Source organism: Zalophus californianus, chromosome 11 (assembly GCF_009762305.2).
Source record: "Zalophus californianus isolate mZalCal1 chromosome 11, mZalCal1.pri.v2, whole genome shotgun sequence".
In the NCBI taxonomy this organism is placed as follows: domain Eukaryota; kingdom Metazoa; phylum Chordata; class Mammalia; order Carnivora; family Otariidae; genus Zalophus; species Zalophus californianus.
The window spans coordinates 76,032,356-76,153,270 of record NC_045605.1 but is presented as its reverse complement, the minus strand read 5'-3'; the positions used below and the strand labels follow the sequence as shown (position 1 = coordinate 76,153,270).

Below are 120,915 nucleotides of genomic sequence, written 5' to 3'. Positions count from 1 at the left end.
CTCTTGCCAGACAGGCAAATGGTAAATAATGTTGAATAAATATATCCTCCTAAACTTTATTACTGGGTTCTGCTTGTGGCAAAGGGTATTGTATTAGTTTCCTAGGGCTATCACAGCAAATTACCACACACTGAGAGGCTTAAAATAACAGGAATTTATTCTCTCACAGTTTAGGAAGCTAGAAGTCCAAATTTAAAGTGTCAGCAGGGTTGGTTCCTTCCATGAGGGAGAAATCATCTCATGTCTGTCTCCTAGCTTCCAGTGGTTCGTGGCAATCCTTGTCTTTTCTTACCCTGTAGATGGGTCACTTCAATCTCTGCCTCTGTCTTCACACTGCTTTGTTCTCTGTGTCTTTGGGTCCTCTCTTCTTAGAAGGAATTTGGTCATTGGATTTAGGGCCCACTCTAAATTCAGAATGTTTTATCTCAAGGCCCAAATAACGTCACATTCTGAGGTTCAGGTAGACATGTATTTGGAGGAGTCACTCTTCAATCCACTACAAGTAAATCCAAGACTCCTTCTTTCTTATAACAGATTGTAATTAAGAATCTAAATTCTAAAACTACACTGCACTGGCCCAGGCCCTGGCCTTTTACAGGATATGTGGCTTTGGTTACATTGCTTAACTATACCCAGTTTCAGCTTCTGGATAAGGGAAATGAGGATAGAATAATATCTATCTTAAAGAGCTTCTGTGTGGGGTGCCCAGGTGGCTCCGTTGGTTAAGCATCTGCCTTCAGCTCGGGTCATGGTCCCAGGGTCCTGGGATTGAGCCCCGCATCGGGCTCCCTGCTCAGTGAGGAGCCTGCTTCTCCCTCTGCCTCTCCTCCCCACTGCTGGTTTTTTTTTCTCTCTCTCTCAAATAAATAAAATCTTTAAAAAAGGAGTTTCTGTGTGAATTAAGAGAAATAATCCTTAAAAAAGGGCTTAGTGTAGCCTGGTTGCTGCTAATCAAGCAGTAAATGTTGGCTTCTTCTTTTATTTACTTATTTTTTTTAGTTTTACAAAGCACATCTCTCTGCCTGGAAAGCTCACACCTCTTCCACTTTTTACCTGATTAATTTCTAAGCATTCGTTTCTCAGCTTAAGGTTTACTTCCATGGGGAGGCATTCTCTGACATCCTCAGTGAGATCTAATAGTCTGCCATACTCCTTCTTTCAGTCTTTATCACAATCGTATAATGATGAACTATTATAAAACAATAGTTGAATGCACTTTAGGGAATTAACATTTGATCCCTGGCTCCCCATGGAGGTATACGCTCCACAGAGACAAGAACTCTGTCCAGTTTGACAGGGACTCAGATGGCCTGGGATGAGGTCCTGGTCCCTTCACTCTTACCCCTTGCCTGAGTTCCTCTGCCTGTGCAAGTCTGTTTCCTCACTCGAAGTGTCTTTAGCATCATGACTCATCCCGAGCAGTTATTGTGAGGATTAAATGAGATCCTGTACGAAAAACACATAGCTCACAGTGTCTCTCACATGCTAAGGGCTGAAAAATCGCTAATCAGTATTTTGTTTTCAGTTCCTGGCACTTAGTTGGTTCAATGAAAGAATGAGCCATGAGCCAGGTTATTGGTCAAATCTAGAAATACAATCTGTGCCACAGAATAGTTTGGCAGTTGAATAGTTTCCAGTGACCTTGTCCTCATCAGAGATTTTCTCTAATGAAAGGAGCTAGAAAGCCCAAGGGAAGAGCTGCCTAACACCACTGCCCCCAAATAATTTTCTTTCTTATAGCCTTTACAATCCCATTTAGAACCGGAATTAAAAAAAAAAGGTTCAGAGAATCCAATTTCTTTCTAGCCCTAGGGTGGTCTTTTGGAGATGAAGAAAGGCCTTTGGAGGGGCAGTGAAAATGATCAGGCTAAGCAAGGCTAGTTCCTTATTAGTGACGTGAGGTTGGACGCAACATGCTTTAGTGTAAGGAGGGACAGAAACTCATCCAGACTTTGTAGCTTTTAATGTGCTTCTCTACAGCCTAGGAGAACAACCACCACGATGCTGTGTGAGCCCAAAAAGGCAGCTTTAAAATTTTAAATAAGATTAGTCACTACCCTAAGTATAGATTGGCATTCCGAAGAGAGATGCCCACTGAAGAGCATGCAATGTTATTTCTGCCCTGCTTTTACAGCAGTAGAGGCAATTTAGTGGTACAATGTTGCCATCGGACTGACCCAGTTTAAAACTCTGATGGAAATGTCATTTTTTTTTTAATGAGTCATGAATCACACAGGTTTTAAATCTACTTTTTAGGGGCTGACAGTTTGATGGCTGAAGTCATTTATATTTCCTTAAATAGAGAGTGCTAAAACAAGTGTATATATATATATATATATATATATATATATATATATATATATATATGTATGTATATACATATATATATTTCTTTTGCTGAGACTCATAATTTTAGAACTTGAAGATTATTTAGTCATTTTCCAACTATTCATTAAAATTGATTTTTGTGTATTGACCTTATATGCTATGACCTTGCTAAATTCAACTATTAACTCTATTAGCTTTTTTGTTAAGATGTTCTATATATACTCATGCCATCGACAAATAAAGACAGCTTTATTATTTCCTCTCCAATCTCTACGCCCTTTATTTTTTTTATTGCCTTATTACACCCATTAGGACCTTCAGCACAAGGTTGAATAGAAGTGGATTAAAGAAGTGGTTTCATTCTCAAAAGTTTCCATAGGTTTGATGTTAGTGTAGTTTTTTGTTGATGCCCTTTATCAAGTTGTAAAAATTCTCTTTTGTTACCAGTTTGCTGAGGGTGTTTGTTATGAATGGGTGTTGAATTGTCTTTTTCTTCCTCCAAAATTTTAAGTAACATGATTGCATGATTTTTCTCCTTTATTCTTTAAATGAGGCTAATGATGTCAATGAACTATTGAATATGAAACCAACTTGCTTTGCCCCTTTAGGATAAACCCCATTTGGTCATGATGTGTTGTAATATTTACATGTTGCTGATTTGGTTTGCTAACATCATTTAAAGATTTTTGTTTCTATCTTCTTAAGGCATAGAAGCCTGTGCTTTTACTTTCTTGTAATATTTCCTTTTGATTTTGCAGAGTAATGCTGGGCTCATAAAATGAGTTGGAAGCATTATCTCCCTTAAGTCCTTGGATAGACAGGTAGATGCTAGATATGGAGATATTAGCCAATTTAAAGTCAATAACCAGTAATTTAATCATCTCTGTCATTTCTACATCTGTTTCTGTTGACTTGTTTGACTTCTGTTACGGATCATGGTTTCCCACTTTATTACGTGTCTAATCATTTTTTATTATATGCTGAGCTTTGTAAATGTTACACTGTTGAATGTCTGGATTTTTCTTTCTTCCTTTGAAAACTGTTTTTGAAATGCAATTATATTATTATTAATCCATCTGATTCTCTCATGATGTATTTTTAAGCATTGTTAAGTTTAAGAGTAGCCTATACTCTAGGGCTAATTTAAATCTGTCTCACATGAGACTACTCTAAGGTGTCATACTAAGGTGTGACCTTTCTAGGATCTCTACTGATTGGCACAGGTGTTCACAAGTTCTTCCCACTGTACATAGCCAGAACTCTGCCTTTCCCCCATACCGACATGAGCGTTGAGAACTATTCAGCTTATGGCCATCTGGTTATCATTTGCCTGACCTCACACAAAGTTTAGGAGCTGGCAAGAGAATCAAGGGAAATCAAGATTTCTGGAGCTCTTTCTCTACATAGGTCCTTCCTTTCCAGTGGTACATCCTGCCAATATCAGCGTTCCCAGATCCCTGAACCCCAGTATCTGTCCCCTCCACTCAATAAGCCAGGCCCTGCTTGGGCTTCCTCTCCCTATTATTCAGCCTTGAAAGTGCCTCCAGGCAGAGAGCCCAAGGGATAAGAGAGTTCTCTTCATTCCTTTCCCTTCTCTCAAGAAGCCCAAGTTAGTGAGGTCTAGTTGTTTACTCTTTGTGGGCAAGTCTGGGACCAGTTACTAAGTGCACGTCATAAAGCCTTAATAATATCTGAGTATTACATTGGAATTTAATACTCACATATGTGAGTCCTCTAGCACAAAGTCATGAATAGTGACACTGATAATTACTGTTCTCCCTCACCCGCCCACCTTTCAGTTCACAGTAGCAATAAATCAATGTTTAGGAAATTATTTAATCACCATGTGTCTGTAAATATACTAAAATCCACTGAATTGTGCACTTTAAATGACTGAGTTGTGAACTATGTATTTACATTTCAATAAAGCTGTTTTTTTTTTTTAATGCATTTGGCTTCTGTTTGCAAACCAAGAGCTGAGCTTAGAGGTGTGTCACCCATAGAGCTCTTTCAGTGCATAGAAAAAAAAATCTCTACTATTTAAAAAACGAGCAATAATGGATTTAGAATTCAGAAAAAGCAATGTATGACAAATCGGAAATCTCACTGCTTTGGAAGATGGTGACAGAAAGATGAAATCAAAAAGAGGAAAGCATATTAATCAGACATGAATTTCAATTTCCCCTTCCTAGGTTTCAGTCCAGAGAGGAATACGTATTCTAATAAGGTGAGGGGATGTAAGCAGATGCCACTGGTACCCTACCCATTGCCCTTCACTCACCTAGAGTTTACTGCAGCTTCTGTGGACAATTTCCATAAAGACTGTCGGCATCCCACCCCAAGTGCCTGCATCTCTTTACCTTTTTCAGAATGATTTTTCTGGCTGCTAGAGTGTTCTTGGCTTGCAGGGACAGGTAAAACTTTGTAAGAGTTATTCCTGGGAGCAATCTTTAATCAATGAGCAATGGGAGTTGGTGGATAAAGACCCCGTCTTGTCTCTCCCTCAGTGTAAGAATGCTGAACTTTGTTTTCAGTAGTGTTTCTGAGGATTCTCAGTAGGGCTGAACTCTAGGTTCCTATAATAGTAGCCCACTGATAAACACATGCTTTATTCCCTGCCTCTTCTCTCTCCTTGGAATCACATCCTAAAGACAGTATTTCATCCGATCCTTATCGCATTCTCTGCAACAAGCACGGGAAGACTGAAAGCCGGACGTACTTGCCCCAATATCCAGTTGGGGTCTCAAGGAGGAAACTAGGAGGTTAAACACAGGACTTTGCTCTAATAGGGACCAGCCCAACATAGCAACAAAGAGTGGATGGGTGTGATCAGGCAGACTATCTAGTTGTCCTCCTCAATTCTTGTGCAGAGTGGATCCTAAGCTGAGAACCTGGAAAACTGCCAAGATAGAGGGCACTATCCAGCAGAGGTTGAGAGCTGGCCACTGCACCAGGGGGCTAGATGCGGCCATGACATAAACTGAGAGGCAGCTAGCTAGTGAAACCTGAGGGCAAATAAAGCCAGCAAGAGGAAGATAGTTGCTCCTCCTGAGGTATATTGCCCAAGCCAATATCACAGGTTTACTTATCATAGGATGCCACCTGGCTCCCAATGGCCACACTACAAGGGTCATTTGCCAAAGAACAGTGGAGAACAGCGCACATACACACTCCAAAATCAGTGTGAGACCAGAAAAACCCTCCTCCCATTCCACATTTCCCTCCACTTATAAACTGGAATACCATCTTTGCTGTAGAAATAAGAGGGGAGGCAGGATCCCTGAGAGACTGAGCATTTTTATCCAGGAATTACTGAGATTAACCTAAGCATTCTGTTTGCTTCTTTGAATCCAACTTTACTTGGAACCTGGGTAATGATTAAAAATTATATTTCTCCCTGCTACCAGCAGGTGGTGATCAAGATAAGAATAATTACAAACAATAACACTCCTGCTTAATCTCAGTTTCTAATGTGAGTTAAAGTGTGAACTCAACTGTATACACATGAAATTACCTGTTTTGTAGAATCTCCATATTAATATCTGCAGTTTACAAGTTTTTTATTATTTCTGTAACATAAGTTTCTAGTTAAATTGCTTGTCCGACAGTATGTAGTTTGTTGTTGTTTTTGACTGTTAATTGTGAAAAACTTCAGATATATACAAAAGTAGAAAGAATAGCTGTTAAAACCCTTATGTCCTCATTACTGAGTGAGAACAAATGTGAACACCTGGCAATCTTGTTTTATTCATATCTCCTCCCATTTATTTTAAAGGATATAATCAGTATGTCATTTCACCCACAAATAATTAGGATGTGTCTCTAAAAGACACATACTCTCAAAATTATAGCAATAATGCCATTACCACACCTAAAATTTGAAAATGATTCCATCATCCATTTTGAGATGAAAAAAAATAGTTTTCTGAAAGTTTTTATTATGAATGGGTGTTGGATTTTGTCAAATTCTTTTTCTACATCTATTGATAAGATTATGTGATTTTTCATTAGCCTGTTGGTCTGATGGATTAACTAACTGATTTGTGAAGATTGAACCATCCTAGAATTCCTGGGATGAGTGCCACTTAATTGTGGTGCATAATTCTTTTTATACATTATTGGATTTAATATTTTGTTGAGAATTTTTATTTTGATGATCAGGTGAGATATTGCCTGCATACTAATTTTCCTGCATAATAATGAAGTTGAGCACTTTGTCAAGTATTTATTGGCTATTTGGAATTTTTTTTTTATATTGTGTGCTTAAGCCTCTTAACCATTTTCAATAACAGGTTGTTTATCTTATAAATTTGTAGCAGTTTTCTAAAATATTGTGGATATATCTTTGTCAGGAATATATGTTATAAATACCTTTTCCTATTCCATGGTTATAATTTCAATTTTTTATTGATGCATAATATTCATAGAGTACGGTGAACAGATATGCACAGCTTAATGAATTCACAGTTATGTATACACCTGTGTAACCACAACTCAAACGAAAATATAAAACATTTTCAATAGCACAGGAAATTCCTTCATGCATTCTCCCAAATGACAACTCCCCTAAAAGTAACCATTATTCTGACCTTTACTATCATGGGTTCATCTTGCCGTGTTTCTTAACTTTATGTATATCAAAAACGTGTACATTAGACATGCAAATGTACTCCTTTGCGTTGAGCTTCTTTTATGTTCTTTCAACTTTAATAATGATACTTCATTATTTCATTGCTGTTAGCATTCTATTTAATTAATATAACACGACTTAATTCTCCATTCTGTTGTTGTTAGATTTTTAGATGGTAGCTAGTTTGGAGTATAATAGATAAAGCTGCTATGGACATTCTTTACATGTCTTCTGGTGGATTTAAGTATTTAAAAATTGTTCAGTCACAGGGTAAATTAATGTTTAGATTTAGTAGCTCGTACCGAGCAATTTTCAAAGTGTTGGTAATAATTTTCAGTCCCATCAGCAGTGGATGAGAATTCCACTGGCTTCTTTCCTTTCTAACACTTTTACTGTCTGTCATTTCATATTTGCCATTCTGGTAAGGGTGCACTGGTCTAACTGGCATCTCTCTTATGACTAACGGTGCTGTTTACCTTTCCATAGTTCATTGGTAATTTGGACTTCTTTGGTAAAATGTCTATTTAAAGTCTTTTGACCACTTTTAAAAATTGGGCAGTCTTTATTTCATTTATAGAACTTACTCATATATTCTGGGTACGAGCCACTTTGGAAATACTTTTTATCTGTGGCATATATTTTCACTCTTAATGTTGTCCTTTATTGAATAGACCTTCCTAATTTTAAAGAAGTTAATGTATCTATCATTTCTTTAATGGTTATTGTTTTGCTTATCCCCAGCCATGAAGATAGTCTCCTGATTCTGGTAATTTGTGATTTCTCTGTCTCTTGATCATTTCTTGCTAGGCATTTATCAATTTTGTTAGCATTTTCAAAGAATCGACATTTTTCGTTGTTAATTGTCGTATGCTTGCTATCTTATTTTTATTATTTGCTCTTTTCTCCATTCTTTGAGTGTATGTTGCTAATTTCTTCCTATATATTTGAGATAGAAGCTTAATCTATTTTCATAATTTCATCTAATGTATGCATTAAGATCCAGATATTTTTCTTAAAACAGTGATTTAGCTGCTTACCACAAATCATGAAATGTCAATATTCATTTTCATTTAAGAATGTTACCTAATATGCATTGAGATTTCTCCTCTAACCCAAATGGCATTGAGAACTGTGTTACTTAATTTCCAGATATTTTAAAAATTTTCTGATTATCTTTCTGTTGCTCAGTTCTAGTTTAATCCACTGTGGTCAGAGAACATACTCTAAATGATTTCAGTTCTCTGAAATTGTATTTGCTTTATGGCCCAATATGTTCCGTTTTGGTAAATTCCATGTGACCTTGAACAGAATGTGTATTTTGCTATTTTTGATGTAATGTTATCTCTGTGTCATGTTGATTGATTGCATTGTTAAATATTCCACATCCTTGTTGCATTTTCTTTTTTCTGCTTAGTCTACCTGTTACAAGAACATATCAACATGGCTGTGGATTTATTATCCCTTCTAGTTCTACCAACATTTATTTTATGTATTTTCTTGTATGTTATTAGATATACTTTAGCTATACTTTTAAAAAATTACCATTTTTTCATTATAAAATACCTCAAACTCTAGTTATTACATCTTGCCTCACAATCTACTTTGCCTGATATTTGTATAGATCTCTCTTATTTAAGTTAGTGTTTCCATGGAGTATCTTTTTTCCATTCTGTTGCCTTTCAACCTCTCTGTGTCCTTATATGTGAAGACTCAACAGATAGCCCTGGAATTTTACCAAGGCTACTTATCCTTGGTGGGCCCTGAACTTAAATGTTTTTCCAAAGCCCTTAGTCTGTCGAATGCTCGGCTCAGCTGCTCTCCCTTTTAGCTAGTACTTTTGCTTTTGGAATCTCCCAATTTCCTTAAGGAGAAAAATCACCACAAACACGGGCTGACCTTGCTTACTATGTTTTTCTCCCCTCTCCTGGATACTGATTCTAAAAGGCTGAAAGTCCCCTTTTGCTTTGTAATTCTGTTATTTCCAACTTTTTAAAACATTTTACCCAATTTTTCTAGGTGTTCTCGGAGTTTTCATGATCTGAACAAAACCCAGGCCGTTACTACTGGAAGTGTAATTTCTTCTTCTAATAATAAAAAGGGTGGGTCTAACACAGCCCCATTAAAAATGTTTTCTGTAAGCTTTTCATTAATTTCTCCCCTTAAATTCATTTCTCCTTCCTTTTCCTTTGTTTCATTGCTGTTCTCTAATTTCTTTTGATGCTTACCCTATTTTTTTCTTCGTTCTGTTTGAATAGCCTAACTGAAGGCTATATACTTCCCCTAAAAGCAACCCACAAATATTTAGTACACTCACAAAATTTGAGCTGCTCAGTCAGTACTTTTAGTTCTATGTAATTAGAACTATCTTCTAGGTTTTATTTTGATTTTTTGATTCATAAATTATTTCAAAATATGTCACATAATTTTCTAGTTATCTTATTATTGTTTTCTAGATTCATTTTATTATAGACAGAGAAAATAAAATCAAAGTGTTTTTTTTTTTAATGGCCTTGCATTTGGTCGGACTGTGTTTATAACGTTCTTGAAAAGAAATTCCTATTCTTAGTTATTAAATACAACATTTTATGAAGGCAAATTGGCTTTGTTTTTTAGTCACATCATCCAGATGATCAATAGTTTCATTAATTTGGTAAAGTTTTGTTTATACGGCAGTTTTGGTTAAGCTGGAGCTGTAATTCCCAGAAGTCTTTTCCTTAGATGGTGTCAGTGAGATTTGCAAAAGAGGCAGACAGAAGTGAAGCAGCTGCTATTTCCCTCTGGAGATCTTTGCAGACAGATAGATGAAGGACACACAGACAGGAGTCTGGTCTCACTCTTCTCCACTTCATGTCCAGATCTTGCTGACCAGCAGGGAAGCTGGGCTGCAAACTCACAGAAGTAGCTTTAGGGAAGCAATGACCTTCCAAAGACTCCTTCATTCGCCCTCCTTCCCAGTCTCACTTCAGCTCTTGAATATCCAGTAAGTGCTCCAATTTGTCCACCAACCACAGTGTTCCAGGAGAGGTGAACAGTGCCTTTCTCTGACCCTCCAAATCTCCCTTCGACACCATTGCTTCCCACTTTCACAGTTTCAAAAGTCCTATTTTTCTATAACAAATTCTTTATTCTATAATATTCATAGTTTCTCTGTCCTGATTAAATTCCTTCAACTTAAAATGTGTCTTTCTTACAGAGAATGTGATGGAGTCACCTTGACTTCTGACCAGTGTGCACTTTTATTTCTTGAATATACTGGTAAAAGTAAATATATTTTATTTTATCCTCTCTCTTTTTTTAATTAAGTAGAAACTACAAGTCTAGGGCTCTTAAGGTATAAGATTTGGATTACTTCTGCACATGCACACTGCAGAATTAGAACAGTTCTATGAACTTGGAAATCCCTAGTCTACCTGCCTTGACATACCTCCTTGATGAATTGGAATGACAAGTTTGAGAGTTATTATGAAAAAGTGCTTTAGGCCAGGAAATGTGGCATTCTGAGGAAATTCTTGAGTAAAATGTAACTTGGGAGATTTTTTAAAGCTCTTCTCCCAAAGATTTTGTTCCTAGAGATCTGTGATAGGACCAAGGGATATGAATTTCTCACAAATATCCCAGATAATTCCAAGGTATGTGGATGTGGGTTTCTTTTTCAGAAAGATGGGATTTTTATTCACAATATATCTCAACATACTATTTTTCTCCTGGGGCTTTCTATTCACCTTTATCAACTTCCCAAAGTAGAAAAAAATAAAGAGGCAAAACAACAAAAAGTACCACTTCCTCCAAATTTTCTGGACCATGCAGCCTCTTATTTTGAGGAATTTACATCTCTAAATGTCACAAACATGTAATCTGGTGAATCAAACATGTTACATGTAATGCATTTAATGTTTCTAAACAAAAAGAGGCTTAAAAATCTTTTGAGAGCACTCAAATTCAGAAGAATTACATCAAAGTTTACTGTAAGAACAAACTGAATTCATGTCAAAATATTACTTTATTCACTGCATGAGTTTGAATCTCTTGAGATTTACATACGTGTTACTAAAGAGCAACTTTCCCTGTGTAACCCCATACACATCTCCTCGGGGGAGGGGAAAAAAAACGGAAGAAAGAAAAGAAAAAAGAGCACTTATTTTCTTGGTTAACCATGGCACAAAATCACTTACAGGAAAGACAGACATTCCTAGTCAAATGTTTTTTGGGGGGGAATGGAAGAAGGTATCTCATATACATTGAACTGTGCTATTTTTTAATATTCTCATGAATTTTTACATAGTTGGAATAACTGACATACTTGAATTATCACACATAAAGCAGAAGAGTAAAAATTTGTCTAGAAAAAGAATAACATGGTGAATCGTGGTAGCGGACTTCAAAGCCTAGCCAATGGTACTTCTGGAAATGCTCTTTTCCCTGTTAACATTCTTTGATAACATAATAACTATTGCTAATTAAAAACAACTATTATAGAGAGGTTCTTTCAAAACCGTAGATTCCCCTTTTGAATGGGCAGTACAAACTCCTCACCCTCGACTGCAGTCAATCAACAGAGATTCACAGCTGCACATAGCACCTGACGGTACAAAATCATTTGGGAATCCAAGTTTTACTTTTGACCTGGAACAGTTTTCAACTTGAAACATCTTTGGCTTTCTCTCATCCTCACTAAGATGGCTTAGGGGAGACGTTCCTCTTACCACCCACAGCTGCACCACGCTTCCTCCACAAATGTCTTGCCCATGGAAGCATGCATAGCTTTAGAAGGACAGAACTCTATCTCATTCATTCTCTGTCCCTCCTCTTATCATCTTTGTTCCTTCTTCTCCTTGATAACTTGCTTAATGGCTTAGTTAAGAGAAGAATCTTAAACCCAAGAGGAGTCATGGGATGCAGCAAAAATAGGACAGCATTCCATCTAATTAAGATATTCCCTTCTTGATGGATTCCTCTAAAATAAATGTTTTGAAGAGAATTCTTCTTCTTGTGTGCAAAGAAAAACTGATGAAGGAAAGGATTAGAGATGACATTTGAAAGAGTTATGTAATTTGTTTTGTTTTGTTTTGTTTTTGCACTTAAAATTATTTCAAGTAAAATCTCAAAATCCCAATGTTTCCTGGGACATTTCTGAAAAAAATAAGTATGGATTTGATCGGATGATAAAAACATCAGCCATGATGATAAACACCAACTTACATTTGGTAGTCAGGTGCTCTTAATTCAGCTCTCCCATAATAACATGAGTTTAATTAGATAAAGCAAATCTACCTGAATTGATTTGGCTTTAGATTTTGGTTAGCAAGCTTTTATGAAAGTGAGGGATACTTGTATCTCATTTTAAAATCTGTGAAACAAGGAGAAATTTCTTGGTAGAAAATGGAAACATTGATACAAAGTATTTGTCAACATTTTAAAAGGAAATATCTACCAATCATAGGAACTATTTACTTGTCCTAAAACTATTTCCTCTCTTGCTAGTTTCTCCATACATTCTAGAAACCCAACGCTGGAGTTGGTTTGTTTTCAAGATTGCAGTGTACAGATAACTTTGAGTTAAATTTGTCTTTATTTATCTTAACGCTCTAGGTCTATAAATACCATTAAGCCATACAAACTAAAACTTATATCCAAGAAACCAATTTCCACACTCTTCCTTATTTTTATTAGCACCTAGGAAGAAAGCAACATGTATGAACTGTGCAAAGGGACAACACTGTAGTAACAGAGTTCGATATGACAAGCCAAAGATACTGCCTCTGTGGCTTATTTCATAGTAACCCTGACTGGTGTTCTCAAGCAAGAAGTAAGTCTCCTCCTCCTATGAAATCATTCTTTAATGGGATCATTTTAAATTACACAAAAATGTTTTTTATAAAATCTACCCAGTGGATGACAAGTCATTACTGCCAATATTGGGGTAACTGTCTCATGGTTTTGTAAAATTCATAATCCTCATTTCTACATGCTTAATATTGATCATTATTTAATACTACCTGCCATATACTTAATATTGGCAATTCTACAAAAATGTATTAGTATCAAATAATGAAACTGCTTTAAAAAATATCTTGTGATAAAGTTTCTTCTTTGGTATGCAATTAAAAAAACACTATTCTTTTGGAACTGAAGTGTAATTTGAAGCTAGAGATGCAAGTACTATATCTGAACAGTATCTTTCACTTTATAGTGTTAAAAATATATACTTTTTTTTATGAGAAAGAAGAACTGGTGCACATGTGCCATGGGCCTAAGTATGAGAGAAATAATGCAATTAATTTTTTTCCACTTAGCTATCAAATCCATCACCCCCTTCTTACTTGGTTGATCTACTTTTCGTATTAAACTCTGTGACTGATGTTAAATTGACAATTTCTCTAAAACAAGCTAAGATTTGAGATGCCACATCACGTCAGATGAACAGCACAACCACTTCTTGTGTGTCAAAGGCATAGGGAAAAGGCACTGAGCTTGTATGAAATGATGCATCAATAGAAAACAGTGTAAACTCATTAAAAGATTCAAGATTGCTTTAAACAAAGAGATCAAATTTCATAAACAACTTGTACCTAACTTATACAAAGAGCTAATACTCAAACAGGCTTCATGATGCAAAATACGCATTGTAGAAGAAAAATGATTTTTAAAAATAATTCAACGATTTTTTTCAGATTAAGGTCAATAAATTAACCAATATTCATTGTCTTGCGTTCGTTAACTACTAAGAAGACACATTTACTTCTCTATAACAGCTTTCATTTACTTGAAGAACTGAAGCAACCTAACAACTTCTTAATGCTGTTTTCCAGATAAGACAATTCAGCCTTGAAACTACTGTTACCAAAATGTTGTCTTTAAAGAACAGAGTTGTTAAGTCTTTTGTTGAAACCCAAATGTTCAGTCTCTTGAAAAATCAATTGTGCATTGACCTGGAGGGGGAATCTGGGATTCTGATGGAAGTTTAACTTAACTTAGGATGATTTCAGGAACAAACCCATGCCATGATATCTACCCAACATTTTTAACATGTGAGTTTTCTTAAGTCATCTGATTTTGGTTTTTCATTCACATAGTCTGCGATGGCAGGATATACATGGCTCAGGGGGCCTCTTCACTTCCTTTCTTTTTGTCCCAACATTTTTCTTGATGGGAAGGAGTTATAAAACAACCCAATAGAAGACCATGAAAATGTGCAGATGCACTGGAACGTGATGGGGCAGCCCAGGTCCAGCCTTTAATTCTAAACTGCAACATTCCATGATTTTCCAATATCCTGATTCAACATGCCCTTTTAACAATCATTTCTAGAACTCCAGAAAACAATATCTGGGGAGAGCTCAGCCAATGAAGTAGACAAGTGGTATTCTTCCAATCTCACAAAGGTGGCCTCTGTAGAAGTGTACAAAAACTTTGAATTAAAAAAGAAGGAAGAGGAGGTGGGAAATTGACACATGCCTTCTGGCCTCTAGCCCAAAACCCAGGGAAAATCGTGAAGCCAGACAGGCAACCAGTTGCTTGCTCATTATGTTGATTAGACTGCTGATTTAGCCAGTTGTGCTTTGTTTTCCTGAATCAAGACTTGTTTGGCAAGTTCGCTAGAATTAATTCTCAAGTTCTCTTTTAATTTGTTAAGCTCAAAGTCATGGAGAATCTTGATAGTCATTAACTTTTCTCGCTTGATTCTGTCCAGAACATCTTTTGGAACATCAGGGATCATCCAGGCCAACAAAAATTTAACTAAAAACACAACATGCTGGAGGAAACATAAGAGAAAATCAAGGACACTGTTAGACTTGTCAAATGTTCAACGGGAAATTCTTACAAATCATTCATTCAACAGACCGTGCTCAACAGAGAAGGCATGAGGAAAAGCAAAACGATATGGTTCCTGTCCTGGAACCTTCCCAGAAAGACAAACATTAAACAAGTAAATATATATGAAAATGTATAATTATAGAAATTCCAGTTGATCATGGTTATTGAATATGCCCTTTATCTGTGCTCACTCCTGAGGACCTAATAAAATATTTGTAAGGGAATTTTAAAAAATGGTGTAACTCACAAAGACAAAAAAAAAAAAAAGAGGGAACAGTGATAACAGACTCAAGAGAGTAAAGAAAGCTGGCACTTAAACTTGCAATTGGTGATATGATGGTGGTAAATCCCAGCAAGTCAAAAGCCAACTTTGTTTAGATCTTCAATAAAGCTCAAGAAAGATGGTCCTAAGGACTTTGAAAGCATACATGTGCGTGGAGTTGAAAACCAGAGGATTAGCCAACATTTGGTATAAGGAAAAGTTGGAATTTTCAGGACCTCTCTCCCATCGTCATCTGGGTACTACTTCTCTCCAACCTGGCAACAAATGAGTAATTTACTCTGTGCAGCAATCAAAACAGAAAGCTGTGAACTCAGGAGCACCAGAGACAGTGGAGGACGGAGGAGTGGCGCCATACTGAAAATAGGGCCACTAAGTGAAATTCGGTGAATCCTAAGATCCTTAGTCTTCTTTGTCTTGCTCAGCTCTCAGAACACAGGCAGCCATAAAAGAGCTCAATAGAAAGGAGTTCGGAGGATTTTTCTCTGGGAAAAGTAAGTAGTCTGTGAAATTGGAACTGCAGATACCAAATTTTGTAGGTTTCAAATGAAAAGGTCCCCTCACTACCTCATCACCCTACAGTGAAACCTACCAAGTGACATTCCTCCTGTATGCACACAAAGCGTACAATCAGCTTTCATTTATTCACTCTTAAGTATGAGCAGATTGCTAAGAATCAGCAAATACATAAGAAAGTCTCTAATGCAAAAGAAAAAGATTGAAACGGACAAACAGAAACTAAGAGGAAACAGAGATAATGAAGGAGCAAAAGAACAGCAGAATAAAAAGACAAAAACATGAGTTCATCTATTTATAGGAGAGAAAATAATTACAATTTCAAAACAGGAAGTATAACACCTGAGTAATAGAACTTCCAGAAAGACAGAATAGAGAAAAGAAGGAAATAATTAAAAAAAAATATGTACAAGCAAATTTTCTCAACTTGAAGGGTAAGTACATTTTCAGATCCATAGGGCTCAGCGAGTGTCCAGAAAAATGAGTATTACCCAAAAACAAGAAACTGTCTTGTGATGTTTCATAAAAGAAGGGACTAGTGAGAGAATCCTTAAAGCTTACTAATTTATAAAAAGATCATAAACAAAGACTGGGGAATTGGAATGGTATTGCATTTTATAACAACACTGAAGCTGACAGAAAATAGTGCAATGTCTTCAGAAATGTCAGGAATACCTAAATAAAGTTGGCTGAAAATTTTTCAGGGAAAATGACTTTCAATCTTGAATCCTATACCATTTAATCATCTCTGAGGAAAGAAAAGAAATGTTCAATATTCAAGGTCTCAACAAATAACCACCCATAATTTTCCTCAGAAAATTACTGAAAAATGTACTTCATCAAAATAAGCTAGTAAACCAAGAATGGGAGAAACACAGACCACAGAAAATACAGTTTTCAATACAAGAGAAGGTGAAGAAAAGTCCCAGGATGATAGCGAGTCAGAGCCTGGCATAATTACAAACATTAATAGAATAATGAATAAAAATCAAAAAATCCCTGGTGCAACTGACCAGACTGAAAGGTGATCTAAACTTATGATGGAAAATATGGGAATGAAAGAGTGATAAAGTCATAAAGAACAGAGAGAGAGAGAGAGGGAGAAGAAAAATATGGGGAGGGAGATACATAAGACTGCTCTCTTTTTCATCATGTAGAATTTGTGGGTGCTTGCATTAGACTTGACTACTACTGAACTTCATGGCAGAGTGAAACAAGTGCCTTACCTTTATTTCTGTCTCCTTTATTGGCCCTCATGTCTTCTGATATAGAACGTCACTTTGAAACTTACCCACATCCCCCACGTGTATTTGTTCTGTTTTAATGCTTGTCCTATATCCATAATAAGATCAGATATTCCACAAAGGGGCAAACATAATACAGTGGACAGAGCAGATGCTTGGGAGTGATACATCTGGCATCAAAACCCAATTCCAATATTAGCTGATTATCTTTAAACCCACTGCCAATTCTGCTGAGTCTCAGATTCATTTTTCAAGAGTGAATAATAAAGTCTAACTTACAAGGTTATTATTAGTGTCTGGAACCAGTATGTAATAGCTATTCAGTAAAATCCGCGCATTCTCGGTCCTTTTCGTGACCTCGAGGAAAGAGGCCCCATTCTTTCTTTCTTTATGTCACCCTGATATCTTCAACAATAGTAGGTGAATAACAGGCAACAACCCATTGTACTGAAAATATCCCTAAGTTGCTCTTCAGGACAACGAATACTTCCTCCGAAACAATTTACTGAGATAATACTAATTTTCTGCTGAGCAGATACCTTTAGAAATCTGAAGGGAGAAGACAGACTAACTGGAATGCAAGTTACGAGAGGCTTACTTCCATAACGATGATGAAGGTCATCTTGGCAGCGAGGACATGCCAGTACTGCATATTATGAAAATATTTCTGATCATGATCAGGAGGATATCTGTAATCTCTATACCTGAAAAACAGAGGTAAATAAAAAAAAACAATTAGCTATAGCTTCAAATAGAGACCTAGCATTATTTCCCTTAAGAGACACTTTTAATTGACTACAAAAGTAAAGTCACAGGAAGTTAACTGCTATTATGATACATTTCATTTTTGCACAGATAAAAATCATGGCTACATGTTACTTAAATATAGTTTGGTATAGCAGGAGACACAAGTGAAACTTCTCTCCTGCCCTTCAAATTTCTCAAAAGAGTCAGCAAAATTAATCTGTCTCCATTCACTCTCTTGCTACTCCTTAACACACGTAGTTCTATCCACCACTCCACTGAAACACATTGTTTCCTGTCATTAAACTGAAGAAACATGCTAATCTCCATCTTTTGTGATCTTTTGAGAATAGGACTTGACATTGTTGACTGTTTTTTTTTAAAACTCTATTTTCTTTTGGCTTACCTGATACTGCATTGTTCTTATTTTTCTTACTATTCTTCTGGATTTTCTTAGTGCTCAACTTTGTAAGCTCAGTTTTCTAGAAAGTTGCTAGACATTGATATTATTCAAAGATTTAGTCCAACTAGGAAGTGATGAAATCAAGAAAATGGACACATGTCCATGCTCGTAAACACTATATTATGATTCCTCTATATGCAAATCTAAAATCTAACAATGGTTTGGTCTACCTGTGTGTCTACCAACATTTTGCTGTCTCTTGCTGTTTCCCAGATGAAGTAGTTTGCTTAAGGGTTTAAGTTAAGTGGTCTTGATATACTAGATATGTATTATATATATATAATCTTTATGTACGATATATATAATCTTTATGTCATATGTATTTATTATATACAATCTTTAAATCATAGAGTAAAAATGGGTGCCTGGGTGGCTCAGTTGGTTAAGCAACTGCCTTCGGCTCAGGTCATGATCCTGGAGTCCCGGGATTGAGTCCCGCATCAGGCTCCCTGCTCAGCAGGGAGTCTGCTTCTCCCTCTGACCCTCCCCTCTCTCATGTGCTCTCTCTCTCATTCTCTCTCTCAAATAAATAAATAAAATCTTAAAAAAAAAATCATAGAGTAAAAAGACTCTCACAGTACATGAGACACTCAGTATGGAAACAGGTTCACAAATCTAATTTCATGCTCCCTGCATGGAAGAAACCCTGTACATGGGATGGATGATGAGTTTACCATATTATTTCTCCTTTTCTCAGTCTATCTCTTTTTAAGAACATACAGTTAAATTCAAGTAGGTTAAATGCAGATATAATATGATGCTGTATGATCTAATAGATATTTTATCTTGGGACAAAGGGGCATTTGTTGGTGAGAAATCTCTCCGATAAACTTAGAAAATAAGAAACAATTCAAAATTGATATTATTTTTATCCATAATATTCTTTTACTTTTAAACATTCTACTTTTCCAAATCAGATTCATACGATGAGTGAAGTCTAAAATTGATGCACTTGACCCAGGATATTTATTGCCCTAAGTAAATCCTTTGCATCTCAAGCCATGGAGGGCTTAATAAAACTGAAAGCTAGAAATCAAGAGGAAACCTGCAAGTGATGAAGTCTCGTTTTTCCGAAGGTGCAGTGTGGTTTGGAAAATCAGCTATGAGGAATGTTGACAGGCTGTCATTGACATATCCTCTCATGGGCTCAGTGGCATCCGTTGAGTAGGCATAGTAGTAAACTAAACGGGGAATGATGTCCGATGTAAATGCAACAATAAAAGCCTGAAAGACAAAGCAAGAGGGAAATCTTGAGCTAACAATCTAGTTTTTTAAACGTCTGATTTACATACCTCTCCGTCCCATATGGATGCAAATGATTAAAATGCTATCACAAATTACGTTAATATAGGAGTCTTTGGCCTACAACATGAAATAGTCCTTTTCAAGTGTCTGATTAGTACTCCAAGATTTCCCAGCTAGAGAGTGGCCAAGTGGAAAACTGAACCTAAATGTATCTAGCTCCAAAAATCATGCTCTCTCCACCATGCCTTGTTATTTTTTACATCTGTTTCAAAGCACATTTCTACTGTCCTTAACCAAATTCATTTGCCTGAATGAACTTCATTAGCTAGGATGGTATGTGTATACGTGTCTGTGCACGCATGTACGTGCCCTCACACTGGTAGGGGATTGGTGGAGAGGCAACGGAAAGAGAGAAGACAATGTGATGGTTAATTTCCCACAGTTCAGTGCAATTAATTTCAATATTTGATTCTATAGGAATGGTATTTTCCCATCCTTCCTTACTAAGCTCTGGAATGGTATAAATACCATGTTTCTTATAGGTTAGGTAAGTTCATTTAAAGCCATCTGGCTCTGCCTTCTACATTTTTAGTGGGAGGTTGTTTTGTTTTGTTTTTGTAAAAATTTTATTTATTTATTTGAGAGAGAGAGAGAGAGTGGGAGAGAGTATGAGCAGGGGCTAGAGGGAGAAGCAGGCTCCCCACTGAGCAGGGAGCCCAGTGCCCAGGGGGCTGGATCCCAGGACCCTGGGATCATGACCTGAGCCCAAGGCAGACACTTAACCGACTGAGCCACCCAGGTGCCCCTTAGTGGTAGCTTTTTAAAAAACTTTTAATACTACTTTGATAGCTACTGGTCCAATCAGGTTTTCTATCACTTACTGAATAAACTTTGGCAGTTTTTATTTTCTAAAAAGGTGACAATTTCAAATAGATTTTAAAATTTATTGGAATAAAGGAACATATAACAGTTTCATAATTTTCTCACCTGTATCTTGTAAGTCTTTTTTTCTTGCTGGAGATTTTCAGAGTTCTGTTTATTTTATACATATTTTCAATGAACCAACTCTTGATTCACTTAGGAATTATACTGCTTTTTATTTGTTTTCCAATTTGACTATTTCTGATTATATCTGTATTAATTACTTCTTACTACTTTCTGTTGATTAGTTTTATATTTTCCTTAAGTTTCTGAACTCATGCTCAGCTCATGCTTTCAAGTCCTCTTTTTTAATAATAAAAGCATTTATTGCTATAAATTTTTCTGTAACTGGTTTTAGCTAGTTCCTATAGGTTTTCATTTTAATTAAGTACTCTTTATATTTCAATTTTGCTTCCTCTTTATATAGTAAAGCTTACTTAGAAGTGTGAATGTTAGGTGCTTAGATTTTTTTTTTAAATCATCTTTATTATCAACTTCAATTTTTATACCATTATTGTATATAAATATATATTGTAAAAATTTCTGCTTTTGGGGAATTTAGTTTTATTATCATTTTTTAATAAGTGCTCCATAAACATAACATGTAAATGTTGTATATTCTCTATTTGTAGTATACAACATCATCTATAATCAAGCTTTAACTGTATTAGTCAAATCTATAGCATATTTATATATATAGCTATATTTATATAGCTCAGGTCATGATTGGGATCCAGCCCCCTGTGCACTGGGCTCCCTGCTCAGCGGGGAGCCTGCTTCTCCCTCTACCCCCTGCTCATGCTCTCTCCTGCTCTCTCTCTCTCTCTAATAAATAAATAAAATCTTTACAAAAACAAAACAAAACCTACCACTAAAAATGTAGAAGGCAGAGCCAGATGGTTTTAAATGGACTTACCTAACCTAAAAGAAACATGGTATTTATACCATTCCAGAGCTTAGGGAAGGATGGGAAAATACCATTCCTATAGCATATATACATATTTTCTGTCTACTTTGTCATGTGCTATGAAACTCTATCATGGTATTTCAAGGAGAGTGGTTTTACAGTTTTCCTTGTATTTCTAAGAGTGTGCATGTCCTAAATTTCTCTATGTTGTTTAGTGCATAAAAGTGTAAGGATGGGGGGCACCCGGGTGGCTCAGTTGGTTAAGCATCTGATTCTTGATTTCGACTCAGGTCACGATCTCAGGGTTGTGAGACCAAGCCTGGTGTCAGGCTCTGTGCTGGGCGTGGAACCTGCTTAAGATTCTCTTTCCCTCTCCCTCTGCTCCTCCCTCCGACCCCCATTCACCCACATGCTCTCTCTCTCTCTAAAAAAAAATAAAGTGTAGGGATGATGTATCGTTATGGACTGTCACCATGATGAAGTTAACACAGGAAAAGATTGAGTTAATAAGCATCATTCATATCTTCCCACCCCCAAGAAAACAAAATAAAATAAAATACAAAGCCACCCAAGCACAATTGGTCCACTTACATTAGTTGCAACAGAAAGGACAGCCATTCCATAAAGAATGTCTTGCCAAACACCTATGCTGTGAGCTTTAGCAGCAACGGGTCTCCTGTACTGAGTCGTAAGTTTCCAGGCGTCCACTCGGATCTCTATAATATTATTCAAGAGAGCAAGAAGAGGAGCCAAAGGAAAAGAGGCCACAAATAATGTAACAAATCCAAACTGGATAACTGTGGGGAAAAAAGAAAAATTAGTCAACTCATTATTGTGAAGGAGAAAAGGGGGAAGACTTTGCCCAAATCCTGCAATGTCCTCATTTTGGAGGGATCTACACCAGCAAAACACTCCAGGCCTCTTTCAATTTGCCTGCTTCCTCTTCCCCACTGGAAGCATAGCGACTTAGTTACTGGCTAGAACAGAAAGGAGAAACTGGGCATGTACAGCACAGTTCTGTCCTTGCTGTTTCTTTGGACATCTGCTTGTCAGATGATGAAGATGTCAGAGATGAAGAAAGCATCTCTTCTTGTTAAGAGAAGAGATTCTCTTTATTCTTCTTAAAACATACCATTTTATTAGGGGCTATGTTTAGCTCTACGCTGGTCTAGTCTTAACACTGGTAGTGACACATTAGTGGGGTAATCAAGTTTTTCTATCTTGCTAAATCTATGAGATCAGGGATAATGACCGATTCATTTGCATGCTTCCAAGAGCCAGCATGTATTGGGCATATAAACATATCCAACTACAACATATACAAACTATACTGTTAAAGGTTTGAAGACGCTAAGAATTGAAAAGGCAGTGCAAAGGAAGATATTTGAGAATAAATCAGAAAATAAGTCATCTAAAGCATTACAACATATATAAATTACATGTGGGACAAGGAAATACACAATTTTTTGGAATGAGGTGTTTGTTAAGGTCCTGATCCTCTATCCTATCTTGACATCTTCCTAAATAAATTTTATTCTCTTTCCTCATTAAGACTTAACACCTATGTAAGTTAGCTTCTTTTCCCATTTTTGTTCTTTTGTTTCCAACAATGATGGAGGTACAAGAATGCATTCAACTGGCAGTCCAGGCTTCCCACGTGAGTGGAAACCATATAATAAGAGATACGGGAATGGCTTTCCACTGAAGGGAGAAAGAAAGACTCTTCTATTAGCCCTCTATTTTTAGATGAATCTCAAGTGTTTCTGGATTTCAACTTTTCTCACAAGAGTTTCTCAAAAGAATTAGCCTTGCCATTTACTAACCCAACTGAACACCTCTACTGAACTAAAAGACAGAAAATTCAGAGGAAGCACTATGTAGAAACAACTCGAATCTTCTGGGTTCAAATACCACATTTTACTTAAAAATCTTTGTGGCACATGGCCACAAAATTGACCCATCCAAATTTCAGTATCCTCTAAAACAAAATGCAGTGAATAATGAGTACTCTGTGGAATGTTTCAAGATTAGTGATAATGTACATAAAACATCCAGAATAAACTAACTCAGCTGTGCCTCAATAAATGGTAGTTAATTTTCTTAGGAAACCTTGATTTCATTTTTTAATTGCAGCGATAATCCCTAATGCATTTATGCACAAATGCATTTGATACACAATTAAAAATTACAGCCCTATCATCCTATAAAGTGAGGACTGCCCAATTTTACAACCAGCTATATGAAACAGACTTCTCTCAATTTGTCCTAAATTCACCTATTTCAATCCAGGTATCATGTATATGTATCACAGTGGAGAATCAGTAGCAATTTCAGGTCATTTTTTCATTCCACCATACTTTTATGGGCCTCGAGAGTAAGTAAAGCAAAATGTCCTCCTTAATTCTACCAGAGAAGCAGAGAAATAACTTGAGAGGAAACATTTAAGTAGACTTTACAAGCAGTCTCCATCATCATCCCTCCTAATATTTCACCTCAAAATCTCTCTGTTCAATCCTCAGCATTTTTTATGCATTTCTTGTGTTCAACATAAACTTCCCCTACACAACTGCTTTTAGCCCGCTTCTTTTCAGCCTGAAATTAAAGGACTTACACTAAATGTATGTCAGACTCTGGACATGTTTTTCAACTTACTCTCTCTCTGGGCTGTCAGTGAGGCAAACAGGAGAGCTATGCAAGCTAATTTGAGACAGGAGTTAAAAAGTGATCCCTACTTTATTTGGTTCAACAATCTTAACATTCAGTTGATAGGAAATACATCTCTAACATTGCCGTTTTGAAACTAAACTTCATTCTTCATTCTATCTAGCAAGAAATATATCCATCCACCTGTCTTTTCATCCACCATTCAATGGTTTATTGGACACCTACTAGATGCAAGGCAGGAAAAAATATTAAGAGCTAAAAAAACTCACTTTACTCAGCCTGACTCTTATGTTTCAAGACCGTGGTTAAAAATTACCTGTTTCTAAATACTCATAGAATAGCCCAAGAGATCCAAAAGTTTCAAGGTCATGATCCTGCTCCCATCGACTGTATAGCTTTTCAGAGTTGGTCCGAGCTTTCCGACGTCTCCACCAATTCAGAACCATACTGTTGGAAGTGATAAAAGTAAATATATGATTAGAATTTAAAAGACAGGGGTCAGAAAACCAGGGTGTTAAATCTAGAAATTGGTGGTAAGAGAGGTTAAGTAACTTAAGATCACAGAGCAAAGAGAATGTAACTACAGCTAAAGTCGAAATAAGAATCTAGCGTTCTTTTTACAACACATGCTGAGGTCAAAGTTTTTTATCGACATATTAAGAAAATAAGACAACCCCGACTCTCCCCCCGGGAATATATTTACTCAGAGACAGTTCTGTTAAAAAGCATGTGGAGGAGAGGGTCACCATAGGACCATTTTTTTGTTTTTTTTTTCTATTTAATTTACTAACCTTTATGTTGTTGTGATACTCAGAAGGATGCTCAAGGAAATGAGAAACTGGTTACAAGGGAAAATATATGACAAAGGAAACACAGAGGCCTATCAAACACATGAAAATAAATGCAATAATCCTAAACAAAATATTGCCTAACTAAATTCCATACTATTTGAAAAATAATGTATCATGGTAATGTTGGATTACTTTAAGGAACAGAAAGCCTTTTTTTTTAATTAGGAAAGCAATCAATGTAATAAATGACACTAACAGATTTAAGGAGAAAAACATAAAATTATGTTGACTAATGCAGAAAAATGCATTTGATACATTTCAAGCACTATTAAAACCTATTTATGACAGAAAAGCAGGAAAAGAAGGAAATTACCTCAATCTGATCAAAAACACCTACCAAAATCCTGGGGCAAACATCATTCTGAACAGGGAAAAGTTAGAACCATTCCCTTTAGAATCAATAACAAAATAAGACTTTGCATGATCTTAGTCAAGAATCTATTAGACACAGCGAAGGAAACAACCAACAAAACCAACAAACTATAAAAGGCAACATACTAAATAGAAGATATTTGCAAATGACATATCCAATAAAGGATTAGTATCCAAATATATAATGAACTGATATACCTCAACACCCAAAAAACAAATATTCCACTTTAAAAATATCAACATGAACAACCATTTCTCCAAAGAAGACACACAGATGGCCAACAGACACATGAAAAAATGCTCAACATCGCTCATCATCAGGGAAATGCAAATCAAAACCACAATGAGTAATCTCCTCACACCCATCAGAATGGCTAAAATCAAAAAAGACAAGAAATAATAAGTGCTGGCAAGGATGTGGAGAAAAACGAACCCTCTTGCACTGTCAGTGGGAATGCAAATTGGTTCAGCCACTGTGGAAGACAGTATGGAGGTTCCTCAAAAAGTAAAAATGGAACTACCCTATAATCCAGTAATTGCACTAATGGGTATTTTCCCAAAGAATACAAAGACACTAATTTAAAGGGATACATGCACCCCTGTTTATTGCAGCATTATTTACAGTAGCCACATTATGGAAGCAACCAAAGTGTCCACTGATAGATAAATGAATGGATGAAGAAGATGTGGTAGGAGCACCTGCGTGGCTCAGTTTGTTGAGTGTCCGACTCTTGATTTTGGCTCAGGTCATGATCTCAGGGTTGTGGGATTGAGCCCCTCATCAGCTCCACGCTCAGTGGGGAGTCTGCTTGAGATTCTCTCCCTCTCTCTCTCTCTCTGCTTCCCCCCCCCCGCTTGTTTTCTCTCTTCCTCTCTAAAATAAATAAATAAATCTTTAAAAAAATGATGTGATATGTGTGCATACACACACACCATGGAATATTATTCAGCCATAAAAAGAATGGAATCTTGACATTTACAAAAATGTGGATAGATCTAGAGAGCATAATGCTAAGCAAAACAAGTCAGAGAAAGACAAGTACCATAGGATATTACTCATATGGGGAATTAAAGAAAAAAAAGAAAAAAAAAAAAAGAGAGGGACAAATAAAAAAACCAGACTCCTAGCTGCAGAGAACAAACAAATGGTTACCAGAGAGGAGGTGAGTGAAGGAAAGGGTGAAATAGGTGAAAGGGATTAAGAGTACACTTATCTTGATGAGCACTGGGTAATATATGGAAATATGGAATGACTATTTTGTACACCTAAAATGAATATAACACTGTATGTTAACTACATAAATTAAAATTAAAAAAAGAAGTCATCTTATGTCAATAAAGTAGCACTATGCCGAGCAAGCGTTATGAATTCATGGTCAATTTAATAAATAATTTTCTGCAAAAAAAAAAAGAGAGAGAATCTACAGGAGATTTTAGCACAGCAAGATGAAAAAGAAAAAGGTAAAAGGATTGGAAATGAAGAGAAGAAATCTCTGACTCAGATTAACAGTCATGTGAATGAACTGCCTGCTTAGAAAACCCAAATGAAATTAGATAAGAATTATTAGAAAAAATAATGGAGTTTATCTACATATTTTATTTCTACATACCCACAAAACACAAGTAGAAAACATAATTTTTAAAAAGATATCATTTACAATAGCAACTAAGATTGAAAGTACCTTTAGATGGATTTGATAAAAGATCTATAAGACCTATATGCAGAAGTTTAAATCTTTATTTAAAGTCATTAAAGTCCAAAATAAACATTCATGAAATAAAAAGACTTGGTATTATGAAAATGGCAGTTGTTTTACTGAAACAACTGAAAGTAATTTCAATCAAAAAACCAAAATACTTTTCCATGTGGGGTCTGACAAGATGTTTTTAAAATCTGTACAGAAAGACAAAAGACAAAAGATAGCCAATATATTTCTATAGGTGAAGAATAAGTTGGTAAGACTTGACCCACCAGAGATCAAGACTTATTATTAAGCTGTATTAATTAAGAGAGTATAGCATTGGTAACAAGGATAGACAAATCCTGGAACAGAATGGAAATAGTACTAGCCTTGCACTTGCTATATGACATAAGGTAGTACTGCAGACCATGAAAACTGGAGAAGAGGAACTTCTCAGTAAATGGTAAACACAACAATTACATATCTCTGTGTATGTGGGAAAGAAATTAAATTTGAACTTCATATCAAACACAAAAATCTTTTCCATGTATATTCAAACTTTAAAAGATAAAGACAATAATGTAAAAATGTTAAAAATTTAGAAGTATATGAGAACATCTTTTTGATCTTGGGGTAGGGAAGGATTTATTAAATAAGTCTTGAAAAATGCTAACCCATAAAAGAAAAGATTGGTAAATTCTACTGGATTAAAAGAATATTCTTTTATCCATCTATACCAGAGGTTCCCTAGAGAATGATTTAGCCCACAAGGGTACATTTGCAATGTCAGAGACATTTTTGGTTGTCACAGCTGGGGAGAAGGTGGGCTACTGGCATCTAGTCTGTATAGAGTCCAAGGATGTGGCTAAACCTCTTACAATGCAGAGGACAGCCCCCTACAACAAAGAATTATCTGGCCCAAATTGTCAATAGTGTGGGGTTGAGAAATATAAAGAGACAAAATTTATGTTCGGATAACATATGCACAACACATATGACCAAATCCCAAACAAAAACAGTCACCAGAAGTTATAAAGTATTCCTACAAATCAATTAGAAAAGGATAAATCGGTAGAAAAATGGTTAAACAACACCAAAAAGCATTTCACTGAAGAGGAAACACAATGGCTAAAACTGCTCATTCATGTTATTAATCAGGGACATGCAAAATAAGGCCAAAATGAGATATCATTTGTACTTTCCAAATTTGTAAAATTTGAAGTACTATAGCAAACGCACATTAAAATGACACTTACATGCTACTTTATATCCAAACTGAAAGACAAGGAGGAAGGGCACAGAACACCTGAGATTTTTCAGACAATATCAAAAAGATGGGCATACATGGAACTGGAATCACAAAGAAAAGGGGATCACCCAGTTTAAGCAAGAAAAATCTCCCAGGAACCCCAGGAGCACTTCCATTTACTAACTCCTCAGTCCCCACATAGTAACCGTTATCTTGAATTTTATAATAAGTGCTTCCTTGCTTTCCTAAATATGGTTTGATCATCTATGATCCATTTTCAGTTAATTTTTAAATGAGGTGTAAGGTTTAAAACAAGTTTTGCTATTTTGCCAATGGAGGTCCAATTGGTCCAGCATGAGGAGCTGAAAAGACTGTTCTTTCTTCAATGAGCTGCTTTTGCACCTTTGTCAAAAATAAAATGGCCATATTTATGTAGATTTATTTCTGCAATCCCTACTCTGTTCTGTTAATACAAATACGTATCCTTTCACCAATCCCAACATCTTGATTAATACAGTTTTATAGTAAGCCTTAAAATGGAGTAGTACAATTTTTCCAACTTTATTTTTTATCAGAATTGTTTTGCTTATTTTAGCTCTTCATCTTCTATATAAATTCTAGAATCTGCTTGTCTATATGCACAGAAAGAAATTCTGCTGATATTATGACTTGAATAACAAAACTATATATCAACTTGGGGGCTAACTGGCATCTTTACTAATTTGAGTCTTCCAATACGTGAACACAACATTTCTCTCCATTCATATAGCTTAAAAATTTTTTTCCCATCAGGATCTGTAGTTTTCAGCATACAAATCCCATATATTTTTTAGACTGATATCAAAGTATTTCATTTTTTTGGTGCTAACTACCTCTGTACTGATCAATGTTTCTTGCATCCCAAACTTTCATTCTGTATTCTTTTCTTGCTCAACTACACCTTTCAGTGACAGTCTATGAACATAAACTCTTGTTTTTTATGTCTAGAAGTTGTCTTTGTTTCACCTGCACTTTATACATTAGTTAAACTGGTTTTAGAAATCTAAGGTGCACATTAATTTTACTCAGAATCTTGAAAATACTCTGTCTCCTGTATCTAATGCAAGGAGTAAGAAATCTGTGGACAGTGTAGATGATATTGTTTTTTCTCCTGAAAGATTTTAAGTTTGTTTAGCTCTCATGTTCTGGAGTTACACCATAACGTATCTGGGTGTGAGTTAAATTTTATTTATCTTACTTCATACTCCAAATTCTTTTTCATTTCTGAAACTCATGTTTTTCTTCATTTCTGGAAAATTTTCAGCAATTACCTATTCAGAGAATTGGTAATGTATCTGGGTGTGAGTTTAATTTTATTTATCTTACTTTATACTCCAAATTCTTTTTCATTTCTGAAACTCATGTTTTTCTTCATTTCTGGAAAATTTTCAGCAATTACCTATTCAGAGAATTGGTAAGAAAGAACTGGTGAAAGAATTTTTTCCTCCATCATTTACTCAATTCTCTTTTTCTGAAACTACTAGTAAGTTAATATGGAAGCCTTTTAATATAATATAGCTTCCTGTCACTTCAATTTTTTTAATCTCATTGTCACTCTGTTGTATTGTACAATGAGGGAATTTCTCAGTACCATTTTCCAAGTCAATAACTCATTCTTCAATTGTGTCCAATCTGCAATCAATGTCATCTACTGTACTCTTTATTTAAAGTACCATATTTCATTTATGTAGAATTGGTTCTTTTTCATATTAATTTGTTCTTGTTTCATTTATATGTTTTTATTTAAATTATTTCCTGACCCTTTTAAATGACAGTATCACCTCCTTTTTATGTTTTTGGGTTTTTTTTTTAAGATTTTATTTATTTATTTGACAGAGAGAGACAAAGCGAGAGAGGGAACACAAGCAGGGGGAGCGGGAGAGCGAGAAGCAGGCTCCTGGCTGAGCAAGGAGCCCGATGCAGGCCTCGATCCCAGGACCCTGAGATCATGATCTGAGCCGAAGGCAGACGCTTAAGGACTGAGCCACGCAGGCACCTCCTCCTTTTACGTTTTTAGGCTTTGCCAGAATCTTCTAGCTAGAGTAAGTTCACTTTCTAAAAACTGATTTTGCTAGTAGCCTTTGTAGCATGAAATGTCCTCATAAGTTTTGGAATTTTGGTTCGTAGGCTTAATTTTACTTGCTTCTTTTTTCTTTTACTTCCCTGTGTGTCTGTCTCTTTTCCTTTCTGTGAATATTTATTCTCCCTCTTGTGTTTGGTTTAGGAGTTATCCCCATTCTGCCCTCCAGGTTCTCAATCTACAGTTGGGATTTAAAATAATAGCTTAGAATTATTTCTCTATGGTAACTGTGATATGGTTTATCACATACTGTTTGCAAAGATATGTCATGTTCTTCCTTTGTCAGCACATGAAATAGAACCCCAGGAGAACTACTGAACTGTAGGGAGAGGTGGGAGCAGAAGAGGAGGGTGTTTTCAACCTCCTTTCATGAAGAGGTGAGAATAAACCTAATCCCTACCTTCAAGTACAGTTACACTGGCCAAGCCCTGGTCTCAAGTAGAGCACTTTAGTCCACTTGATACTATAGGTGCTAAACCTTGATGCTGTCATTTCCTAACTAGGAGCCCTGCAAGATGACAGGCTTATGATTCTTTCTCTTTTTATTCATGGAAATTTTCAACTTATATCTGAGATCAACTGTCATTTTGGTTTTTCTTTTCATAACATATTCATTATTGCTACGTTTTTGGAATAGGAAGCAATCCCTTCATATACCAAAACTTAATTCGTGACCAATTTTTGTGCTTAAGTGTGTCCATGTCACAAAAATATTTTTACAGAGTTCAACTTTTAGTAATCTTGAGAAGTAATATGTAACATATAGAATAATGTACAGAGGATAAAACATTTATATTTCCCAATGGAATCTCCATAGGAGAGGGAGATAATACCTTTTCCTCAACTTCACTCAAGCAATAAAAATCCGTATCTAAAAGCCTACATTACATTAGTGCATTCCTAACTGTTGATTAAAAGTGAGTTTTTGTTGAGTTAACCATTTGCTAACATTGATACCATGATAATAAAAGAATTCCATCTTCTTCCAGAGGAAATCTCTCAAGGTTACTTGAATCAAGAACAACTTGTAAGTCATACATACGGATAAATGGCTTCTTTGACATTTCCGAAGATCTGTTTCCCAGTCATTATGATGGTCAACTGGGTTGTCAATTCTATCAGACAGCCTCCAGGATCACACTAGTTAGAAGCAAGAAAAAAAAGAAAAGTGAACGATGAAAGATGGACTTTTGCCAACAGAAGAAATCTCAGTCCTGAAGACTAGAATCTGAAGATTTTGATGGGAATGGATATTAAAGGGATATAAAGAGATATTTAGCTCAATAGTTTCAAGCAGGATCACTAACCAGTTACAGGATAGCTGCATTAGATTCAGATTGCTGGGTCTCATTCTTAGAAAATCCTGAATCTTTCTGTCAGGATCAAGGCCAGGAGTTGTTATTTTCTTCATGTGATTTGGATGCAAGGCAGGTATGGAAACCACTGATGTGGTCTAGCTCTATGACCCATGGGAGAGCCCTTCTTGCTCTACTTCTGGAATGCTATCAATTATCCTTTGCAGGACGCCTTCAGGAATACAGAACTCACTTATCCCATTTCATAGCTCATATTTTATTCCTAGATAATAGGCACAAAATAACTGCTTGCCCCAAAGGAACTGGAAAGTCTACCAGATGACAGGATTGTAAGATCAATACTCTCTGTGTAGAGAGTCAGTGTCTTAGACTTCTCTTAAATCTTGATAAAATCTGAGTTAGTGCTGGGCACCCAACAAGTATTTAGTTAAAACTGAGTTCCTGAAGCCACAAGCCTCTCAAGAGAATTCTTACCTCTTCACTTCTCCATACATTAAACAAATATGTGTATTTTCCGGGATAGCCCACGAACTTCCCTTTAAAGAAAGCTACATAGAAGCAGGACGAGTAAAAATTCACAAACTGAAACAGGAACATTTTCAAGGTAAGACTGCTCTCATATTCCTGGTAAGTTCGAGGAATTTCTGTTAAGTAATAAAACACCAAGGTTAAATTATGCGCCTTCCTGTTTCTCCCTCAATTCTGTATTATCTGGGACAAGTCAGATTATTAGTCATATTATTCTGAGAACCTGTTGAAATATGACCCACTCTTGTCCTAACAGACCAATATTAAGTAACTACAGATTTGTGCTTGGCTTTCTATTAGAGACTTTGTATTAATCTAATCATAGAGAAGACTAGGAAGCAGTTATTGTTATATTTAGATGGATAAAATACTTCACATGGAGTCACACAGTCAGAATACGGAATTCAACCCTCCTACACTGTTGGTGGGAATGCAAGCTGGTGCAACCACTCTGGAAAACAGTATGGAGTTTCCTCAAAAAGTTGAAAATAGAGCTACCCTAGACCCAGCAATTGCACTACTGGGTATTTACCCCAAAGATACAAATGTAGGGATCCGAAGAGGTACGTGCACCCTGATGTTTATAGCAGCAATGTCCACAATAGCCAAACTGTAGAAACAGCCAAGATATCCATTGACCGATGAATGGATAAAGAAGATGTGGTGGGGGCGCCTGGGTGGCTCAGTCGGTTAAGCAGCTGCCTTCAGCTCAGGTCATGATCCTGCGGTCCTGGGATCGAGCCCCACGTCCAGTTCCCTGCTCAGTGGAGAGCCTGCTTCTCCCTCTCCCTCTGCCTGCCACTCTGCATACTTGTGCTCTCTATCTCTCTGTCAAATAAATAAATAAAAAATCTTAAAAAAAAAAGATGTGGTATATATATATATATATATATATATATATATATATATATATATATACACACATACACACAATGGAATATTATGCAGCCATCAAAGGGAATGAGATCTTGCCACTTGCAACAACGTGGATGGAACTGAAGGGTGTTATGCTGAGTGAAATAAGTCAATCAGAGAAAGACATGTATCATATGACCTCACTGATATGAGGAATTCTCAATCTCAGGAAACAAACTGAGGGTTGCTGGAGTGGGGGTGGGGTGGGAGGGATGGGGTGGCTGGGTGATAGACATTTAGGAGGGTATGTGCTATGGCGAGTGCTGTGAATTGTGCAAGACTGTTGAATCACAGATCTGTACCTCTGAAACAAATAATGCAATATATGTTAAGAAAAAAAAAAGAAGAAGATAGCAGGAGGGGAAGAATGAAGGGGGGAAACTGGAGGGGGAGACGAACCATGAGAGACGATGGACTCTGAAAAACAAACTGAGGGTTCTAGAGGGGAGGGGGGTGGGGGGATGGGTTAGCCTGGTGATGGGTATTAAAGAGGGCACGTTCTGCATGGAGCACTGGGTGTTATGCACAAACAATGAATTATGGAACACTACATCAAAACCTAATGATGTAAAGTATGGTAATTAACATAACAAAAAAATTTAAAGAGAAAAAAAGAGAATATGGAATTCAAACCCATATCAGACTGGAGAGGCTTATGCTTACCCTGGTATACTTTATGATATCCTGTAAACATATCAGATCTCTCTCTCGTCTGTTGTCAATCAGGTTTAAACAAAGTAAAGGGCATCCTCAAGGGCAGAGGATGGTTTCCATAAATTGTTTTTTCCTCTCATGAATTAAATGGTTATATTAATTTTGAAAAGAATGTCATACAATTGGTGGCAGTAATGATACACTTTCTCTCTTTTATTTAAAATGCATGATCATGATCTAACATTTAGTGAATTCCAAAGATAAAAAATATTAGATTCCCTTCACATCAGAGAGAAGCATCAGCAGTTGTAAGAAAGTCAGGGAGCATGTCTTTCTGAGCTGATAATCTCCCAACAGCATGAGCTGATCTAGCCAAATTGGTGACAGCTTCAATGCTACTGAAATGGTAACACATATTATTCTAAAGACACAGAAAATTCCTCCATTTTAATGAAATTCAGCTGCATTCTTACAAAATCTCTAATGTGTATACAAGTGTCTCGCCGAAATTTGTGATTTTTTAGATGCTTTGTTTTTAAGTGCTATCTGCTAGATTTTATTAACCAAAAAAAAAAAAAAGCAGTAAAATTGAGCGAGAACTACAAATTTGAAAATAGAATTTAATAGAAGTTGCTTCCTAGTGCATACTCTGGAGCTCAATGATAATGTGCTCTTTCTGGTTACCGTTGGGCACAACGATGGTGTACTGACTTAGAGGGGGGACCTGAGCATGCAGAGGAGAGGCTGAGGCCTGGAGGGGTCTCTGATCTCACTTCCAACTTGCTGGGGGCAAGACCAGAAGCAACTGTGCTCCGCACTCCTCTCTCTGACTGAATCTCCCACTTAAACTGTGACCTCCTCATGGCTGTAGGAGAACTTTTATTTTTATTTATTTATTTTTTAAATTTTTATTTATTTTTATTTGACAGAGAGAGACACAGCGAGAGAGGGAACACAAGCAGGGGGAGTGGGAGAGGGAGAAGCAGGCTCCCCACCGAGCAGGGACCCCGATGTGGGGCTCGATCCCAGGACCCCGGGATCATGACCCAAGCCGAAGGCAGACGCTTAACGACTGAGCCACCCAGGCGCCCCTGTAGGAGAACTTTTAATAATTTAAAAGGAAAAGAGGGGCACCTGGGTGGGGCTCAGTTAAGTGTCTGACTTGACTGGCTCAGGTCCTGATATCAGGGTTGTGATCTCGCCAGCCCCCCCGCCCAGGCTCCATGCCCAGGATGCTTAAGATTCTCTCTCCCTCTCACTCGGCCCCTCCCCACCACAGCATGCACACATGCTCCTCTCTCTCTCAACATTAATTAATTTAAAAAAGGAAAATAATCCACAGTCTAAGACCTACGGCAACTGAAAAGAAAAGTACTACATTTTAAATTTACTCAGGAGGAGCTGATTGTTTTGTTTTTCCTGCAATCGTTTTCAAAATCAAATACCTTCCAAAAACCATACAAATGAAATAAAAATTATCTGTGTCTTGACAAAAGTCGGGATTTTACTTAAAATTCATCTAGCCCAATCAAGGGAAGATTAAGACAAGAATACTCTGAAAGACCTACAGCATCTTAATTCTTCCATTTAGTTCTTTTTCTTGCTTCCACCATAATGGACCTAAATGTGGCTATTAAGGGAATCTGACTACCAGCCTATGTGTCTACATAGAAAAAAACTGCTTAGCATGTGCCTTTAAAAATAAACTCCCCAAGGCATGGCCCAAAATGGATGTAGAGTGCTGGTAGAACATTTTTTCAGTGTCACACAGATGACCTAGCCAGCTTACCCATTTTTGTAATCCATGCAGATATCTTTTCATAAAAGAAATTCAAGATCAAGATGACGATAAAGTTCAAGCAGGATCCACTGAGTGACGTGGTTATCTGGGGAGTGAGGAAACTTTTGACATGCTTGAAGGATGCTTCACTTTCCATGAAGCTAGCAAATGTAGCAAACACTGACAGGCGGTACACAATCACAGCTACCATACACGCGATGACAAGGGCCATCTGGAAAAGGGAAACAAGGAATCTATCACCCTGGTCTCCGTATCTCTGCAATGCGCACACACCTGAAACATACGACTCTCTTCATCTCATTATGTTAAGGTTAGCCCCTCTCACTTGGGAAGCAGACCAAGCCAGTCTCTCTCACCATAGATGGCAGGAAAAGAACACTGGCAAGGCAAAAGGGTTGGAGAGAAGACAAGACATATGGTTGCAGTTGGGTGAGTCTAAACCAGACAAGTAGTCATTGCCCATCCTTTAGGCCTGTCCTCTACCAAGCGTTGGAAACTAGCCAGAAGGCCAAATCCTGCCTGTGGCCTTACTTGCTCTTGTATGCTTCTTGAGTTAAAGATGCCTTTTTGCTTTTTTTAAAGGTTATACGGAAAAACAAAGATGATCACATGCAGAGACTATTTGTGGCCCACAAAGCTTAAAATACACATGGCCGCTCCACAATGCAAACTCTGCCCTGGGTTGTAGTTAAACAGGTAGTGTGAAGACCATGTACTTTCCCAAGAAGAACACATTTAGAGATTCTATTTCATTTCCCCCCAGAATGTTGCCATTAGTGTTCTGATATGCCTGGTCGTTTAGATATTTGTATAGATTCTACATAAATTTTAAACACTTCCCATATTGCAAAAACCCAAAGATCTGGGGATGCATTAACCTCCATGACTGGAAAATCTGATTGTGAAAGTTGAGGGATTGAATCAAATGGAATGAGTACTAGAAATAAAAGAATAATCTTTCTGGGACCACACTCTAGATTATTTCTCAAGCAGTGCCCTGAATTGATTATTGCTATATTATTAATAAAGTATTATTTACTCTATCACTTCTCCTCAGTGACTGTTATATCATCTAAGAAAACACATTTAAAAGAGAAAAATCAATACATTTAACTAGAAATGTTAAAGATAAAATATTATGGGATAATATGAACTGTAAGGTTAAATTCTAGTCAACAGCTGCTAATTATTTATACTTCAACATGCTAAACTCTCAGAGGGTTAACACTGCTTCTTTTCCTTAAAATTCAAGGCCATCTGTGAGAGGACACACATTTGGAAAGTTGGAGGGCAGGAAATAAATTGTGGTGATGGAGGAATCTATTAACTAAAAGGCATGGAAAAACCTGACTCCCTCACAATGGGACACGCTAATTAAACTCTTCAAGTAGAAGAAGTACTTTCTTCTATTTATTTCAGGAAGAAAATAAATTCAAGAGTATATGCTTTTTTTGGCATTTTGTGTAGATATTTTAATTGGCGATAAAGATAAATTAATGATTTTTTTAAGGAAACAAAACCCAAATAGCCTGCAAACAAATTATCTGTCACACTGTTCTGGTTGCTGGGAGAGGGGGAGGGGCAGGCTCTAAGAGGAGGCACCAGTCTCTCCCCGAGCTCTTTCTCCAAGGTTCAATTATGGCACATCCATGTGGATCACACTTGATTTTACATAGGAGCTCTATTCAAAATAAAAAGCCAGGAGAGGGGGAGAAGGGGGGGAGGGACTCAAGAGCCATGGCAGATGAAACTGCTGAGCTAATCCTAAAATGATTGCATATCAAGAGATGAGAGCAGTTTTCCAAGAATGCTCACCCATAATGTCACCGTAGCTCCTGATAAAAAGTACCATGGAAGACGACTACATAGAGGCATGTAAGGTTCCATCTCCTGCAATTTTGAAGAAATCACAGCAAAATTCAAAATCTACCCTCAAAGTTGGGAAGCCAAGCAGTAGTCAAAACCATAAAACCCAGTTAAAGTAGAAATCTCCCCCAGAATCCACTACAGCTCAGGGGCAGCTACATTCTAGCAGTGGTTCCTTCCCTTCAAGGAGAGACCTTCAGGGCTCTTAAGTGAGATATTTCACACATGATATGAGACATACTGGATACACACTATATCCTCAGGATTGAAACAGAGTGGTATTCAGGGCCTGGTAGATGGGAAACAAAGTCAAAACCTGGGGGCTGCTGCTTAAGTGGACATGCTTTAATGATATTATAGTTTTCTTCTAATTGAACCGAATTGAACTGCATTGCTCTATGATTGCTATACATATCAAATAGGGCACCATCTTTCTATTTACAGTGTTCTGTGTGTTCTTCCACACAGTTCAAGGGACCAGACTTTTCTATCTTGATGTTTGTCTAAGTCAGTAATGGAAGATATTCATTCTATCAGCTGAAATTCTTAGCTATATCAGGAGGCAGTGAGATCTTACCCAAAAAAACTGTTATATAGTAAAAAATAGCTGTCAGCAGAAATCTAAATCATGTAATCCTATCCTTTAGATAGGGAGGATTTTTACACCTTGAGGATTTTTAGGGAAGTCTGAATGCAAACAGAACTTGACAGGCAGAATAGCTGTCCAAGAGTTTCTACTGAATGTGTGTGTATGTGTACACATGTGTGTCCAATATGTATGTGTTTGTGTATGCATATTTGTGCACGTGTGTATGTGTCCACGCATACATGTATGTGTTTCCCAATACAGACTCAGATGTGAGGGCTCTGGTCATACTGACCCACTGAAGAAGCACTGCAAGTAAGTCAAAAACCTTGATTTCAAAACCATTCAAGCGGACAATTCACAGTGAATCGATCCATACTGTTTTTCAGCTGGTTTCAAATGTAAACGTTCAGCACATTTTGTTTTTATGGCAATGATTTTAGGCTTGCTTTTAGTTTCCTTTTTATACCATGAAATATGAATAGATACACATCATGTCATTATCATGACAATGTCTCTTTTAATATATTTTCTTTTTTTTTTAAAGATTTTATTTATTTATTCATGAGAGACAGAGGAGGAGAGAGAGAGAGAGAGAGAGAGAGAGAGAGAAGCAGAGGGAGAAGCAGGCTCCTGTGGGACTCGATCCCAGGACCCTGGGATCATGACCTGAGCCGAAGGCAGACGCTTAACCATCTGAGCCACCCAGGCGCCCTTTTAATATATTTTCTTAATGTCATACAGCTACTCAAGTTGTTAATGTATTTTCTGAGGCGTTTTTCCCCTTTGCCAATTAACTGAATTTTTGGTAATGTCTCACTAAAAGTTAATGTTTAGTGAATACATAAATGTCTGAACTGTGAAAATAATTTTGAGTATTATGCCACAAGAATAGTGCCCTGAACAGAGTGGGAAATTCTGCTGAAGAGACTGTGTTAGAGGCATACTCTCTTCTCCCTTTAACAGCATCAGGCCACACAGTGATTATGGATGATGAAAGGTACGGATGCTAAGAATATGCAGTCAACAGTCTGGTTTTTGAAGGCAAAGTACCTTGCATTTTTCACATAAAAAAAAAAAAAAAAGAGGTACCAAGAGGTCAAATTACAAACTACCAACATACAGGTGATTTGCCAGTGAAGGAACCCCAAATCTAGACTTTGCCATCCAGACAGAAGTGCAATGATCTTCCCAATATAATAAATTAAAAGGGACTAGGTGAATAAAATTAGGTCTAATAAAACAATCACTCATAAGCTCGCTATCTTAATACAATACTATTTTAATTTTGGTATATTAACATAGTATCACTTCCATGTGCATATATATTTATATACTAAGTCCACTGCATACACATTATTTTCCATTTTCCTTTTATTTGATTTATTAGAAAACTAGGTTATGTCACGATATGAGGCCTCGTATTTGCTTCAAAATCATCTCGTGGCAGGGAGGAGCAATTGTAAATGAAACAAGACTATCCATGAATTAGTATTCTTTGAAGCTGGGTGATGGGTCCAACCTGGGGTTCATTATACTTTTCTATCTACTTTTTTTTTCTAAAGATTTTATTTATTTATTTGATAGAGAGGAGAGACAGCGAGAGAGGGAACACAAGCAGAGGGAGAAGCAGGCTCCCCACTGAGCAGGGAGCCCGAAGCGGGGCTCGATCCCAGGACCGCAGGATCATGACCTAAGCAGAAGGCAGCTGCTCTGCTTTAGACCTGAACCACCTGGACGCCCTCTACTTTATTTGTATATGTTAGAGATATGTGTGATAAACAAGGAAAGATGTTTATAAGATTTATATGTTGGAAAATAATTTTAAAGGCAAATTAAAATATACACTATTATTTGTGCGGCGACCTACAGTGGTGACTCCATTGAGACATGCTGCCTGTCAGTGCCCTGACCTACCTTAGTCACTGCATTCATCTTCCTGTGTTTACACATTGCTTCAAATTCCGGTCTCAGCTGGAGCTGTTGTTGCTCCTCTTCGAAATCCACCAGGTCCCACTCATATTCCATTCTGGCCTGTCGCTGTTTCCAAAACTCCAAAAACAATGTGACTGTAGACAAAGAAATGTGTAAAAACAACTGTAATCAAGGGATGGAGAAATAAAGCCCATAACAAAATAATCTGGGGCTTTTTTTTAACTCGACTTTAAAAAACCATGTTGGCTGAATGATGGTTCTTCTGTCCACTACTATGTTGGCTTAAGAGCAGGTAATAACATTGAAATAACACATATATAAAAACTCCAGTTAATTTCATAGCAGTCCATGTAAGAAAAAAACATTTCAAGCATGTTACTGTCTCTTGATTCAGACAGTCTGAAGTAATATTTAAACTTAACTTTTTACTAAAACCTAGATTTTGCTTGCATGTTTTTTTTTTTTTAGCAAAATCATTCAAGCGATCATACCAGTTTTCGGGCTTAGGTAAATTTAAGGAAAACATGAGAGCCACTCCCATAGCAATCTCTGTCTGTCTCTCTGTCTCTGTCTGCCTCTGTCTCTCTTTCTCTTTCTTTCTTTATATATATATATACATATAATTTTTAATAAACTTTCAATTGCATCATAACATATTTACAGAAAAGTACATAAAACACAACTGTACAATTTAAAGAATTTTCACAAAATGAACATTCTCGTGTAATCAGCATCAATATCAAAAAATAGAACATGACCAAAACCCCCAGAAACACTCCCTTATGACTCTTCTAAGATGTAAGTGTAACCAGTATCCTAGCTTCTAATATCATAGGATATTTTCACCTGTCTTTGAACTTTTCATAAATGGTGACCTACCAGAGGTAGTTTTGTGTTAGGTTTTGTTTTGGTTCAACTTTTCTTGTAAACTGAATCCATATTGCTGTGTGTAGCAAAAGTTCATTTATTTTCATTGCTGTATAGTATTCCATTGTTTATGTAAATCACAATTTTGTTTATTCTCAGGTTCATGGGTGTTTCAGCTATTGCCAGGTTTTTTGCTATTACAAATAGTGTTGCTGTGAATGTTCTTGTACATATCTACTGGTGGGCATATGAATGCCTTTCTCTTGCGTATAGATCTAAGAATGGAATACTAACACAATCAATATTAACTTAAAATTTTATCACCTGTGATTCTAATTTTAATGTTTCATCTGACTCATTCCCTGCCTACTTTTATTTTCTTTAATTTTTAAATTTTTTTTTAGTTTTTAATTTTTTTTTAAGTAGGATCCATACCCAGCATGGAGCCCAACACAGGACTGGAACCCACAACCTTGAGATCAAGACCCAAGCTGAGATCAAGAATCAGACCCTTAACTGACTAAGCTACCCAGGTGCCCCTTTTCCTCCTTTAAAAAATTTTTATTTTATTGTAAGAACAGTTAAGTGGCTTTCTACCATCTTAAATTTTAAGTCGACAATACATTATTGTTGGCTATAGGCACAAAGTTATACAGCAGCTCTCTAGAGCTTATCTTACTTAACTGAGACTATGTGCCCATTGATTAGTTACTCCCCTTTTCCCTCACCTCCACTAACCCCCAATAATCTCCATTCCAGTCTCTGATTCTATAAATGTGATTATGTTAGATACTTCCTACAAATGGGATAAGGAAGGCTTTCCCTGTCTGTAACTGGCATATTTCACTGATCATAATGTCTTCAAGGTTCATCCATATTGTCACATATTGCAGAATTTCCTTCTTTTCAAGGGTGAATATCAAATGTATATACCAAGAGTATGTGGTGTATGTATACACCACAATATCTTTATCTATTCATCTGTCAATGTGGACATTTAGGTAGTTTCCACCTCTCACTTATTGTGGATAGTGCTTCATTGAACATAGGAGTTCCAACATCTCTTCAAGATCCTGATTTCAATTATCTGGAGGAAATACTCAGAAGTGGTATTGCTGGATCATATAGTAGTTCTACTTTTAGTTTTCTGAGAAATTTCCATACTGTTTTCCAGCTGCACCATTTAGCATTCCCACTAACAATGTACAAAAATTTATTATAATTCTCCACACCCTCACCAGCTCTTGTCTTTTGTTGTTTTGGTAATAGCCATCCTGACAGGTGTGAGATGACATCTCATTGTGGCTTTGATTTGCATTTCCCTGGTAACTACTGACACTAAGCATTTCTTCATATACCTATTGGCCATTTGTATATATTCTTTGGAGAATGTCTATTTGAGTCCTTTGTCCATTTTAAAATCAGGTTATTAGGGTTTTTTCACTATTTTTTCAAAGACTTTATTTATTTATTTGAGAGAGAGAAAGAGAAAGACAGAGCAAGCATGAGTGGGGAGGGGCAGAGGGAGAGGGAGAAAGAATTTGAAACAGGCTCCAAACTAAGCACAGAGCCTGACACAGGGCTTGATTCCACGACTGCAAGATCATGACCTGAGCTGAAACGGAGTCAGATGCCTAACCAACTGTGCCACCCAGGTGTCCTGGGTTTTTTCACTATTGAGTTTCAGGAGTTCCTTAAGTATTTTGGAGATTCACCTCTTATCAGAGATATGATTTGCAAATATTTTCTGCCATTACATGGGTTGTCTTTTCACTCTGCCATTTTCTATGCTGCACAGAAACTTTTAACTTGATGCAGTCCAACTTGTTCTTGGTTTCTGTTACCTGGGCTTTGGTGTTATGGCCAGGAAGTAATTGCCAAGATCAATGTCATGAAGTTTCTCCTTAAATTTTCTTCGAGGACTTTTATATAGTTTCAGGTCTTACATTTAAGATTTTATCCAATTTTGAAGTGATTTTTGTGTATAGTGTAAGATAAAGATTCAATTTCATTATTTTGCATGTAGATATCCAATTTATCCACACCATTTGTTGAAGAGACTATCCCTTCCCCATTTTGTATTCTTGGAACTCTTATAGAAGATTAGTTAACCATATATGTATGGGTTTATTTCTGAACTTCATTCTGTTCTACTGGTCTGTATATCTGTTTTTATGCCAGTGCCATATTGTTTTGATTACTGTAGCTTTGCAATTTTGAAATCAAGAAGTGTGATGTCTACAGCTTTGTTCTTTCTCAAGACTGACCTGGCTACTTCAAGACTCTTGTGATTCCACATGAACTTTTTTCAGTTGTTTTTCCCATTTCTGTTAAAAAATGCCATTGGGATTTTGGTAGAGATCATATTGAATATTTAGATTACTTTGGGTAGTATGGAAACATTAATAATATTAAGTCTTCCAATCCATGAGCATGAGATGGCTTATTATAGTATTCCTCCAAATATTTAGAAGTATAGGTATTGTTTGCTTTGCATGGTTACAGTATGCATGTTCCAGTTTCCACGAGTTAGTTACATAACACAAGTCCCCCAACATGACTCAAAGTTCTGGTACTGCAGTAAATTAATTGCGAATTGTTGCATAAAGTACAAATTTTGCTGTTAGTTCTTCAAACCACAAATCACTATATAAATAGCAGATGGGTATCATGATTAGTGACCAATCACATCACTTTAAATGCTGCTGGTGTTTGAACCACTACAAATCTGTTATCCATTAATGCACAGACAGCAAAGCATTCATTTGTGTTTTCTCCTTGTCTTCCATGTGACATTTTACAAAAATGGATATCAACAGATAGAACTGATCAACAAGGACGAAAGTATAACAAGGAATGAAAAGTGATTAACAAATAAAACATAAGTGGAGTTATAGAAGAAATAGAGGACTCTGAGAATATTGACATTGCTGCCATTTGAGAGACTACACATAAAGCCAGAGAAATCTAGCAAAGGCAATCTTACTGACATAAATGAAGAAAGCAGTTGTGAGGAAGAGGATGATGTCCCATAGGAAGTGATGTTGGGAAAACTTTCAGCTTAAAGGGACTCTCAGTGATGGTTCATTACAATGAACGCATTGAGGATAAGCTAATGCTCACATCAGATTGTTCTATCCTTGGGATACCTTTCCCACCCTTTTTCCCTATCAAAATCCTATTTTTTAAAAAAATCCAAAACAAATTCCCTATCTTCCATAGTTATCTCAATTCCTCTAGTCAAGAAATAATTCCTTCCTCCTCTGTACTTCCTCAGCACTTAAAATTTAATGAGAGCATGTATTGGATTCTGGCCGAATTAGATTGTGACCTTCTTAAGAACAGGTTATATTTCATTCATTTATTTTTTCACTTTTTAATTTAATACTGACTGAGACAGATGGCTTTTACTCATTTATTCATTTCTTTACTCATGTATTCAGTAGATACATTATTACTAGGAGAACAAAGTTTTAAGAGCATAGTATAATTAAGCAGTGTTTTAGTATTCCAATATTTCCCTGAAGGAGATCTACTTGCATACTTAGAAGCTGCTTCCTAAAGTTTTGGCTTCTTTAGTCAGGCTGCATCTAGGTGCTGATTGAGATCTTCCCCCTTTGGGACACTGATGGCTCTTGGCATACTCCCAAATACTGAGAAGGCAGTGAAGATAATCACAGAGTTTAGAGAGACGACCAAGAGTTCAGACTGGATTGATCAAAAAGATTCATCTCCTATACCAGATCACATGGTCAGGACTGGGAGAGGTAGTTGTTTTATCTAATGCACAGAAACCAACACAGAGAGACAAAGCAAATGAAGAAACACAGGAATATGTTCCAAACAACAACAACAAAACAAAAAGAAAAAGAAAATAAACCTCAGTAAAGGACCTTAATGAAATGAAGATAAATAATTTACCTGATAGGGAGTTCAAAATAATGATCATAAAAGATGCTTACCAAGGTCAGAAGAACAATGTGTGAACAAAGTGAGAATCTGAACGGAGACAAAATATAAAAAAGTAATAAACACAAATCAGAGAGCTGAAGAATGCAATACTGTACTTAAAAATTTCAATAGAGTGATTCCACAGAAGATTAGATCAAGTGAAGCAAGGATCAGCAAACCTGAAGACAAAGCAGTGGAATTCAATCAGAGGAGCAAAAAGAAAAAAGAGTGAAATCAGCTTAAGGGACTTATGAGGCAATATCAAGCTGACCAACATTTATATTACAGGCTCCCAAAAGGAGAAGAGAGTAAGAAAGGAGCAGAAAACTTACTCAAAGATATAATGGTTGAAAACATCCCTAACATGGTGGGGCGGGGGGGATATATCAAATCCTGGAAGCCAAAAGCATTCCAAATGAGTTCACAATGCAGAGTACTAACCACTATATGATCACGGCCCCAAATGAGTTCAAAAAGACCCACACTAAGACACACTATAATTAAATTCTCAAAAGTTAAAGGCAAAGAAAGAATCTTACAACAACAAGAGAAAAACAACCTGTTATGTACAAGGGAACCACCATAAGACTATCAGCAGATTTTTCAGCAGAAACTTTGCAGGCCAGGAAGAAGTGACATGATATTGTCAAAGTGCTGAAAGACAAAAACTGCCAACCAAGAATACTCTTCTTCAGAACTGAAGAGGAGATAAAGAGTTTTCCAGACAAGCAAAAGCTAAAGGAGTTCATCACCACCAAGATAGCCTGGCCTTATAAGAAATGTTAAAGGGACTTCTTTGATATGAAATAAAAGAATGCTAATTAGTAACATGAAAACATATGGAGCGCCTGGATGGCTCAGTTGTTAAGCGTCTGCCTTCGGCTCAGGTCATGATCCCAGGGTCCTGGGATCGAGTCCCACATCGGGCTCCCTGCTCAGCGGGAAGCCTGCTTCTCCCTCTCCCACTCTCCCTGCTTGTATTCCCCCTCTTACTGTCTCTCTCTCTGTTAAAAAATAAACAAAAAAATCTTTAAAAACAAAAACAAAAAACATATGAAAATATAAATCTCACTAGTAAAGATAAATATATAGTTATATATAGTTAAATTCAGAATACTTTAATGTGATGGGAATGGGTAAGTCATTTATAAAACTAGTATGAAGGTTAAAAGACAAAAAGTAGTAAAAATAACTATACAATAACTGGTTAATGAATAAACAAGATAAAAAATGTGAATTGTGACATCAAAAGCATAAAAAAGGAGAGGAAAGTAAAAATACCAAACTTTAGCATGCATTCGAAGTTAATCTCTTAGCTCACCATAGACTATTACTAACTATAAGTTGTTTTATATAAGCTTTGTGGTATTCACAAAGCAAGAACCTATAATGGATACCTAGAAGATAAAAAGAAAGGAATATGAGCATACCATTAGAGAAAATTATCATAGCCCAAAGCAGGAGGGCAAGACAGGAAGGAACAAAGTAATTATAAAACATCCAGAAAAAATTAACAAAATGGCAAACGTAAGTCCACACCTACCAATTATTACTTTAATGTAAATAAACTAAATTCTCCAGTCAAAAGTCTTGGAGTGGCTGAATGAGTAAAAAACAAGACCCAACTATATGTGAACTGCAAGAGACTCACTACAGCTTTAAGGACATACATATTGAAAGGGAAGGGATGAAAAAAAGATACTCCGTACAAATGGAAACCAAAAGAAAGCAAGGTTAGTTATACTTATATCAGACAAAATAGATTTTAGACAAAGGCTATAATAAGAGGCAAAGAAAATCATTATATAGTGATAAGGACTAGTATTGTTCCTTTAACCTAGAATGTGTTAAGGACTCAAATTTGGCCACGATCCTCAAAAAGCAAAGGTAAACCAATTCACTACTAGAGTAAACTTTTCCCAAAGAACGGATGGTAGCACCTCTTCACAATACTTCAAGGGTCTGTGTGATCCAATTATGGCTGCTTCTCTGTGATGAAATAGAAGGTTGTAGTGGGTGCACAATCTCTCGCATTGGAAACAATTGTAAACTATTGTATTTGCTGTAATTGGTGCACCTCTCATGCACTGTTGATTACGAGTAATGATAGAGAAAGGACTTGGCAGCCGTATGATAAAGATATAGCTGGACTTAGCAAAGTTGAGGTAATTAGAGGATTGTTAGTAAGAATTCTCTGTCCCCTGTTCTTTAAATCTAGGCTGCTCTCTTCACATAGCATTTAGCTCTGCATTTAGCTCTGCTAAATCCCTCTGCTTCACACCCATATCCCCACGTTTTGGTGTCTTTTTGCCTGGATTAAGCTACCCTTGTTCTCTTGCCCAGTTTTTTAAATGTACATATTGTTGAAAACTTTTTTCTTTTTTTTTTAAAGATTTTATTTATTTGAGAGAGAGAGAATGAGAGAGAGCATGAGAGGGAAGAGGGTCAGAGGGAGAAGCAGACCCCCTGCTGAGCAGGGAGCCCGATGTGGGACTCGATCCTGGGACTCCAGGATCATGACCTGAGCCGAAGGCAGTTGCTGAACCAACTGAGCCACCCAGGCGCCCGAAGACTTTTTTTTTCAAGTTGGAAAGAAAAAAGTCTATTTTTTCCCAGAGTCCCCTGAAATTTGGGACATGTTTTAGAAGGCTTTAGGCTTCCTCCTGCTGAGTTACTCTTACATAAAATATTTTTCTCACTGATGGCAAGAACAACTTCATGACACCTCTATTTCTCATGTAAAATGAAAAAGATGAAATACTGGGACATTTCCAAAATTAAGAGGAATTCTACTACACATGGAAGATTTTTAACAAATGGAACTGGAAGCTGGAACCAGAATTATACACAGGAAATTTAGATTCAAACATGGATTTGTTAGCCCTCAACAGTTGTTGATTCTTGTTCAACTTTGTGCCCATGATTCAATATCATCCAGCCAACACATATTTATGTGTATTCTTTCCTGCATTAAGTATTTATTGAGCTGGTTTTTTTACCATAGAGCTGGCGGACAGTGTGAGCTGAATACATACAAAGTTTCAAAAATGATATTATCTCTCAGAGAAATAAAGAGATGATTAATAAAGACCTTTTTGGACCAAGGACCAAGGACTACAGACCACCGATGTAGACTCCATCAGTGTACTGATGTTAAGCTAGCAAAGACACAAAGGTCCAAAGTCACCTTTGGTGTATAAGGTATGCCATCTGTGTATGTTATATATATGTTATATAGATGGGCCATGTAACACATAACCTGGAGAAAGTTGTTTTTTTATGTGACTATTTACTCACCCCAAATTCCCATGAATATTGCAAAGAACACTGTTGACTCGTTATCAAATAAATGGGAGATCTGTAAAAACAGCAATAACATCACAAAGGCTACTTAGTGTATCAAATGCGATACAAAAAGAGAGAAATTCCAAGTCTTTTCATCGTTCCGCAATCCATACATACCTTTGAAGCCAAACACGTGGTATTTAGTCTCCAATAATCACACACTTGATCACAGAGTGGACACATGATAATTTGACCTCCAATTGTAGGGTCACAGATCTCAGTGCTGCAGAGGGGAACAGCAAAGTTATTTTCAGGGTGATGTGTTTTCAGGTGACAGAACCACTGTTTACATAGCTTCTCACATATGGTGGAGGGGTAATAAAGCAGCAGTTTCTGTCGTTGATCAAGTCATGTTTTGAGAAACAGAGTATTTAGAGCTGATCATTAAAAACAGATTTTCCATAAAGCACCAGGTGAGGGGCAGCTGTTACGTTTTTTTTTTTCCTCTCAAAAATATCAATTATCTGCCTGCCATCAGGAAACATTCTGAAAACATGCCAGGGAAATAATAACAACAGTCTCAGTTAGTATAACAGCAAGATGTTCTCTCTGTTTGGGCAATTCAGTTGCACTCACCTGCTTGAGTTACCATCCATTGATAATAAGCCGTAAATGAAACAAGCTAAGCCAACTATAGCTGCAAAGGACAGCATTTCAGTGTAAAATCCAAGAAAGACAAAATACATGGCAATTTTTTCTCCAAAATAATTCCTGTGAAAGAAGGTAGAAATAAGATCAAAGGTTAGAAGAATGATACCAACCAGAGAGCTTTGGTTTTATATTCAGATAAGACCTATATTCCTGGCTCCTTTGCTTTCTAGCCCTGCGATTTTGGTAAAGTTACTAAACTCTCCTCACTTTGGTTTCCACAACACAAAATACAGGATGATGCTTATCCACAGAACTGGTATAATGGAGATAGCACATAGAAGTCAGAAATGAACTGAGTATAAGTTAAGTTTTAATTCTGAACTAATAAGGTAATTTGAAAAGCTTCTCCGAAGGGGTACGTGCACCCTGATGTTTATAGCAGCAATGTCCACAATAGCCAAACTGTGGAAAGAGCCAAGATGTCCATAGACAGATGAATGGATAAAGAAGATGTGGTATATATATACAATAGAATATTATGCAGCCATCAAAAGGAACGAGATATTGCCATTTGCAACAACGTGGATGGAACTGGAGGGTGTTATGCTGAGTGAAATAAGTCAATCAGAGAAAGACACGTATCATATGACCTCACTGATATGAGGAATTCTTAATCTCAGGAAACAAACTGAGGGTTGCTGGAGTGGGGGGTGGTGGGACGGATGGGGTGGCTGGGTGATAGACATTGAGGAGGGTATGTGCTATGGTGAGTGCTGTGAATTGTGCAAGACTGTTGAATCACAGATCTGTACCTCTGAAACAAATAATGCAATATATGTTAAGAAAAGCTTCTAAGTTTTAAGGAGAGTTTAAATGTATTGAAATAAACTGCAGAACATCCTGCAATGTAACTTCCAGCAATTAAGATCAAATCACATTCACAATGTGAATGAAGTTTGGCTTTATTTCTCTTTCTAATATAAAGAAGGTACCCTGACCACATTAGACAAGGTTCTATGTATAAGCTTCCATCTTCCTGCAATTTTAGATCTCTGATGGATGTTTACAGGGTTGTGAGATGGGTAGCAAACCAAGGAATTAAAAATGACCACATAATAAGAGTTCTGTAAAATATGCAGTTCGGTTCTTGCTTTACAAAAAGTTAAAAAGTTACAGCATTACGTGTCCTAAGTGTTTAAGTCTTACTACCAAGGTTTTTTTCTTGTTTCTGTTTTTGTTTTTCAGATCAAGTCCCCCTTAAGGAATCTGAGAATATAGTTTTCTCTATCTCAAAAACCTCATTTTTTTAAACCAGATTAATCCTCCTTATTCATATAGAGTTCTGCTTATCAAATCTGTGAAACCTTTCCACAGTTTCCAAGGCAGATAGATGTGATCCCTTCTGGGTTCTGATAGCATGCTATATCACCATCTATTACATCACTTAATATTAACTTAATTTCCATACATGCTCAAAAATACAACTCTGAACATAAGGGTATAAACTTAATTTCACAATATTTACATATTTTCTTGTATTCACTACTAATTTTATTGAGCCTCATATTCTTCAGTACTCAAATGTCCTAATCTTTTCTAATTAAAATAGGCATCTCGCTGCTTATACCATCTTTCATTCTTTTCACTGATTATAAACATTTTTGCACTGTTGTTTTCTCTTGTTCCGTTCCTCAAATCACTATAAACTTGAAATTAAATTATAACTCCATCACAGTCCCTTGTTAATTTGCCACTCCCAAATTCCTTAGGCTCACGCTTAGGGTAAGTGAATTCGTTTTTTTCTTTTCTTTTCTTTTTTGCTGAAAAATACAGCAATTACTTCAATACTGCATAATATCAAAATCTTTTTTTTTAAAGATTTTGTTTATGTACTTGAGCAAGAGAGAGAGCACGAGCCAGGGGAGGGGCAGAGGGAGAAGGAGAAGCAGACTACCCACTGAACACAGAGCCCAACACATGACTGGATCCCAGGACCCTGAGATCATGACCTGAGCTGAAGGCAGATGCTTAACTGACTGAGCTACCCAGACACCCCACAACATCAAAATATTTTAAAAAGGATAAAAATATTTGATTTTATGGAGTTTACTATTCATCATATCTATTTCCACTTGATGTTTTAAAAATTACAAAACCATGGGCGCCTGGTTGGTTCAGTTGGTTAAGCGACTGCCTTCAGCTCAGGTCATGATCCTGGAGTCCCGGGATCAAGTCCCACATCGGGCTTCCTGCTCAGCAGGGAGTCTGCTTCTCCCTCTGACGCTCTTCCCTCTCATGCTTTCTATCTCTCATTCTCTCTCTCTCTCAAATAAATAAAATCTTAAAAAAAAATTACAAAACCAATCATTTTTTGAAGTGAAGATATTAATATTACTGCTATAGATTTAACCTAAAAATTCTTTGGGAATTCAAAAAGAAACCAGATATTTCAATAACCTTAATTTTAAAGAACTACCTTTTCCTCCCTTTTAAATTTCAAGAATCTTACTCCTTGAGAATTAAAAAAAAAGTCTTCAAGAACTCCAGATCTTTAATTAGTATTAAAAAATTCTTTAAAAGAGAAATTCTCAGATAAGCATTTATTATATATGGAATCATAGAAATTATTTTACTAAACTTTCAATTTGGGAAGCTTAACAATCACAGATTAACAACTAAACCATCTCTTGCAAATGTAAAATGCAAATGACATATCTCAGATTTGTATTATGGCAAAAATGTACACAGTATTGAAATAACATTTAAGATGTTAAATTATCTCATTATTCATAACAAAGAAAATGAGACAACTTTAATAATATGAGATACTCTATAAAGACCCAAATATAAAGAGAATCTTTCTTTTGAGTATTGATTTTTACAAAAATGAGCCTTATATGCATACCTACGGCATTTCTTAATCTGCCCATTTTACTTACTAGACTTTGAACCCATCTGTGGCCCCATAGCATCTAAACAGCACATTGACAGGTAAGAGACATTCATTAATATTGTTTGTGAGACCTGATGAGAAGGCATTGGTCTAATTTTGTATTTCCAAGACTTAGTCTGAGCCACAGCAAATAATCAAAAGAATGATGATATAATTGAGCTGAGTATGGGCTTGAGGAATGAGTAAACAAATGCAAACATTTAATTAAAAGGGGTTCATTTTTAGCGTGAATTTATGGCATCTGAGACACTGAGCTGTTACATTTAATAGCATTTGAATAACACCATTATATTCAATATAAATGTTTATTCTAAGCTATTTACTATATAGGCATATATTAAGTATTAAACCACTCAGAATAGGTGATATCAAAAGAAAAATAGAGAGAGCTCTTAAATTGGAAAGAAAAAATAAGATCAGAGGGCATATAACACTGAAGACTGATAAACCAATGATGGCAACCTCAGTATTCCTTTTTCTTTAAAAATAAAATCTAATATGACAAAATGATCGGTACCCAAAAGACGGCAAAACTATTTACAAATGTTTGAACATGAAACTGAAGTTTGGTGTAGAGGTAACATGAACTATGTGAAATCTCAGAAATCAGACTCCTAAATTCTAAATCTCTTTCTAGCCATCCCAAGGCATCCTGTCTTCCTTTTTTTTTTTTGTTGAAATTTTCCATATCGAATCATCCACTAAATGAAATAAATTTTGTTATAAAAATCTTTTTCTAATCCATAGTTGCCTCTCTTTCCTATTACCAATATCTTGCATGTGACCGTCAATACCTATTCCTGAAAATTTTTAATAGCCTCCTTGCTTCCCTGACCTCAGTCTTGCATCCATCCCTCAACTATCTTCCTTATTTCCAATGAGGTGATGGTTCTAAAGCAAAAACTGAACCATGTCCTTTTCCTGCTTCAAAAGGTTTTTATCCCTTCTTTTAGCAGTGTTCGGCATGATGTTGCTGATAAACATTCAAGTCTCGCCTTCTTCTACTCCTACATGACGAACTAAATAAATGCCCAGTGTTCTTCCTCAGCCCAGTGCTCTACACTACGTTTTCCTGCCTGAGACATTCTTACCTAACTTGTTTACTTTGGAACTTACTACTTATCTTTCAAGACACAGCTCAAGAATAAGTGCTGTGAAACTTTCCCTGAGCTTGTCACAAAAGTAGGTGCTTTTTCATCCATGCTCTGTTCTTTCGGGAGTATCGCTCTGTTATAATTATTATGCATTTGGGTGTCTTCCTGTGAATATATTCATAACCATCAAAACCACGTATCTGATTACCTACTCTCTTTTTAAGGATGTTTTTTATTTTTATCATCTTGCTATCAAGTGCTACCAAGTCTCTAAAACTTTTCCTAAAACCATAAAATCAACAAGGAAAAGAAATAGAAGCACATTCAATACAGGCTTTCAGCATCATGACAGAGAATACCATGATCTTCAAATTAACTATAAGAAAAAAACCCAGTTCCAAGAGAGGACCTGCCACCTGTTGTCACAAATCTGAGGTACCAGAGAGCAAGGAAGAAGATGCTTAAGAAGTTCCAGTAAAAAAAAAAAATGTAAAGCAGGGTACAGACATTAAACAAATACAGACAAAATAACCGCCAGGGGGAGAGAAAGATGTAATTAAATGTCATAATACTGAACACATTTTGGGATAGGGTAATTCATAGCACTGGCCAAAAGGCAGGGATCTGAAAATAAGCAGGACTGGAAGCCTCAGAGAAGCAACACTTGCAGGGGAAGAGTCAGATGTAAATGGTGGTACTCCTTAAAGGTGTGGCAGGAAAGAGAAAGAAGAAAATAAGAGGGATCCTGTAGATCCTAGACAATAACCACACACCATCACCCATAAAAGAAACTACATGGAATAGTAAAGGGCTAGATGCTTGAAACACTGTGAGTTAGAATCAAATAGACAAAAGCAGACCATATCTATACAAAACTATATTAGAAAAACCAACGATGTGGGGCACCTGGGTGGCTCAGTCAGTTAAGCGGCTGCCTTCAGCTCAGGTCATGATCCCAGGGTCCTGGGATTAAGCCCCGCATTGGGGTCCCTGCTTGGCAGAGAGCCTGCTTCTCCCTCTCCCTCTGTCTGCCACTCTGCCTACTTATGCTCTCTCTCTATCTCTGTTAAATAAACAAATAAAAATCTTAAAAAAAAAAGAAAAAGAAAAACCAACGATATTAAACAAATAATTTCAGCTAATGAATATTCTCCCAAAGAACATAATAAATAGTGGAATAAAGCACTACAAACTGAATTAAATTTTCTCAAATAAATAATTGAAAACATAAGAAAATACCAGAAATATATAAACAATAAGTGTGGGAATTGGAATAAATAAAACAAGGGGTGAAAGAACTCCATAAAGAGAGGAAAAAGAAAAATTGCAAAAGGTTGTATCAGAATTGATGCTGAAATTATGAGGTATTCAAAAGGGAGAATAAAGGGACAATTAAGTGAAAATCTATAAAAGACAGTAAGAAAAACAGGAAACCTATCAGAAAAATGAAAATGACATGGAGAAGTAAAAAGAGTCTCAGAGAAATTGTTTGATATAAAGGCAGACAAAAAAAGACCAATATACATATAAGTGGAGTCCAAAGAAAACAAAAACACTGGAAAAAAGCTGATATTTTAAAACTATAATCCAAGAACACTTTCCAGAAGAAAAAAAAACAAAAACAAAAACAGAAGCTATGCATTGAAAGGATCCAGTAGGAACCAGGAAAAACTGACTTAGAGCAATCACCTCCAAAACATAATGTGTTAAAACAATCAGATTTTAAAACAAACGAGCAAGCAAACAAAACTCTTGGAGCTTCCTAGCAAAATGAGAAAGTAATGTTCAAGGACAAAATAATTTTCTACTCATGAGGACACACTGGAGGCATTTCCACAAGGCAAGGACACCCACTATCTCTACTACTATTTAATATTGTTCCGGAATTACTAGCCAATGCAACTGAACAAAAGAAAATAACTGAAGACCTAAGAATTGGTAAAGAAAAAAGTAAACTATTTCTATTTAAAAATGACAGGGTGGGACACCTGGGTGGCACAGTCAGTTAAGTAACCAACTCTTGGTTTCAGCTCAGGTCGTCATCTCAGGGTCATGACTCACATCAGGCTCCTTGCTCAGTGTGGAGTCTGCTTGTGTTTCTCTCTCCCTCTGCCCCTTCTACTCATGCATGTGCTCTCTCTCTCTCTCTCTCAAATAAATAAATAAATCTTTTTTAAAAATAATAAATAAATAAATAAGACATGGTAATATACCTAGATAACCTTAAAGAATCAATGAAAAAACTAATTCAGTGAAGAATTCATCAAGGTGTCAGAATATAAAATTAAGATGCAAAAATCAATAGCATTCAGTATATAAATAAAAACAAGTTAGAAGATAGATTATGAGAATAAATAATTTATAATAGCAACAAAAAATATAAAATACCTAGCATTAAACCTAAGAAATTTGCCTAACCTATACAAAGAAAAATCTACAAGACTCCTGAAAAACACAAAAGTAGGCTTGAACAAAGACAATATCTTTTCCTTGACATGCCTTCTCCTTGATTAGGATGACTGAATTATCATCAAACTATCAGGTCTATCTGAGTTAATTTGTAAATTTAATGTGATCCCCATATAAATACCAACATTCTGTTTTTTAGTAAAGAGCTAGCCAAGTTGATACTAAAGTTTATATGGAAGAATAAATATGTAGAATGTACAAGGAAACACTGAGAGTAAAACCTATGATGAAGTATTAGCCCAACCAGATTTTAAAACATACTACATAGTACTACATGGTAAAACATACTGTAGCAAAGGTGCTATAATGAAAACAGCCTGGTACTGATACATGAGAAGCTAGTTAGATCAAAGGAATAAAACAGAACATCTAGAAAGAAACTCCATTACATTAGGAAATCTAGTTTAAGATAAAGGTATTACCACAAATCACTGAGACATCAATAAACTTCTTAATAAATGGTATTGGGACAAGGAGATAAAAGTAGATCCACTCCTCACATGATATGTAAGAAAAATTCTAAATGGATCAGGAATCTAAACACAAAAAATGAAACTATGCAAGTAAAAGAAAATGTAGGAGAATTCCTCTATAATTTGTGTGTACAAAAAAGGTATTGTCTGGGCTCCTGGATGGCTCAGTCGTTTCATGTCTACCTTCGGCTCAGGTCATGATCCCAGGGTCCTGGGATCGAGCCCCACATCAGGCTCCCTGCTCAGCAGGGAGTCTGCTTCTCCCTCTGACCCTCACCTCACTTGTGCTCTCTCTCTCTCTCTCAAATAAATAAATAAAATCTTAAAAAACAAAGCATTGTCACTAAAAATCCAAAAGCAATAAAAATTTTGATAAAGTTGACTTCATACAAAATAAGAAAATACTTCTACATAGCAAAAACCAAACAAACAAATAAAAACAAAACCCATAAACAAAGTCAAAATGCAAATGACAAACTTAGAGAAAATATTAGGAATACGTATTATAGATAAAGGGTTATAAAACCTCAGTATATAAAAAACTTAAAAACACTAAAAAAGAAGGCAAAAATTCTAAAGAAAAATGGACAAAAGGTATGAATATACAATTCATTAAAAAGCTACAAAAATGTCCCTTACCATACTAAAAGATGTTCAATTTCTTGCATATTAAGGGAAATACAAATTAAAACTACACTAAAATACCATTTCTCACCCATCAGCTAGCAAGAATTAGAAAACTTGACAGTGCACTCTGCACTCTCATACATTGTTCGTGGGAATTCCATATAGTCCAATCCCACTGAGAGGGAATTTGGCAATTTTTTAAATTTTATTTATCTGTTTGTTTGTTTGTTTTTAAAATTATGTTAGTCACCATATAGTACTGCATTGCACGGAGCACTGGGTGTTACACGCAAACAATGAATCATGGAACACTACATCAAAAACTAATGATGTACCGTATGGTGAATTCGGCACATTTTAACACAACTACATATGCACTTACCCTGCAACCCAACAATCTCACACATACGGATTTACCTTGAAGATACTCCCAACAATATGCCCAAGGACACATAATGGTGTACCATAAAGCAGAAAAATGAATGACGATGTCTCCATGAATTCATGCATTGATCTTCAGGATATACTGTTAAGTGAAAATAGCAAAGTGCTGAAGAGTCTATATAAAATGCCACTTTTGTTTAACAAGGAGAAATTTTAGAGAATACATATATCTGCTTCTTTTGATAAAGATAAATCAGGAAACAATGAAGTTGACAAGCTATAAGGGATAAAGAATGAAAGAAGAGGGCAAGAAATGGGTGAAAGTTATCTGGGAAGGAGTGCCACTTCCCTCGGTTTTAACTAATATTGAAAACAAACTGAAATAAGCCTTATTATGCCAGGAACGAAAAGGGCAGAGTTTTGGGGAGGAAAAAGGAGGAATGTTAGAAAGACATGGGATCCAGTTCCAAGGGCTTTGGCGAAAGAATGATGAGGGACAACTAGTAAATGTGGAACGAGTGCTGCAGTTGGAAACTCATTTTGCAACCAAAACAGTGAATACTGGTTCAGTTGAAAATCATTCTGTACGCTAAGTCTAGGGAGAAACTGTAATGAGTAACACAACTTCCCACGGATTGTTTATTACTAGGAGGGTAAAAACAGTGGAGAAGTCAAACAAATTCTTAACTGGATAATCAAAATCAATATAAAAAATAAGGGGCTTATGGAAGCAAGGGGAAAATAATATATAGAGCTGTCAAACAGGTTCACACTTTGACTGGATGCTCAAAATTATCATCAACAACCTGGTGCTGCCCCAAGCTGAAAGTCAACCCAGAAGATGGTGTCCGTGGCTGGTGCTGCTATCTCTAACGTCACAGGAGGGGGCCTGTGCGGCTGGGACCCAGGTCTCTGAGGAGGAGGTATGGCAAGCTGGTGGGCTATCTCAGAACAGATATGGGCTTGGATCTGCAAGTGTTGGCAAAACTGTAAACAGCATTCAGTCACAGCAATAGGAATGCACGGCCACAGCCAGGAAAGAATTGTTGGGGAAATGCTCACAGGAAGCAAACAGGAAACACATAAAAAAAACAATAGAAACAAACCCTTTTTTCCTCCTCCCATCTTTCGGTCTCCTTGGTGCTTCTTGCTGGCAGAGCCCAGCAGTGAGCTAACTGGCAAAGCATACTGGTGATATTCAGAGTTCCAGCCTCAATTTCACAAAGCAGATTATAGAAAGGTGGGCTGCAGCTGAGGAACAATAGCTTAATGACTGGTATATAAATGAGATCACATTAAGTGTTAATCTAGGAATCCACATCCAATTGCCACTTCCTACTTGCACAACTGCAGGCCTTGACCCCCATCTCCTGCGTCATTTCCTTCCAGGCATCCTGGGGAGTCCCCAGACATGCCTCACCTATACTAGGAATATCTTTGGGGAACAGCTTTCTTTTTTTTTCTTTTTTTAAAGATGTTATTTATTTATTTGACAGAGAGAGAGAGACAGTGAGAGAGGGAACACAAGCAGGGGAGTGGGAGAGGGAGAAGCAGGCTTCCTGCCGAGCAGGGAGCCTGATGCAGGGCTCGATCCCAGGACCCTGGGATCGTGACATGAGCCGAAGGCAGACGCTTAACCAACTGAGCCATCCAGGTGCCCCTGGGGAACAGCTTTCAACACTTTGTCCAGGTCACTGTGTAAGGACTGCAGCTCCTCCAAGCCAATGGTGTTCATTTCTCCAAGAAGGAATTACCCCTTCCCCCTCTGAGTTTCTTCACTAAACCCATCTCACCATCTATCCCAGAAAGTTAATCCTCTAAGAGGAGTGGGGTTTTTGTTTTGTTTTGTTTTGTTTTCTATACAAATTGATTGGGGTGTAATTCATATATAATAAAATATACCTAAGTGTATAATTTGTTAAGTTCAAATGCATGCACTCTCGTAACTAAGTAAGAGACAGGCGAGGTTAGGTAGGGGGTTACATGACCAGGCTCACAGAAATCCCAGATGTGTTGGAGCACCTGGGTGGCTCAGTCAGTTAAGTGTCTGCCTTCAGCTCAGGTCATGATCTCAGGGTCCTGGGATGGAGCCCCACATCGGCTCCCTGCTCAGTGGGGAGTCTGCTTCTCTCTCTCCCTCTGCCTCCTGCCTCATGCTCTCTCTTGCTCTCAAACAAATAAAATCTTAAAAAAAAAAAAAAAGAAATTCCAGATGTGGAAAAAATGTTATATACAAGATATTAACTAGAGAGAAGAAAACATAACAAATCCACTTTGTTTGTTCTAAATATAGACAAGATATTTTCATAATATTTACAAATCTACGTTGTTTTTCTTAAATGTTACAGACAAGATATTTGCCAAGTTCCCTGGTCAGTTTTTTATAAAAGACCGACCATAAAAGCCCTCAGTTGCAACCCATTCGGAACCCCTGACTAGAGAGCTTCCCTTTCTGTTCTCAACTTCCCTTAATAAACTCTCAGTTCACCCTATTTTCCATTTATCCTTCAACTCTATGAGACAAGAACCCCGCAATCCTGCAACCCTGCAATATAACCACCACCACAATCAACCTATACAGAGCATTTCCATCATCTCAAAAAGTTCCCTTGAGACCCTTGCGGTTAACCCCTTCCCCAATAACAAGATCTGGGCAACTACTATTTTAATTTATATCCCTATAGTTTCGCCTTTTCCAGAATAATGTTTTATAAATGAAAACATAGGACTATGCAAGCTTTTGTGGCCTGCTTCTTTTCCTTAGCAAAATGCTTTGAAGATTCATCCTTTGACGTTGCATTTATCAGTAATTTATCTCAGAGAAAAATATCCATTGTCTGAATACATGATAGTTTGTTTATCCATTTATCAATTGATGGACCTTTGGGTTGCTTCCAGGTTTTTCTTATGAGTTAAGCTATGAACATTCAAATAATGGTGTTTTTGTGGACATATGCTTCATTTTTCCTGGGTAAAGACTTAGTAGGGGAATTGCTGGGTCATAAAAAAGTGTATATTTGGGGTGCCTGGGTCGCTCAGTCGTTAAGGGTCTGCCTTCGGTTCAGGTCAGGATCCCAGAGTCCTGGGATCGAGCCCCACATTGGGCTCCCTGCTCCACGGGAAGCCTGCTTCTCCCTCTCCCACTCCCCCTGCTTGTGTTTCCTCTCTCTCTGTCTCTCTCTCTGTCAAATAAATAAATAAAATCTTTAAAAAAAAGGTGCATATTTAACTTGATAAGAAACTGTAAAATTCTTTATAGAATTTCTCCACCATTTTGCATCCCAACAGCACTTAGAGATTTCAAGCTGCTCCACACCCCTGTCAGCACTCACTGCTCTCAATCTTTTAGATTTTAGCTATAATAGTGGGTGGTGTAGTAGCATCTCAATGACAGACATTTTAATTTTTATTCCTCTAGTGGATATAGATGCTATGTATTTTTTGATTACTAACTGGCCATCCATAAATACTTTCTTTGCTGAAGTATCTGTTATAATCTTTTGTCCATTTTTAATGATTTTGTCTTACTATTGAATTGTAAGAGTTCCTTAAAATATTCTAAATGTCCTTTGTCCATATGTGTGTTGCCAGTATTTTCTCCAGCCTGTGGTTTGCCTTTTTATTTTTACAACAGTGTCTTTTAAAGAGCAGACTTTATTATTATGAAGTCAAATTTATATATTTTTAAATTGTACTTTTTGTGTCTTTCCTGAAAAGTCCATGCCAAACCCAAGGCCATACAAATTTTTCTGCTAAACATTCTTCTAGAAGCTTTATAGGTTTAGCCATTACACTAAGTTCCCTGATCCATTTCAAGCTAGTTTAAATTTCTGTATAGGAAAGAATCAAGATTCATGTTCTGCATATGGATTTCTGTTTGTTCTAACATCATTTGTTTAAAGGACTATTCTTTCCCCACTGAATGACCAGGTACCTTTGTTGAAAATCAATTGACTATATATGTGTGGATCTACTACTTCTGTACTCTCCTTTTATTAAAGTCTCCATTTGTTCATAATTTCATATATATAGAAAAAGTTGCAAGAATAATTTAGATAACTTCCATATACTCTTTAATTCTTTTATTGCAAAAATATTGTTCCATTTGTACTTTCTCTCTCTTCATATAACTCCCTCTCTTCATATATATATATATATATGAAGATAGAGATATAAATATAGATGTAGATATCTTTTGATGAGCCATTTGAAAGTAAGTTGGTTGAAAATGTCATGGTCCTTTATCCCTAAATACTTCACTGTCTGTTCCTAGAAAAAGAATATTATCTTACATAAACACTAAAAAGAAACCCTAGGGATAATAGTTGTTTTCTGTAGTTGCTACTTCTGTGATAACACAGTGTTTTCTTTTTTTTTTTTTTTTGATGTCTGATCGTATTTATTTGTCACTCATAGAAAATCTCATTTTTGACTGGACTCAGACTTAGAGGTAGAGGCTCTCAGAGAGGACAGCCTCCGTCTCTTGGCAATCTGTTCCTGGCGTTTTTCTTTGGCCTCCTTCATTCTCTTGGCCACAAGTTTAGCATATTCTGCAGCCTCTTCCTTATTTTTCTTAGTGCGCTGCTTCTTCAAAGCAATACGCCGCCGTTTGTGCTGGAGGACTCGTGGAGTAACAAGACGCTGAATCTTAGGCGCTTTGGTTCTAGGTTTCTTCCCTTCTTTGTTTAGGGGCTTTCTCACAACATACTGGCGGACATCATCTTCTTTAGAGAGATTGAAAAGTTTGCGGGTTCTGCTGGCTCTTTTGGGCCCCAGGCGACAAGGCACAGTAGTATCAGTGAGTCCAGGAATATCCTTCTCCCCTTTTTTTACAATGACCAAGTTGAGAACGCTGAGATCGGCATCCACAATGCAACCCCGAACGGATTTGCGCTTTCTCTCTCCAGTCCGCCTTGGTCTATAGCAGGAATGCCCCTTACTCAGCAGCAGGCGGACACGACCATGGGTCAAGACACCCTGCTTCATGGGGAAGCCCTGTTTGTCATTGCCACCACTGATTCGGACCACATAACCCTTCCATTCTTCACCCAGAGCATCAGCAGCAACTTCTGTGGCCATACGCTTCTCATAAAATGTACGAAGTTTGCGTTCATCATCCACTTCAATGAGTTTCTGGCAGCCAGTAGCTGGGAAAGAGATGTTCAGCTTCATCCTGAAGCAGCCTACCGCCTCCGAGGCGCCACGAAAAAGAGCCAGTGTTTTCTTTTTTGCCTTTTAAGTTAACTAAAAAATTTTTCACCTAAGTTATCAGTTCTTTACATTAAACTTGGGTTAAAATTTTACATTTATTTAAAAATATCATTTTACTATTGAAATGGAAAAGCAGTATAGCTTGCTATAAATGAGAACTTATTATAGTAAGAAGATGAAAAACTTTTAAAAGTTATTAAATTTATGCTAGGCACTGTCACCTGATTAAATATCTGAGTTTCCATTTTGTTGTAAAAGGAAATTTGCAAGGGCTCACAAAGTATTACAGATATAACCCCCACTGACCCCAGATGTAATGTGTTTGTATATACCCACGGTCAAAAATACAAATCGTTGGAGAATACTCATAGTAGAAACACCTGTTGATAGTTTAAAAACGTTAAATGAATACATACTTTCAATATATTTTGAGCAATATAAACTATGTAAACCTTCATTCTGATGACTATGCTTCTTTAAAAATATGCTATGAAAACATTCTCCAAGGGCCCAATTCTGCAAATGTCCTTAGCAGCAGGTTTGTAACAGTGAAAAATCTGGGACAGCCTGTTTTCTGACAGAAAAACAGATAAATGAATTTTGCAACATTTATAATATGGCACTCTGTGTTCTGTTAAAAAGCATGAGATAGATCTGTGTGTATTCACAGGAGGAGTATCAATAATATATTATTTAGTGCAAAAAGAAAATGACAGCAAAAAAGTAAATAAATATGCCATTGTTTTTTCTAAGGAAAAAATATGACTGTGTATGCATTTCATTATACATGCACAAAAAAATAGAACTGAATGGATATACCAAATCAAGGGCAATTACTTCTGCCAAGTTCGACAGAGTTAGAATTTCACTTAACATTTTGCAAGTCTCTTCACTATTTGAATTGTTAAATGACCATTATCCAAAACAATTAAAACATCTATCCAACAAAGAGTTCATATAATGATTTACAGAAAGTACCAGCTTATCTATGCTACCTGCCTTTCATTTATTCTTAAAAATCTCCACTTACTTGCCTTAAACAAAATCTTTGAGATAACTCTTCTACTGACTTGCGGGCATCAGCCTCATAAAAAGGATACTGTGATGCTGTGCAAGCATAGCATTACCAGCATAAACCCCCAAGTGAAACACCAGGTGTGTAGCAACAAGGGGTCTCATCTGATTGTTCCTTTACTGAAATCCTGGCACAAGTCTCCTGACATCCTGTATGTATGGGGCATTGTCAGGGTTCAAAGCAGGAACCTGCAATGGCAGGCTTCTTGCTTAGCCAATGAAACTGTCTAAAGAATTGAGGTCACGGAACACGTGCCTTCACAGATCTCTGAGATCTACACGCACGCACACACGCACGCACACAGACCTCTGTGCACAAGCTTTCTGCTAGTTTCTAAATCCCCGGACTCAGAAAAACAAAACTAATACGTATGAAGCTCTAAGTGCTAGCCCCTATGCTAAAAATATAGACATGTCTCATTTCATTATTAAACACCCCCTTAAGGAAAGCGCCATTGTTACTCCCATTTTACAGATGAGCTTCATAGAGGTTAAATAATTTGACCAAGTTTCTGTAGCCTCTAAGAGGAAGAACTTGGATCTGAACCCAGCCTACCTAAATACCAACTACCGAGCTACTTCTGCATGGTAGTTAAAGGTATTCTGGCAACAGCATTCTATTCGCAAATGAATGACTAAATGATAGTGTGGATACAAAACTGGGAAGATGTAACATGTTGTGGATGAAAACAGTGGTAAAAGAAAGGGAATGCGATGCCATCGTGAATAAAAATCACATCAAGTTTTAATCAGTTTGATACTATGTTAAGGAACTTACCTAACCAAATCTAAAGGCTGCTCCTTGTAAAAATAGGAAAACCGGGCCCAATTCTGGCAAAGTATGTACCTCTCGTTGACAGGATTGGGAGGTTCTGAAGGCTTCCAATACTGACCCTACAGATATTCAAAAAGAAAGTATTTCCTCAGTACTGTTTCATGCATTTCCCCCATTTTTACATACTGAGTTGCCTTATTAAATCCCTTCAGGAGGGCGCCTGGGTGGCTCAGTTGGTTAAGCGACTGCCTTCGGCTCAGGTCATGATCCTGGAGTCCTGAGATCAAGTCCCACATCGGGCTCCCTGCTGAGCAGGGAGTCTGCTTCTCCCTCTGACCCTCTTCCCTCTCGTGCTCTCTCTCTCTCATTCTCTCTCTCAAATAAATAAATAAAATCTTAAAAAAAAAAAAATCCCTTCGGGACATAGCAGAGTACTGTCTACACATGGTGGTTCAACACATTCTTTTAACTGTTTGCCCAGACAAGTGAACTGCCGAAGACAACATGAATAAATACCCAATTGAAAATTAAGCACATGTGAAAATCTCGATATAATAAGGTGTAAGATTTTATATCACCTAGATTCCAACTTTTTTCTTCTTCTGTAGCTAATCCTACTGAATCTTGAAAATTGAAATAAATTAAAAAGGCAGCCTATTTGGGTATCTTGAAAAATGATTCTTTAATGCACAGAAGGGAAAATCCAGTACCTAACCTTGCATTCAGGATAGAAAAAAAAAAGTAAAACTAACAGTAAGTTATAACTATCTCTCACAACAGCTAAGTACCACTCATCTTCTAGTGATCATAAATGACTCTGCTGGAAGGCTGGATGTACAGATTAAAGTTGCTGGTGACTGAGGATATTAATTTGGCTTAATGACCTGGTAATAGTAAGAAGAGAATTAATGCCCTAAAAACAAAACAAACCTCAAAATCTTCTAAAACGGAATGAGCCCTTTTGTGAAGAAAGACTGACAGAGAATGCATTGTATAGTGTTTATTAACCCACTATATATCTCTCTACCAAATGACCACGCCATTATATTGAATCTTTAATCCCCTATTAGTTCTTCTGCCAAATGTGCGTGGAGGGAGGCGGGGTTTGGGGAAGGAGGATGGTTTCTCTAACAACTGAAGTTAATTTCACCGGAATTGATACTCCTGTTAAAAACTGCCACCCATTTTGGAAGATTCTGCTGTACTCTATTTATAGAAAACATATCAAAGATAATCAACTAGACAGTAAGGAACAGACCTCGTTCATCAAAAAGCATCTCTCTGCACAGAGAAATCATTTGTGAAAGGAAGAGTCAAATCGATATGGCAAACTTCATTTTCTTATTTCAACATATTGCCATGGCCACCCCCAACCTTCGGCAATCACCACCCTGATCAGTCCCCAGCCATCTGGAGGCAAGACCCTCCACCAGCAAAAAGATTGCAACTCGCTGAAGGCTCAGAGGATGGTTAGCATTTTTTAGCAATAAAGTACTTTTTAATTAAGGTAAGTACCGTTTTTAGGCATAACCTATTGCACACTGAATAGATTACAGCTTAGTGTAAACAACTTCTATATGCAATGGGAAACCAAAAAAATTCAAATGAGACATGAAGTAAGCAGATGCCGTTGGAAAAATGGTGCCAATGGACTTCCATGACACAGGGTTGCCAGGAACCTTCAATTTGTAAAAAAAAAAAAACAAAAAACCCCAATACCTGCAATGTGCCATAAAGCAAGGCACAAGAAAAGGAGGTATGCATGTACTTAAAACCAATCATGTATCTAATGAACGAATACATAAATGCATATAACTTAAGCCAAAACTTCATAAATGAGAAAAGATCTGATGGGTTCAGATAGAAATTTCCAAATATTCTACTCTGCACTGTTTTTTGTTTTTTTTTTTTAATAAAACTGCTATTTTTCAATATGGGTTCTAAAGAAAATTCACATACAAATGTAATATTTTTTAAAAATAAATTTCCATTGAAACCACAGTGTAAAGTTAACTATGTGTTTCGGCATAGCTAGTAAATTTCTCAGCTGGGAACTAGGGAGTCTTTGGGGGATTTCCCCAACATGAGAAAGAATTAAGCAACCTGTCATAAAAAAGGAAGCAAAGGGAAGATTCTCTCTTCCAACAAGGCGACCTCTGAATGTCAGAGGGAAAATGGGCTCAGTATTTCAAAACCAAGCTTATACTTACATCATGGAGTGGATAGGCAGATGAGTAAGTATTAGAAGTTAGCAGTCTTTCAATTCCAAACTTTTTCTTCCCATCTTCTATGCCAAAAGGACACCGTGAGAGAATATAATAAACCTATGAGGTAAGCATCAGACACACATTTCAGAACTTTATGCTATCCACATTTTTTTCCCATCGCAATTTAACAATGTCCAACTTTGTCTGAATGTAGATACAGGCTCTGATTACAGAAGGAACCTTCCCTCTGTTGTTTGAGGGAAGATGTAGAGGGTGAGCTTGTATGGAGTTTGCAGGTAGTTTAGCTCCTGGGTATGGGAGCTGTCTATTGCCGTGGGGAGAGGCAGGAATGGATCATGATTTATTTTGCTTCTCCCGTCCCAAGCTCCTCTGGAAGTCTTGTGCCAAAATTCCTACAATCAGGCGTTCAAGTTGGGAGTGTAATATCACCACTAACAGTTCAGCTGTGGGAATATGGTATAGAATTGATACTTAGCTATGCTGATTACTTCAGTTACTCTGAGGATTTATACAGGGCCTCTTACTGACATCTGAATTTATTAACACAAGATTACCGTATCTCTACAACTACTTTGCATTCATCTATATCTTTGCATCAGTTTTTTCCTCCATATAATTTTGGCTTTGGTGTTCTCTGCTCTCATATTTCTGCCAGTTCAATACTATCTGCACTTTGTTTTCCAGCACCTTTTCAGAATTTCTGCTTTTCTGATGAATTTTCAGCACTGTTTTCAATCTATTTCCTTCCCCGCCCCCCTTCTCACATCTCCTAAGTTAAAGAATTGTTGGTTAGAGTGCTGGTTGTTCTCGAATCACCATTAGCTAATCTGGTTACTCATTTAAGTGAAGCTTACTATTTTATGTTGGTAAATATATCATAATTTATGAAAGCACTTTTAATTTTTACAAATAATATGATAGATATTAATTATTTTACATACTTTGGATTATTTCTTTAGGAAAGATTCACCAAAATTAGAACTCTGTCCTAGGGTATTAACAAAGTGGAAAATTTTACTCCACCAGATATTGAGACTTATTATGAAGCCATGGTAAAAAAAAAAAAAAAAAAAATACAGCACGGTATTGTCAAAAAAAAAAAAAAAACAAATCTGGACTTGGGAAAGACATTATATGAAAAGATTATTACAAGAGGGGGAGGGAAACTATTATAATAGGGAGCCCTGTGAACATCTGAAAAGTCAGGCAAAAAGAGACTTTTCTTTTTATTCATTCATTCATTCATTCATTCACTCATTCACTTATTCATTTGGGAGAGGCAAGCCAGGGTGAGGGAGTGTCCTTCTTTGCGGTAAGGAAGGGCTATTATACATGCCAGTGCTGGCTTGGGTTAAGGGTACATCAAAGTTTAGGTTCCTGTGGGAGGAAAGTTTAATGTTCAGTCAATTCAGCTAACAAATACTTTGTTTTGATGGATCAGTGGGGATAAATAGTTCAGCTAGCCATTTATCAGATCAAGAGTGAGAATATGGAGGGCCTATGTTTGACTCTTATTACTACAAACTAATTACAAAAGGGAGAAATTACAAGGCTAATTATAAATCTAAAAGAACTGAAATTTCCCTGGTGCCAAAAGGGAAAGAGACTTCCTCCCCGACCTCTCTGTTCTTAGAGCATTTCCTTTAGAGAGCTTGTAATTATAAACTCTTTCTCTATCCCTTTGAGACTTATGTAAATCCGTAGCAAAGCTAAATAAGCCTCTTGACAGTTTTACAACCCAGGAGTGTTTTCCTTAAGTTTTATAGGAGCCATCCCTTTTAAATGTAAACATCAAGCAAGATAGCATCCCCACCTCCCTGTTTCTATGGGAAAGTAGACTGGGCACCTGACTCCAACTTGTAACTACTTGTTTGGCATAGAGATATGAGAAGCTTAATTTTTTCTTGGTATAAAGACAACTACCATAGATAGACACTTCAATCGCCAGGCGAATTTAGGATGAACTATGTGGCAAGTGGTGCTGTCAAGTCAAACTGGGAGATGGGGGCAGTGGTTATCTATGAATACTCATAGGGGCTAGGGTGATCCTTTAAAGGAAGCAGTTCACCGGAACAAGGAGTGAGGGATTTCCTTAACGGTCCCTGTTTTCTAGGACTACAGAACTCAAGTAAAGTTCAACATTGTCAGTATCAATACAAAAGGAGACAAAAGATCAAAGCTGCAGTACTGGGCCCAGAAGTAGACCTATGAATATATAGAAACTTGAATTATGACAACGGTGGAACTGAAAAACAGTATGAAAAGTTGAATGTTTTTCAATAATTGCTACAAACTGAATGATGACCACACATATGGTGGGAAACTGCACCATGCACAAAAAATTACAGGTGGACGCTAGGTTTCAATGTGGAAAATAAAATAATACAACTTCAAAAAAAATAACATAGGAAATTGACGTCATGGTCATGGTGGTAGTTAAAAGATTAAGAGCATGATTCATAAAGAAAAGGCTTGAGAAACTGGACTACATTAAAATTAAAAACATCTGTTTAGCAAAAGAAGCCATTAAAAGAAAGAAAAAGGAAGCACAGGTAGGAAAAGATCAGTAACGTGTATGATAAACAAAGGGCTCATATGAGGAATATATCAATGATTTCTCCCAATCAACCAGGAAAGACCTAATTGAGAAACAGACAAGAGACTTTAGCAGGGACTTCACAAAAGTACCTATCTAAATAAGGAATAAAAGCATCCAAACACATATCAGAGAAATGCAAATTAAAACCATAATGACACACAAATAAATTTCAATACAAAGCAATGAAAATGAATGCACAAAAACTCATACAAGAGCTAAATCACCCAAATAAGTGTTGAACCAAAGAAGCCAGACTCAAAAGAATATATACTGCATGATTCCATTTTTATAAAATTTAAAAGTCAACTTCTGCTGAGGACAATGGGAACAGTAACTGGGAAGTTAGTAGGACTTCTGGAGGGTAAACAAGTTTTTCTCCTTGATGTGGGTGGCAGTTACATGGCTGTGTTTGCTTTGTGACGATTCAGTGAGCTGTTTGCTTGCAACCTGGGGGCCTACCTCTTTTCATATTATGCCACAATTAAAAAAGAAAGGAAAAGAAAGATTGGTAAATTCTAATGTCGAGAAAGATGTGGAACATGGAGCACTCATGGAGCATATGTTGTTACTAGGACTCAAATTAGTACATCTTTTTGTAAAGAGTGATAGTGCAATATAAAATTTTAAATGTGTGTGCCCTTAGATCCAGTAATTTTGTATCTGGTATCAATTTTGCAGAAAAATTTACATATACACTGAAATATGTAAATAACAGGTTGAAAACTACAGAATTGTTTGTAAATCAGAAAAGTTGGGAATAAACTCAATAGCTGTTGGAATTGGGAATATATATATATGCTAGATGTTATAAAATATACATCACGAGGCTCAAATGTCATGATGGTTGTGAAGATGCTTTGAGAAGTATGAAATTCAATACCGATGTAAGAGGCTCTTGGAATACTTTCAATGTGTACATACATAAACTTGAGTGTCCTGGATGAGGATAGGAAGGAAGGGATCTTCCACATTAATCTCCCAAAAAACTTCTTCAATAGAGCAAAAATAGTTCTGCTCCACTGAAGGAGGAAAAACTGCTGTTTTAAAGCTGACTTAATCTAAGGTATCCATACTCTTTAGACAGAACAAGTAAAGAGAAATGGATACTAATATTTCTATACCTGATCAAGTTCCTAATTTGCTCCTCCTGGTTCCCTGACCTTTTGTTAGCTACTTTTTAACATAACAAGTCTATCTAAAGTACTCTACAGTTTGTAAAGTGCTTCACACAGAGTCTTTCATTTGATTTTGACAATAATACCTAACACTTATTGAGCACCTAGTATATTCAGGTATCAAAGTCTTTCATACCTTAACTCACTTCATTCTCAGAGTAACCTATGAGGTAGACTTTATTCCTACCTTAACATGAGGAAGCAGTGGTAGGGGAAGCATGATTCTTTAGGAGAGAGGCTTTTAATGGGAAACGTAAAGATTCTAGGACTACAAATAGAGAGGAAATATTATTCAGGACTGAAAATGGTTTTAAATGAGAGGGAAAAGTTTTGAGGTTTCTCAAACGCTAGCTATATATAAAGAAATTTTAAAATTCCATTTTCATTTGGAATGACCAATATTCTTCCTGCTATGCAGTGTATTTATAAAACCAAACTCTAAGTTTATAAAACCACTTTACAAAGAACAAATAAAACCTAAGCCCTGGCTCTCAATTAAGAGCTTGTCTCAGTATTACATGAAGCCTCTATCTTAACTGTGTCCACACTGTCAAAGTTTTGTGTTTAAACAAGTTTGATAAGTTAGTAGGTGAACAGGTTTAAGTGGTCCAGGTGGACTTTTGAACCCACTCAATCCCACCAAATACTTATCAAAATGTATGCAGACACACTGTGCAGACATTGCATCACACATGTATACACACACATACACAAGCACACACAGACACATATACCACACTTGAAGGGATGTGACCAAAGGTCTTCTCTACCTACAATTCTGTTTCTTGATGAGGATGGAAAGAAGCTTGACTCGTCTTCAATGAGGAAGAGTTCCTGCCGATGTCTGGTGAATTGGGCAGTGAAATATTCAGGATGAGGGTGCCTCACATTCTTTGGGAGCTTCAGAGGCCCAAGCATATAGGGGATATTCTCAGCTGGAGGAATATCACTCTCCTTAATAGGCATTTTGATTCCCAACACTTCAGCGTAAGTAACTAGTACCTCCCAAGGGGCATGGATCTTGACAAAGTAAGTCCTTCCATCTTCAGAGTTCTGTAGAAAAAGGAGGCAAAATAACAGGAAGCATTATGATTTATTTGTTACCAAACTGATTAAAGAAACAAAGTTTTATAAAATCTCAAACAAACTAAAGATGTTACAGCAGTTTCAATTTATTGACATTTTTCAGCAAAACTTCTAGAGGAACAAATTCTCAGAATATATATCTATATATTACACTTACATATACATATATGTATATGTGTAAACGTGTGTATGTGTGTGTGTATGTGACAGAGACAAAGAAAGAATATACTAAAAAATATATTTCAGAGTCAATGTAAACTAGCCAAGAATCTACAGATACATATGTGATTGTGGGCAATCTCTTAAGTTATTAGTGACTAACCATGAGCTCAGAACTGTGCTTAGGATATATGAGGGATACATGCAAAGGATAAGACATACACACTCTTCTTACCCAGCTAGGTATGGCCTATACCTAGAAGAAGAGCTTTAATAGGAGTTCATGACACAGAAGAATGACCAAGTTATAGACTGTAACACATACTTATTAGTACAGTAAAAACAGTAAGTAAGAACTAGAGAATACTGGAGTTCCATGGACAAAGTGGGATCCGAAATAGGTCTTTAAAAACCATTTTGAAGGAAATTCTAGAAAACCAGTGGATGGTAAGAGATTTAAAAAAATAAATAAAAGAATTTGCCATATTCATGAGCAGAGAAAGTCATCTTGGCTTACATAGTGGGTTGTGCTATAAGACAGCCAGGTTAACTAGAGTGTCGGATTACAAGCAGCCTTCAAAATGAGAGATATGAAACAAGACCTGTGTCTTCACTTTCTTTGTACCCTGAATAGAATTATGTATGTCTATTTTTACAATGTTTAACTCATTATCTTATATTCAGAGCACTGACCTGCTTATTTACCAGGAAGACCACAGGCCCTACCATCTACATATCTGTAGCCAAAAAAACTACTGTATTGCTCCCAAACACAAAGTCTATTTGATCAAGGTCCATAGCAGAAGAAAACAATGCTTCAAACACCAAGACTCTGGTACAAATTAACACCTATACTTACCCTTTTGTCTTCAACTTCCAACTCAAGACCTGTTTTTCTGAGATTTTGTTCAAATTCTTTTCTCCTTTCCTATGGAAAAACAAATCAATAGAATTATGTAGAACACTTTTATTTGCCCAGTGATAAACAGACTTGTTATTCCAGATGGTCCTCTGTCCCTCCCATGGTTATACGCAAAAGTATTTTATGTATTACCCACATCTTAGCACCATGTCCTGCTATTCACCTGTGTTAAAATTCACAATATAACTATAAAAATCCAATATATCTAGGAATAATTCCAGGAAATGTGCAGGACCTCTATCTGTAAATATGTGCAAAACTTTACTAAATAACATTAAAAAAAAACTTGATTAACAGAGAGGCATATCGGGTGCCTGGGTGGCTCAGATGGTTAAGCGTCTGCCTTCAGCTCAGGTCATGATCCCAGGGTCCTGGGATCGAATCCCGCATCGGGCTCCCTGCTCCTTGGGAGCCTACTCCTCCCTCTGCCTCTCATGAATAAATAAATAAAATCTTAAAAAAAAAAAAACAGAGAGGCATATCATGCTTCTGGTTGGGAAGACTCAGTATGACAAATATATCAATATTCTTAAAAAGAAATGATGTATTTAATTCAATTTTAAGCCAAAATATCATTATGACTTTTTAACCTTGAAGAACAGAATAGCTTCACTTAGAAGAAAAATTAAATTAAAACGATCATTACTTGCGGGCTTCAAAACAATGCATTGATTGTTGAAAAATCCTTTGGCCTGCATTATAACTTAAGTGTGGAGAATTTTATAGTAACTGGCTTTATGATGATAATACAGAATGCTTACCTTTACATTGATAGGTCTACCTTGATATATCTTCAACTTTACAAAGAGTAAAAGATAGTTTAATGTGCTCTTTTTCTCCACTTGCAAAGTTTGCTACAGATGAGAAAAGGTCTATGATAGTGGTGCAAAGTTTCCTCTCCACTACCCCTTCCTAATTGCCCTTCTTTTATATTATCAGATTGAGGCAGACAGCAAACTTCCAGAAGACCAAAGAAAAAGGTGGGAGGTGGACAACGAAAAGGAGGAGGGGCATTCAAAATATTGTTATCAGAACTGAGAAAGCAAACGGCTCTTTTCATTCCAGTAACAAATGCTTTTGCAAGTTACATGGCTGCCAATTCTCTGAGGTCAACAAAAGTGAAGAACTAAAAGGACTGTTAGCCAATGGACCATTAAACACTCTTTTTATGATACATCACTATGATTTGGAGACAGAATTCAGGAGTACAAAAAAGATTAAAACTGCTTAAATGATAATCTTTCTATTCCAACCTACTTATTTATCTGAACAAGATGAATTTATACTAGCATATAAAAACAAGAGAGGAATATAGCTGAAGTTGAACCAACTCATTCTGGAAATAATCCTTGTTTGTCTATTAATAAAGAAAATATATTTAAAGTCCCTCTGTCCATCTCATTAACTGACGAACTGATGATGAGTTTATTTTTTTATGTTTGGTAACTGTCAAATTTTGTAACACAATCATGATGCTTTATCAATTATATACTTGTACAATTGTTTAAAAAACTCAAAACAGAAGAAAAAGTTTAAGGCTTAGACTGTTCTGGTTAAGGGAAATAAAAACATTTCAATGTGTATACATATATTTGTTGCAGCACACTTACAATTGAACAAACAAGAGACTCCCAAAGGTAAAATATTTACTTCGGGAAAAATTTAAGTGGGGAAAATGGGATGGAAATTTTAGATGAAGGAGAAAAATAAATGATGTAAAATTTCAAGTGTGGAAGAAGGATTTCTTCATAAACTCATTTTTTTAAATGAATAATGGTGGGTATCAAATTCCCATGATACTGAAGTTCTATGGATACATGCTAAAAAGTGGTTTAACTGGACCATTAGCAATACATTGTAAATTACATCCTTTGCAACTATTGAAATGTAGGATCAGTGACTGGAGATGGGGAAGACCTGTAGATACATCAGGATTTTAGGAGGGGCAGGGGATGTTCAGGAGCTCATTCTGGACATGGCAAGTCTGAGATGTCTATAAGACTTCCAAGCAGAGACACAAAATAGTCATGTGGAAGAGAAGAATGGACTGGAAGGTGAACTTTGGAATTAGCACAGATGTGGTTTTATAACTGTGAGACAGAATGTTTCATCAAAGAACTGCATACAGGCTGGGAAAAGAAGAGGATTATGGATTGGACCCTGAGGCACTACAATAATAAAGGATCAGGGAGAAGAAGAGATTGAGAAGGAACAACAAATGAAATAAGAGAAAAACCAAGAGGATATGGAGTTCTGGAATTCAAGTGAAGAACATACATACGAGAAGGAAATGAGAAACATGCTGCTAATAGGTCAAGTAAGATGTGGGTTGAGACTTGATCACTGGATTTATTTATACAAAAATGAGCAGAATGGTTGAGGTGATGGCCTGATGGGAATGGGTTTAAGAGAAAATGGGACAGAAAAGAATTTGAGAAAAGAAGAGTAGCTGGCAGGGAAACTGAGATCAAGTGAAGGTTTTTGTTCTTGGAGAGTGGAAAAATGGACTGAATAAGGAGGTGAAGCATGACTGCTGAGGCATGATTAACTTCACTCTGCTGAGGTCCACGGGCACAAACATGAGGTAAAATCTGTAAGTGAACTGCATGTCCTTCTTTCTGCCGGGTTCCGGTACACCGTCAGTGGAAAGGTGAGTTTAACTGCAGGTGCTGTTTTACCAAGGAAGCACAAGTGAGGGAGGGGCAGGGGTCTGAAGGCATAGGTAACAGAGTGATTACATTTGTTGACCATTAGAGTTAAGCTGGATCAGCATAGGAAAGCAGTGGAAAAGAACCAGCAGTGAAAAGGGGGTTAAGGTATTTGTATCTTATCTGGTCCTGCTAGAAGGAAGAGTATTGGTCCAAAATATTTGAGGAGGTCAGATAGTTAGATGCCTGCAATGAGATGATAAAGACTTGTAGTTATCAGTAATGACAAGTTCTAGGTAAGTGAATGGCTGATCCAGAGACTAAGATAAATGGAAAGGGGAGTTCAAGGAAGAAAGGGGGTAGGACGATAAAATACTCATCTGTGTTCCCTCCTACACTGTTGGTGATTAACATAACATAATAAAACAATATTAAAAAAATAGTTATTGTGTACTCATTGCAATAATCAATAACTTGAGAATATTGGTGGAAAGAATGAGAGTGAACCAGGAGCTCAAACTGTTGAGAAATAAAACAGAAGACCCAGAGAAAGATTAATGACAGCAACAAAGCAGGGCAATGATTAATCTGATTGGAGCTAAAGCTTGGGGAATTTTAGGGATGAGGAAGAACAGACTGTAATCAACAATTAGATGGGGGGAGGGCAGCCATTTACCAGAAAAAGGTCCTATGCGTGAAAATCAACCACCACCTGAGAGGACTCAGAGAAGGCAATGAACCTCAATGAAGAGCCCAGAGAAAAGGAAAATGATAACTGTGGGTGGATTTCAGGGGCCTGATGGTTGAGCTTCCAGGAGAAAAGGGTGGAAGAAAGGAATAGGGTCTTACAGGATAATATCTATTGTTCTTTATTTTTATTTTATATGATATTTATTTCCCATGTAAGTATGTTAGTAAATGTATATACATGCTTACATGTATGGATTCATTTATTAATTCACTATTTCAAATATCCAATATTTATTGAACAGCCACGATACTGCCACCGCTGTTTTAGGCATCTGGGTACACCGCAGTGAAAAAGACAAAGTCCTTGGTCTCATGAATCTAATTTATGGTGTTGGACACAGCAAACAAGTTAAACAATGAATACATATAAGTCAGAAAGAGATGTGTTATAATGAAAAGAAAACAGGATAAGGAATAGAGCATTATGTGAAGGCTATTTCAGACAGCATGGTTTAGCCATACATTTTCAAAATGAAAACTGCCTACAAAAAATAAATATATTCAGACATACCCCTCAAATTTTGGAGGTCACATTTAATGTTGTGGAGCTACATAAAAAATATACCAGTCATTTGGAAAAAGATAAAGAAGGTAGGGTTCAAAATAGTCCAAAAACACAAACTGACTTTACACATCCAATCCATTCTTAGATCTTCTCCCCTACTCTCAGCTTTCAGTAACATTTGAGAGGCCTCTGACTTTTACAATTCCATGGGAACAACCCTGCTGAATTATAGAAATTGCTTCTTTTAATGATTCCATTTCTCTCACCCAAGTACTTACCGCCTTTAATTCCGCTTCTTTCTTTATGTCATCAACATAGGAGAGCACAAAATCAATTTGCCTAATCCCATCTCGGAAGAAGATAGAATCTTTGCTTTGTTCATCTTTTTTAAACTGCAGAAGACATGAATGACACAGCTTTCACAGTTTTATTTTCAAGTGGCAAAAACATGAAAAGAATTAGCTAAAATTTGGTCTAATTTTTTTTCTCAGTCCTGAAATGGCAGGTGAAGACAAATCACCAGAGTTTTTATCAACAGATTATGTTTGTTTTAGAAAGTGAAATTCCATAAAGGAGATATATATACAAGAAAGACCCAAGATGAAGCTAAGCATTAACTACATGCATACACAACAAAAATGATGCAATTATACCAAAATGTAAAATGAATATATGTATACATTGATCCCAAAATGCATATTCAGAGGGAGACTTGTTATCTTCATTAAAGAACATACCAATTAGTCCAACAGATAATTCATGTTCACACATTACTTTGGGGGTGTAATTATAGACCAATTAATGCATCTCATAAGAAAATTAATTGATGACTCATGCTTATACTGTTTTCATAAAATCACCACTTTCTAATTCAACTTTGGAAGGGTTAAAATAAAATCAAGGTGCAGTTAAAAATGAGAAAGCAGGTAGCTTGCCAGCTGGTTTTACTACAAGTAAACGCTCATGCAGATCTCCTTTCAACACCAGTCCCTAAGTCAACCAGAATCCATCCTTTGTTTAGAATCTGTGTTATCAATTCTCTCAGTATAATAGTCAAACTGACAAATTCAATGTTCCCTTGTTCTATGGCTCAACAATTCCTTCCCTTTCAAAACCACAAAAACACTAGAGAGCTTCAAAAGAAGAGATCTCATGTTTGACTGATTTGGTCTTCCCCAAAGTTTATTTATAATATATAATATGTAATATTTGGAATAGCCCACATATAATACTTAGAATGATGGCAAACAGATAATGCAGTAGATGTCAGTGATCTCTCTCACCCTGTGATGCAGTTATAACTTAACATAGGCAATTTTCCAATTGCTTCAGCTAACCTGTGAATGGAGAACTGGGTGTTTTTTTACTTTTCATAACTGGTATTTATGTTAGTTTATGAGTTTTTGTTATGGTATTCTATGCTGTTTTTCACCCAAGGCAGGCCAGGGAGACCTCCCCTAAAAAGGAATGGATATAGATCAGTCAGGTATAAGACAAAAATTTCATGTCTGACCTGGTCTTTGAACAAAGTAACTGTATTTTATCTAAATGAAGGCAGAGCTGATGTGTCTTGGGAAGAACTAGCTCCCATTGTACAGGAGGAAATGAGTGGGAAAATAAAAAAACAAGATACACCCAGGGAGTCTAGACAGTCAGTATCAAAATATAGTAATTCAAATGTTATGTCTGAGTTCTCTGCACCCTAACAAAAGATGCATAATCATCTCCATTTTCCTAAAAGTAAGTAAAAGAAGCTGAGAAAACTTACTGTTATCATGTTACCTCTTGATTTATATAAATCACTACAGAAAGGAAAAGCAATCAAAACAAAAAAATCATTTGAGCTCTTGTAAATCATCATAACATTAAAATATTTTATGAAATCCACCAAAACTCATGGAAGCCAAACTGGAGCGGGGGGGGGGGGGGGGGCGGGGAAGGACTAATTGGACTAAATATAATCAAAGCAAAAAATTAGGTGAAAAAAGAAACCAATAATTCTTTTGTTCTTAGTTTGTGACAGCCGAAATTTGCATGGTAGAGATTATTTTTAAAACAATATATATTTACAAAAGTTTTTATTGTTTGGCAAGCTAAATCTAGGTCCACAGAGAAGTTCTAACAACAGAGGACGTACACATAGAAATCAACAAAAATCACACTCAGAGTATTTGACTATTAGGGAATAAACAAAGTAACTAGATGAATAGTGACTCTAATTTTTCTGAGTGTTCAGTCAAAATAGGTATATATACCTCCCTTCTGAAAGCCAAGTGCTACCTAGGAAAACCCAAACTTCCACCATGATGTCATGCTCTAATATTAACAGTAAAATGTTTAAAAATATGGAGAAATCACTGGTAACCTTGTCGATCACCATGAGGCACATGTCTTAGTACTGTTAACAAAAAACTGGTTGAAGCAAACTAGGGGAGAAAAGCCTGATAATTTTGTTACATATAACTGAAGGCTATTAAAAAACATCAGTCTTCTGTTTTGCTCAAGACATGACAATAAGATAATATCTTGCAATGTGTATATGTGTCTGTATTTATATTTGATTTGTTCTTAGAAATGCCAATTTATAATGAGGCAAACATCTGGGTGGCTTTTCTTTGAATGAGGTAATTGTTCTAAGGTTCATTGTCCAGGATCCCTGGTAGCTCATAAACTTCTAAAACTGTAGGCAAATTGTGTGTATGTGTGTGTATATGTATGTAATATATATATGTGTGTGTGTATACATATGTAGATACCAAATAGAAATATATATACTATATATACCAAATATAAATATTACAGTATATTAGTACATATAATACATATAAATATGTATGCACACCAAATATAATTATATATAATATATACATAAATTATATGTATATGAATAGACACACATATATATTTTTTAGAAAGAGGGTCCACAGTTCTAATCAGATCCAGAAACAATTAAGAATCACCATTCTAAAATCTCAGTTGCCTGGGGACTGGGAATCAGTGACAAACTCCCTCCAAATCACAGGTATACATTGGAATAAAAGTGACTGGGGCTATTACTGCAGCCATCCAAAGCATAAGCAGCATCATTCAGCACTTGTTTTACCATAAGACGTCTTCTCAGGAACAAATTGAATCGCTTTGCAGACTGTGAAACAATCAACAGAAAGTTAGCAAATCCTGCCTGACATTAAAGATTCCCAAAACACAGGCACGCAAATACACAAACCTTCAGTATGATCACTCAGGTACGTGTGTGTGTGTGTGTGTGTGTGTGTGTGTGTGTGTGTGTGTGGCATTTAAAGCTGGCAGGTGGGATTAAGGAGGGCACACGATGTGATGAGCACTGGGTATTGTATGCAACTGATAAATTATTGAACACTACATCTGAAACTAATGATGTACTATATGTTGGGCTAACTGAATTTAAATAAAAAAATTTTAAAAAGTTGGAGGGTGGGAGAAGCTGGTAAGAGGGAAAGAAGAACAAATATAGGAAGAAAACAATAAAGAATAAATGGAAGGGGGAAAAATGAGACTTCAAAGTAAATTTCCCTAAGTTCTTTATACAGTAACTTTAAATAATATGTATTTGTGGAACTGAATTAAGGAAGAAAGGAGAGAGAAAAAAAATGAAGAAAAACATGAGAATAATGGAAAATAAAGTAAAATATTAAGTATGCCCATATGTATCAGGCAAAGAAAGTAAAAGCACTACAATTATACTGTATGGTATGGAAAGTTCACCTAATAGCTTAAAATATTTCATAGCCTCCCAAAATACTGGGGTAAAGAAAGGGAAAGACATTTGGTTATTTAAATGCTGAGTTGTCTTCAATCTTTAGTCACTATGACCGCTATTTTTAAAACACCAAGGCAATTACCTAAAACATCTGGGAAAATCAATAATATTTGAAAGAAAATCAAACAATGGCACACAAAGGCAAGTGCTGTATTTTATAATATAATGGAATATAAATACTCTAATAAAACTGTCAATAAAAAGTTTTACTCCTTGTCATGGAAAAGGTTTTGCTGAAACTGTTGTTTTCTTAAAATAAGCTAGAGATCTAAGCAGAGGTGAGTACTGGAGTGAAAACTCGCTGCTCTATAAACAAAGGACCAACTATGTATAGTCAAGTTAATACTGCTGTTGATTAAGAACACAAGAGACACAAGATGGACGCTGGTCACTGCATAAAGCATATTTTATTTTATTATTATTTTTAAATCCTTTTATTTTTTAATTTTTTAAAGATTTATTTATTTGTCAGAGAAAGAGAGAGAGGGTGCACAAGCAGGGGGAGCGGCAGGCAGAGGGAGAAGCAGGCTCCCAGCTGAGCAAGGAGCCCAATGTGGAACTCGATCCCAGGACCCTGGGATCATGACCTGAGCTGAAGGCAGATGCTTAACCAACTGAGCCACCCAGGCATCCTGCATAAGGCATATTTTAAAATGCATTTTTCTGCTGGGCTGACATTTTTCATCTTAGCACTTTGATTTTCTTAGGATCTTTCATGAGATCCACAGGTTACTGTTATTCTCAGATGTTTTTCCTAAATTCGTTATAGAATTATTAAGGGAAAGGAAAAAGTCGTGCACTAAGACGTCATGCAGGAACACATTATAACTTTCATGGGCTCTGTCTGGCCTATTTGCTTTTTGTGGGATCCTTCCACCATTAAAAAAAAATTTTTTTTTTTTTAAATTGAGCCTGGGTGGCTCAATTGGTTAAGCATCTGTCTTCGGCTCAGGTACGACCCTGGAGTCCTGGGATCCAGCCCTGCATTGGGCTCCCTGTTCAGTGGGGAGCCTGTTTCTCCCTCTCCCTCTTCTGCTCCCCCTGCTTGAGCTTGCTCTCACTCTCTGACCAATAAATAAGTAAACTCTTTAGAAAAATTTTAAAAATAAAAAGAAATAAATGAATATACATATATGTGTGTGTATATATATATATTCATATACACAATTATATTTATGGGTTTTTTTGTTTCTTTAATTCTGATTTTAGAAGAAATTAAAATTAAAACATTTCCATGGACTCCAAAAAGTGTCGTGGGCCTAGTAGGCACAGTACCCACTGTGCCTATAGAATAAGTTGGCCCAGGGGGTGCCTAGGTGGCTCAGTCGGTTAAGCATCTGCCTTCAGCTCAAGCCCTGGTCTCAGAGTCCTAGGATCGAGTCCCACGTCAGGCTTCCTTCTCAGTGGGGAGTCTGCTTCTCCCTCTCCCTCTGCCCTGTTCCCCTGCTTGTGTGTGCTCTCTCTCTCTCTCTCTCAAATAAATAAATAAAATCTTAAGTTGGCCCTATGGTCATGAATTAACTAAGTATCATACATTTAAGAGCTGCTAAGAGTGCAGGGTTTAAAAAGTTACCTAGATGATTCCTGAAAAGCCTTCTGCAAAAAATACATCAAATATCAAGTTAGTCTGCAGCTTTCCAATACATATGATATCTTCACAATATAAAAACCAATGGGATCAATACCAGCATTTGGTCTGAAAGCATACTGACTCAACAGTTAATATTTTTTAAACTTGATTTTAAATATATTACAAGATCACCACCAAAGGACTTGATTACAAAAAGATAAAATTACAATCTAGAGATAAAAATTATAGAATTAATAACTTTATTATATATTTCCATCATGTGCTAAATTATATTTGCTTTTTTATTAAAAAATGGGTAACACTGAAACTAATGAAAAGGTATTTTTAAAATCACTGCTATTTCCTTGTTACCTTAGTAACTATTTGATGTACTTATTTCTGGCTTTCTCTAAGCACTGAATTTTTTAATATAGTAAATCATTATATTTAACATACACATTTTTCTTGCCTTTTCCATAATATTACCATAATAAAATAAATTTTCATATTTACAAGCTTTTCATAAAAAGTTTTCTCTATGTAATTTCAATTCATTAAATTTACTCTAATTTATTCGTAAGAAGACACTTTAGAGTCCTTTGTCTAGGAATAGAGTTGATAACCTGTATTATTGGTGCTACATAGTTGTTAATAGTATCTTTCTCTCATTATATATAATTTTGATCACTCATCTGCATGCCTCTTCCTCTATGTATTTCCTTTTTCTCACACCATTCCTTGGCAATTTATGAATGTCTTCAATAGGCCAGCTACTGACCAATACAGGCACTACTCAGTATGGTATAGCAGGAAGCTCTTGAGAGATTGCTGTCTCAGCTACTAGATCATTGGCAACAGATGAGGCAGGGCATGAAAGTCCAAAATCATAGACAATTCTGGAACGTATACTGTAAGCGAATGAAAATCAATATAATTCATGGAGTTGTAATACAACAAGCCATTCAACACTCTGAATTTCTAAGCAAGAAAAAGTCCAGTTGCTTTTGAGACTTCGATTTCACATTTAAATCTACATTAACCCTTGATGATAAGGATGTAGATACTCAATCTACAAACTATAAAACCCACTTACTGAGTGGACCCTACATGAGTTCTAAATTTAAACAAAAACCACAGTAATTAAACAGTACCTACCAATCTTAATTTATGCCAAACACTGGGTACTTTGTATATTTAATGTTATCAGGTAGATTCTTATTAATTATCAGCAAGTTATCAGTAATAAAGACATATAACCAGCTAGGTACACAAAAGGCTTGCAAACCCTTGGTGTTCACCCAAAAAAATAATAAAAACAACAAAAAGTCAACTACTAGCAAATTCTTACAAAATTGGTAAAATATTCCTTCTTGAAAAATATATCTAAATCCTAAACAATTGCTAAGTTTCTGATGAGTTTTTAATATTGTATATGTAAGCTTCAATTTAGTAAATGGAAGTTAATTTGGAGAATCCTCAGATCCGTGTCTGGATATGCCGATGCTTGTGGATTCAGCAACAGACTTTGCTTTGACAGTATATGTGTAACTTCCTTGAAGATTGCTTTGAGTGCATTTCATATACCCAGCCTCTGTGGTCTACATATTCCTGTGCTTAAACTGTAGCTTCAAAATATACAATAACAGCCATGTGGAATTTCCTTTCTATTTTTCTAGTTTGAAGTATTAGATGGATTAATCAGACACAGAAATATTTGCAAATACTTGCAATGGACCTTAAGAATGTACAGTGAAACACCAAGCTTTAAGACTGTTCCTCGAAGACCAACACATAAAAATCACAGAGGAACAATTAACCATGTAGCAAAAAATTTAAGGAAATGGATGTTTGCACATAAAAAGAGAATCCAATTTATGAGAAGAATGTTAGGAAAAGGACAAAGATTCTGGTCTTACATGGCAAGAAAAATCAAAATTTCAATGTCTGAATTCCTCAATCAGTTTCACCAAGAAGTAGACACTCCCCCTTTTTTTTTTTAAGATTTTATTCATTTATTTATTTATTTGTGAGAGAAAGAGAGCACAAGCAGGGGAGGGGCAGAGGGAGAGGGAGAGAGGGAATCCCAAGCAGAGTCCCCACTGAACATGGAGCCCAACGCAGGGCTCAATCCCATGTCCCTCAGACTATGACCCCAGACGAAATCAAGAGTCAGATGTTTAACTGACTGAGCCACCCAGGTGTCCCAACACTCATTCTATAGTAATGGGACAAATAATGTCAATGTTTACTCTCATTTATTCATTTTCTTTGTTTTGGTTTTGGTGTTTTTTCGCAGAAGAAAAACTTTGGAAGTTTTTTCCAAACAGAATTTAGGATGAATTTTCTGGTGAAGATCCTTCTAGTGGAATTTTTTTTCCACTGTGAAGACATCTGAAAGCAGAAAGAACAGATCTCTAAAACTGAAGACATGTGGGGTGCCTGGGTGGCTCAGTCGGTTAAATGTCTGCCTTCGGCTCAGATCATGATCCCAGGGTTCTGGAATCGAGCCCCACATCGGGCTCCCTACTCTGTGGGAAGCCCGCTTCTCCCTCTCCTTCTGCTGCTCCCCCTGCTTGTGCTCTCTCGCTCTATCAAATAAATAAATAAATAAAATAATAAAATTGAAGACATGCATAGTATTATGATTTCTTAGGAATTTACTGTGAAATAGGATTTTATGAATCTCTAATACCCTTCCTTATGCTTAAGACTTTTCCTAACTATTTGTATATCCGTTGCTTCATAGGAGAAATTTTTGAAGTTAAAATTAATAAAATGTATTATTTTTATAAACCACGAGTATATTTGACAAATTTGGCTATACACTATTAACTATAAATATGCAAAGCTCAATTTTAAATACACCAATGACACATTTGCATAAGGCTCCCAAAAAAGAACTGCAATTCATTGCTGAAACAGACCAATATGCAGCAATACAGTTTCTCCCTTTTTTCCAAAAATTCAACTAATACAATGTTAAGATAGTCATTATTTTTTGTAATAACATATTTACTTTTAATTTTTATTTTTTAACTAGCAAGACTATATATATATATATATATATATATGAAATGGAATGCAATAATATATGAAATGCAATAATATAAAATGTATATATATATATATGAAATGAAATGCAGTAATATAAAATGTTCACTGATGTATTTATTTTTTGGCCAACATTATTACTCATTTCATGATTAAGCCTGAAATATATTTTGTCATGCAGGGGAGCTATGTTAAAAAAAATTAACTATTTCAAGTATCAAGTATCAAATATGCTGTGTTTGGCACTCTAAACAAGGAACAGACTGGCTAAGAATTTTATAACAATGAATATCAGTCTAGTGAGGTGTCTGAATATGTTATATTAAATACTGTAACAACTAATACAGAAAAAAAAACCTTAGAGGAAATATTTTCTAATACTACTACCATTATTTTTTGTTCACTGAGACCACATAAAATGATGCTCACATGTTGAATAAGCCTAAAATTAAGAGGTTAAAAAAATGTAGCAGAGAGCCTTCTGTATGTTTCCATTTCATACGTGGAAACCTCACTTTTCTCAAGGCCCATCTGACTTCCTTTGTGAATGACCTGCACATAGTGAAAGCTCTGGGTCTTCTGCCATTCTACTGCCTTGGTGCCCGTACTATTCATGTGGCAGAGTATGGTGCTTTAGGATATCCCATATGCTTTAAACTTTGCATTTGTACATATAAAGGTCTAGTTGAAAATTGAAAAAAATTTATAAGATTATCAAAAATATAAAGCATCTATGAACAAATTTAACAATAGATGTGCAAGACATATACTGAAAATGAAAATGTTGCTGAGATGGATTAAAGAAGATCAAAATAAAGAGATATATTCCATGTTCATGTATTGAAAGATCAGTATTATTAAGATACAGATTCTTCTCAAATTTATCTAAAACTTGGGGCCCCTGGGTGGCTCAGTCATTAAGTATCTGCCTTAGGCTCAGGTCATGATCCCAGGGTCCTGGGATCGGGCCCCGCATTGGGCTCCCTGCTCAGTGGGGAGCCTGCTTCTCCCTCTCCCACTCCCCCTGCTTGTGTTCCTTCTCTCGCTGTCTCTCTCTCTGTCAAATAAATAAATAAAATCTTTAAAAATATTTATCTAAAACTCTATGCCATACCAATCAAAATACCAGTAAGATTTAATTTTTTTTTAGAAATTATCAAGGTGATTCTAAAATGTATATGGAAATGCAAAGAATCTAAAATAGCCAAACAATTTTGATAAGGAAGAACAAAGTAGGAATAACACTCTGCCTGATGTTAATACTTACTCTAAAGTGGAAGTAAACAAGACAGTATAATACTGGCATAAGAATAGACAGATGATGGGACAGAATAGAGAGTTTAGATGTAAACTCACGTATACACAGCCTACTGATTTTCCACTGAAGTCCCAGTGTAATTTATGAGAAAAGGATAGTCATATGAACAGATAGTGCTGTATTTATATTAAAAATAAACTTCAATCCTCACCACAAGTCACCTACAAAAGTTACCTCCAAATAGATCACAGGCCAAAAGTAAAACTATAAAATAGGAAAATCAGAAAATCTCTCTTATTTTAGTACAAACAAATATTTCTTAGATAGAACACAGAAATCATGGATCATAAAAGAAAAAGATGAGAAATTAAACTCCAAATCCTTCAAAATTTTGTTAAAATATTTTAAGTAAAGTCACAGACTGGGGGAAAATATTTGCAATGAAAACAGCTGTCGGGCGTCCTGGGTGGCTCAGTTGGTTAAGCGATTGCCTTCAGCTCAGGTCATGATCCTGGAGTCCCGGGATCGAGTCCCACATCGAGCTTCCTGCTCAGCAGGGAGTCTGCTTCTCCCTCTGACCCTCTTCCCTCTCGTGCTTTCTACCTCTCATTCTCTGTCTCTCTCAAATAAATAAATCTTTAAAAAAAAAAAGAAAACAGCTCACAAAGGTCTTGCATACTGAGTACATAAACAACTCTTCCAAGTCAACAGGAAGTTAACTTGATTTTTAAAAATACACAAAAGATTTGAAAGGATAGTTCACAGAGAAGATATATGAATGGCCAATAAGCCCATGAAAAGATGTGTAACATCATTATTTATCAGGGAAATGAGAATTGAAATCATATGATACCACTATCTTCCACTAAGCTAACAATATCAAGTGCGGCTGAGGGTATAGAACAACTAGAACTCTCATACGTTACTGGTAGGAAAGAAAAATGGCAGAACCACTTTTACAAATAGTTCAGCAATTCCATGTAAATTTACACATATTCTTTCATAAGACCCAGAAGTTTTACTCCTAAGAAATTAACCAAGATTAATTAAAATATATGTCTATACAAATTATGTATGTCGTACATGAATGTTCATAACAGCTTCATTTATAATGGTCCCCAAATTGAAAACAATAAGAATATCCATCAACAGGTGAATGGGGGGTGCAGCTGGGTGGCTAGGTTGGTTAAGTCCCTGCCTTTGGCTCAGGTCATGATCCCAGGGTCCTGGGATCAAGCCCCAAGTTGGGCTCCCTACTAAGCAGGGAGTCTGCTTCTCCTTCTGTCCCACCCCCACTCATGTTCTCTCTCATGCTCTCTCTCTCTCAAATAAATAAAATCTAAAAAAAAAAAAAAAAACAGGTGGATAAACAAATTTTGGCATAGCCTTAAATTAAATACTATTTATCAATAAAACAAAATAAATTGAATAAAAAGCTACAGATATATTCAACAAGATACAATTTATCAGTATCATTTGAAGTTCTGGATGCACGTCAGCAACATTATGCTGAACAAAAGAAGCCAGACACAAAATAGTATATAGAGTCTGATTCTATTCACATACAACTTTAGAAACAAGAAACCAAATCATTGGTTGCCTAGAGCAGAGGTGAAACAGCAAAAGGACACTTTTGAGGTAACAGAAATCTGTATTTTGATTTTTGTGGCTTATTAAAACTCATCAAACCATACACTTAAAATAGTGCATCTCATTGTATGTAATGTATAAATAATAAAGATGAGAATTTTTTAAAGTTTTTGGCCTGAACAACTAGAAGTTTGGACTATGTGTAGCTGTGATATGAAACTCTTCAACAGGGAGCTTTCTTATGGAGGAAGAAAAAAATTACATTTTAGACATAGTAATCTTGAGATGTCTTTTGATATTCAAGTGCATATGATGGGAAAGCTATTGGATATTTCAATCTTAAGTTCAGGAGAGATGTCTATACTGGAAACTTAAATTTGAAAGTTGACAGTATATTGGTGGCATTTAAAGCCATGAAACTACATGAAATCACCAGGACAGTGAATTAAAATACCTGGGCTCTGTAGTTATATCTAAATTTATACATATATCAATTATAAATACTATGCTACACTTATACTGATTGGTTCTGGCCTACTTATTTAAAGGTAGCTTCTGTGCCATATAAGTTGTTAAATCTGGAATACCATCCCTGAGGTTAAAGACCCACATCCCTTCAGAATCTGTCCTGTTTGTTGTTCCTAAAGCATGCCTCTACTATGACTTTCCAATTCCCATTCCTCCCTCTTTAGTACTTTTCAAATTATATCCCCAAACACAAATGGTACTCACTCCGAGACAAGTTTTCTTAGGTACAGTTTTCTCTATTTTCCTGAATTTCATTTAATGGCTTTAGTGTCCTTTTAGTATCTTCTAGCAATTTAGGTAGCCACTTAGCTAGCTACTCAATCAAATCCACTGTTGACTATTTCAAACGAAATGTTAAATTATGTTAATTCTTCTGTATTTATAGAATCATTAATATTGAAGTTCTATCATAATAAAAATGATAGGAACCAAAGGGTTTCTTTTTATTCCCCAAAAAGAAAATATGTGCAATGATATTCTGCTGGATATCTTTGGTTCATCCCAGCAGATCCCCTTTCTATCCCTCTCTACCCTGCTTCTTCTTGTGATGATGACTGGTATAGATATCAAAGAACTCCCTAGACTTCTGGCTTCTGTGATTAGAGAGAAGGAAGAGAATGAGTGTCTTCCTTCCCAACGTTAGCTTCAGGAAGGCTGTATCTCTCCATTGAAGGTCAATGAGCCTTTCAAGAATGTCTTCAGTACATGATGCTCTCTTTCTATTCCCTTCAGTGCTATCAATGATAATAGATGCATGGATACTAGATCTATATATAGCAGGATTCTCTAGCCCCCCCTATTTGTAAAAAGTTTTCATTAACACCTCCCCAAATTATCCTACTCTGAGTATGGCTAATAGGACCCTGAATGATGCAGATTCTTCTTTTGTGATATTTTTGGGACATTAAAAGAAAATTTCCCTGGAGAAATGGTTGATTCCAGGACTGATAGTAGGGAAAGTATAAAATGAGCATAGAGCACTTTGCAGTGCCACAAAGTAAATGCTAGAAACAAAGCAAAACAAAATTAATAGGCAATGTCAAAAGGATATAGGTCAATCAAGAAAGTTCCCAATAGCCACAGCTACAACAATTTGAGCAACGAAATAAATACAACAGTATTGGATTTATAACACAAAATAGAAAATAAATATCCATGAGTCAATCCTGATATAAATGAATGACTGAATGAATGAGAGATAAACTTCCCATACAGAAGAATTCTAAATAATTCATTCACTGAAGCACAACCCCCAGTCCTTAAGTGTAGGCTTCATAGATTGACTTTCTTCTGAAGTATATAGTATAGAAAGGGAGAAGAAAAAGAATAACTTAATAGCAGAGCAAACTGACAAACACTATTTCAAGCCAGACAATCAAAGATAACATTAAGAATGGTTAAGTCATATTGACAGGACATACCCTTGATATAATGTGATGAAAATATCCCTTAACTTCTTTGTTTTCCTCCCCAAAACATATTTACCCCAGTCTAATCATGAGAAAAACATCAGAAAAATCCTAATTGAAGGACAGCCTACAAAATACCTAATCAGTACTTCTCAACACTGTGAAGGTCATCAAAAACACAAAAAGTATAAGAAACTGTCACAGCCAAGAGGAGACATCCTACTAAATGCAGTGTAATAAAAATAAATTCAAAATGGATTAAAGACCTAAATATGAGAAATCCTAGAAGAGAACACAGGAAGTAACCCCTTTGACATTGCTGTAACAAATTTTCTCTAGATAAGTCTCCCAGGGCAAAGGAAACAAAAGCAAAAGTAAACTATTAGGACTACATCAAAATAAAACACTTCTGCACAGTGAAGGAAACAATCAACAAAAATAAAAAGCAACCTATAGAATAGGAGAAGATATTTGCAAATGACATATCTGATAAAGGGTTAGTATCCAAAATATATAAATAACTGAAGGGGCGCCTGGGTGGCTCAGGTGGTTAAGCAACTGCCTTCGGCTCAGGTCATGATCCCAGGGTTCTGGGATCAAGCCCTGCATCAGGCTCCCTGCTCCACAGGAAGCCTGCTTTTCCCTCTCCCACTCCCCCTGCTTGTGTTCCCTCTCTCGTTGTGTCTCTCTCTGTCAAACAAATAAAATCTTTAAAAAAAAAAAAAAAAACTGAAACAACTCAAAAAACAGATATTTAATTAAAAATGGGCAGAAAACATGAACAGTCATTTCTCCAAAGAAGACATCCAGATGGCCAACAGACACATGAAAAGATGTTCATCATCACTTACCATCAGGGAAATGCAAATCAAAACTACAACGAGATATCATCTCACACCTGTCAGAATGGCTAAAATCAACAACACAAGAAACAGCAGGTGTTGGGGAGGATGTGGAGAAAAAAGAACCCTCATGCCCTGTTGGTGGGAATGCAAACTGGTGCAGCCGCTGCAGAAAATAGTATGGAGGTTCCTCAAGAAGTTAAAAATAGAACTACCCTACCATCCAGTAATCACACTACTAAGTATTTCCCCAAAGAACAGAAAAACACTAATTCAAAGGGATACATGGCACCCTATTTTTATAGCAGCATTATTTACAATAGCCAAGATAACAGAAGCAGCTTAAGTGCCCATCAATTGATGAATGGATAAGATGATGTAGCACATATACACATTGGAATATTATTCAGCCATAAAAAAAGAATGAAATTGTGCCATTTGGCAATGACCTGGATGGAGCTACACAGTATAATGCTAAGCAGAGTAAGTCAGTCAGAGAAAGACAAATATATATGATCTCACTCATACTTGGAATTTAAGAAACAAAACAAACAAGCAAAGGGGAAAAAAGAAAAACAAACCAAGAATCAGATTCTTAACTACAGAGACCAAACAGATGGTCACTGAGGGGAGGAGGTGGAGGGATGGGTGAAATAGCTGCTGGGGATTAAGGAGTGTGCTTGTCGTGATGAGCACCGGGGGTGATGTATGGAAGTGCTGAATCACTATACTATACACCTGAAACTAATATAACACTGTATGTTAACACTACTAGAATTAAAATAAAAACTTAAAAATAAATAAATGCAATGTAGTATCCTAGATGGGATCCTGAAATATAAAAAGGACATTAGGGAAAAACTAAGGAAATCTGAATAAAGTATGGACTTCAGTTAATAATAATGTATCAATATTAGTTCATTAATTTTACCCTACTAATGCAAGATGCTAATAACAAGGGAAAATGGAAATGGGGTGTAAGAAATATTATGTTCTGTATCTATAATGACTCTGTAAATCTAAACCTATACTCAAATAAAAAGTTTATTTGAAAAAGAAGCTTATTGTTTAATTTCACAGCTTGCTGTTTAACCAAAGACACTGTCATCATAAAAAATGAAATATGATAAATCATTTTCAAATCATTTGGAATCTAGAATTTTAATTATGAGCATATGACATAATGGGGAAATTACTTAAAACTCATCACAGGCAGGGGGATAACAATAAATAGGTAAACAGCTCCAAAAAAAAAAAAAAATCAAGAGAAAAAAGAAATACCTAACAGTTTGACAGGAAAATAGACAAAATAAATGAACAGAATTATCCAGAAAAATAAATTAAAATGACCATCAACATAGGAAAAGATGAATGTCCCACTCATATTGAGAGAAAGGCAAATTTAAACTACACTAAGATACAGCTAACTGATGGAGTTCCCAACAGCCACTAGCTATCTCACCTCAGATAGGCAAAAATCTAAACTCCTGACAACATGCTATGAGGCTGTGGGCATACAGGCATTCTCGTACACTTGTTAGAAATGCAAAACAGAGGGGAATTTGGCAATATGTGGTTAAATTACATATATGTTTATTCTTTTATACAGAAATCTTATTTAACACTGGCCAAAATATTATTAAGACTGACTCCCAAGGGTATTTATTATAACAATATCAGTAATAACAAAAGATTAAAAACAACTCAAATGTGCATCAATAAAGGAACTGAATGAATACACCAGGCTAAACCTCCACAATGTAATATTATGCAACATACAAATGAATAGGAATGAAATCTATATACAATATTGCATGAACTTGGGTTATGTTAAGTAAAAACCAAGGAACAGAACAGTATATATAGTATGCTGCCTTTAGTGAAAGAGGCAGGAGGAATATAAATATACATATGTATGTACACACACACACACACACACCCATACTCGAGTTTGGGGTGTAAGAAATTTTATGTACTATTAAGGGATACGTTAACAGGATAAAAGGATAAACCAAGTAAAAATGATTACTACAGAGGATTAAGAGGGAAAATAAGGAAGAAAATTTTCTTGGAAAATGTTTCATTTCATAGTTTCATCCTCAGATAGATTTACCTCCAAGCTAATAAAGGCAAAGCTTCAGGGCTTCTTGCTTGCATCAGCCCCTCCAAGGATTTAGAAGGACACTCTAACAATATGTTCTCATGGTTAAATATTTTGTAAATTTTTTTAAAGTAAATTATTGTTCCATGATTCTTCTTAAAGAGTGACACCAAACTAGCATAAGCTTTAGGCTCCATTAAACTTTACTGGATCTATGGCTTTCAACTTTGGAATCATATAAATGTTTTACATGATCAAAAAAAAAGAACCAACAAAGTTTCAATTATTATAATTTGATGAACCCCACATCCTTCATTCTGGAACATTATAGATCAGTATGTGAACAAAAAGCAAAACCTCACCCATTAAAATTGTCAGTATAAGAATATAACTCTATTTCTAGCACCATTTTTTTTACTAAGCAATAAGTGAAAAATTTTAAATCCCTTTACTAACCTCTTAATTGATATTCAAATTTGATTTTTAAATAAACTGTACTTCATGATCATTCTCAGGCATGTACTTAACAGGTAAAAGGATTGAAGAGATGAAGAAAGAATACTAAACCACAATTCAGAAACTTGAGTTCTACTCCAGGATCTGCCTCTTCAACGTCTGGATAATTTTGATGAAGTCATTAAACCTTTCAGACCCTTCATTTTTTTCTCATTTGTAAAACTGAGAAATTAAAATGCAAGCAAATAGTTATGCTTTCCGTGTACTTCTCATTAATATGTTTGTTGTTACTTTTTTCCCCATAAGAAACTGATTTTTTTCCAAAGTAATAAATTCTCGACTATCACATATGAGGATGTGAAAAACAACTGACCTGGGAAAGAGAGCATCACCCTCTCTGACTCAAAATAATACCCCATTTGTGTCCGTGCAGGAAAGTATAGTGCTGATGGCTGCTTACCGCTGGTTCTTCACTGATGAGAAAGCTGGTCTCTCTGCTGCTCAGGGACTGCTAACAGTAACATGGGGAAGACAGAATGCTGTTAATAATAATGCAAGTGGGGAGCATGTCACTTTCAACAACACAAATTCTAGGTTCTCAATACAGAAATACTAAACCTGCAATTCAGAGGACTTACAAAACACTTGAAATTGAATGCAAAACTGTGTGTATGTATGTGCATCCATGCGCATGTGTGTTAATGCTTGTGTGTGTGTCTGTGTGTGTGTAGAAAGAGAGAGAGAAAGAGCTTGGGAGAGAATGGGACTTTTGCAGGCAGCTTTATCAAATCATAAAAAAAAAATCTGAGATGCGAGAAATGGTTAAGAAACTACTATATTATAGAGAAAACAACAAAAAGCGCCACTCTTTGAACGATGCTGTGTCCTGAACAGGACCACAAGGAAAGGCAGAATTAATTGGCTATTTTAGACTTTTCAACATTTGTTTGGAATTATTAAATAAATATTTATTAAATAATTAAGTTATTTAATTTATCAATTTATTAAATTATTAAATAAAGTGAATACCTTAGGAAACCAGAATTCTTAAGGATCTGTACTTACAACCCAAGAAAAGAAGGCATACATGGATATAAATACACACAGAACACTTGTAATTAAAGCAAGAGCGATGCCTGGTGTTTGGTGGATTTTAAATCCTCATGTTCCCCGACAGATTGCACACCACAGCACATGCTCCCGAGACGACACCCTGTCACTTCTCCGGGGTCTCCAGTGATAGGTACCGGAGGGTGCTATGGAGAGGCAGCAGTCAGCAAAAATGACCTGAAACTCATGTCTAGACTGGGAATTCACTTACCTGGTTCCTGGAAAATCACAAACAGCATCATTATACCCAGGTGATGTTGGGCTGACCAGTTTTGAAAATAGGAGATAAAAAGTACTATCAACATTTAAAAAAAAAGAAATCAAAGGGCACCTTGGAAATACATCCAATGCTATGAAATTTAAGTTGCAAAATGTGCCACAAAAAAAAAAAAAAAACCACAGTAATTTATCTATGTTCTTAAGGAAGACAAGGAAGAGAATTTTGAACACCTATTAATTTTCATATTACAGTATTCAAAATAAATTCCATGAAAAGATGAATGCCATCTATGGTATTAAAGCTATACTGAAACAGTTGGAAGAACTATGGTAGACTGAGTCTAAGAGTAAATATATGCTCAAAATCCTCTTTCACTGATGTGTGTTCTGCCTATGGACTTTGAATGAATTCCATTAACTCACCTGAGCTAACGAATATCTTGATCACTCAATTCCAAAATAGCAGCCTATAATAATAAATTGTGCATCCACATTTCTGCCTTAAGGATAATATATGAATCTATTATAGGTTCACTTTATGTTGACTCCTCATAACCTAATTTTTTTCAATTATGGTAGAGAACAGCCAGTTGCTTACTTACAAGAAGGTACAAAAAAACCATACATTAAATGTCCCAAAAGCAACCGGGCTCGTCACTTTACAATCTCTCACTGTAAGAAACATGAACTTGCTGTGACTTTTCAATCAAAAGTTGTGAGTGTATCTTCAATTTGCAAAATAAAATTCACATAGGTTTCCTCATACTTTTTGCTGAGTATTTCAATGTTTCATTTGTCACTGACCTTAGTCTCAGGCCAAAGGACAATCTCAATTCTACATTTCCCCCTTCCATAACCATCACTTTCCTGTCTCAGGCTGCCTCTTTCCTGACCCCAACCATTAAGGAATTGAATGAAATGGTACAAAATGGAATGAAATGAATAAATAGATGAATGAATGATGCAAATCCCAGCAGCAAAACAAAAACAAAACAAAAATGTGGCAATATTCAGAAGATCTAGACATCACCATAGAAACTAAGTAGCAATCCTGACTATTCTAAATGTGAGAAGCAATTGTTTGGAAACTGAAATTCAGGGGGAAAAAAGTACTTCTATATAGGATTCTTAAAAGAAGCAATATTGTAGAGTGATTAAGAGAGCAAGCTCTAGAATCAGCCTGCCTGGGTTCAGAAACCCAACACCAGAATTTTATGGATATAACAATAAACTAGTTTAGATAGTCTCATTTTAGAGACTCTTCATAACCTTTTTCTTCAATTATGCAAAACTAATGGCTTGATACATATAAATTTGAGCAAGTTAACCTCTCCACGCCACAGTTTCAGTACAGTGAAATTAAATATAATACATGGGAAGTTTTCAATAGATGTTGACATTTTAAAATTAATTTTTGCTTAATTTCTAGGGATCATATCATAAATTTAATATATCATCCCATAAATTTTTAATTCACATGCATTCTCTGGATCTCCAAATAATTCTAACAATGTTCAGTGATGACCTATATCAATTGTAGATCAGAGGTAATACTCTAGAATTTAGTCCTTTTAAAGTTTAAGCAATCGTGAAAACAGAGATCATTTGAAAGTATAAGAAAATTTTAAAATAGTGAGCCTAGAATTTCTATGTATTCTGTCTTGTAAAAGGCCCAAACATTCTTCATAGCTATGAATTTGCTAATGGACTAAAGTAAATTATTCTGATTGTCTTTGCCTCAATCCAAAGCGTGAATGAATATTCTCTTATTACTATGTCATTTTAAAAAAAATTGACTACAATGTAGATTTTGTGTTTTTACAGCATTTGAGTCAATAAAAGGAAATCAAGTTGGCATTGAGTAAAAGTTAAATAAGTTGTATTCACTTATCTTTTTTCTTTTCATTTTAAAATAATTATACATTCCTAGGAATTTGCAAAGATAGCAGAGAAATCCCATGTGCCCACCACCCAGTTTCCCCCAATGATTAATGCCTCACATAACTGATACAACCTCAAAACCAGGAAACTGACATGAGTACAATGTGCATGTATAGCAAGCACTGTGTTGTATCACATGTGTACATTTGACTAAAAACCAGCCCAATACTCAGAGCAATTCTAGCTATAAGGATCTCCTTTGTGCTGCTCCTTTTTTTTTAATTTTATTATGTTAATCACCACACATTACATCATTAGTTTTTGATGTACTGTTCCATGATTCATTGTTTGCATATAATACCCAGTGCTCCATTCAATAGGTGCCCATCACCAGGCTAACCCATGCCCCCACCCTCCTCCCCTCTAGAACCCTCAGTTTGTTTCTCAGAGTCCATAGTCTCTCATGGTTCATCTCCCCCTCTGATATCCCCCCCCTTCATTTTACCCTTCCTACTATCTTCTCTTTTTTTTTTTTTTAACATAAAATGCATTATTTGTTTCAGAGGTACAGGTCTGTGATTCAACATTCTACACAATTCACAGTGCTCACCAGAGCACATACCCTCCCCAATGTCTATCACCCAGCCACCCCATCCCTCCCACCCCCCACTACTCCAACAACCCTCAGTTTGTTTCCTGAGATTAAGACTCACTCATATCAGTGAGATCATATGATACATGTCTTTCTCTGATTCACTTATTTCGCTCATTATAATACCCTCCAGTTCCATCCATCTCATTGCAAATGGCAAGATTTCATTCCTTTTGATGGCTGCATAATATTCCACTGTGTATATATTATATATATATATCACATCTTCTTTATCCATTCATCTGTTGATGGACCTCTTGGCTCTTTCCATAGTTTGGCTATTGTGGACACTGCTGCTATAAACATCGGGGTGCATGTATCCCTTCGGATCCCTACATTTGTATCTTTGGGGTAAATATCCAGTAGTGCAATTGCTGGGTCGTAGGGTAGCTCTATTTTCAATTTTTTGAGGAACCTCCATACTGTTTTCCAGAGTGGCTGCACCAGCTTGCATTCCCACCAACAGTGTAGGAGGGTTCCCCTTTCTCCGCATCCCTGCCAACATCTGTCATTTCCTGACTTGTTAATTTGAGCCAATCTGACCAGTGTGAGGTGGTATCTCATTGAGGTTTTGATTTGGATTTCCCTGATGCAGAGCAATGTTGAGCACTTTTTCATGTGTCTGTTGGCCATCTGGATGTCTTCTTTGGAAAAATGTCTGTTCATGTCTTCTGCCCCTTTCTTGATTGGATCATTTGTTCTTTGGGTGTTGAGTTTAATAAGTTCATCATAGATTTTGGATACTAGCCCTTTATCTGATATGTCATTTGCAAATATCTTCTCCCATTCTGTCTGTTGTCTTTTGGTTTTGTGGACTGTTTCTTTGGCTGTGCAAAAGCTTTTTATCTTAATGAAGTCCCAAGAGTTCATTTTTGCCTTTGCTTCCCTTGCCTTTGGTGATGTTTCTAGGAAGAAGTTGCTGTGGCTGAGGTCGAAGAGGTTGCTGCCTGTGTTCTCCTTTAGGATTTTGATGGACTCTTGTCTCACATTTAGGTCTTTCAACCATTTTGAGTTTATTTTTGTGTGTGGTGTAAGGAAATGGTCCAGTTTCATGCTTCTGCATGTGGCTGTCCAAATTTCCCAACACCATTTGTTGAAGAGACTGTCTTTTTTCCGTTGAACATTCCTTCCTGCTTCGTTGAAGATTAGTTGACCATAGAGTTGAGGGTCCATTTCTGGGCTCTCTATTCTGTTCCATTGATCTATGTGTCTCTTTTTGTGCCAGTACCATACTGTCTTGATGATCACAGCTTTGTAATAGAGCTTGAAGTCTGGAATTGTGATGCCGCCAGCTTTGCTTTTCTTTTTCAACATTCCTCTGGCTATTCAGGGTCTTTTCTGGTTCCATACAAATTTTAGGATTATTTGTTCCATTTCTTTGAAAAAAGTGGATGGTATTTTGATAGGGATTGCATTAAATGTGTAGATTGCTCTAGGTAGTACTGACATCTTCACAGTATTTGTTCTTCCAATCCATGAGCATGGAATGTTTTTCTATTTCTTTGTGTCTTCCTCAATTTCTTTCATGAGTATTTGAGTTTTCTGAGTACAGATTCTTTGCCTCTTTGGTTAGATTTATTCCTAGGTATCTTATGGTTTTGGGTACAATTGTAAATGGGATCGACTCCTTAATTTCTCTTTCTTCTGTCTTGTTGTTAGTGTATAGAAATGCCACTGATTTCTGTGCATTGATTTTATATCCTGCCACTTTACTGAATTCCTGTAGGAGTTCTAGCAGTTTTGGGGGGGAGTCTTTTGGGTTTTCCACACAAAGTATCATATCATCTGCAAAGAGTGAGAGTTTGACTTCTTCTTTGCTGATCTGGATACCTTTGATTACTTTTTGTTGTCTGACTGCTGTGGCTAGGACTTCTAATACTATGTTGAATAGCAGTGGTGATAGTGGACATCCCTGCCGTGTTCCTGACCTTAGGGGGAAAGCTCTCAGTTTTTCCCCACTGAGAATGATATTTGCCATGGGTTTTTCATAGATGGCTTTTATGATATTGATACCCTCTATCCCTATACTCTGAAGAGTTTTGATCAAGAAAGGATGCTGTACTTTGTCAAATGCTTTTTCCACATCTACTGAGAGGATCATATGGTTCTTGTTCTTTCTTTTATTAATGTATTGTATCACACTGATGTTTGGGGGAGGAAAATAGACATAACGTTCACTGTTCCTTTAAAAGTTATGTCTATTTTCCTCCCCCAAACATCCATAACCCCTAGCAACCACTAATTTTTTCTCCATTTCTTTTTTTTTTTTTTTTAAGATTTTACTTATTTATTTATGAGAGACAGAGAGAGGGAGAGAGAGAGGCAGAGGGAGAAGCAGGCTCCCAAGGAGCAGGGAGCCCAATGCGGGACTCGATCCCAGGACTCCGAGATCATGACCTGAGCCGAAGGCAGACACTTAACCATCTGAGCCACCCAGGCACCCTTTTTCTCCATTTCTATATAGTCATTTCAAAAGCTATAAAAATAGAATCATACAGTACGTGGACTTTGAGATTTTTTTTTCCTTAAACTTAATGCCCTGAAGACCCATCCAAGCTGTGTGCATATCAACAGTTTGCTCCTTTTATTTGTGGGTAGTGGTCCATGGTAAGGCTATGCCACAGTTGATTTAACCAGTCACCTACTGCAGGACATTCGGGTTGTTTGTACTCTGGGCTACTACAAATAAAGCTACTCAAAACATTTGTTCCAAGGTTTTTGTGTGATTATTAAGTTTTCATTTCTGTGGGATAAATGCCCAAGGGTGTGATTACTGAGTCATAGGGTAAGTGTATGTTTAGTTTTTTTAAGAAACTGCCCCACAGTTTCCTAGTGTGACTGTCCCTATTTTCCATCCCCACCAACAACGTATGACAGCCCCAGTTTCTCGGCATCTCCACTGCTGTTTGGGATTGTCACTATTTTCCATTTTAGTGGTTCTCATGGGCATATAGTGATAGCTCAGTTTGGTCTTAGTTTGCAATTCCTTAATTGCTAGTCATACTGAACATCTTTTATTTGCCAGATGTATTGATTTGCCATCTATATCCTCTTTAAGGAAATATATCATCGTGTATTTTACTCATTTGGGTTGGTTGTTTTTTAATACTGGGTTTTGCTGCTTCTTTATAATACCACAGATAGGAGTCTTTTGTCAGATATGTGATGCACCCATGTTTTCTCCAGATCTGTGGCTTGTCTGTTCCTCTTACCAGGGATCTTTCATAGAACAAAAGTTCTTAAATTTGAAAAAGCCCAACTTAATCAATTTTTCTTTTACAGATCACGCTTTTATGTCAAGTCTAACAATGCTTTACAAAGAGCTACTTTCCAAAGGTTTTCTCCTATTTTTTCTTCAAGAAGTTGTATAGTTTTATGGTTTACATTGAAATCTGTGATCAATGTTGAATTGATTTTTGTGTAAGGTGTGAGGTTGAAGTTAAAGTTCATAATTTTGCCTATATATATCCAAATGCTCCAGCACCATTTGCTGAAAAGACTATCCTTTCTCTACTGAGTTGTTTTTACACATTTGTCCCAAATCGTTTGGGTGTCCTTGTGTGGGACTAGTTCTGCAGTTCCCTTTTGCTTCATTAATCTACATGCCTCTCTCTGCAAATAACACAGTATCTTGATTAAACAGCAGCTAAAAAAAAACAAAAAACAAAACAAAACCAAGGCTTTAAATTGGGTAGAGTGATTCCTCCCACTCTCTTTTTTCAAAACTGTTTTATCTCTTCTACTTCCTTTGCATTTTCATATAAATTTTAGAACAATTTTGTCTATGTCTACAAAAAGTCTTGTTGAGACTTCGATAGGAATTGCATTAACCCATATACCAATTTGGGCTTCCACATGTTCACTGCTCATAGATAGAAATGCAACAGATTTTTCTGTATGAAATTCACTTCTTAGTTCCAGGAGGGTTTTTGTTTGTTTGTTTGTTTTGGTTTTTGGAGGGGTTGGGTTTTTTGTTTGTTTGTTTTGTAGATTTCTTGGATTTTTTTCAATTTAGACCACTGTGTCATCTGCAAACTGGCAGTTTTATTTATTCCTTTCTTATCCATATGCCTTTTAGTTTCTTACCTTATTGAAAGAATTTTCAGTACTGTTTAATAGGAGGAATAAACGAAGACATTCTTGTCACATTTTTGACCATAGAGGGAAAGCATTGTCTTTTACTACTTAATATGATGTTATTGTTTTATTGATGTTCTTTTTCAGGTAAGGAAGTTCCTCCCTATTCCTAGTTTTCTGAGATTAGATATAAATATAGATATAGATAGATAGATATGTGGGTATATATATATAAAATACATGTCTTTTCTGAAAAAAATAGTAAAATCTGATTTTGATTTTTTATCCTTTTAATATAATCAAGTACATCAACTGATTTTTGGATAATGAATGAGCCTCCCATCATTGGGATAAACTTTACTTGGTTATAGTATTATATTCTTTTCATATTCTATTTTCCAGTATTTTACTAAGGATTTTTGTGTCTATGATCATGAAAAATATTAGTTTGTAGTTTTCTCTCTTTTTTTGGTACTTTTTTTTTTTTTTTTTTTTTGGTTTAGTACCAGGGTAATGCAAGCCCCTAAAATGAACTGGGAAGTGTTCATTCCTCTTCTATTTTCCAGAAGACATTGGTGTTAATTATTCTTTAAATATTTGGTAGAATTCTCCAGTGAAACCATTTGGGCCTAGAGATTTCTTAGGGGGAAGAAGTCTTTAAGGTACTCCTTTAATTACTTAATAATTATGGGACTATTCATATTATCAATTTAATATTGAATAGGCTGTGATAGTTTGTGATCTTTGAGGAATTCATCCATTTTATCTAAGTTGTCAAATTTATATGTGTACAATTATTCTTAGTATTCCTTTATTATCATTTTGATATGGAGTCTATAGTGATATGCCTTGTTTTATTCCTGATTATGTCTATCTCTTCTCTCTCCCTTGCTCACTCGCTCTCTCTCCCGCACTTTTTTTGTAAGTCTGGCTAGAGGTTTGTCAATTTTATTATCTTTTCAAAGGACTGGCTTTTTGTTTCAATTATTTTCTCTAACATTTTTCAATTTCCAATTCACTGATTTCTGCTCTTTATTATTCCCATCGTTTTGTTTTCTCTGGGTTTATTTTGCTCTTATTTCTTGAGATGGAAGCTTATTATTGACTTGAGACTTCTCCTTTTTACTAACAAACATTTAGTGCTACAAATTTCTCTCTCAGCATTGCTTTGGCTACATCCCTCAAATGTTAATATGCTGCATTTTCACTTTAATTCAGTTCAGTGTTGTTTTGTTTTGGTTTTGTTTTTCTCTTGAAACTTTGTCCTTCAGATTGTTTAGAAGTATGCTGTTTAGTTTCCAACTGTTGAAGCTGTTCCTGTTCTCGCTCTCTTACCAATTTCTAGTTTGATTTTATTGTGGTCAGAGAACTCACTCTGCATAATTTGAATTATTTGAAATTTGTTAAGGTTTGTTCTATGGCCCACAAAATGGTCTATCTTGTCATATATTCCACCAACACTTCAGGCGGATGTGCATTCTGTTATTGTTAGGTGGAATAGTCTACAAATGTCAATTATATCCTACTGGATATGTTGAGTCCATCTGTATCTTTGCTGGTTTCTACTTAATTGTTCCATCTGTTGTTGAGAAAGAGGTGAAGTCTCCAGTTATAATTAGAGTTGTGTATTACTCTCTTCTATTATATTAGTTTTTGCTTCACATATTGTGATGCTATTACTTGGTGCATACAACTTTAGCATTGCTATGTCTTATTGTTGAATGGACCCTTTTTATCTCTATATAATATCCCACTCTGTCCATGGTAATTTTCTTTGCTCCAAAGTATACTTTACAGGATATTAATGTAGCACCCCTACTTTCTTTTTATTAATTTTGGCATATATCTTCAACCATAATGTATATTTTTAATCCTTTTATTGTCATGTTTTTTAAATCATTTTTCAAATCTCTGTCTTACATTTCATGTAATTATTGATACACATTAGGGTTTGTTTTCTATTTGTTCCCTCCATTTTGTGTTTCTGTCTTTTCATGACTTCCTGTGGGTTACTGAAACCTTACCTTATAATTCCACTTTTATTTATCGAAAAATTTTTGAGTGTATCTCTTCATATAGTTTTTTAAATGGTTGCTTTTTATATCACATTATATATACATTACTTATCACAGTCTACAGTTTACATGCTTTCTCTCTCAAGTAAAGTATAAGATCCTCACCTCCCTTTACATCCCCAAATTTTTATAATTGTCTTATATATTTCTCTGCATACATTGAGAACCACATCAGACATTATTAAAATTTTTACTTCAACTGTCAAACACAATTTTAAAAACTCAAGAGGAGAAAGTCTTATTTTTATCCTTTCTGTTGTTTTTTTCTCCTCCTTCCTCATGTTACAAAAATTCTTTCTATTTTCTGTTAGAGAACTTCCTTTGGTCAATCTGTTAAGGTAGATGTACTGGTGAAAAATTTCTTCAGTCTTCCTTCACTTGAGATTGTCTTGCTCATTCCTAAGGATAGTCTCATTAGCTATAGAATTCTGGATTGGCTTTTTTCTTTTCTTCTTTGTTTGTTTCTTTCTTTCTAGCACTTGAAAAAACATGTGTACCAGTTCTTTCAGCCTCCATGGTTTCTGATAAGAAATCTACTGTCATTTTAATTACTGTTCCCCTATGGTTAAGACGTTTCTCTCTCACTGCTTTCAAAATTTTCTTTTTCTTGTATCTAGTTTTGTGAATTGGTGTGAATTTCTTTGGATTTATTTATTTCTGTGATTCCTTCAGCTTCTTGAATCTGTAGGTTTAGATCATTTGACAAAAATTTCTATCTCCAAATTCAGTGATTCTTTTATCCTTTCCACTTTGCTGTTGAGTTTTTTTTTTTTTTATTTCAGTTATTCTATTTTTCAGTTTTAAGCTTTCCATTATGTTCTTCTTTAAAATTTCTACTTTTTCTTTTTGGTGAGACTTTCTTTTTTATTTGTTCAAAGAATGTTCACAAATACTCGTTGAAGCACTATTATGATAGTTGCTTTACAATCATTATCTAAATAATTCTAACATCCATTTCACCTCAGCATTGATATCTGTCTTTTCTCATTCAAGTTGATATCCCCTTCTGGTTCTTCGTATTACATGTGATTTTTCTCTAGAAATCTGGACTTTAGAGTATTATGTTATGAGGCTAGATTTTATTTAAACCTTATGTTTTATTAAGTCTCCTCTGGTACTACTCTGGTGGGTTAAGTGGGATGATGCCTCACCATCTGATGCAGGTAGAAGTCCAGGTCACCCACTCAGCCTCTATGGACATGAGGGGGTGGTAAGGTGTTGGAAGTGTTTCTCATTAATGATGGCTGGTGTGGGGAGTTCAAACTTACCATTAGACCTTCACTGATCCCAAGCTGGCTAGAAAGGGCAAGGGTGCCTCCTCCTGCTCCCCACATGGCCTTCACTGTCAGGGAGTGGTATGAGGTGGTTTTTCTCCTAGATAGTGGTAAAACCACTGGCTCTCCATTGCGGAGGTATCTGATACCAACCCAGCAGAAAAGGTTTGGCCACCTTATTACTACTGCTGAAAGTGGAAGTCTAGGCTCCTTACATGGTCTCCACTGACATCATGCAAGGGTTGTGAAAGACAGACATGTTAGCATCCAGTGGGAATGAAAGTCCTGGTTCCCCACTCAGAATTCTTTGATACAAATTCTAGGAGGAGTTGGGACATCCTATGATCACCAGACAGGGGTTAACGCCTAGTCTCCTCATTTCAACTCTTTTTGGAGGGGATGATGGTAGGACCATGTTGTTGTTGTTGTTGTTGTTTTCCCTGTGGTGTTTGGCTACAAAAACAGTCATTGATTGGGCGCCTGGGTGGCTCAGTCGGTTAAGCGACTGCCTTTGGCTCAGGTCATGATCCTGGAGTCCCGGGATCGAGTCCCACATTGGGCTCCCTGCTCGGCAGGGAGTCTGCTTCTCCCTCTGACCCTCTTCCCTCTCGTGCTATCTCTCATTCTCTCTCTCTCAAATAAATGGGTAAAATCTTAAAAAAAAAAAAAACAGTCATTGATTAAAAGTTTTCTGTATTCCTAGGTCACCTTTTTTCTGGTCCATCACTGAAAGAAAATAGGCTTTCCTTGATGCTTTGTCTGGGCCAATTAGGATTTCTGCACTTGCTGGCCTCTCCTACACCCAGTCTGTACTAGATAAAGCAAACAGAAAACCTAGGGAACTAACTTTAGTGTTGTTCCTTGGGTCCTGAGGTCACTAGACAGTTTTCTTCTTCTCTCTAACTTTCAGAGTCTTCTTGTTTTATATATAATGTCCAGGGTTTTTAGTAGTACTTAGCAGAAGGAACAGGGAACATTTCTTCTACTCCTCTTTCTGGAAGCAAAAGCTACAGTCACTTTTCAATGGATTAATTCAATAATATATCCACTTAATAATTTCAAACTTTATTAGGCATTCTTCAACTATGTTTCAGAGAGATGCTGTTTTTACTCCAAAATACTTTATATGAAAAAAGGTAAGTCAAATGTAAAGCCTTAAAAATCTAAGCAAAATTGTTTCAAATGAAGGCCTATCCAAGGTTGAAAGCAAGGAAGTAACACCCATTGCTTTTTAAATATGCAAAGAGATAAGGAACAGAACAAATATGACTTGATGAAATTGTTTTTCTATTACAGAAGTTTAAGTCAACAGTGTGTGTATGTATGTATATATATATGAAAGATACAAAAGCAAAGAAATGAACTGGAATTGAAGTTAACTTGAGCAAGCATATAGAGATCTGTGCAGAGTATATTACTATTATGTCAATATGAACAACATGAAAATGACAATAGATTTATTATCATTTAAATTGGATCAATAAATCTCGTATGATAACTGTTTCTTCAGTCCACTCCAGAGACAAATTTTTTACATAGTTACCTTGATTCACTTACTTATTTAATAAACATGTTCCCTGTGTCATATTACATCACTTTAAGTTGTGGAGACTCTGCTTTATGACAGTGGTTTTCAAACGTCAGTAGCAATAAAGATCACTTGGGGGTGTTATTTTTAAATCATGACTCTATAACCTTATTCCTCAAGAATACGATTAGCAGATTGGACCCAGGAGTCTGCATTTTTAAGAAATTTTTTAATATAATTGTTATTTGGGTGGTCTACAAACTGCATTGTAAAAATCACTGAACTAAATGATGTTCATAGTCCCCTTGGCCATCATATTCTATTTCTCTCAGCATTTTGATCACAGGTTTTAAAGGAATCCCAGAATTTCTGCAAATTTTAAGTCAGCCAGCTAATCCAGCCAGTCTATCTGGTGGGTTGTTTCCCAGGGTGGGAATTTCAGTCATTCCTAAAAATCTATCTATTTTTAAAGAACTTTTTTTCTATCTGGCTGGACACCCCTAACCCAACTCAAAGAAATCTACCTCTGTGAGTGCTTTTGTGTCAACTAGAGCCTACCAGAAAGATTATCTTATCCAAAATATCTTTAGAATGCTTATACTCTGTATACAAGAAAGGTAAATTTTTAGTATCTTTTTGCAAGTTTATATAAATAAAATAAGGCCTTTAGTTAAGTTTTTATTTTTACAACTTGTATTTAATTTTATTATTATTTCATTTAATATATGTATTTAATTGGAGTTGAGTCACTCGAACTGTATTTTAGTCATCAATAAGCACTCCTCACATACCAGTAAGTGTAACATAAAAAGCTGTCACATATCCCAACCTCATAACACTCTAGGAAAGCGTTAAGCCAAATACTTTTCTCTTACACAGCAAGACTCAGCATATCTGAGTTTGTTTCACAGGGAGCCTCAAAAGAAATCCAAACTTATATTTGCTCCCTTATCACATCTAGAAAGATCAAGTATTGAATCTGTATGAAACATGGAATTTGCTTTCCTTACCAAAAACATGAATAGATTAAAGGAAAAATAAAAAGAATGTAGTATTCAGACAAAGTACATTTGTAACCTTGTCCCGATTTTCTGTTCTGACTTATTGGAAACTAATACATACACATTTAACTTACCTCATTCATTCCGAAAACATATTCTGTTTCTATATTGGATATTCTCTCTAAATTAAATAAGAAAAGAAAAAACAAGTTAGAATGACCAACTGATCAGAATAGGTTAAAAGTCTGCATGAGGAGAAAACAGAAATTCCGAAATCAAACAAAGAAGTTCAAAGAAAAAATACTGAAAGGAAACATCCAAGACCTCTCTGGAGCTAAGTTGTTCAAAACAACTGCCAGTAGAAGTCAGCACCAAAAACTGTCTATAACTTACAGGAAAAGCAAACACTGATGTGTAGGATATAATGTCTCCCACTAAGAAATAAAATTAACTCTAATAAATGCAGTTATTAATCTGTGGCCTCAAAACTGGATAGAGGAAAGCATCCAGTAGGGATGTCCATCACTACCTCTTAGTTTTCAGTGCATAAGATTTAATATTCCGTTGGCGTGTTTCCCTAGAATTGAACCAAACTGTCTGCAAGGAAAGCACTAAAGGACACCACCAGTTCTAAACAGGCCAAATGACTTTCCTCATACACAGGTATCTTTGTGATAGTTCCGTGTTGAGTCATTTGCACTGAAATACATCTTCAAATTAAGTTTCTAATGCTAAAAAAAATATTAAATGTAGAAGATTCTTATTCTCTAGTGATTCCATGTTGGAGATATGCTGAGAAATACTTCTCAAGTCAAAACCTTCCTATATAAAAACACTTTTTGGGGAAAATCACAGTGGGAATGGAATGGCCATCCACAGTAACTGTAATCTTAGGAAGTATTCATATATATTCTGAAAATATAGAAAATATAAATCTACCATTTGCAAACCTTTTCCTATTTCTTTTTTCTTTCTTTCTTTCTTGCTCTTCTTTCTCCATTTATTGTGTAAAATACACATAGCAAATTTTACCATCCAACCATTTTTAAGTGTACTGTGCAAAGGCATTATATTCATAATATTGAGCAACCATCACCACCATCTATCTCGAGAACTCTTACATCTTGTAAAACTGAAACACAATACCCATTAACAATAACTCCTCATTCTCCTCTCCTCCAGTCCCTGGCAACCACCATTCTACTTTCTGTCTCTATGGTTTTGACTACTCTATGTACCTCGTAAAAGTGGATACAGAATTTGTCATTGTGTGAATGGTTTATTTCACCTTGCATAATGTCCTCAAAGTTCATCAGTGTTGTAGCATATGCCCTTCCTTTTTAAGGTTGCACAATATTCTACTGTATGTGTATACCACATTTTATTTATCCATTCATCTGTTAATGAACACTTGGATTGTTTCCACATTTTAGCTATTATGAATAATGCTGCTATCAACATGGCTGTAAAAATATCTCTTTGAAATCCTCCTTTCAATTATTTTGAGCATACACCTAAAAGTGGAATTGCTGGATCATATGGCAATTCAATTTTTAATTTTCTGAGGAACCACCATATTGTTTTCCACAGCAATTCTACCATTATACATTCTCAACAGTGCATAAAGATTCGAATTACTCCACATCCTCATCAAATCTTGTTATTTTTTGTTTTTTGATAGTGGCCATTTTAAGGGGTTTGAAGTGGTAGCTCACTTTAGTTTTGATTTGCACTTCCCTAATGATTATGCTATTGAGCATCTTTTCATGTTCTTATTGGCCATTTTTATACCTTCTTAAGAGAAATGTGTATCCAAATCCTTTGCCTGGTTTTAATCAGATTTTTCTATTGTTGAGTTTCAGGAGTTCTCTATATATTCTGAATCAGATACATGATTTGGAAACATTTTCTCCCATTCTGTGGTTTGCCTTTTTAGTCTGTTTATGGTGTCTTTTGATGCACATTATTTTTAATATTCATGAGGTCATTTGTCTATTTTTCTTTTCTTACATGTGCTTTTGGTGCCATATCCAAGAGACCACTACCAAATCCAACACTATGAAACTGCTGCTCTCTTTTCTTCTAAGAGGTTGATAGTTTTAGGTCTCCCATTTAGGTTTAATTCCATTTTGAGTTAATTTTTATATATGGTCATAGGTAAGGGTCCAATTTCATTCTTTTGTATGTGGATACCCAAATTCCCCAGCACCATCTGATGAAAAGACTGCCCTTTCCCCATTGAATGGTCTTAGCACCACTGTAAAGAAATCACTTGACCATATATGTGAGAGTTTATTTCTGGGCTTTCTATTCTATTCCATTGGTCTATATCTGTCTTCATGCCAGTGCCACACTGTTTTTACTACTGTAGCTCTATAGTAATTTTGGAGATCAGGAAGTGTGAATCTTCCAGCTTTATTCTTCTGTTTTAAGACTGATTGTCTATTCAGCATCCCTTGAGAGTTCATATGAATTTTAGGATGGCTTTTTCTATTTCTGCAAAAAACATCATTGGAATTTTGATAGGGACTGCACTGAATCTATAGATCACTTTGGTTAGTACTGACATCTTATTAATATTAAGTCTTCCAATCTATGAACATAAGGTATGTTTGCATTTTTTTTAATTTTTTTCAGCAATGTTTTGTAGTTTTATTTATATAAGTCTTGCAATCTTTGGTTAATTCTTAAATATCTTGTTCTTTTTTTAAGTTTTCATTTTAATTTCAGTTAGTTAACATACAGTATTATATTAGGTTCAGGTGTACAATATAATAACTCAACAGGTCCATACATCACCCAGTGCTCATCACAACAAGTGCACTCCTGGATTAAAGACCTAAACGTCAGATCTGAAACCATAAAAATCCTAGAAGGCAGTAATTTTTTTGAAATTAGCTGTAGCAACCTTTTTGTAGATATGTCTCTTACTCTATAAATAGAATTGTTTTCTCAATTTCCTTTTCAGATTGTTCATTGTTAGAGTACAAAAATTTAACTGGTTTTTGCGTAGTGACTTTGTATTCTACTTTTATGAATGCATTTACAGGTTCTAACAGGTTTTGGGGGGACTTTTTAGGGTTTTCTACATAAAAGATCATATCATCTGTGAATAGAGAGAATTTTAATTCTTCTCTTCCAGTGTGGAAGCCTTTTATTTCTTTTTCTTGCCCAAGTGGTCAGGCTGGAACTTCCAGTACTATTTTTAATGGAAGGGGTAAAAGTGGATATCCCTGGTGAATAACAATAGACATAACTCACATAAACAAAAGCTCTTCAAGGTTCCTAATAATTGTTTAAAGTATAAAAAGGTCCTGAGATCAAAAAGTTTGAGAAGTGCTATCTTAGGTATAAACTCAAAAGAAATACAGGCATTATGGGAACGTACAAGAATGTTCATAAAAGCATTGCTGGGAATAACTAGGAAACCAAAATCATCTCAAATATCCAGAAATAGTAAAATGGATAAATACAATTACGTGGTATTATGGCCAATAATATATATAATAATACCACATACTGTATCTAGTAACAAAATTGAATGAATTTCAATTACATGCAAAAAGATGGATAACTCTCCAAAGAATATTATTTAGCAAAAAAATAAGGGGGGGCAGAAATTTAATATTCCACTTATATAAAGATAACTATGCAAAACCCAAGGATGTTACTTAGGGATGAATACTCAGAGGCAGATACTGCTTGGAGACAATTCTCCTTGGGTCACTCACATTTCTGCATATCTTGCTAGTGAGACACTGACTGCCATTTGTTCTGGATTATCTTTTCAAGGATCTTGGGTGAATGAACACCCTTGGTAAGATACAGCATCTCCTTCTGTAGCAAAAGGCAGGTTTGCTCACAGTCTGGGACTATTACAGTGTCTCCCTCCAGAGCAAACAGAAGGCATAATTACTGACCAATACAAAAGACTCCTAAGTTCCTTAACTTGAGACTGCTCTCCTGTATTGCAACCCACCACATCTGCAGGTATTTTCTGGGCCTCTTTGCGTTGATTTTTGGCAAACTGGGCCAAGAAATGGGCACAAAGTGCTGCCACTCTGGCTACTATTAATGCTGTGAGTAATAAACTGTCCTTTGTCTCTGAGCCATGTGTCTTACGTGTTCTACCAGTATCCATGAAACTGTAATGGGATATTCTGTTAACCTCCAGCTATAGTAAATTCTCAGACCTTTAACAGTTCTTGATACTGGATCGTTAATATAACAATGAAAGTAATGTGATAATGGCTAACATTTGTTGATTCTCCATGGTTAAGAAATTTACAGTTCTGTAGAGGAAGCAGACCAAAACTTGAGATAAATGCTATAAACAGAGCTGGTCAGGGGAGTAGTTTAGATATTAGAAAATCAGAAAATCTCTCTGAGGCAGGAATATATATACTGAGATCTGAAAGTTGAGGGCATTCAAGCCATGTGAGAACACATAAAGGCTGTAAGGCAGGAATGGTTTTGAGGTGTTCAAAGAAGTGAAGGTCAAGCTGAAGACCAGTAAGTAAATGGTAGAGGGGCAGGACTGAACAGAGAGACTTGGAGCGGGGGACAGTTTGTGGAAGACTTTGTATACCTGGATTTTTTTTCTAAGTAAAATAGTAAGCCACAAAAAAAGCTCTATTTTTTTATTTTTTTAAGTAGGCTCCACGCCCAGGGTAAAGCCCAATACAGGGCTTCAACTCATGACCCTGAGATCAAGACCTGGGCTGAGATCAAGAGCAGGATGCTTAGCCAACTGAGCCACCCAGGCGCCCCCTACAAAAAAGATGTTAAGTCGTATTTACATTTACATTGTATGAAAAGCACAGGTCCTTCAGGGAAGAATGGGTTAAAAAGAAGGGGGAGAGACTGAGCCAAGAGACAAATCAGGAGTTGCTGCAGTAAACCAGTAAACCAGGAAGGAGGTGTGGCTGGCTATTATTGATTTTCAAAACTTAAATTCTTTGAGATAAATTCGAGTGTCAGAATAAAGATGAAAGAATTTCTTTTGTATTCAGATCTTTTTTGTTGCAGGGTCTGCTATTAAAAGGTTAATAGTTATGGCAAGCAAAGCATGGAAACTAAACAAACTTGGCTATAGCTGTATCACTTAATTTTTCCGAGTACAGACTTTCTCATCTAAAAGACAAAATATAAGTAAAGATAATTTGAAAAATATAAAACATGGTCCATCAGCAAAGGGTTTTACCCATGAATACTGTCTAGATGTATAGTTCAAAACTGCACAATACGGCAACCAACTCTCATTGGATTTTCAAATGAGAAAAAAACCAATCTAGCAAACTCTTCTAATATGTACATAAAAAATAGGATTCCAAGGAATACACACTTTGTCTTTCAATGCATGGTACTTGAATTCTGACTTAGGGGAGGCTTTTATTTTCTTGAGAACAAAAACAGTCATTATGCAGAAGAACTGTTCCAAGTACAGAGGGAAGAAGCGCAAGCCTTAAGTGAGGACTACAGAGTATTTTAGAATTGTTTTTTAGAAGAGAGAGTTGAAAATCTGTAAGCACTAATTCCTTCCCCTTAGCATTTTTGCTGCATTTAACATAAAACAACTCACTGAAAACAATGTTTTCAAATTGCTATCAGAGCTGGATGCAATGTTTATTTGAGAATTTGGAAAAGGGACAACACAGTTCCTCCAGGTTATTTCCTACCCCTACTGATTCTCTCTTACCCTTTTCCCTTTCAACTTGCTGCTGCCCTTCCTTAGAACTAACAACTGTCTTCCTCCTTGGCTAACTATTGCTCGTTTTTCACACCGTATCCGTTCTGACATCCTCCTTTCAGTGCTGGCCTGAAACCTCCTTATCGGTCCCTGTGTTGGTCTCCTACCTGCTCCCGTACCACCCGGAAGGGTGCCCTCTCTAGGTACCCAGCCCAATTACATCACCCTCCATGAGAGGGCAAGCCCCCTGGGAGCCAGGTGGAACACACTTTGTAAACTGTCCCCTTTTCTAAAAAGCAGAAAGATTAGAAAAAAACAGATGTATTTCCTCACACGCTGTGCCCCCTCTCACACATAGTGCTCACTAGCTCTCTCTCTGACACACACAGGCACAATTAGATGCTCGCACAGGCCAGAGATATAGACAAACTGTCACACTCACAAAGTATGAAGTTGTCATAACTACACATAATCACCAAGCCTCTGTCAAAACAGAAACACATCTGAGGCAGGATTTGAAGCCAACAACTCTAAGTCAGTCTCTTGTCATTCCTTCAGCATCCTCTAAAATCAATGGAAATAATTATACTCTTCTATGGGCTAGAAACCAGAGATATGAAGGGTTTAATACCAAATGCTATGGAGAATCATAAAATACAAGCAAAAGTAAAGCCAGCCCAAAGACCGAGCTTTGAGTTTTCTCTGAAAGCACATTGCTAAGAATACACACTCCAACAAACCCTGAGCCCAAAAATAGCTCTTGCATTTACCAAATGATCTTCTCAGTTTACACCTCTTCCAGCAGCATAAAACAAAATGCATGTAACCAAATATTCACATTTCTAAAAGAAGGGTGATTTGGTTAAATACAATGCTTAATGCAGTTGTAAAGATTCAAGCAACTTTACATTCAATGTTAAACCCTTAAAACTGTCTTTTGCCATGCTGAATATGTCATAAATCAACTAAAGAATGAATATTTCAAATCACAACTTCCTTACAATGTCAATATTTCAATTTCAGCAACACTGACATTTTACTAGCAATATTTGTTTACATAACTATTTAAATATTATGACACTTGGGTGCCTGGGTAGTGCAGTTGGTTAAGCAACCAACTCTTGGTTCCCGCTCAGGTAATGATCTCAGGGTCCTGAGACTGAGCCCTGTATCAGGCTCCATGCTCAGTGCAGAGCCTGCTTGAGATTCTCTCTCCTTCTCCTTTCCCTTCCCACTCGTTCTATCTCTCTCTCTTTCTCTCTCTCTCAAAAATATATAAATAAATCTTAAGATATATATATATATAGTTACACTTTGTCTCTATGATTCATTTTAAAAATTATTAGATAGTGGGAAAATAGCTAGCTAGAGAAGATTGATTGCTTATGTGTTCAATTCTGAAGAAAATAAACTAAGAAAATGTAACAAATCCTAGAAATACCTCATTAACTATTATGTCTAAAAGGTAAAATGTTAGCATTCTCTCTCTAGGAAAAAAATCTCATCACATGTAAATCAATCATTTAACTGTCCTACTAACCCTTCAAAGGTGATTTAGGAAACACATAATATACAAGATCCAGGCTTCCCTGGATCAGTAAATTTACTCGAAGACATTCGTTTACATTTTAAAACACAGAAATGAAAGTAGCTCCTAAAAATTGATGCTGTGGAACCCAGTCATTTTCAGCCTTCTTCAGCGAACACTTTGGTTTTTAATACTGTGTCGTTAAGCTCTAGAAAGAAACATATATTTAGAATATTTAGAATGGCTTCTGAAAATCCATTGGATTGTTGATGTTAAAAAAAACACACTAATTTTAATGCACTTTTCATACAACTCCAGTAATAACACGGGTCTCTGTAATGGGCAGTAAAACCAACACGCAAAATAACTGACATAGCGAAAAACATTTAGAAAACTGAGATTCATCTGAGAGGCCAGAACCACTCTGCTCCTTAGGCCTTGTTCACCAATGCCCCACTCCCCCAATGCTTGGATCCTGGATCCATGAACAAAACAGGAAACAGGAACTTGGACTGGATGCAGTCGTCAGACCCAACCATCAAATATATGGTACTCCACATCAATATCCTTTTCTCCTACCCCCACCAAAGCAGAGGCGAAGTTTCAATCATATTAAAAGGGAATATAGAGAAATTACAAAGGTCTTTGCCAAGGAAAGGGAAAACAAATTAGTTCGGGAAAAGTTCTAAAAGTCTTCCTGAGATGGACTTAAGCTGCAGTATGACCTCATGGCTGAAGTAATACTAATTTGAGTATACTTTCCAGTAAGCAAAATTATCCTGAGGCTACACTAGATCATACTTCCAACATCTGAAAGAGAATAATGGTCAATCTCTGTTATGTCATATTGATATATTTTTTCTTCATAAATGCACAGAAAGTTGCATACTCCACATTTTCCCCTCCTCTCTTCCTTCAATAAAAAATATATTTCTGTACCTTCTCATAGCTTTACTTCAGAAAGACTTGATAATAATGACTTACTGAATGTTTTAAGTGAAAAAAAAGTATCTATTAAGACCTTCGGATTACTGAAATTACAACTGAAAGTAAGTCTCAGCAAAGCAGGAAACCATTAAGTAAGTACAGAAAAGGACTTTCAATTTTATACATCTAAAAGTCATTTCACTTTGCACAATGAACCAATCATTTTCACTAACAAATAAATTTATTGCATCATTTAGCAGAGCCATTAGTCAAAACTTAAAGTTTTCAATAGTTTTATTTCCTTCTACCTTAAGTTGTTTTTTGATTTAAAGAAAAGGGAATTGCTTTTACGTGACACTATCAAGAACACGGAAAGACAATCACAGAATGGGAGAAAATATGTGCAAATAATACACAGAGAATATATAAAGAACTCTTAAAATGCAATAATAAAGACAATTTAATTTTTAAAATGAGCAAAGGACTTAAGTAGGTATTTCACCAAAGAAGATATATGAACGGCCAATAAGCAGTGGGAAAGATACTTAATGGAAAAGCGCTGGGAAAATGCAAATCAAAACCACAGAGATAGCACTTCACAACCAGTAGATGGCTATAAATAAAAAAAAATAGTAACAAATGTTAGTGAGAATGTGGAGACATTGTAACCTTTACATATTGTTGGTTGGAATATAAAATGGAAAACAGTTTGGCAGTTTCTCAAAACGGTCAATATGAAGCTACCATATAATGAAGTAATTCCAGTCCTAGGTATATACCCAAGAAAAATGAAAACGTGTGTTCACGCAAAAATCTGTACACGAATTGAGAAGCATTATCTGTTGTGACGGAAAAAAAATGTTAACAACCCCAATGTCCTCCAATTGATGACCGGATAAAATGTGGCATATCTATAACAATGGAGTATTATATCGCAGTAAAAAGGAAGGATGCAAATGACAACATGGATGAACTTCACCAACATTATGGTAAGAGAGAGAAGACAGTTACAAAAGACCACATATTGTAGGAGTCTGTTGTAGGAAGTGTCCATAATAGGTACATCTGGAGAGTAAATAGATTAGTAACTACCTAGAGCTAAGTGTAGGGAATGGGGGGATGGGGAGTGACGGCTAAGGTTTCTATTTGGGGTGATGATTGCAAAACTCTAATACACTAAAAAAGCACTGAATTGTACACTTTAAATGGGTGACTTATGGTATCTAAATTACATCTCAATAAACTGTTGAGAAAGGAGAGGCGGATGCAATCATGCATTGTATTTCTTGGTGCCTCTGAAGACTAAATGCTAAAGACTATTTAGATGTTTCATCACTTAAAAAAACTGTTTCCATGTTCAGATCTAATACCAAACAAGACATGAAAAGAGAGTGTCACTGACGGAAGTGTCATTGAGAGTCCTGGAGATAGTCGCAGAAAAATACGTACATTCTTAAGCATACGTGTGTACGAAAACAGATCCACAGAACATAGGTCTGTGCCACGGCCTTAGCAAACAATGAACAGATATTTCTCAACGGAAGTGAAGATGCGATGAAAGCCAGTAAAACGGCAGCGTTTCCAGGGGCACAAGAATCTCCAGCTGATCGACCCTAGGGTCCGCCCCTCGCATAATTACCGTGGATCTCAAAGCTTAAGCAGTAATCGGCAAATGAAGAGAGGCAAAGAACTCAAGGGCTAGCTCCCGACACAGGGGACCGCTATCACTCACCCTAAGCGGAGGCTCCGCGTGGGAGTCTGAAGCCGGAGCGCCTCCGCTCACGCGGCCAGCGCGCTCGCCGAGCCTCCGCGCGTTATTCCACCGCTCGGCGGCGCACACTGGAGCAAGGGGGCGGTCTCGGAACCGCAGCGGTCACAAGACGCAGGTCCCTGGCTAGCGCGAGCAGCAGAGGAAATCACGGTGCGCCGCCGACACCCAGCCACCCGCCGGGGCTGGGACTGTTCCTCTTGAAGCCCCTGTCCCGCGCAGGGCACCCACCCAGCGAACGTCCCTGGGATCCAGGCCGCAGGGCCGCCAACGTCCCCCCGGGGTCCCCGCGCACCCAGCCCGACCCTCCCCCGCGCCACTGAGTCCGCCGGCTCCTACCTTCCTCCTGCACCATTTCCAGGACGTCTGGGTCGCCCATCTTCGCCAGCTCGTTAATGACACTGACTGAGTGGTGGCAGATGGACCACTGCGACTGGAGATGAGGTCTAGGGTAGACGTTGAATCGAATCGTGGGCCGCTGGCTTTGCTGCCCCGACACCCGGTTGGCCAAGTTTTCGTCCGTCTTCGCTCTGAGGACCTCCTTCTCCTCGGTCTCCACCAGCCTCGGGTCCTTCAGCCAGTTGGGTTTCTTCTCCAGCCGGTACTTATTCTCCACCTGCTTCGTGCCCTTGGCCCTGCGCTTCACCTCCCTCTCCCGGTAGCGCTCCTGGGTGCCCTCCCAGTACCTTTCCCGGAGCTTTCCGGGCTCCGGGACGCCCCGGCTCCGCAACTCGCTTAGCTTGCGGATACTCTCGGCCTCGCAGGACTGCCCCTCAGCTTTCACCCCGTCCCTCTCTCCCCGCCCCTCTCCGTCCCTCCCTCCCTCCCGACCCGCCACCGCCCCTCCCTCGGGGGCCGCCCTCGCCCCGCCCCCCGGTTCGGCAGGCTCCCAGCCCGCCCGCCCCTCTCTGCTCCCGCCGCCCGAGCCCGTGGGCGTCGGCTCTTCCGCCTCCTCGGGGCCCGCCGCCTTAGGGACCCCCACGGGCCCCGCCGCCTCCCGGCCCTCCTGGCCACTCAGACCAATCAACAGGTCTTGCTTGTCCCCTTCCACCCGGTTGGCCCACACCCAAGACAGCTGGTCCTCCCCGCCTGCCTCCTCCCATCTCTCCCAACACTCCTCCTCCGGTCTCCGCCGACCGGCCTGGTCCTCTTCCATCTGCCTAGCCCTCCGCTTTCCGCGGGTGGCACTCGGAGGGCACCTCCTCCCAGTCGAGGAGTTATTTTTTGTCGGGTGAGGAAAAGCCCCCTTTCCTTAAGGGGGCCCCCGCCTTAAGGATGGCGTGTGGGCGGGTCTCCGAGGATCCTGCAGCCCCTCCCTTCCGCCTCTGCCGCCAGCCGCGCGGGTCTTTTCTCCTGGCCGGGCCTCCTTCCTGGGCGCTAAACGAGATCTCTCTCTAATACAGTTGGGGACAAGTCAGACATTTTTTACCTGAGTTCGAATTCAAGCGATGCCCCTTAAAAGTTGGACGGCATTGGGCGAGTCTCTAGAAGCTTCAGTTGCCTCATCTTTTAAAATAACAACAGCACCTACCTCCCAGGGTGTTGTGAGGAGTGTAGAGTGGTAGCATAATGTGCTAAAATTCAGCTGCTCTCAGAACTCATCCTTGTTACATTGAGCCCTGCTCCACCTCAAAGTGTCCCTTAGTGCCTCGAGCAGAGTAAATGGTCCCACTCTTCACAGGCTCCTCTGAACTGGTTCTGTGTGGTTGAGATCCTATCAACTGCCAGCTCCCCAATAATTGGGAGATAAGAATTATCGTCTGTGGGGGGAATAGATGAGGGACGGTGAACTGAGGGTGCGGTAGTGGTCTGAGCTGAAGGCCTTGACAGTGCTGAAAAGGGAGTGACTGAGTTTGGGGCAGGGATGGGGTGATTTAAGAATAAGGAGGAGATAACCAGGGAAGACTTGACCTTTCTTCATTTTTATGCTATTCTTTTTTTTTTTTCTATTGACATTTTGGAACTGAGAATTACCTTTTACAGGTGAGGAAACAGGCCTAGAAAAGAAATGTTTTTGGTGAAGGTCACGGTTAACTGTGCAAATGAAAATCTTTTTTTTTCTTTTTTTTTCCTCTTTCTTCTTTCTTTCATTTTTTCTTTCTTCTTTTCTTCCTTTCTTTCCTTTTCTATACCATGCTCTCTGTTCCCTATTTAAACTTGTAGGAATGGCGTCGGCTCTGTCAAGTGATTTGAGACTAGAGGCAATTCCTTACTTGATGCATTTTGGAATTGTGTTTGAAATATGAACGTACGTAAGTTAAGCAATAGTCTTAAATGTGATCATAATAAATCACTAGTTATGATGTGAGTGTTTAGTTTTTTGGTTTTTTTTTTTTAAGATTTTATTTATTTATTTGACGGAGAGAGACACAGCGCGAGAGGGAACACAAGCAGGGGGAGTGGGAGAGGGAGAAGCAGGCTCCCCGCTTAGCAGGGAGCCCGATGCGGAGCTGGATCCCAGGACCCTGGGATCATGACCTAAGCCGAAGGCAGCCGCTTAACGACTGAGCCACCCAGGCGTCCCAGTGTTTAGTTTTTGCCTCTTGATTATTAATCATTGTTTGATTCCAATAACATGTGGAACAACATGATGTATTTCTTGTTCTTCCCGTATACCAGTACTTTGCTAGGTGCTGTGATATGTGATTAAACACATGACTACAATCTTTGATTTACATAGATTAAATAAAAATAAATGCAATAGTTATTTTTTTATAATTTTATAAAATTGTTTTATATTTCTTTATTCTGTACCATATTTGAAGTGACACATATGAGAAGACATTTCATGTTGATGATTTTGCACAAAAGCAAATGGAATTTTTGATGGTGTATTTGCTGATATTTTATCAACTTCTTGTAAACTTTGTTAACAAAAATTTGAAGGCTGCTTTTGTTCTTTGATAAAGGTCTTTATCTTACCCACAACTCTTTGGAAATTTTCTCTGTATCCTTATCACTAAAATATTTTATGTTGCTTATCCGTTTATAATTTTAGGATCTGTCCATTTCCTCCGTTGCTACATCCTTCATCTTTCAACAGAATCATCAACCACACATTTCCAGGATTTTGTTCTGAATAATGAATACATGTTCTTTTAATGTAATTGAATACATAGTTAAGTATTGGATTGGAGTCAAAAAGTTGTCTTAAAAAAAAAACAACTGTCTTTTTTAGCCCTCCAAATGAGTTCTACCTTTGTTTCAAGATTATTGGTCTTTGTTTCAATGTTACTACAATCATCTGGTAGTGCCTTTAAAAAAAAAAATGCCTTTTGTTGATGGGGATTAAGGAATGTACTTGTCAAGATGATTAAAATGAAAACCTAAGGGCACCTGGCTTGTTCAGTGACTAGAGCAGATGACTCTTGATCTCAGGGTCATGACTTTGAGCCCCACATGGGATGTGGGGGTCACTAAAATAAAAAATAAAACTTAAATAAATAAATAAATAAAATAAAAAACTTAAAAAATATTTGCCTTTTGTTTCCTAGACTAAGGGTGGTATGCAAAAGTATTTAGAAACACAGCTGTAAAGATATATATAAATGGCGATACTTTGAAAATTAAACTGTTAACTGACAGATTGAAATAATTGTTTGCCAACTGATAAGTAAAAGTATGAATTTGCTATTGGAAAAACACTTTAGGGGTGTCAGGATATAACGTGTGAAAGCCTGAGCTGTATGAAAGTTAAATGTATACACTGGAGCAACACGTGCATCTGAGTAATCTTTTATTCTAGCGAACTGATTGAATAGCTAGATTTAACTCTGAAGAGGACAAGTTCATGAGCTAGACTCTGGAGGCCAGAAAAGGCCTTAAGAAGTCATCTGATGAATTTTCCACTCGGTTGGTATTTGGAAAAAAAGAATGTGGCACCTCCAGTCCATGTTCTGGATCAGTCTGCTCTCTCGATTTCTCTACATATCAAGACTTTAACTCCTAGAATAAGTTTCCTCCTTTGGGCTATTAGGCATTTATTATTTTTTAACACCTAAACATTTCACTCATCCCATGTTCAGTTGACCCTTGAACAATGTTGGGGTTAGGGGCATCAACCCTCACATAGTCAAAAATCTGCATATAACTTTTGAATCCCCCAAAACTTAACTACCAATAGCCTACTGTGGATCGGAAGCCTTAACAAGGACATAAACAATCAATTAACACATATCTTTTATGTTATATGTATTACACACCGTATTCTTATAATAAAGTAAGCTAGAGAAAAGAAGATATTAAAATCATAAGGAAGGGCACCTGGGTGGCTCAGTCGGTTAAGCGACTGCCTTCGGCTCAGGTCATGATCCTGGAGTCCCGGGATCGAGTCCCGCATCGGGCTCCCTGCTCAGCGAGGAGCCTGCTTCTCCCTCTAACCCTCCCCCTTCTCATGTATTCTCATTCTCGCTCTCTCAAATAAATAATCTTTATAAAAAAAATAAAATCATAAGAGAAAATGCATTTACTTTTTTTTATCAATAATGACCGTGTATAAGTGGATAAAACCTGTGGGGTTCAAGGATCAACTGTATTTTTTTTTAAAGATTTTATTTATTTATTTGACAGAGAGACACAGCGAGAGCAGGAACACAAGCAGGGGGAGTGGGAGAGGGAGAAGCAGGCTTCCCGCTGAGCAGGGAGCCCGATGTGGGACTCGATCCCAGGACCCTGGGATCACGACCAGAGCCGAAGGCAGAGGCTTAACGACTGAGCCACCCAGGTGCCCGGATCAACTGTATTTTTAATATCAATACAATCCTCATAAAATAGCAAGCTCTAAGGTGTGGAGCTTTGAATCAGGAGTCAAAAGACCTACATTCTATCCTTGTCTCTGTTCCTTAATAAGCTGAACAGCCCAATGACCTTGAAGTGATGACTTTGCTTCTTTGAGCCACAGGTCCCCCATCTGTGAATATTAAAGCTCTCACCTGTTCTGCCCATCTCCCAAAGTTCTTGTCAAAGTCAAACAGATGACATGCCTGAAAGGAGTTTGGAAACAATAAAAATGTAACAAACCTGAGAAAGTTCTATTGACTGGCCAAAGTAACCTTACAGATTTGCC

The 120,915-nt window shown here is 36.7% G+C and overlaps 2 protein-coding genes and 1 long non-coding RNA gene across 5 annotated transcripts; 1 reads left to right on the top strand and 2 right to left on the bottom strand.

The window, feature by feature from the left end:
• Positions 1-6,748: 6,748 nt before the first annotated feature.
• ANO5 (anoctamin 5) lies at positions 6,749-116,640 on the bottom strand. 3 transcript variants are annotated; one of them, XM_027578723.2, is made up of 22 exons: positions 116,190-116,640; positions 106,073-106,119; positions 92,582-92,632; positions 78,621-78,662; positions 75,796-75,909; positions 71,552-71,620; positions 70,222-70,500; positions 65,656-65,769; positions 63,449-63,564; positions 48,371-48,505; positions 47,912-48,017; positions 47,747-47,807; positions 39,614-39,765; positions 37,060-37,134; positions 35,233-35,455; positions 31,821-31,990; positions 31,073-31,170; positions 24,074-24,204; positions 21,685-21,890; positions 19,066-19,244; positions 17,412-17,517; positions 6,749-14,711 (listed from the first exon to the last, which is right to left on the bottom strand). In XM_027578723.2, exons 1-22 carry the CDS (start codon positions 116,227-116,229, stop codon positions 14,490-14,492), a joined length of 2,736 nt encoding a protein of 911 aa, XP_027434524.1. In that variant the 5' UTR covers positions 116,230-116,640; the 3' UTR covers positions 6,749-14,489. The 3 variants fall into 3 exon arrangements, with proteins under 3 accessions (XP_027434524.1, XP_027434525.1, XP_027434526.1); XM_027578724.2 differs by lacking the exon at positions 78,621-78,662 and having other exon boundaries at positions 14,490-14,711; XM_027578725.2 differs by lacking the exons at positions 78,621-78,662; positions 92,582-92,632; positions 106,073-106,119; positions 116,190-116,640 and adding an exon at positions 77,286-77,319 and having other exon boundaries at positions 14,490-14,711.
• On the bottom strand, positions 50,665-61,576 carry LOC113914023 (40S ribosomal protein S6-like). The gene is made up of 2 exons (XM_035722812.1): positions 60,777-61,576; positions 50,665-50,675 (listed from the first exon to the last, which is right to left on the bottom strand). Exon 1 carries the CDS (start codon positions 61,555-61,557, stop codon positions 60,808-60,810), a length of 750 nt encoding a protein of 249 aa, XP_035578705.1. The 5' UTR covers positions 61,558-61,576; the 3' UTR covers positions 50,665-50,675; positions 60,777-60,807.
• Positions 116,641-117,263: 623 nt separating the features above from the next.
• Positions 117,264-119,254, top strand: LOC113914025. Its single transcript, XR_003517346.1, has 3 exons — positions 117,264-117,833; positions 118,014-118,098; positions 118,849-119,254. It is a non-coding gene; the product is annotated as an uncharacterized LOC113914025 (long non-coding RNA).
• Positions 119,255-120,915: the final 1,661 nt, after the last annotated feature.

Coding starts and splice junctions, on each gene's coding strand:
- ANO5 (XM_027578723.2), bottom strand. CDS start 116,229: ATGGGCGACCCAGACGTCCTGGAAATGGTGCAGGAGGAAG. Junction 48,018..48,370: donor ATGGATGGTAACTCAAGCAG/GTGAGTGCAACT, acceptor TCCCCTCTGCAG/CACTGAGATCTGTGACCCTA. Junction 31,171..31,820: donor ATGTATGGAGAAGTGAAGAG/GTAAGAATTCTC, acceptor GCTTCTAACTAG/TGTGATCCTGGAGGCTGTCT.
- LOC113914023 (XM_035722812.1), bottom strand. CDS start 61,557: ATGAAGCTGAACATCTCTTTCCCAGCTACTGGCTGCCAGAAACTCATT.